General features: G+C 43.1%; 4 protein-coding genes across 5 annotated transcripts; all 4 read left to right on the top strand.

Moving 5' to 3' along the window:
• Positions 1–5,509: 5,509 nt before the first annotated feature.
• LOC306919696 (vomeronasal type-2 receptor 1-like) lies at positions 5,510–15,395 on the top strand (the record flags this gene model as incomplete). The annotated part of the gene is made up of 10 exons (XM_079496250.1): positions 5,510–5,701; positions 6,242–6,328; positions 7,528–7,797; positions 8,087–8,270; positions 9,023–9,138; positions 9,305–9,430; positions 10,889–11,096; positions 13,410–13,520; positions 14,485–14,781; positions 15,067–15,395. The coding sequence occupies 10 exons, from the start codon at positions 5,510–5,512 to the stop codon at positions 15,393–15,395; spliced, it is 1,920 nt and encodes a 639-aa protein (XP_079352376.1).
• Positions 15,396–39,368: 23,973 nt separating this feature from the next.
• Positions 39,369–60,739, top strand: LOC306920737 (uncharacterized protein). Its single transcript, XM_079497588.1, has 12 exons — positions 39,369–39,498; positions 40,609–41,264; positions 41,667–42,059; positions 46,014–46,878; positions 50,086–50,170; positions 51,998–52,350; positions 53,172–53,210; positions 54,527–54,770; positions 55,232–55,347; positions 55,521–55,592; positions 56,132–56,268; positions 57,177–60,739. The coding sequence occupies exons 2-12, from the start codon at positions 40,616–40,618 to the stop codon at positions 57,311–57,313; spliced, it is 3,090 nt and encodes a 1,029-aa protein (XP_079353714.1). The 5' UTR covers positions 39,369–39,498; positions 40,609–40,615; the 3' UTR covers positions 57,314–60,739.
• Positions 60,740–66,293: 5,554 nt separating this feature from the next.
• pisd (phosphatidylserine decarboxylase) lies at positions 66,294–101,244 on the top strand. Of its 2 annotated transcripts, XM_079496700.1 has the most exons (9): positions 66,294–66,396; positions 68,231–68,283; positions 74,409–74,587; positions 90,279–90,413; positions 91,719–91,820; positions 92,313–92,454; positions 93,739–93,882; positions 94,720–94,880; positions 100,122–101,244. In XM_079496700.1, exons 1-9 carry the CDS (start codon positions 66,368–66,370, stop codon positions 100,344–100,346), a joined length of 1,170 nt encoding a protein of 389 aa, XP_079352826.1. In that variant the 5' UTR covers positions 66,294–66,367; the 3' UTR covers positions 100,347–101,244. The 2 variants fall into 2 exon arrangements, with proteins under 2 accessions (XP_079352826.1, XP_079352827.1); XM_079496701.1 differs by lacking the exons at positions 66,294–66,396; positions 68,231–68,283; positions 74,409–74,587 and adding exons at positions 88,345–88,794; positions 89,356–89,479.
• A 6,874-nt stretch (positions 101,245–108,118) lies between these two features.
• Positions 108,119–109,775, top strand: rnf224 (ring finger protein 224; the record flags this gene model as incomplete). Its single annotated transcript, XM_079496249.1, has 2 exons — positions 108,119–108,352; positions 109,407–109,775. The coding sequence occupies 2 exons, from the start codon at positions 108,119–108,121 to the stop codon at positions 109,773–109,775; spliced, it is 603 nt and encodes a 200-aa protein (XP_079352375.1).
• Between the last annotated feature and the right edge of the window lie 6,095 nt (positions 109,776–115,870).

The following is a 115,870-nucleotide window of genomic DNA, read 5'->3' as shown; positions in this document are numbered from 1 at the left end:
CATTGTCACCCACTCTAACCAAGAAGCCATTTGCCTTGCTGAGATTACTATTAGAGCCAAAGAGAATGGATTCAGTTTTTCCCAGGTGTAAAGATAGTTTGTTATCAGCGAGCCAGGTGCAGATTCTACCGAGTTCAGAGCTGAGGGCCTTTTCAACCTGCAGTTTGTTCCTGTCCGAGACTAGCAGTGCCGAGTCGCATGCGAACAGGAACAAGTTGCAGTCACAAGCTGAAGTCATGTCGTTAACATATAACAGTAAAGGCCCTAGTATGCTCCCTTGTGGAACGCCACAGCTCACTGGGAGGGGGGGGGGACAGTGTTCCATTCACCTCCACCATCTGTTCTCTCCCCTCCAGGTAGGATTGCATCCAGCTCACTGATGTGCTATCGAAACCAATTGCCTTTAGCTTGTTAACCAGTATGGAGTCGTTCACGGTGTCAAAAGCCTTTTGGAGGTCCAGCATGACCATGCCGCAGTATTTGCCAGCATCCACCTCATGTTTGATGTGGTCGCTCAAATAGAGAAGGCATGTGTCAGTGGAGTGGGACGTTCTGAAGACAGATTGGAACTCGTACATTAATTTATTAGTGGCAAGATACTTTTCAACCTGTTCATAGACTATTTTTTCCATCACTTTCGAGATGCAAGGTTTGGAAGATTGGATTGTAAATAGGCAATTGTATTAGCCTGAACTAGTAGTTGTATAACCAATAAGACGCAACATCGACCTAAAGGGTGAGGTCGCGTGCACTTATCCGCCTGGGTGACGGCAGACTGCTGGATCATAGCTTAGTTTTCATATAGTTTCCATTTAGTTTTCGTCAGTGGAAAATGGTAGTCGACGAAAACAACACTGGTATGGCGCTCAGTCATCAGAAGCGAGCTTCACACTGCTCGACGTGCTGGGCTTTCGCCTCATTCATGCCTCACAGGGCTTGAGCCCTGGCTTTACTTTTACTATATATGATGATTTCGGGTGTGACAGTACAGTACAGTACAGTACAGTACAGTACAGTACAGTACAGTACAGTACAGTACAGTACAGTACAGTACAGTACAGTACAGTACAGTACAGTGACCCCCTGGGGACCCCCACACGGTAACTGTCATTTCTCAACCGTTTCGGCTGAAGGGCGGCTCGCCGGAACCGGGCCGGCCCCCTGGGCGCGTTCCTGTGGGTCTGGAAGTTCCGGGGACCCCCAGGGACCCCTCGGGGACCCCCATACGCTAACTCTGTCATTTCTCGACCGCTTCGGACGTGGGGTGGCTCGCCGGAACCGGGCCGGCACCCTGGGCTCGTTCCTGTGGGTCTGGGAAGTTCTGGGGAACCCCACACAGAGTTGCACCACTCACTTCACACGGGTGCGAATTTTGATGGTCTTATTGAGTCTATACTGTAATCTGCATGAGGCCTGCCTGAGGCTGAGGCGTCACATTCTCACCCAAAGGCATCACATTTTCCCCCTCAACTTGGTCGCCGCTTGGTCATGTCACCATGGAGTGAGAATGTGTTGGTGTGAAGACTACTCGACAAGAGGACTTAGCAGACAGTTTTGTGTGTGTCTGACATCAGGTCAGAGTATGTTTTTGTATCGTCTTGGTGTTATGTGTTATGTGTTCTTGATATGGGTGTTGAACAGACTGTGAAGACAAATATCCTTCGGGACAATAAAGATTATTATTATTAATGTGTAAAGAATAGATTATAGAATATATTACGGACAAGGACAATGGTGGGGCCAGTCCCCAGGGGGCTCTGACCTTGTGGTGGGGCCAGTCCCCAGGGGGCTCTGACCTTGTGGTGGGGCCAGTCCCCAGGGGGCTCTGACCTTGTGATGGGGCCAGTCCCCTGGGGGCTCTGACCTTGTGGTGGGGCCAGTCCCCAGGGGGCTCTGACCTTGTGGTGGGGCCAGTCCCCAGGGGGTTCTGACCTTGTGGTGGGGCCAGTCCCCAGGGGGCTCTGACCTTGTGGTGGGGCCAGTCCCCAGGGGGTTCTGACCTTGTAGTGGGGCCAGTCCCCAGGGGGCTCTGACCTTGTGGTGGGGCCAGTCCCCAGGGGGCTCTGACCTTGCGGTGGGGCCAGTCCCCAGGGGGCTCTGACCTTGTGGTGGGGCCAGTCCCCAGGGGGCTCTGACCTTGTGGTCCAGCACAATACTACCACCTAGGTGGGCTATATTGAGAATTCCAAGTCTTACTGTGGGCTTGCTGTGTGTTTGCATGTAGCAACAAACAGATCTTCTTAACATTGCACTGGTAAAAGACTCATTGGAAAACTAAACACTGGGCAAAGCATCAAACTAATATCAATATTAATTTGATTGTGTTTGTGCTGTTTTGTGCATTTTCTATTTTAATAGCTATGATTCTCTAAAACCCACAAATGCTGATCATGATCTATACAGTGGCTGAGCAGTTAAGCAGTTAAGTTAATAATGGTAAGTTATTGTCATTGACACATTACAATAGCAGGACACATGCAACATTATTTTGATATGGAAGGGAATTGCTAAGCCCTGCCCCTATATCCTTTCCTCTGCCCTATGGGTGTTAACGTATGGCATAAGTAGCATACGTTGGCACAGGGGTTGGCATAGCACTGTGTATAAAACTATGGGGAAAGGGGTTAGATGCCGGGGGAGGGCAGTGACTCATCATGAGGGCTTCACTACTCATGCACCTGGGGTGTCCACCATACCTGTACTTGACCTTGATGTTGTTCTCTAAATGCTCTCCTTATTTGTCTTCCTCAGACGCCTCTACTTGTGAGTTACAGGCAATGTTTAATCTCTCCAGAGTTAAGCAGGACGGGCACTTTGTTATCGGTGCCATGTATGATATCCATTCCTTCTCTGACCCCCCTGAGCTGACGTTCACCTCCAAGCTACAGACGCCCTCTTGCTATGGGTGAGTATCTCACAGCAAGCAAAGAAAAGGGAAGTTGTTCTCAGGGTTTTGATTCTTGCTGTGGTGGTTTTTTGCTCTCATATGTGTTTGATATTCATGCAGAAGGGAGTTCCAACCGCACCTTTAGCCTATGGCAGGCCAGTCTGGTGCATCTCAGAGGCAGGACAGGTTACAGGAGGAAAGGAAGGCACTGGAGCAACTCAGACAGTTTAAGCCCTTATTTTATTATCAGGGTGCATGTAAAAAAGCGACAACGTTTCGATGTTTCAGTTACATCTTCATCAGGTCATGACCTGCTCCATGTCCTGCTCCAGGTCATGATCCAGTGCCTCCTTCCCTCGTGTTTGATATTCATGTTTGGTCACAATTCAACAATTTATTTTATTTTATTTTATTTAACCTTTATAGCTATTGAAAAATAGCAGATCTACAAGCTCATACCGCGGCACCGAGTCTCTCTCTCTAGGTCGTCCTCAGACGAGCCCTCCATCGTTGTTTCCAGTCATCCCGGTTCTCCATACATCTGGCCAGTTCGTTGGTACTTTGCACTCCTGCATCGCTCTCGAGTACATCCACATATGTTAGCGGGGGACGTCCTCGTGATCGATGCCTGTGTGTTGGTTCCCAGAGCACCAGTTTGCTGGCTGGCAGTTCTTGATGCCTTTGGCAGTGTCCTGCTAGTCTCATTCTCCTGGCTGCTATTTTCTGGCTCACCCTTGGTGAGCCTTGGAGTGCCGCGCTACAAGCTTGTAGGTTTGCTATTTTTGAAAAATCGTGAAAATGTGGCACAAATCTTTGAATATATTCTTTCAGAGCGAACGTTTTTAACTCATATCTTTGCTTCTGGGGGGGTCCCTGGAACAACATATTTTCAGATGGGGGTCGGCAGCCAATTACATATAATCTTGGGGGTCCTTGACATGAAAATGTTTGAGAACCACTGACATAGAAGAAACATAGATTTTTTCAGAAAACTGTCAGGATTTAGAAGACCTTTGTAGAATCGTTCCCAGGTCAAAATGGTTTAACCAGTAAAGAAGAAAAAGTCTCTTTTTCAAGTGGGAACTATAGCTGGCCAAAAGGCAGAAATAAAATTACAATGCTACATCGTACAGTATACGATGGATGACAAATTACAGAACAGACAATAATACATCCATGATACACCTCAAAGTACCTATACCATTTAATACAGGCCTGGGCCGTGGCTCAGGCCTAGTCTAGTCTGGCAGTGTGCCGCAGGTTCGACTCCCGATCCCGACAGCCTTTACTGCATGTTATCCCCCCCATCTCTCTCCCCATTTCCTGTCAGCCTACTGTCTGTCCCTCTATACAATATATAAAATAAAGGCAAAAGCCACAGAAAAAAACATTAAAAGAAAAAAAAAAGATAGAAAAAAGAAATGTAATACAAAGATCTCCAAAGTGACAGGGCGCAAAGTTGTGCATAGAAGAAAATACACAATGTACAATATGTACAGAAATAATATGTATGTTAATAAGAATGTATGTTATCAGCATTAATCCTGGTGTCTCTGTTTGGGGTAAATGATCTGAAAGAATAAATAATAATAATAATATAATTAAAAGAAAAGCCGATCTACAAGCTCACAATGCCTGTTATTAGCTATTTTCACAATTAGGTGACGGAATGGCTTAAAGGGGGCTTAAACTGGAACTAGATTTATATGATTTATTCAAAACAATTAACAAATTGAGCCCTTGCTTGTTTTGATGGACTACATAAAATGCAATTCTAGTGCTGTCTACGTAACATTGATTGGTTGCTGTTATATACTTGTACAAAGATGAACATCCCCGGCTACAGTCAGGGGTCACCCAATATGTCTGTAGTACATGTAGTACAGTCTTTGCAAGACCAAGTCTTGCAAAGACTTGGTCTTGTCCGTGTGGCAAATGTTTGATTTTCCGCTTTACACACCATTATAATGATCATCAACATCCACTTCAATACTGAATGTCAAGTCTCCAAGGTTTTCTTGAATGAATGAATATGACAATTATTTACTATGACACATAATGGCACATTAGGAGTCCAACTAGTAGTAGTGGTTCTCAAATGTTGTCTTTGCAAAGACCCCCTTAACTATGAGTGTGTTCAAATGGAAGTTGAACCAAATGGACCCTCACATGTCCATTGGAATGCCATTGGATTTTGTCATATGAAAGCAGTGAATCATAGCTTCAAATTGACATATTGGTTGTTCAGTTTGACCCACCAGTTTTGGAGATATGGCTTATAGAGTAATGTCTTGCAGAGAAACAGTGAGTTGAGAAAACAGGCTTGAAAGGTTCACTTCTGTGGACTCTAACATTACACCTAGCTACATGTTGAAGCATTTATTTCATATTTACTTGTCGATTTCAGCTCTGACATTTATTTCAGACATGCTCTAGTAGGCTATGTGAAGAGTCTGCCTGTGCTATTAATTCATTTTGGAATAAAAAATAAATAAAAAATAAATAAGGGTTTTCTCCTCTGGTGAAAAGCTGGAGGTTGCGCGATGGCAGCCCCTCAGTCAAATCTGGTCATATATTATGTGTTATAGTTTCCACATGACAGGGTTCAGAAAGGCCCAGACCATGGCGTTTGCTGTGAACGAGATCAACAGAAACCCCAGCCTACTGCCCAACGTGACTCTGGGCTACAGCTACTATGATACCTGCTACTCGCTTGACATTGCATTCCGGGAAGCTTTGTCAATGATGAGTGGGCGAGAGCAGCAGTTTCAGCTGAAGGAGAGCTGCGCCGGGCCCCCACCCACGCTTGGAATTGTGGGTGCTGATTGCTCCACAAATACTGTTGCCATCTCTAATGTATTAGGTTTGTACATGGTACCCATGGTAAGTTTCCAGTCTTCATATACATTTCAGCCATTTGAAAATAGCAGATCAAGAACAAGCTCACAAATGCATCGCATCGCGACGCATTGTGAATGTGAGCTTCATGCCGAAAGATTTTTATACATTTGAAAACTTGAAATGGGACATTGTGCATAATGAGTACTTTCTACTTTTGGTGCTTTAAGTACATTTTGATACCAATAATACTATTGTACTTGTAAGTCAATTTTGAATTCCAGATTTTCCACCACTGGTTACAATGTGGTTATAATTCTGAATACACTGCAACGTGTGCGTGATGCATGTCTGTGTATAGGCAGGGGCCGGTCTATGAGGTGTGATTTTTTTTAGCAGGGCTGAGAAGAGCCTCCTGAGATCATCTGCTCACATGCTCTGCTTATACAGGTTGTCATAAAAGTTGTCATAAAAACATAGTATAAATTTACAGAACAGAATGTGTCTTTTTTCCAGGTGAGTTACTATGCCACGTGCTCCTGTCTGAGTGACCGGGACAAGTTCCCATCCGTCTTTAGAACGAGCCCGAGTGCTGCCTTCGAGGTGAAACTCCGCAGAGCACTAGACAAAACAATTGTGTTGGTATCGAGTAGCAGTGTTGATTTCGTCAACTAAAACTAAGACGAAAAATGTTTGTCGACTACCTTTTTTCACTGACGAAAACTAAATGGAAACTAAATTAAAACTAAGCTATGTCGACTAAATATATTGACAATTTTGTCGACAAATAAAAACAAGACTGACTCGCGCTGCTTGTAGATCGTCTATTTTCAGCAAGTGTAAAAACAGTCATTATGATGGCATCAAGGCCCACCAAAATACATTTTAGTCGACTAAATCAACTGTAGATTTAGTCGACTAAAATCTTATGATATTTAGTCGACTAAAACTAGACTAACACTAAAACATTCCAGGTGACTAAAATGTGACTGAAACTAAATGAAAACTATTGAAGAGACTATGACTAAAACTAAAATCTAAATTTGCTGCCAAAAACAACACTGTCGAGTAGTTCATGTTTCAGGCACTTGACAAAAAACGTCACTCTAGTGCAGTGGTTCTCAAAGTGGGGTCCTGGGAGGGGATTCTAATGGCCCCAGCAAAATGAGGAACAGGTCTAAAATAAAATAAAAAATCTGAACAAATCTCCTATTGGGTCCCCTAATGGGTCTGCTGCCATGGGTCCTTTCTTTAGATGAAAATGTTTGAGAACCACGGTTTTACTAACTGCGATTCATATTACATATACTATTTCTCATTTTGCTTTAGCTAGCTCTACAGCTAGCTAAAGCTCACAACCTGTCACATCCTTCGGTCAGTTCAAAGGAATGCTCATTTTTCATTTCACCGTGATTGCTCATGCTTCAATTGATTTATTTTACTGACTGGTTGTTCTGCATTTAAATTCCTTTGTAATTTATCCTGATTTATAATGTTGTGTTGTTTTTTACTGTATTTGTGTATTGTGACCTCGGCTACATTGAAAATGAGGGCTTGCCCTCAACTGTATTCTGAATATAAATAAAGGTGATGATGATGACATGTGCATGCAGATCTATGTTTGCTTTAATGCAATATTTAGACATATATCTTAAGTGGTTAATTCATGTATTTTTGTAAGTAACAAACTTTGGGTCCAAAGTCAGAAGATTTCAGAAAATTTGTCTTTAGGGTCTCGAGCTGAAAAAAACGCTTGGGAACCCCTGATCACTTTTATCCCTATTCATTCTTTATCCAATCAGATGCAAGCTTTTCTCCGGCTTATCAGGCACTTTGGATGGACCTGGGTAGGAGTGCTGTTTATCGACGACTACTATGGCAACGATGCGGCCCCAATCTTCCGGGATCTAGTGGCCCAGACTGGATCGGGTTGCATATCGTACTTTGAGGCCCTGCCCTGGGACAGCGACCCGGCTCAACTGAGGAGGATTGTGACCGTCATGAAGAGATCCACAGCTCGGGTGGTCATTGCACTAGTGTATGGCATCCATGTCGTTCATCTCATGGAGGAGGTTGGGGTTACAGTATGACACATGTGCATGTTGATTTATAGGGATTATACAGTATATTTATCTGAAATTGTTTGTAGTACCGTATAGTTATATACTGAAGTGAAGACACACGCACGTGTGTGTGTGTGTGTGTGTGTGTGTGTGTGTGTGTGTGTGTGTGTGTGTGTGTGCGTGTGTGTGTGTGTGTGTGTGTGTGTGTGTGTGTGTGTGTGTGTTTGTGTGTGTGCGCATCATAATGAATTATGATTATATATTTATTTTCCCTTTGTTCGACACAACTGACAAACAGGTGGTGAAGCAGAACGTGACAGGTCTGCAGTGGGTGTCCGGTGTGGGCTGGACAACAGACCCTAAACTCCAGACTCCCAAATACATGCCGTTCCTGGAGGGCACCATAGGTGTTGCCTTCCGTCGTGGAGACCTGCCCGGTCTGAAGGAGTTCATGTTGAACTTACATCCTGACAATGTCCCTGGTAAAGAAAATGCCATAGTAAGTATTTGGTTTTCATTTAGAATTTAATGTTGTTTATGTTTTTTTAACCATGCACTTGAAACATTATTTTCTTATTTCTCTCCATACACCCGGCCAGCTCGTTGGTGCTTTGCGCTCCTGCATCTTTCTTACAGAGTACATCCACATGTGTTAGTATGGGATGTCCTCGTGACCGGTGCCCATGTGTTGGCAGCTCCTGGTGTCTTTGGCAGTGTCCTGCAAGTCTCCTTCTCCTGGCTGCTATTTTGTCGCTCACCCTGAATATTCCAGCATACAGATTCTCATTGGTAACATGTGTACTCTTGCTGATGTTGAGCACTACACGTAACATTCTGGTGTAGCACCCGTCTAGAGCCTTCTGCAGAGTTGGCTTCAGGGTCCAGCATTCACTGCCATGAGAACAGATTCTACCATTGCGTAGAAGAAGCTGAGTTTGATTTGTCGGGGGAGGTTGTAGTTCCATACACTGGCCATGCCTGCAGGGACCTCCATGCAAGTGCCTTCCTCACTTTTAAATCTTGCTCTGTTGAGTTGACCCATGAGCCCAGGTACTTGAACCATGGCACCACCCTTTCCTCAGGGCTGTGTCCCTCAACCTGTGCCTCCTTGGTCCTCTTCCGTCCTGTCATCTCATTGATGACCTTCCATGCTTCTCCATACTGCCTCTCACTATGCGCAGCCTGGTCTCTCTGCACCCTCTCCACCAGTTCCTCCCCCTTGATCTTATCATAGGTACTGAAGAGAAGTTGTTTGGCTTTGCTCAGTATCCCACATCCCTCCACAGTAGGCTCACGTGCAAGGCCAAGCCGTGCTTCTTCCACCCCGCCCCGTGCCGCTACGACCTCCGGGTGTTTTGACTGTAGGGAGCTTCTGGTTTTGTCCAGCACGGGCACACAACATCCTTGTTGCCTCTTCGTTGGCGACAACTAATCGCCTGTATTCGCTGTTAGGCTCTGCTCCTTCGCCCAGCAGCTGAAAGCGGCTCATAACCTCCTCCGTATACCTGGTTTGCAGGCCAGGGTCGGTCGAGAGTGCCTTCCAGTCAAACCGGATCCTGGGGCTTGGCTTGGGGACCCTGAGGCTCAGTCGCACCCTCATGGAGACCACGCGGTGATCACAGCCCACAGAGCTGAACGTGCTGTATGGCTCAGCGTTCAGGATGGAGTTCCTCCACTTTCGCCTCACCAGTATGTTGTCCAACTGACGTCGCATTCCTCTGGCTCTGTCTTGGAAGGTCCACCGTTTGCCTGTTCTTTTCTGGAACATGGTGTTCGCTGGCATGAGCTGGTGTTCCATGAGAAAGGCAGTGAGGTATGCGCCATTGCGGTTGGTAGAGTCATGGTAAGGGAAGGGAGCGTCCTCTGGTTAAATCCTTGCGTTGAAGTCGCCCAGGATTGCCAGGAAGTTGTGCACTGGGACATCACGGACCGCTGTTGTGAGGTCCTCGACGTAGAACTTCTCCACCTCGTCAGATGGTGCCACATTGCTAGGTTTAAGGTCCTGTCGTCGAGGACCAGCACCACCATCCACTGCGATGTTCCTGTGGACTCCTGCCACTGGAAGTATAGGATTTGGGATGACTTTGTTCTCCATGGTTGGCTTTTAAGGACTGTGGGGCGCAACTCCTCGCAGTCCTGGTTTCAGTTCAGAGTGTCCTTCTCCTAGGTGGGTTGCCGACCATGGCTATGAGCCCCACCTGCCCATGTTATTTACCCATAGCTGGGACAGTGGTTGGCAAGGCGCCAGGGCGTGTCCACACACCGGTGGGCCTGCGCACCTCACCTCTGGGGCCCACTGCTGCTCCCCGATCCCCTACAGTTTGGTTTAGTGTCCGCAAGGACACGTATCCGTGTGTGGCCACAAGGAGGCACTGCAGGAGTCTCTACTCTTATTTTCTTTTTAGCGACTTCTCTGTTCTCTCTGCTTGGCTCAACCTATCTTTCTCATTGGCTGCTGTATTGACTACCTATCGTCCTGATTGGCTGCCTCGTCTCTAGGCAACCAGACACTTTTTGCCTCTAGCCGACTTCTCAGCCAATGGGATTGCAGCCAGCAACAACCCACTGACACTGTGTGTGTGGTGTGTGGTGTGTGTGTGTGTGTGTGTGTGTGTGTGTGTGTGTGTGTGTGTGTGTGTGTGTGTGTGTGTGTGTGTGTGTGTGTGTGTGTGTGTGTGTGTGTGTGTGTGTAGCTCGTAAAATAAGAATATATTTGTACGTCTCTAATTGTTATGATGAATTGAACATGGTGGGCCCTATTGTAAACACGTGTAATACTTTATGGTGTCGTCCACAGTTAACAGTTTTGTATTGAGTTGTGCTTGAAATGTACTGTAATTCTCCAATCTGTTCAATGATCAATACATTTCATCAATCAATAAATCAATCAATCAATCAATCAATCAATCAATCAATCAATCAATCATACAGTATTCTGGGGCTTTGGCTTTTGGCAAAAATAGCCGAGCTCGTAGATCTGTTATTTCCGGCAAAAGATATTTAGTTTTGCAGTTTTTAGCCTATATATAGCCCCTTGGGAATGTGATAAGTGGTTAAAAAAGGTATTATATTTATGTAAGTATTGTTCGTCTTTCTTCAGGTGAAGAATTATTGGGAGTACACATTTCAGTGTAAATTTGCGCCCGTTCCATCGGAGTGGGTGGACTCTGGTAGAAAGGTGTGTACCGGAAAGGAGGACCTGGGAATGTCGGGCTCTGCCCTTTTCGACGTGTCTGACCTCAGGAAGGAGTACAATGTGTACAAGGCTGTGTACGCTCTGGCCCACGGCCTCCACGACATGTTGCAGTGTGAGCCAGGACGAGGCCCTTTTAGTTGGAACAGCTGTGCCAATTTTCAGACGATACAGCCATGGCAGGTGTTTAATGTTAATTCAACATTTGTAGAAGAAATAAGAAAAATTACAACAACTTTTTTTTATGTCACAATCCCTTTAATGTTTCTATTGTTTAAAACTAATTTCTCTAGGTCATCCTCAAATTTTGAATACTAATAAATGTGTAAATATGGCATTGTTAAAAACAGTATACATTTTCTTATAGGCCTAGTGATGTATATTAATACTTAAAAGTAAATGTTAATGAGTGTTTGGAGCAGTACCACAGTTACACACAAGTTATTCACATTTTTCATGCTGAAAATCTATATTTATTTACCTTACATTTTTTTCTCATTACCCCTTTTTTGAGGAGCGCTAGCCCCCCTACATCCAGCTTTTGGTTACCGTCCACATACCTCGTCTTAAACAAACATTAAATTCCCATTGATTATGAATAGAGAATTTTACGTCATAGTGTCTGAGCAAATAGGCATAATGGGCTCCATCTTGTGCCACCCTTATCCCTTATCCCTAAACGTATTTGCCTTTTTTTTTTACTATTTTGAAAAACATTTTAAAATAGTTCAACTAGCCGATCTACATCGAGACGCTTGTAGATCAGCTATTTGAACTATTTTAAAAGGTTTTTTTAAATAGTAAAAAATGGCAAATTAGTGGCGCAAGATATAGGGCTCCATTTTCATCACCGCTAAACCCCTTATCCCTAAACTTCTTTGCCTTTTTTTACTATTTTGAAAAACATTTTTGAATAGTTCAACTAGCCAATCTACATTGACACGTTGTGAGCTTGTAGACTGGCCATTATAACTATTCAAAAAGGTTTTGCAAAATGGTAAAAAAAAAAGGCAAAGAAGTTTAGGGATAAGGGGTTTAGCAGGGTTTAACGGTGACGAAAATGGAGCCCCTAGTGTCTATTTTACGTCATGATGATGTACGATGATGTCCTCCTCAATTTAGTCGTTATTACCAATTATCTCCTCCCCACATAACATTTCTGTGTTGTCACTGCTTGCACTATATTGTGTATATTGTATTCAGTGAGTCTACTCTTGCTTATTACCATATAGCTCGCGCATTACCTGGAAAAGATCAACTTTACCACATCATTTGGTGATCAGGTATTATTTGTGAATGGTGATGTTTTACCAATGTATGATGTCATGAACTGGGTGTGGCTGCCCGATGGAAGCACACATGTTTTTGATGTAGGTGTGTACAAGCACACGGCCTCCGCAGGTGAAGAATTCATCCTTTATGAAGACAGAATCTTCTGGAACTTTGAAAACAATAAGGTTTCTATAAGCACTTCTAAAATAGCTAATATTGACTTTAGAGTTCAATTTAGACCGGAATGTATCATGACAGTGTTGATTTCGTCCACTAAAACTATGACGAAAAATGTTCGTCGACTACCTTTTTTTACTGACGAAAACTAAATGGAAACTAAATGAAAACTAAGCCATGACTAAAACTAAGACTAAATATACTGACAATTTCGTCAACAATAAAAACTAGACTTAATTGTTAGGAAGGGACTAGTGGACAAGAGATCCAGTATAAGTCATTTTACACTTGGTTGCATGCTGAAAATAGCAGATCTACAAGCTCACAACGTGTCGCAGCGCATATATAATATGCTATTTTCAGAACGTGTAAAATCAGCCATTACGCCAAAAAAAGATTTTAGTCGACTAAATCAACTGTAGATTTACATTTAGGGCTCCATTTTCGTCACCGCTAAACCCCTTGCTGTATTTTGCGTGTCTTAAGTACCAGGTCTTATTACTTAACTTAAGACCTGGAGGCGTGATCAATGCCATTTGGCTATTCTGAGTGGCCAAAGAGCATTGACCACGCCTCCAGGTCTTAAGTTAAGTAATAAGACCTGGTACTTAAGACACGCAAAATACAGCCCCTTATCCTTAAACTTCTTTTTTTTTTACTATTTTGAAAAACATTTTTGAATAGTTCAACTAGCCAATCTACATTGACACGCTGTGAGCTTGTAGACTGGCCATTTTAACTATTCAAAAATGTTTAGCAAAATAGTAAAAAAAGGCAAAGAAGTTTAGGGATAAGGGGTTTAGCGGTGACGAAAATGGAGCCCTTAGTCTCTAGACTAACACTAAAACATTCCAGGTGACTAAAACTAAATGAAGTTTTATTCCAAAGACTATGACTAAACTAAAATAGAGATTTGCTGCCAAAAACAACACTGTATCATGGGTAACTATATACTTTCCTTTGTAGCCTCCCCGGTCAGTGTGCAGTGAGAGCTGTTCCCCCGGAACCCGTAAGGCCACAAGGAAAGGTGAACCTGTCTGCTGCTTTGACTGCATTCCTTGCTCTGATGGAGAGATCAACAACGAGACTGGTAGGTTTACATTAGCCTATACGATTTAGACTCTCGTAGATGTATTCATCAATTCGGACATTTATAAATACTAATAATGTTAGGTTTACATTATGTAACAATTGTACACTAGTATAGGTTATCTTTAAAAGGATTTCACTTATACAACAATACAATGTTAACGTCTACTCAGGCTTTTGTTAGCACCCAAGACAGTTTCTATTCAGTATTTAGATGTTTGATATTCATTTTTTCAGACACGCCCCCTTTCCATTGTAACTTCATTAACTACCCATTGTAACTAACTACCCACTGTAACTTCAAACTCCAATTTAATAGATTCATTGAAAACACCCGTACTTAATTCCTGGTGATATTCAGCTCAGAGTTTCATCTTACACAAACATTAAATTCCCATTGATAGGAGAATTACGTCATATGTGGACAAGCAAATCGTCTATTTTTGTCCTACACAAAGATTAAATTCCCATTGACAATGAATGGATGATGTACGATGATAAGAGCACCCCTCACTAGTCACTTCACATAGGTGTGATTTTTAAATTACTTTTTTAAATTATTTTTTGAGGGGCGCTAGCCCCTCCTATATACAGGTTTAATGTTTGTCTTTAGTTCAATGTTTGTTTTAAAAACGCCATTGACAATGAAGGGAAAATGTATGTTAGATTGTCCCTAACACAAACATTAAATGCCATTAACAATAAAGAGAATTTAATGTTTGTGTTGGCACCGTTTGTTTTACATCATTACATCACCTAATCAACATGAGTTAGACTAGCGCCCCTCACTTCACACGGGGGTGATTTTTTAATACTTTTTGGAGAAAATACAATAAATAAAATACAGAGGGTTTGTATAGGAACCTATAAAGGGGGTGTGTCTGATAAAATAAAAATGTATATCAAATATCTAAATACTGAATCAAGCAGCTTAAGATGACGTTTACCTTGCCCTTTTCTGTTAGACGCTACGGAGTGCACCAGTTGTACAGTCGAATTCTGGTCCAATCCCCAGCGTGATCGCTGTGTCCCTAAACTCCTGGAATATCTCTCTTACCACGAGGCCCTGGGTATCGCCTTGACGACCATCTCATTGATTGGCACATTTATCTCTGCCATTGTCCTGGGAATCTTCATCTATCATCGGAGCACACCCATGGTCCGTGCCAACAACTCAGAACTCAGCTTCCTTCTCTTGTTGTCACTCAAACTATGTTTTTTGTGCTCCCTCCTGTTCATTGGCCGCCCAGTGCTCTGGACTTGTCAGCTGAGGCATGCAGTATTTGGGATCAGCTTCGTGCTGTCTGTCTCGTGCATCCTGGTAAAGACTATGGTGGTGCTGGCTGCGTTCAAGGCCTCCAAGCCTGGGGGTGGAGACATTATCAAGTGGTTTGGTGCCATGCAGCAGAGAGGAACAGTTCTCGGTCTTACTTTCATCCAGGCAATAATCTGCACAGTCTGGCTTGTGTCTGCCTCACCAACTCCTCATAAAAACACAGAATACCAAAGTGATAAGATAGTCTTTGAGTGTGCTGTGGGATCAATAGTTGGCTTTGGAGTGTTGTTAGGTTATATCGGCTTACTAGCACTCCTCAGCTTCCTCCTAGCATTCATGGCGAGGAATCTTCCAGGCAACTTCAATGAAGCCAAGTTAATCACTTTCAGCATGCTGATCTTCTGTGCCGTGTGGGTAGCCTTCATCCCAGCATATATCAGCTCTCCAGGAAAATATGCAGATGTAGTGGAGGTCTTTGCTATTTTAGCATCTAGTTTTGGTCTGTTGATGTCAATATTTGGTCCGAAGTGTTATACCATCCTTTTGAGACCTGAGAAAAACACTAAGAAGGCCCTCATGGGTCGAGACACCAAGACATAGCAGCAGTAAAGCAATATCAGTTCTATAAAAACGTTATATGATACGTAGCTTGCAGAGTTAGTTCAGTCAGATATATATATATACTCGAGCGGGATCATGCTATGCTCAAGGGACATACTGTAAATGTATTCGAGGGGTTAACTGCATTACTATGTGGGTGTATACAGTGTTTGCAAGACCCACATGTCATTCATGATGTGGCAGTCAGCTGACCAATTGGGCGGGGTATTTAAGCTCACCTAGACTGCATGCTTTCTTCCTGCCTTCCTTCTGCATATGGTTCCTGGTTGTTGTTATGCAGTCTGCTCCCACCACCACCCCAGCACCACCGGTGGGCTCTGTTATTTCAGTTCCCCATGTGGGGTTGTTATTGTATATCTACCTTAATGTTTAATGATGGTGTTTAATTGTGCTGAGCAGGGAGAAAAATGTATAGCAGAGCTGAACGTCAAGATAAAATATTATATGCACACTTATATTCTGATTCTATAATAAATATTGGTTAAATCTATTCGTGAGTTATCTGACTGAAACAAATTTAATAAACACAGAATAAGTCTTGCACCAGCATCAGTTCAATTGAAAGGAAAGTAGACTCTTCATTTCCATTGTAAAGCTATAGCGCCCTGTGTGCTTCAGGACCTACTTGAGGCATAGTCAAATTTAATTAAGAAACATCACACCTGTGTGAAGTGAGGGGCGCTCTTATCATCGTACATCATCATGCATCAACTCATACTGGCCAATCCAGGGCTGGACTGGGACAAAAATTCGGCCCGGGCATTTTCGCGTGAATTTGGCCCAGACCGGCCCACCACAACCAGCGCGCAGATAGGCAACATAATATTATGTGGCCCCCCCCCTGCACTGCACCGCCGGGGGGGGTCAGGGGGGGCGCTACCCCAGAATGGCAGCACGCCCGGACCTTTTCTGGTGGCCTGCCGCCTATTGGCCTGCCTGCCTGTCAAAAAAAAAAAAAAAAAAAAAAACATTTTTTTTTTTTTTTTTTTTTTATCATGGCGGCCCCCTACGGTCGCGGCCCACCGGGCAAATGCCCGGTATGCCCGGTGGCCAGTCCAGCCCTGGGCCAATCAGAATGCATGTTTCCACAAATTTACGTCATATTTGGCGGACATTTGACCTAATTTCTCCTTTCATTGTTGATGGCAAATATGAGACGTGTGTGGACAAGATGACATTTTCCCTTCATTGTCAATGGCATTTAATGTTTGTGTTGTGGACATTTTGTGGGAACAAAAGCTGTATATAGGAGGCCCCTCAAAGAAATCACACCCGTGTGAAGTGAGGGGCGCTCTTATCATTATACATCATCATACATCATCTCATGAACAACTGAATTTAGTGATTGGTTAGCCGATTTGCTCGTCTACATATGATGTAAATCTTCCCTTCATTGTCAATGGCATTTAATGTGTTGCCACAAATTTACGTCATATTTGAGAGACACCAAATGTCTCCTTTCATTGTCAATGGCAAATATGAGACGTGAGGGGACAAAAGCTGCGCCCCTCAAAAACATATAAAATGTCAAACCTGCATACATCCAGCTTGGCCTTCTTCTACACCAGTGGTACCCCCCAAAATAATCATATTTGAACTGGGGACCCCCTGAAATGTGAGGCACTGGATTTATAGTTTGACTCGGTTCCACAGATACATATTGTAAAATTAGCGTTGTGAGCTTGTAGATCGGTGATGGTGATCGGTTTGCCTCTTTCTTATATTATTTGACAATTGAAGTCAGAAATGACTTAATCTAGCAGCCACAGTGGGCGCCCCTCACTTCACACAAGTGTGATTTCTAGATTTCTAGATTTTCATCTGGACAATTCTATTTTACTAATTCTCACAAAGTTGCTGATGTCTTACTAAACACAGTCGATTTTCACCCGGACAATTCTATTTTAGTAATTATTTTCATAATGTTGCTGATGTCTGAGGTGGGTGGGTCTTTCAGTACCTTCATGATGCTCAGTGACATCATAATGTTGCTGATGTCTGAGGTGGGCGGGTCTTTTAAGTACCTTCATGATGCACAGTGACATAATGTTGCTGATGTCTGAGGTGGGTGGGTCTTTCAGTACCTTCATGATGCTCAGTGACATCATAATGTTGCTGATGTCTGAGGAGGAGTAGGACTAAGGGGGGGGGGGGGGGGGGGGGTACTAGCTGTGAGTGTGGCCAATGACCAAATGAATAGAAAAAAATCACACCCGTGTGAACTGAGTGGTGCAGTGACGTCACACACTAACCATAGCAACCATGTGCTCACCTGTGCGTGGGGCCACGTACAGGTACACGGGTACATACACGGGTACACGGGTACAGACAAAGCTGGTTGTTGGAGTGGTTTGCACCACTCAACACTCAAAAACACAAATAAAAAGTACGGCATGACGTCACAGGTTAAACTCTATTCCTTGAGCTTTTGGGCCTGTGGCTCCCCGGCTATAAGTCAGAGAGAATATTATCAACAATATAATGAGATAGGCCTACATCCAAATTGATACTATGGAGCAGTGGCTTTCAACCAGTGGTCCAGGGACCACCAGTGGTCCTTGAGGTTCCAGGTGGTCCCCAGTTAAATGATGGAGAGTTGATAACCAAATGGACCCTTGTAGATCTTTAACTCTTGAGAGTGTAAAGTAGAAGGAAACCTGCATTGTATATGCTCTCAAGAGTTAAATTAATGTTAAACATCTGCAAATTATTTAATTTACAAGCAGTCTAAACAAATGTAGAAGAATTGTCATTTTGACCAACGTTTGCCTGTTATCTCTCCTATCCGTAGCAAGGATAAATGTCATCAAATGGTGGTCCGTGGCTCAAATGGGTCTGAGAGGCTAAATGTCATCAAATGGTGGTCCGTGGTAGCCTGGATCCAGCCCAAAGATCCCGCCCACTCTCTGAGAAAGCTACAGTCTGATAATCAGGCTAGGTCCGTGGCTCAAATGGGTCTGAGAGGCTAAATGTCATCAAATGGTGGTCCGTGGCTCAAATGGGTCTGAGAGGCTAAATGTCATCAAATGGTGGTCCGTGGCTCAAATGCTGAATAAAAAATTTACCTTGATATGAAAAGGGTTGAAAACCACTGGCATAAATTAGAGACACTGCCAGATCATAGATCTTGCTTCACGATCATGTTTTGTCTCACAACTTGTGAATCAATAGCGCCCCCATCTGGCGGAGTCAGGTATATAGAGTTATCTTAAAACGTTGGACGGAAAACTGGACAGTCCAATTTTACCTTTTTCACCCCCAGTCCCAGACCGTACCAACTTATATAAAAACACGGGGGTGTTAATGATTGAAAACGAGGCTTAATAAATACAATAACGTACTACAGATGCAGTAAGCATCATTTAATCAGGTCGTATATAAAAAACAACATTTTGGTTGTGCAATCCAAGCTCATGTATCAGTAGGTCTACATACATGGCATAATTTCATATGGTCATAAGATTGAAACCCCCTGTTGATAACTTAAATAATCCATTCGACCCCCCCCCCCACACACACACACGGCTCCACCCACGCCATTGGCATTTATTTCCACGTTGTTCTGTTTTGTGCAATTCAACATTTTTATTGCAATAATGATATCCGTTATTATTCTGGAATATTAAATAAATTCCCATATTTTCCGAAATCAGTGGAGGAGTTCACCTCCAAGTCGGCATAATAAGGAAAGTCCCCAATTATATTAAGCATGCTGTAGCGTACATCAAACAGGTAAAAGCTGATATAGCACATGGTGTGTTCTGTACGTGTTATGTTATATACTAATTATATTTGTTTATTTAGCACTCGTTTTCATGAATGCATCACGTGTAGGCCTACACGCTGCTGCCCTGTTTGTTATGTTCCCTGTTCGGCCTCCTGCATTATGTGCTAATTAAAAGCAGGTGCATGATATGGTACACACATCAGGTGAAATAACGCTACCAATGTGTGTTTTTTTTAAATTGTCAAGCTCAAGTCACAGTCCAAAAACATATGCATATGGATTAAAGTTCTCATGCAGTCGCACGACTGATTTCAGTCATTTGGATTCCATAGATGGAAGCCGGGCGTGTCTTCTGTGAAAGCATGCTGTGCACCGAAAACAGCCGATCGACAAGCTCACGGTGAGCTTGTAGATTGGCTATTTTCGGCCATTAGTTATTTTAAGATGAAAGAGTATTTGATTTTGAAGTGATCATCAAACTAACAAGTTTAGAAGCATCTTCCAGAAACATGAATGGTCTCAGAAATGTCATGATTTCTTCAGCTTCGTCGGCCTAAAACATCATCATTACACTTCCAGTCTTGATTTTATTTTGCTTTATTCCATGCATATGTAATAACTTAAAGGACCACTTCCAGCATTTTTCAACCAATCTTCATATAATAGGTCCTCACTAATAATTATGATAAAATGGCACGATTTTTTCCTACTCAGTCTGTGTCTCATAGGAGGGCTGTGGGCAGTTCAGAAACCCGTCCACCATCGTTAGGCAGATTTGTTTTTTACAATAATGTTTAGATTTATATTATCGTGAGACGATGGCATCTGTTTTCGCATTGCAACTTTTCAGGACTTGAAAGCCTGCAGTTTCTATTAGCTTGGATTCCACATCGATGATGTCACTGGCGGACGGGTTTCTGAACTGCCCACAGCCCTCCTATGAGACACAGACTGAGTAGAAAAAAATGGTGCCATTTATTTTATCATGATTATTAGTGATGACCTATTATATGAAGATAGGTTGAAAAGTGCTGAAGTGGTCCTTTAAAAAAGGCAGATAATGTGGATTGTCAGGCTGTATCCCAAGTAAGTTTGTCTTGGACAGCCACGAATGAAATGTCATGAGTCTACTATTGTTGCCAACAATCACTTACTGTAGCAGTGATACAGTATGAGTTGATTCTATTATTATTTTTTATTATTAAATGCTTGACATGCTATTGCTGGTATCAAGTCGGGCTAAATGGGCTGATACCAGTTTAGAATAAGCTATTGGTGTTGATAATGATACTGCAGTCTGATAATCCAAGGACACATCATTTCTGTCTTCCCACTAAATTGAGCAAATTGTCTTGCTCAGTGTAGTGAGAGACACCAAACAGCTACAGTTCAACTCAAGAGAAACCCTGCCTGATATCATTGCCACAGCTCCCTCTAGTGAGCTGCGGGAAGAACGTTACCAGCATATAAATTAGAACCACAGCCACATACTTGCATGTGTTGTTTGATGGAAACAATGAAGTCTAAAATGTAATTTGAGTCCTATATCTGCCTTGTGCTTTTTAATTGTGTCAACGCTATAGAATAGATCAACTTAATATCAGTAGAGTATTTAATTCTACGCCAAGTGCCAACACAAAGCAATACATCTTTTATTAAGACATGCAGAAACCTTACGGGAAACATTTCATGTGCTGTTGATTTGCCCATGTTCCATCTTCCATTAGATTTGCACCGTGTTCTTGCCTGTGGGCATCTGAATGTTTTTTTTCTCCTACCCAGTTGTACTTAAATGGGATAGTTCAGATTTTTTTTAACTTAAGCTGTATGGAATACTTGACATTAATATAGTGGTTGCAACTGTAATAATTGATTGCCGGAGTCCTGTGATGGGAGTTCTGCTCTGGTTTTGGTCAATTTTAAGTAGTTCTGGTCATTTTGTGGGGGGCACTGGGGCCACGCAGTGAAAGTAAATTAATTCACAAAACTAACGTAATTTGTATTTCTAAAATATTAGCGCAACTTTCGTTCAACTTTGACCCCTCTATCACATGGAACTAATCTTTTGGGCGTAGTGATATGGACACAAAAAACATAGTTCCGTGTGATAGAGGTGTAAAAAATGAAGGAAAGTTGCACTAATATTTTAGAAATAGGTCAACAATACAAATTACTTTTGTGGATTAATTTACTTTTAATGCGTGGCCCCCTGTGCCCCCCACAAAATGACCGGAACTACTTAATATTGACCAAAACCAGAGCAGAACTCCCACCACGGGACTCGGGACAATCAATTATTACAGTTGCAACCACTACTGTATATTAATGGCAAGTATTTCATACAGCTTAAGTTAAAAAAACTATCCCTTTTAAAAGAAAACGTAATAAAATATTAATGATCAAAGGGGGGACCCTCCCAGAAGCAAAGATTTGAGTTAAAAACGTTCACTGTGAAAGTGTGAAATAATATAAATTCATAAGATTTGCACACATTTAAAAATATAATCGCAGAACTGCTGTATAAGCATGAGCTTGTAGATCTGCAATTTTTCAACAGCTAAAGTTTAAAATAATGGTTAAAGTGGCTAAAAGCTATATGGTGACACAGATGCGTCCTCATCAGGTCTAAATGGGTTAACCGTTAACAACCCCAAGAGTACACATTTACCCCCTCCAAAAAAATTCCCAAACGCCCATCCTATAGGATCCTTTTGATTTTCCTCTGTCGATCTGAATGAGGCATTGTATATGATGACTTTATCATTTGAAAGTTTCAGGAATGTCCTATAAAGACAGGCTCTTTTTTTCCCTTTCCCACAGAAGCGCTCGGCCACCGGTCAAAAAGCCCGTCTGCCAGAGCCTGAAGAGACATCGGACCAAGAGAGCGCATAGAGGTTTTAGAATGACAATACCTCAACATCCTCATCTTACATACTGTGTTCATTATTTAGAATGACAATACCTAAACATCCTCATCTTACATACTGTGTTCATTATTTAGAATGACAATACCTAAACATCCTCATCTTACATACTGTGTTCATTTTTCTTTTTTTTGGGAAACTGTTGGATCACTGTTGGGTGGGGTTTTGGGGTGGAGTAGGGGCTGCTTTGCTTTCACAAATCAGATTATGGGACAAAAGCGGTTCGTTGTCATGAGATTTTCTTTTGCTTTTACTCCATGCTTTTACTCCATCGACAGTGCCTCCAGGGGAAGGTATTCACCACCAGCCAGCCAGCCTGCCCTGTGTGCCTCCAGGACAAGGTGTTCAGCACCAGCCAGCCAGTCTGCCCTGAGTGCCTCCAGGGGAAGGTATTCACCACCAGCCAGCCAGCCTGCCCTGAGTGCCTCCAGGGGAAGGTATTCACCACCAGCCAGCCTGCCCTGTGTGCCGCGCACCGGTGGAAGGTGTGCTCGACGCCCTACTGCGGAACATGTTCCTGGGGCAGGTGCTTGATTCCATCTCAGGTCTGTACTGTTTTTTTACATATATTTATCTTTTTTTTAGCTTTGCTTTGCTTTCACACTGTTTCACAAATCAGATTATGGGACAAAAGCGGTTCGTTGTCATGAGATTTTCTTTTGCTTTTACTCCATGCGAAGATGCTGACCTGTCAGCACACCTTCCATCGACAGTGCCTCCAGGACAAGGTGTTCAGCTCCAGCCAGCCAGCCTGCCCTGTGTGCCTCCAGGACAAGGTGTTCAGCTCCAGCCAGCCAGCCTGCCCTGTGTGCCTCCAGGGCAAGGTGTTCAGCACCAGCCAGCCAGCCTGCCCTGTGTGCCTCCAGGGGAAGGTGTTCAGCACCAGCCAGCCAGTCAGCCCTGAGTGCCTCCAGGGGAAGGTATTCACCGCCAGCCTGCCCTGTGTGCCCCCAGGGGAAGGTGTTCAGCACCAGCCAGCCAGTCTGCCCTGAGTGCCTCCAGGGGAAGGTATTCACCACCAGCCAGCCAGCCTGCCCTGTGTGCATCCAGGGGAAGGTGTTCAGCACCAGCCAGCCAGTCTGCCCTGAGTGCCTCCAGGGGAAGGTATTCACCACCAGCCAGCCAGCCTGCCCTGTGTGCCTCCAGGGGAAGGTGTTCAGCACCAGCCAGCCAGTCTGCCCCGAGTGCCTCCAGGGGAAGGTATTCACCACCAGCCAGCCAGCCTGCCCTGTGTGCCTCCAGGGGAAGGTATTCACCACCAGCCAGCCAGCCTGCCCTGTGTGCCTCCAGGGGAAGGTATTCACCACCAGCCAGCCAGCCTGCCCTGTGTGCCTCCAGGGGAAGGTATTCACCACCAGCCAGCCAGCCTGCCCTGAGTGCCGCGCACCGGTGGAAGGTGTGCTCGACGCCCTACTGCGGAACATGTTCCTGTGGCAGGTGCTCGATTCCATCTCTAAAACATTTTGGGAGCCCCTCTTGATGCTTTTGCCTCAAGTGCCCCTTCCCCCCCAAAGAAAAATCATGTAAGGTGGCTGAATGATAAGCAGACGTTCTTTCTTCTGGTGGATTCCACAGAGCACCACAGGGAGACGTCTACAGTGGCCTGCCAAACGGAGGGACAGCGGCAGCCTGTAGTCAAGTTGCACCGTATAGGTGTAAGCACTGTATCCAGGGGAAGGTGTTCAGCACCAGCCAGCCAGTCTGCCCTGAGTGCCTCCAGGGGAAGGTATTCACCACCAGCCAGCCAGCCTGCCCTGTGTGCCTCCAGGGGAAGGTGTTCAGCACCAGCCAGCCAGTCTGCCCCGAGTGCCTCCAGGGGAAGGTATTCACCACCAGCCAGCCAGCCTGCCCTGTGTGCCTCCAGGGGAAGGTATTCACCACCAGCCAGCCAGCCTGCCCTGTGTGCCTCCAGGGGAAGGTATTCACCACCAGCCAGCCAGCCTGCCCTGTGTGCCTCCAGGGGAAGGTATTCACCACCAGCCAGCCAGCCTGCCCTGAGTGCCGCGCACCGGTGGAAGGTGTGCTCGACGCCCTACTGCGGAACATGTTCCTGTGGCAGGTGCTCGATTCCATCTCTAAAACATTTTGGGAGCCCCTCTTGATGCTTTTGCCTCAAGTGCCCCTTCCCCCCCAAAGAAAAATCATGTAAGGTGGCTGAATGATAAGCAGACGTTCTTTCTTCTGGTGGATTCCACAGAGCACCACAGGGAGACGTCTACAGTGGCCTGCCAAACGGAGGGACAGCGGCAGCCTGTAGTCAAGTTGCACCGTATAGGTGTAAGCACTGTATCCAGGGGAAGGTGTTCAGCACCAGCCAGCCAGTCTGCCCTGAGTGCCTCCAGGGGAAGGTATTCACCACCAGCCAGCCAGCCTGCCCTGTGTGCCTCCAGGGGAAGGTGTTCAGCACCAGCCAGCCAGTCTGCCCCGAGTGCCTCCAGGGGAAGGTATTCACCACCAGCCAGCCAGCCTGCCCTGTGTGCCTCCAGGGGAAGGTATTCACCACCAGCCAGCCAGCCTGCCCTGTGTGCCTCCAGGGGAAGGTATTCACCACCAGCCAGCCAGCCTGCCCTGTGTGCCTCCAGGGGAAGGTATTCACCACCAGCCAGCCAGCCTGCCCTGAGTGCCGCGCACCGGTGGAAGGTGTGCTCGACGCCCTACTGCGGAACATGTTCCTGTGGCAGGTGCTCGATTCCATCTCTAAAACATTTTGGGAGCCCCTCTTGATGCTTTTGCCTCAAGTGCCCCTTCCCCCCCAAAGAAAAATCATGTAAGGTGGCTGAATGATAAGCAGACGTTCTTTCTTCTGGTGGATTCCACAGAGCACCACAGGGAGACGTCTACAGTGGCCTGCCAAACGGAGGGACAGCGGCAGCCTGTAGTCAAGTTGCACCGTATAGGTGTAAGCACTGTTTTATTTACTGCTGGTGTAAACCTGTAGTGAAGTTGTACAGGGTAGCAATAGTGTTTTATTTAAATACAATAATGCTTTCCCCAGAATACGCTCACCCCGGGTCAAATGGCACATGCACTGTGATCTCAAAGTGTACACAAATAGTAAAGGTGCAGTAGTTACACATACAAAATCATGGCATGTGTTTTCATGTTATACAATAGGCATGTCACTCAGCATCTATCTATGGATATATATATGCAAACGGGAGTCCCATCATCCTCAGACTTAGGGTAATACAGTACCCCACATATACAGGAGTGAGTTCAAAGAACTAGGCTGTCCCAGAGAGGGATCTGTAAGCAACAAGGAATCCAGAAGGTTTGTATATTAAAGGTTCATTTATATAGAAAAGATGCACACACACACACCAAACTACAATTAGTAAAGAAAAAATGAAAAATAACAAAAACAAGGAAGGGGATATGCTGATAACCAAACACACTACAACCACCTTTAAGAGGGGTGCTAAGAGTCCAGGCACTGAGGACAGGAATTGAGGCAAAAGGAACACCATTTTGATGTTGACCGTTTAAGAAGGTCAGATAATGAACCAGGGCATAGTCCCATCCTGGCATTGAGCTAAACAAACACATTGAACATAAGGTAATGGACCAGGGCACATTCACATCCTGGTATTTAAAGGTAATACAAATTATTAATTCAAAAATGAAATATAATTAAAAAATAATGCACAAGGGAGATTTCAGATGAAAATTTAGAACAGTACCACTCTTTGCGAGGAATAACACATCATGGTGATGTTGAAAAATGTTTTTGGTATAACCCGTCCAAGCCCAAATCTAAGCAGGCCACATCTAAGAAAATTAAAGACTCATATTGAGCAAGAGCACAATTAAATAGGCCCCTTCCCGGGGGGTGCGTAAAGCCCCAACTTAGCTCCAGTGGAACTAACCGTCCAACGGAAAACACCAATACCACTTGGGTTTTTTTCTCCGTCTCTCAGAGCGCTTTGGCGCGTGCGTGCGTGCGTGCGTGCGTGTGCGTGCGTGTGTGCGTGCGCGCGTGACAAGTGTCAGAATTTAGAGCTATGACTGCTCCGGGGTAAAAGCTATTTTTCAGTCTGTTTGTTCTTGCATTTATGACCTTTTATAGCGCCTCCCTGAGGGCAGACGTTCCAACACGTGCACACGTGTTGGAACGCATCCGGCTGGGTGACAGCAGACTGATGGGCTGGCGCTTTGGCACGGGGGGTCAGATATGGAATGAATTCTGTACTGGCCATACATTTGTATTTGATATGGACATCACAATGCACAAGTATGCACAAGTATGCACAAGTATGCAAGTACAATTCGTAGATGCATTGCTTACAGTAAGTTAGCACAAGTGCAAAATGGAGCATGTCTTGAGTGTACAGGGTTTGATGAGGGCCCAGGTCGAGCCGGGCCTTAAGTTTCTGGCCTGTTGAGAACTCTAGTTTTCGCCGGCTGCCGGGCGTGGCTGCACTAATCATTTTAAAGGGCGGCCCTGCCTAGAGTTTGATTGGACAGTTTCAGTCACAAGGGAGACATCAAAAAGGAAGGACGGCTGGGGGGGATCAACATATGGAATGTCAGAACAGTTCAGCTCCATATATGGAGATGGAGGCGTAATGTCATAAGGCGTGACCATATATGGAGGCGTGCTGTCACGAGGTGTGACCATATATGGAGGTGTGGCGTGACACACGGAAATGCAGGTTTTCATAGTAAATGCGACCTACTGTCGCAATAATATACTGCCACTATACACTATATAATATACAGCCGATTTCGCCGATTCAATACAGAGATACAGGTCGAATGGGGTGCTCAGTTTGGGGCTCTCTCCACTGAAAATGGGTTACGAAATTGTGGGATAATATTATATATATATATATATATATATATATATATATATAGCGCGTTACTTACTTGGAGTCACTGAGGTTGAAGTCATACACAAGGCAGGTAGGTAGAAAGAGACGCCTGAAAGAGTAAATATAAACATTAGGATACAAACATAAGCTGCATAGGAGGAACAACACAATGAAATCAAGTTCAACTGTCCGCCAAAATACCTTTTGTTCGATTAAATCAACTGTACATTTAGTCGACTAAAACTAGACTAACACTAAAACATTCCAGGTGACTAAAATGTTTCAATAGACTATGACTAAAATAGAAATTTGCTGCCAAAAACAACACTGCCACACAGACAACACCATGTAGAGAAGAGACCCACCATGAAGTTCGTTAGCCTTTCCTTCGGGAACTGCCCATAGATCCGAAGTCCCGTTAGTCCGAACATGCATTAAGGTTGGCGAACATGCACTGCTCCCGTGCTTCACGGCACCTTTCCTTCTCCAAGGCCATGAACTCGGCCACCGTCAAATCAGGAAAATCTTTGTTCATCTTGCATAGGAAGGCACACTGTGTTGTGGCGGATAATAATTTCCATTAAATGACTCAACCGGCAGGCTAAACATGGGAGCTAAAAACTAACTGTAATGACGCGCGATAAAACAATGATAAAATGATTCATATCCAAACGAGCTCATAAGTTTAAAATGTTTATATAGTTCAGTGCACCAAATATTACAATACAATAAATAAATATATATACATGCAATAAATATGTGCAAAGAATCTAATAAATAACAATCAAACAGTGAGCAAACAAAACGTGAATGAATCAAACTATCAAATAAAGTGCATGTGCGGTCAACAAAATGTATCCTCCCAGCTCACCCTGCCTCTAAGTTCAAACAGCCTTAGAGTGAGCTGTTACAGAGCTGTTACAACTACCGGTGGCCACCCACAGAGACGCTCCCACCAATAATGGAGCGTCAATGCGGTGCCCACACCCATCACCAACCAAGTGAAAATTACTATAACTAAGCACTCTTTGGCTCCTACACTCTGGATTCCGTTTATTATGTTCATGCCTGATGGATAATATTAAGACATTGGTTCTTTGTGAATGGAGTTTTCATGTGCCCTGTGTCCTGCATAGGCCTACTGTATTTTTCATGTCACGATGTCCCACTGATTTTCATATCACTTCTCCCCCACTCGTTAGATAGCTCTTTGTCTTTATGTTTTAGCCTCGAGTGGCGCCCCATTATCTTCTATATCTGGGAATGACATGTTTGTGGAGTCAGGCCCCGTTAATCTTTGCATTTCTCATAATAACGGCTGTGGACTACAATTTACTTTTAGGACTACAATGCCCATGTTTCCTGGATTACAGGAAATGACAGCTTTTCTGAAATTGCCACGTCTCAGTCGCGACATACCAAAGCCTACACGGGTTGTGCAGTCGACGCGTTGTGATTGGCCAGTCGTTGTGATTAACAACATATTGTTAGTATAATATATATATACAATATATATATCTATATATTATAGGGGCATTAAAATAAGAAAAAACAGAAACCTAACCTCAAGAAAACTATACCTAACCCTAACCTTAACCTCAGTAAACTTAACTTGCCCAAGGGCGTGGTTATAAACACAACCCGTGTAGGAATTAGTATATACAGTAGCCTCTCAGTCTCACCATTAGTAAACCTCCCATCCTACAGATGTCACCATTATTCACTTTTGTTAACCTCCAACACCAAAAATAGAATACTTCCTGGTGTCAAAAGGTTGTTTTGATTAATGTACTGTATAATGATTCCACTGATGTTGTGTCAGTGGGAGACTTTTTCGATGCTGTATTTGGATGTACATTCTACTCCCCAGAAAATATAATCATTTGAAAATCATTTGAAAACTTGTGTCGCTGGTGTGGACTCCTTTCATTGCGTCGTGTCAAAGTTTCTTCTTGGTTTTTCCAGCCGTAAGGTGACTGTATAATTTAGAGAGAAAAGAGGGAAAACGTATGACAACAAACATTGAAACGGTTGCACAGAAAAAAACTCTCATGAAGGCAAAAACGTCACATTTTAGTCACCTGGAATCTTTTAGTGTTTAGTCTAGTTTTAGTCGACTAAATATCATAAGATTTTAGTCGACTAAATCTACAGTTGATTTAGTCGACTAAAATGTATTTCGGACGTTGATGCCGTCGTAATGATTGTTTTTACACTTGCTGAAAATAGCCCATCTACAAGCTCACAATGTTGTGAGCTTGTAGATCGGCTATTTTCAGCATGCAAAAGGACTATAAAATGACTTAACGTTTTAGTCTAGTTTTTATTTGTTGACGAAATTGTCAGTATATTTAGTCTTAGTTTTAGTCATCATAGCTTAGTTTTCATTTAGTTTCCATTTAGTTTTCGTCAGTGGAAAAAGGTAGTCGACGAACATTTTTCGTCTTAGTTTTAATCGACGAAATCAACACTGCACACTTGCACAGGTACGTGTGCAGCTTTGAAACATAAGCTTCAAACCTCACTTCACAAAACAAATTAGTTATAGGGTTATCCTAAAACTCCATCCCAGGCCAGAACACATCTTCTCCCTGCTCATTTTGAATGGCTCAGGCTAGAGGAAATAGCTTCATTTAGACCTGAGGATGATTCTACAAATGTCTACTAAATCCTGACAGTTTTCTGAAAAACCTCATGTTTCTACGTATATCAGTGGTTCTCAAACTATTTCATGTCAAGGAGCCCCAAAAATATATGTAATTGGCTGCCGACCCCCATCTAAAAATATGCTGTTCCAGAGACCCCCCCCCCCCCCCCCAGAAGCAAAGATATATATATATTCAAAGATTTGCACCACAGTTTCACGATTTTTAAAAAATAGCAGAACTGCAAGCTCATAGCGCGGCACTCGGTGCTGCACTATATATGAGCTTGTAGATCTGCTATTTTTCAATAGCTAAAGTAGAACATAATGTTTAAAACACTAAAAGGGGTTCCCGCCCAACTGTGTATGGTCCACAGGATACAAAACAAGGACACCCCGAAATACCTTCGTGACTACTTTTCTAAGGTTAGCAACGTTTATAATAATTTCACAAGACGTAGTACCACAGACCTTGTACCTATACATTTTAGTAGCGCTGTGGGGAAAAACTCCTTTTTATACTCTGCAGCTGTAAGGTGGAATGAGTTGCCCAAAAAGATTAAAACTACCAGCGCCGCTATCACATTTAAGTCCTCCCTGAAGTTATGGCTGAATAGCAGTTGGACATAACTTAGAACATCATATCTTCTGCTTTAGATGCCCCAACCTTTTATTTATTTATTTTTAATTGTAAATGTTTTTTCTTTTTTCTTTACTAGTCTAAACTATAGTACAATTAATGAATGTATATCCTTTACCTATTGCATATCCTGTATTTGTTATGTCTCTTGTGCGTGCGTGCGTGCGCGCGCACGCACACACACACACACAAAACACAAAGGCTAAAAAAGGGGAAAATAATAATTATTTAATTGAACTAACTAATTCCCAAAACACTCACATAGACAGGCTCAGACACGCTCATTTATTGTTTTTTATTTTTAACGGACTGCAATGGAAATAAGCCGTTGGCTTTCTTGCATTATCCCTTTGATGGTGGTGTATATGTATGTGTATTCTCTGTACATGTAACATTGTCAATAAACATATCAATCAATCAATCAACTGACCGAAAGATGGCAGGGAGCTCATTTTTAAAGAGTTTTGGAGTTCATTCCACAAAGTTGGGCCAGACAGAGAAAGCTGTCTTGTCCAACTCTGTCTGAGCCTGAGGAACCTTGAGCCTTAAGAAATCACTAGAGCGGGTCTGATAGGTGCAGTTGTGACATGGAACAAATATAGTCAGGGAGCATCCCAGGCTTCCCAGCAATGGCTTTATATAAAAATAGGTGCCATGTGCTTATCTCGCCTCTCAGTCAGAGAGGATAATAAAAGTGCACAATGGTGGGTACCATAATTACCAGTAGTCCACCGCAAGGCAGAGTGGTAGACAGTGTCTAGCCGCTTTAAAAGTGAAGGAGCAGCAGACCTATAAACAATGTCCCCGTAGTCCAGGACCGAGAGGAAAGTGGTCTGGTCTCAATAATAGCTTTTTTACTGGAATTTGGAAAACAGAATTTATTGCTATACAGAAAACCTAGTTTTTTGTCTTAGTTTGGAGACAAGATCAACAATATGAAATTTAAAAAAGTTTATCGTCAAGCCAGATGCCAGATTTAAAACGAGTCTTAGCTCAACCAGGGCATCCTGGAGAGTATTAAAAGCAAGCTGCAGGTTCTCAACGGCAACCTCAACAGAATCGGCAACTGCCAACACAATATAAAACTGTGTCGTCCGTGTAAAGATGGGATTGACAATCCTTGGAAACAATATATAAAAAGTACAGGACCTAAAAACCGATCCCTGCGGGACCCCTGAAAAAACAGGAAAAGACAGGAAAGCAGATTGAGAATTACCAGCCTTTACAGACTGGTATCTATCAAATAAGTAGTTATGAAACCAATCTAGAGTAACGTTATTAAAGCCAATATCATGCAATTTTTGCAGAAGTAGTAGCACATGATTGACTGTGTCAAAGGCTTTAGAAAGGTCCACAAACAGGGACATTATGACTTGTGTGGAACTGTTGTGGGGATGCTTGTAGTTGTGTTGTCAGACTCGACGGCCATCACAGGGCTGGACATGGTCACCTCCATGATAATCACCACCCCGATGATGACCAGGAACAAGCCGATAACCACCGCAGCAAGCTTTCTGTGGTAACTGATGCGGTCCACGATCGACGGTCTCCGCCTCTTCACCGATGCTCGGCTCTGAAATGAAACGAAATGTTCCCTTTTCAACAACACCAAGTATATGCAAGTTTCCTGAAACATCCTACTATAGACATGCCCAAAAGTGTGTGTGTGTGTGTGTGTGTGTGTGTGTGTGTGTGTGTGTGTGTGTGTGTGTGTGTGTGTGTCCACGTCCACGTGGGAGAGTGGAGACCCGGGTTCGAATCCTGGGGGCTTTACAACATGTGTGTGCATGTGTCTGTAGTTCAGGGACGTGCACACATAGACATCAAAGGGGGCCTCAGCCCCTGCCCTTTTACCCGTCTGTAAAAACAACGGCCCTCTCCAGACCACGAATGCAACATTTACTGTGGTGAAAGAAATGCAAATGCCACTCCTCTCCTTTCCATGCCATGCTGGAAGGCAGCATTCAGGATAATTGCTTTTTTCAGAAGTCTCCTGAGTTTGAACACAGCATTTTGCGTTGAACACATTTGTTTAGAAATCCATGTCGTACACCGCATCTCCACTAGCTAAAGAGTGCTGGGCTGTGCCCCGAAAATAGCTGATCTACAAGCTCTCAACGCGTTGCAGCGTGACGTGAGCTTGAAGATCTGCTATTTTTGTCCAAAAGTGCCCTCCGGAGTTCAGCCCCTGCCTCTAACACTCTCTGCACGTCCCTGCTGTGGTTTCAAACTTGATGGGCATCACAGAGGATCCGAGTGGGAAGTCGGGTCACCTGATGTGACATCATCAATATAACTATACACTCTGGCGCCTGCTGGCCTACTGGTCCAGGCACATATAGGCTCTTGCCTGACAGCGTGTCGTGTGTTCGAATCCCGTTCATGACGACCTTTGCTGCGTGTCTCCCTTTCTCTCTCTCCCTCTTTCATGTCAGTCTTCACTGTAACTATCAATAAAGGCACAAAAGCCAAAAACAAATCTTTAAAAAATATATATAACTACACTCCATACTTTCAGCATGCCTGATGGAAATCCATATAGCCTACAGGCATAAGAGGGGTGTAGCGCACCAATGTATTGCATATATTTCCCAACATGCATCATTCCAGACTTGCAATGTTCGAGAGTAAACTGGTGCTGGTGGTGGTACAAACAATGACTTAATTTCCCATAGAGTCCACATTATAGGGACCCTGCTCTGACCCCTTTCAGAACCACTAATCTAGACCAGTGGTTCCCAAAGTGGGGTCCAGGGACCCCCAGAGGTACCTGAGGGAGTTCCATGGGGTCCCCAGCTAAATGATAGTTTGTAACCAAATGGACCCGTATGGGTCTGTAACTCAGAGAGTGTACAAATGGAACCAAATTATTTGGTTCCATTTGTACACTCTCAGAGTTAAATTAACATTGATTTTCCAATATATATTGGGGGTCCCAGAGATAGAAATGCCATTAAATGGGGGTCTGTAGATTAATATGCATGTCAAACTGGGGGCCCTTGAAATTAAAATGGTTGAGAGTCACTGCTAGTGCCGTAAAAATCTTCTCCTATGGGGGTCCCTGGCATATATTTTCTAGTGGGGGTCCACGGGCTAATGAGTGTAAATTTGGGGGTCCTTGACATGAAAAAATTTGGGAACCACTGGTCTAGACCAGGGGTTCTCAACCTTTTTGGCCGGGGACCCCCGGAAATGCTTTGGCAATGTCTCAGGACCCCCGCGTAGCGCGCCACCGAGTGGCGCGCTACGAGCTTGTAGGTCTGCTATTTTTGAAAAATCGTGAAAATAAAATTTAAAAAAAAAACTTTTTTTTGAAAATAATTTGGGGACCCCCCAAAATAATTTGGCGACCCCTCGAGGGGTCGCGACCCACGGGTTGAGAACCCCTGGTCTAGACCATATAACTTAACTCACCGTATGTTTTGGTCGCTCCGTCTTCTTGTCTATCTTTGAGACATTATCTGAACGCTCCCCTGTCTTGTTCTCCGGTTTGTCCTTCATCAGGCTCTCCTCCTGCTCAGGCTCTCCTTCTGCCTGCTCCTGCACTGTGCTTAGACCAGCTTTACGGTCAGCCTGGACAAGAGGAGTGACATAACTGTTAACCCATTCTGGGCGGGAACCCCTTTTGGTGTTTTAAGCATTATTTGGGGTCCTTGACATGAAATATTGAGCACCACTGATACAGAAACATAGGTATTTCAGAAAACTGTCAAGACATTTTTTAAATTTCAACATCAGAGAGAGAGAGAGAGAGATAGAGAGAGAGTTCTCGGATGTTCTCGGATGTCGGCTAAATCACAGGTGATAACCTGTGATTCAGCCGATTCAGCCTTTGGCTCAACGCCGGCAAGACCAAGGAGATGGTTGTGGATTATCGCAGGAGCAAGAGGGTCACTCTGGTCTCTAGTATCATTCGATGGGGAGACGGTGGAGATCGTGGGCAGCTGGGAGTGCACCTGAACAAACGACTGGACTGATGTCCTCTACACCAGTGGTTCCCAAACTTTTTCATGTCAAGGACCCCCTAATTGACACTAATGAGCCTGCGGAAACCCCATTTGAAAATATATGCCAGGGACCCCCATAAGAGAAGATTTTTACGGCTCTAGCAGTGATTTTCAACTCGTTTCATTTCAAGGACCCCCAGTTTGACATGCATTAGGCTACGGACCCCCATTTAATGGCATTTCTATCTCTGGGACCCCAATTTATATGTAAAATCAATGTTAATTTAACTCTGAGAGTGTTGCAGACACTGAATGGAAGGGTCCATTTGGTTCCAAAATATAATTTAGCTGGGACCCCACTTTGAGAACCACTGCAGCACACAATTAAGGGCCGAGTAGAGTGTTCTTTCTGAGGAGGCTGAGGTCCTTTGGTGTGTGTAACGTGGTGCTGCAGATGTTCTATCAGTTTGTGATGGCTAGCTCTCTCTCCTTTGCAATTGCATGCTGGGAGGGTTACATTAATGCCTGGGGACACCTGAGGGAAGCTGATGGGCGGAGGAGGTGATGAAGGTGCATATAGCAAAGAAGCCGGATGCTATTAGACAACAACTCTCTAATCACCTTCACTTGGAGACTGTGAGAGGTTTAGAAGCAGGAGTAGGCCGGCCTAATGATATTGTAGATTAATCTTTCCCGTAGGCCTAGGGACGACCAATGGTATTTTGTGCCGCTTGCTCGCTAGCTATGAAGATGTATGACGAGTCGCACCATGGTTGCTCTCAGCTCACAGCAACATTTCTCAGAATTTAGTGTTTTAATTACAGCAAGTACAGCATCTTGCAATGGGCCTGGTCCACAAGATTCGATACACCACCAAGATACCCATGTACCTGTCTAAATACTTCCTTAATGTCTGAAGTCCACACCCACAACACCAGAGGGAGTTCAACAAACCATGTGCAACCCAGATTCGGCACAAACAAGGGACTAAATTAATTTCACTCCTATGCCACAAAAATGTGGAACGCCCTACCAACTGTCATTAAGACATGTGAATCCCGTGACTCCTTCAAAACCGCTCTCAAAGGGCACCTACGGACGGCTGCAATTCAAAACTGGCCCCCGTAAAATCTGAATCCCCCACCCACCCCTTTATGTTTTTTCCCCCCTTTTACCTCCTGATTCCCTGTTTTTGGCTGAAATGTAAATTTGTATGTCTCTAATTGTTATGATGAATTGAAAACGGTGGACCCTCTTGTAAACAAGTGTAATGCTTTATGGTGTCCACTCACAGTTAACCGTTTTTGTATTGAGTTGTGCTTGAAATGTACTGTAATTCTGCAAACTGTTAATAAATACTTCAATCAATCAAAAAGAAACAAGCAGTTCAGTATGGTATGGTGGTACGGGCACACATCATTATTAGACATGTTTACATGTGCACTCCTTTGTTTTTTCCTTTGTCTTGCACTATATGCTATAGCAATGCTGAGAGGGTGTATAGTGTTTGTATGTTGATCATTATCATATATTTTTTTGTCAACTTACTGGTGTCTTTCCACCATGCTGTATCTACACTAGCCCGGCCCTGTAACCTGTATTTGTAACTAGTGCTTTGGTGACTTACGATCTTATCTTATAGTCTTATCTTACTAATACTGTTGTATTTCTACTGTTATTACCACTTCAACTTACAATAAGAGCTTTACACTGCTTTCATGCCTGTCAATTAAGAACTAATTTAAAAATGCTACTATTGGTTTAAAAGCTTTGAATACATTTCAGATCTTCTGCTACATTATGAACCATTCATACTTTTCAGGTCATCTGGGACAGTTTTGCTTTTTGAACCCAGAGTCAGAACTAAATGTTATGTATGTACCGTATATCTGGAACAAAAACTGCATGTCTGCTACAATTAACTCTCATTTTGCCGTTGCCTTTTGTTGAGATTTTTGATTAATGTCTTGTGCTGCACACAGTGCACACTGCACAGTATATTTATTTTGGCTTTTTGAGCTTGTATCCAAATGTTATTGTACAATGTGTTTCTTTTGTACTTTGCCTTAATGCTCTTAATGTTTTGTGTCTCGAAATGTGCTATAATTGCCTTGCTTTACCTTAACACCGCTACACTACTGTACCATGCCATCTAAAAACAATATAGTGGTTCATACATTTATACAATAACTATCTAAGATGGAACACATATCTCTTTAACATGTCCAATAATAAAAGTCCGGACTCACCATGTTTAATAGACGGCTTCTTCAAGTTCAGGTTAAAGTCCGAGAGAGAGAGAGAGAGAGAGAGAGAGAAAGAAAAGACTGTTTTGGCAACATGAGAGGCTTATTCCTACAGACAGTGGTGGTGGTGGACAAAGTACACAACCACCTTACTTGAGTCAAAGTAGTAAAGTGTTCAAATTCAAAAGTAGGCTACATTTTTCACCCTCTATAACCAACTGCCACATGAATTGCTTTACACAAAAGAAATGGCTGTAAAAACTTCGGCAATAGAATTGACAAAAAGGACAGCCATTCATTGTCATCATTTTCAAAAAAAATCAGCATAACACAACACAACATAGCACGCACACACACACACACACACACACGCGCGCGCGCACACACAACACACGCACACAGAGACACTGTGTAGGAGGCTAGACAGTGGAACTGCTGTAGATGCAGATTCCTGATCAACCACACTATCTCAGTTACACTGTCCCATCATTTAACACTGATAAGTTAACTATAAAATACTGTATTCATTTCCAACCAAAAGCCTTCATACATATGGGAGGTCGGGTTTCGATCCCCGGCCATACCAAAGACTGCATGTAAAAATGGGACACAATGCCTCCCTCCCTGCTTGGCACTCAGCAGCAATGGGTTGGATTGAGGGGTCAGTCCCTGCTTGGCACTCAGCATCAATGGGTTGGATTTGGGGGTCAAATCAACTAATCAAATGATTCCCGAGTGCGGCACGGCTGTGGTTCACCGCTCCAAGAGATGGGTCAAATGCGGAGAACAAATTTCACTGCGGTAACGAGTGTGACAAATCGTACGACTTTGATTTTGACAATCAAAATCAGTTGAAAATATTTAATTTCGATCTGGTGTCATAAATTAAACTTAGTGTTGATATTGCACACTGATCCTATCAAGAAAATGGAACTTCATGTGAAAAAGGTTGCTGACGTGCTGTAGGCGAATACCAGACGAGTCGCCCCGGGGGTACAGCCGGCGGAACTGCGCGGCCTGCAGGTATTCCTAAAGTAACCTAAGTAAATTATGCTTAAACGGTTAAACCTAACCTTATTCCTAACCTTAACCTCAGTAAAACTATGCCTAACCCTAAACTTATGTCTAACTTTATTCTCAGTAAAACAACATAAAGAATACAAGAACCGCGGCACCGAGCGGTCGGCATGAGGTCAGCGGAAAAATAGAGGGGCGAGATGGTTTAGGGGCGAGTCGGGCGACGGTACCTGATACCCTGTAGGCTGCCTGGCTACTCTGTCCATCTCAAGACCTTGAGACCTTGAGAGTTGAGACAGATTGATTGATTGATTGATTGAAATATTTATTAACAGTTTGCATAATTACAGTACATTTCAAGCACAAACTCAATACAAAGACTGTTAACTGCAACTACAAGAGGGCCCACCTTGTTCAATTCATCAAAACATTTAGAGACATACAAATAGACACTTCTATATAGTCAAAGAACAGAACAGGAATTCATCATAAGGGAGGTAAAAAGGGAAAAGAAACTTACATTGAGGGGAAAAAGGGGTGGGGGGGGGATTCAGATTTTACGGAGGCCAGTTTTGAATTGCAGCCGTCCGTAGGTGCCCTTTGAGAGCGGTTTTGAAGGAATCAAGGGATTCGCATGTCTTAATGACTGTTGGTAGGGCGTTCCACATTTTGGTGGCATAGGAGCGAAAATAATTTAGTCCCTTGTTTGTGCCGAATCTGGGTTGCACATGGTTTGTTATCAGCGAGCCAGGTGCAGATTCTACCGAGTTCAGAGCTAAGCGCATTTTCAACCTGCAGTTTGTTCCTAGCAGTGCTGAGTCATCTGCGAACAGGAACAAGTTGCACTCACAAGCTGATGTCATGTCGTTTATTAGGAACAGTAAAGGCCCTAGTATCCATCCTTGTGGAACGCCACAGCTCACTGGGAGGCGGGGGACGCAGTGTTCCGTTCACCTCCAATAACAATTAACAACATATAACAACCTTTCATAGAAATTGAGTCAAAATTAGCCTAAAATAGGCAAGTAAGAAGTAAAACATTACGGGAAAAAATAGTAAAACAAGACTTCTGAATCCTCAGCATGTTTTATGTAGCGAGCAGGGGTGCCCAAGAGGTAGTTGACAAAGGCTGTGCAGGTAGACCACATGACATGCCCCTAAAAATATATAATAAAAAAAACTAAAAACTATTTTTGGCATCTGCCACTTGAATTAATGTGACTTTATTGACATAAAAAGGGCCTGTCAGCTCAAACCCACAATGAAATGCTTTTTAAAATGTTATTTCTTTACTATTTTCACAATGTCAGTAGCATTACAAAGTTATAAAAAACCCTACTAATTCCATTTCCACCCTCGATTTCCCATTCCATGTGCATTTGTCTTATATGCCCTCCTCAGGTACATTTTAAATTTATTTTCAGCAATGGGAATATTGTATTGGGATATATATATATATTTATACCCCCCCCCCCCCCCCCCCCCAGTCAAAAAAGTGTTATTATTATTATTATTATTATTATTATTGTTATTATTATTATTATTATACGAGTAGTAGTAGTAGTAATTAGTAGCAGTAGTAATAGTATAGTAGTATAGTAGTAGTGTTTGTAAACGGGCTTATAATAATATCCTATGATAACGTCAAAGAACAGAATTACTGGTAACTTAGCAACAGGCCGCCGTAAAACCTTAATACTGCTGAAAAGTGTCGTGGTAAACATTATTTTCGGCATGGGTCCGAAACCGGAAGCAATCCAAAGTAAAGTTATTTCACAATAACATGTTTGTTTTGATAGTATGTGTAAGGAGAAAATAATAATAATCATAAACTAAAAATATAATTTCGTTTTTTTTGCTGTTGTTGTTTTGTGTTTTTTATTTCGTGGAATTACCCTTTTCAATGGAATAGTTCCTTTTCAATTTGACATTTTTCGTGCACAAATCAAGAGAATAAAACGACACAAGCTCTTCATGAGAAATGAATGAGTTTTATTTTGAAAACAAGCACAGGACGCTCTGAGGAGAACAAGCAGAAGAATGGTGAAGATGTCCCAGAAAATGACGCTTCTTTGATTTATTATCGGAGCTATCATCATCATCTCACAGTCACCGCCATAACGGAGGTGTGTATTGTTTCATCGCCACTGTTCGTTGCTCCTTTTAATTCGTGTGTTAGTGTGTGTGTGTGTGCGCGCCGGGCGAGTGAGTGTTTGTGTGTGTGTGCCAGTGTGCGTGCGTTCGTGTGCAGATTTACTGACTGCTACTAGCGTTTGCTAAAGGCAAACGTTGTGCTTGAAGCCTTGAAATGTACTGTAATTCTGCAAACTGTTAATAAATACTTCAATCAATAAATACTTCAATCAATCAATCAACCAAGCAATCCTATGTATATATGTCCACTATCACACTCCACTAGTACTTGTATTTAAAGACCCGAGGTGTTTGTCTGACTCTGATCCAGGATCAGCCTGGCGTACAAATTGCTTTTTGTGGTGGTACAATGTGCTTTGTTAAAGCATAGAATATCGTGATAACAACAACATGATGGGATTGGGACGGAAAGCTTTGTCTCATGTTAGTGTGCTCCTGCTGCTAACAACAACAAGCTGTACAGTACAGTACAGTACAGTACAGTACAGTACAGTACAGTACAGTACAGTACAGTACAGTACAGTACAGTACACAGTATGGATGAGCTCCCAGTGGCCACTGGTACATTCTATAGTGGTGAGCTGAGCTCCCGTGCAGTGGACACTGGGCTGGCAGTCTTGTTTTTGGCTGCAAATTTTAGTTTCAGTCATAGTCTCTTAGTTTTCATTTAGTTTTAGTCACCTGGAATAGTCTAGTTTTAGTCGACTAAATATCATAAGATTTTTAGTCGACCTACAGTTGATTTAGTCGAACAAAATGCGTTTGGCGGGCCTTGATGATTTTTTACTTGCTGAAAATAGCCGATCAACGTGTCGCTTGTAGATCTGCTATTTTCAGCATGCAACCAAGTGTAAAATGACTTATACTGGATCTCTTGTCCACTAGTCCCTTCCTAACATTTTAGTCTAGTTTTTATTTGTTGACAAAATCATCAGTATATTTAGTCTTAGTTTTAGTCATGATGGCTTAGTTTTCATTTAGTTTTCGTCAGAAAAAAAAATCGTCTTGGTTTTAGTCGAGGAAAACAACACTTCTCATTCCGTTTTTTCCCCCCCTCCTCCAATCTGTCTGTCCTCCTCCAGTATCTCCATGCTGTCTCCATCATCAACAGAGTCCGGAGGAGTCCCAAAGGGACTGGACCCCCTGCCTCACCCCGCCGCACCTCCCCCACAGATGCACCGAGTGCCACCACCACCACCCACTGTCGTCCGGAGCGACCCTACCTCGCAGGTGCCTTGCGGGACGACACTGCTTTGTCTCCGCAAAGAGTTCCAGGTTCAAGGCTCGGATCGGCCAAATCTAGTCGAGACCCCGAGACGCCCGGCCGCATCGCAGCCCGCTGCTTGGTCCAGTGAGAAGCCCAAGGTCAAGGACTTCCCACAGTCCAACTCTCGCTATCATCCTTGCACGTCGGAGGCGGTTCCCAGCGCTTCCCACCGGAAACAGTCGGGGACGTCTTCCCTTGACGCTTATGCTCAGACCAAACGTCGGGAAGTGTTCCATAATTTGCCATCGCCCCCCCACGTTCACCATCACCACCTCCTCCTCGCTCCCCACAAAACGCCCACCCAGCGACAAGAACACGGTCGGCTCGGAAGCACTCCGTTGATCCAAAACACCAATTCGTTTTCGGTCCCGGCGGAGGGCAGGTTGCCGCTTGCTGGTCAGAGTGGCCAAGTGCCAAGACAGTCACCCGGTCATTCAGCCAACCAGAAGATGCCAATGTTGGACAGTCAAGGTAAGTGACAGTTCCATACTTGGGGGCAACTTAGCCAAATTATCAAAGGTTTATTGGCTACACGTATATGCCATTATGTAAATAGATTAGAATAGATTCACACAAACGTATTTTAAGTTCTATTATAATCATGGGGTTAGATTTACAAATATGTATTTTCGATTTAAAAGCATGTAGGCTACGTATGATTTATGAAAAATATATTAGATTTACGAACATGTAGATTTAGATTCATTCATATTTGGTTTACAATACACACGTGTACTGTACATTCGATTTACATTTAGTAATAGATTCACGTGCAAAATCAGCCAAATGGCTGTTTAAAGTGTTGGTTATTTAGCTAACGGTACTCTCTCTTTTCCTACCCTTTCCTCCTCCTCTCGTCCCATGTCCTTCCAGGGAAATTAACCGAAGCTCCTCCGTGGAATTTCACCTCCTCCTCCTTCTCTCCTCCTTTAACCACCTCATCCCCTCCTTTCCCCTCACCCTCTGCACCTCCTGTCCAGCCTCCTCCTCTGTTGTCCCCCTTCCGTCCTACTTCGCCTCCCTCCTCCCCCTCCCTCCATCAGTTCCTCGCAGCGCAACAGGCCGAGTTCAAGCAGTTCCTGGCGGACGCGCTCGCTCCGCTGTCCCATCGTCTGGAGGCGCTGGACCGCCGCGTGGAGCGCTTGTGCGAACAGGGCGTGGCCCAGGGCAAAGACCTGGCCCAGCTGTCCGACCATGTGGAGCGTCTGTGCAGCAGCACCCGAGTGAAAACCAAGCGCACGCGTTCCCCTCCTGGACCGGGGAGAGGTGAGCCCATTTAAAAAGACCCGACCGCAGGGTGCTGTACCGCTAATTCCCAAAGTTATCCAATGGAGCTTTCTTTCATAAATGGTATTATTATTATTAATTATGCAACTTATTACGTTTACATTCTTCTCTCTCTCACACACAAACACATACACACACGTGTCACAAACACACGTCACGTCACGTGAGAGAGCGATACATTATTTAATAAGGACAAATGCAAGCTGTGTGGCACCAAGTTGCCCTAGGCCAGTGGTTCCCAAACGTTTTCATGTCAAGGACCCCCAAAATGATACTAATTAGCCTGCGGACCCCCCATTTGAAAATATATGCCAAGGACCCCCATAAGAGAAGGTTTTTACGGCTCTAGCAGTGATTTTCAACCATTTTCATTTCAAGGGCCCCCGGGTTGACCTGAATTAGGCTACGGCGTTAGGCTATGGCATTTCTATTTTCTATCTCTGGGACCCCATATTGTAAAATCAATGTTAATTTAACTCTGAGAGTGTTCACTCTCTTGAGTTACAGACCCATAAGGGTCCATTTGGTTCCTAACTATCATTTAGCTGGGGACCCCCTGGAACTCCCTCAAGGACCCCTGGGGGTCCCCAGACGACCCCACTTTGGGAACCACTACCCTAGGCTATTACTACTACTGCAAGTAATAGCAGAGTTGCTGCCTGTGACAGCTGTATACTGTATACCGTAAAAAAAAAAAAAAAAACTTGAAACACCAGATTCTCCACACAGAGCAGTCGTTCGTTAGAGCTCAACACTGCCGGTAGCAGCTCTTCGATCAAGCTTCAGTCTGTTGTCATCATCAGTTAGATGAAGGATCCTGACAGCTTTGTGACGCCTTGATCACAGTGCTACAGCACCACAAACAGGCAGTTGAACAGAAACGGCTAATGTTATTCCAAACTTCTTTTGATATGACGTGATTTTCTTTACTTCTATTTATTTTACTTATTCATTTCTTTTGCATGTATAGTTGAGTGCATGTCTAGTTGTTTTCTGCAAACTTTCCCGTATGTCTATGCATGCATTTATGTTTACGATTCTTGTATGCATGCCTACTTGCATGTATTTTAAAGGGTAAGACCTAAGAACTAGTCCATTCCATGAGTTATTTTGCTCCGTTGTGTTGTGTTTATTAAACCAACGCAACAAAAGCTGATTCTGACAGTTTATGACATCAGGAAAACTCATGCGGTTTTATTTTCGTCTTTTAAGACGGCGTCCCCAACTCTCGCGGGAACATCTTGCGAGGTTTCGAACAAGTCAAACAAGTCTCCACGCTGTTTGAGATGCACCAGTCCCACACACAGACACTTCTTCTAAAGTGTCTCCCTCAAACACGTCCACTGTGTATGTTTTTAGTGACAAGCGGACGACAATCAAATCCATTTGTTTACATCCCTGTTGTTGCTCAACAGCATTCCAATAATACGCTTCAGGAGTGGGTATACAGTTTTGGTCCAATCAGATTGTTTTTTACTCAACGCGAACAGCAGTGATTCGGTTGGCGTAGGCATACCTACCGGATCTTCTTTCTACACAAATTTGTCAAAAATTTACTTTTTTATTAAAAATAAAGCCGCATGAGTTTTCCTGATGTCATAAACTGTCAGAATCAGCTTTTGTTGCGTTGGTTTATGTGCTAAAAGAGTGACTTTGAGAGCTGTTTCCTGTTACAATGGAAGTCAATGAGCGACTTTTTGTATTTCTTAAATTGCTAATAAACAGCACAATGGAGCGAAATAACTCATGGAATGGACTAGTTTGCCCATAATAAGGTAAGAAAACAACCCAAATCTCTCAAAGTGGTCTTACCCTTTAATGAATTGTTTTGGCAGTTTAGTGTTTCGGTCTTGTTATGTTTTTATTGTAGTTTAGGAGGTTGATGTCTGCTATTTGACTTGTACTAAACGTACCTGTCTCAGTGGGTGGGATGACGTCTCAGTTTGTTTTTGGTTCAGCTGTGATTTAACAATGATGCACACTTATCTTGAATGAATGAATGAATGAATGGTTTATTTCGATCTATTCATTTAAAAAAGGAATAGGCAGAAGCTTAAAGCTTATGTATGCCTATCCTCCTTACATACGAACGTAGTTCAGAAACAATAGCAGAACGTAGAACATGTACTGGGTCTACAAAACAATCAACATTTGGACAAAACATAAAAAACAAAGAATAACAACCACAAGAAAAAAGAACAAACAAAACAACAAAACAAACAGACTTATTTTCTTTCTATTCTTATTTTCTTTTTTCTCTCCTCCCATATTATTCTTTATATTGTTTTGTTAGTCTACAACGTGGTTGTCTGTTAATTGTCTGTCCTTTTTATATGTATTAAAAGAAACAGAAAAGCCTGCCAGCCATAACACAGCCAACCACCTACAATACTCTTGTAGGAACTGAACTTATTGATGTTTGAGCGCCTACTTGAGTTGCAATGGGCAGTTGTTCTGTTTGGGATGCACACGCAGATCCGACACACATCATGCACATCAGAACAACAGGATTTAGATGGAAAATCAGCCAAGTTTCACTTTAAATTATTTGTGGTTTGGTCTTTGGGAGGAGTTAAAAATCTAGGACAGTTCTAGGGCTGTAAGTGTCTTGCTCGGACAGGGACACTTGGACACAGCCGGTTTGGGACACGAACCAGGGACATTCTGGTTCCCAGCCGGTTTGGGACACGAACCAGTTCCCGGTCTTCACCCTCGCTGTAGGTGTTTGAGATGAGAGATTTTTTTTTTATGGATGCACGATTAATCGGTAGCATAATCGGAATTGGCCATATCGGCCATAAAAATGCCATATCGGAATGATCTAAAAATAAAACGGATTATTTCATCGGTTTTCACCAGCAAGAAAAAAAAAATCTACATTTAATTTGTGTACTGATCTCATTCAGTTGTGAAAACTGAACACTTTATAGTATATATGCCATTTATTGATTGATTGAATACATTATTAACAGGCTTTGGGCCAAGCCCCTATAGGTCATAGGCTTGTTTCCATTGTGGTCCTCTGTATAATATCGGAATCGGTCAGAATCGGTATCGGCAGATATGACCCTGCAAATAATCGGAGATCATAATCGTGCACCCCTATTTATTTATTTATCTTCCCGAACTCATTCTCAATGCCTCTTTTCTCGTCTCTTTTCCTCTCCTTAACTGCGGTTGAAAATTAGTAGTAACCTATTAATTAAAATGGTAACAACACACATGCACCATTGATACTCTGCCAGGGCTATTGTTCTGCATGCTCCTGTTGGGATTCACTTTCAAACCAGTGAGCATGGATGTGATTTGATGGACAATACGAATGGATGATTTCATCTGGGTTTTCAAGTAGACCACATTAGACACAACATCCATTCAGAAAGTAGACCATATATACATTAGACACAAAGAAAGTAGACCATATAAACATTATACGCAACATCCATTCAGAAAGTAGACCATATAAACATTAGACGCAACATCCATTCAGAAAGTAGACCATACTGTGGAAATGGAAAGGAGTGGCATTTGCATTTCTTTCACCATAGTAAATGCTGCATTCATGGTCTGGAAAGGGCAGTTGTGTTTTACAGACGGGTAAAAGGGCAGGCCGGGCTCAGGCCCCCTTTGAGGTCTATGTGTGCACGTGCCTGGTCTGGACAACAGAAGCTCCGATCATGAGTAAGCGATGCAGCAGAAGTGAAGCCTCCCCACTTCCGTTTTGTCGTTACAGTCGCGCAGATTTACCCTAATATAAGTCGAAACCATCTAAGCATAATTATACAGTAGCTTGCTGCTTAGCAGAAACGCATTTTTTTTTTTGCGTGAATGTGATACATACATTCAGACAGTAAACTATATACATTAGACAGCATCTGTTCAGATTCAGAACTGCTATATTCCTAATTGTTTTTTGTTTTTTTTGGTGAACAGGCCACCAGGACGATTTGGCTGTGACTCCAAGCTCCACCCCCTCCTCACACAGTGACCTCGCTCCTTCTGCCACCGCCGACAAGCTACGCCCGTTTCCTCACCTGGCGGCCCCGCGTACTCCCTCCCGTGGCACGGCAGAGGGCAAAGGTCGCTTGGGGGCGGCGTCGTACACCCCCGAGCGGAAGGGGCGGGGCTTCTCCCCGGTGACGGACAGCGACGAGGACGATGGACGCATGGGGGACGCCCTGGCCTCACTGGTCCGATCTGTGCTGAGCGACACGGAGTCCTCCTGCGGCTCCTCTGCCTCCTCTGGCGTCGAGGAGCCGAGAGTGGTGACTCCTCCTCCTCCCGTCTCCTGTGCTTTGCCCCTCGCTCCCTCGCTCACTCAAACCCAGGCGGGAGGAGGTAGTGGGCAACGGGACGACGTACCGCCATCCAGTGAACCACAAGACGGCGTCTCGAGAAGGGAAATAATAAGCAGAGGGAGTGGAGGAGGAGGAGAGTGTCCGATCGGGGGAGAAGGGCAGAGGTTTGTGCGATGTATGGGGGTGTCGCTCCCGAGGGGAGGCGGAGGAGACGAGGGCCGGGCCCCCTCCTCCGCTACACAACGTCTGACCCTACGCAACCTCCAAGGGGAGGAACCAACGCGTCCGGAATGCGGCAGCCAATCGTCTTCGGGCAGGGCTCTAAGTGTTTTCGGCCAATCGGAAGGCTCCAAGCTGATGGTCGGTGAGAAGAACGGTTCCTCCAAGAACCTCCTGGTGACGGTGGGGTTGGATTACCCAGAAGGCCACGCTGCACTGCTGCTGCAGTTGGCGAAGACTGCTAGTCGGGTGGTGGGATGCAAGAGCCCGACGCACAGCAGGTACAGCAAAACAAACAAAGCTTAACCCATTTAGGCCTGACAAAATGTCTTCTAAATCCTGACAGTTTTCTGAAATACCTGTTTCTATATCGGTGGTGCTCTGCTCAATATTTCATGTCAAGGACCCCAAAGATTATATGTAATTGGCCACCGACCCCCCCCCCCCATCTGAAAATATGTTATTCCAAGAACCCCTCAGAAGCAAAGATTTGAGTTAAAAACGTTCGCTCTGAAAGAATATATATTCAAAGATTTGCACCACATTTTCACGACTTTTCAAAAATAGCAGATCTACAAGCTCGTAGCACGGCACTTGGCACTTTAGCTATTTTCCAATAGCTAAAGTGTAACATAATGCTTAAAACACCAAAAGGGGTTCCCGTCCTGAATAGAGAGACTAGTACCAAGTCATAGACATAGAAAGGTACAGTAGATGGCTCTTGAGGCTCTGGGGCGAATGCTCTCAAGCGCAGGGCAAGCTTCCGTGTTGGTGCCAAGGAACGTAATTAACCCATTTTAGGCCTGACGTTGAAATTTAAAAAATGTCTTTTGACAGTTTTCTGAAAAAGCTGTTTCTATGTCAGTCGTTGATTTAAAAAAAATAGCAGACCTACAAGCTCGTAGCGCGCCACTCGGTGGCGCGCTATGAGCTTGTAGATCTGCTATTTTTCAATAGCTAAAGCACAACATAATGCTAACACCAAAATGGGTTAAAGGAAGGAACGTGAATCACGTGACTGGATGCCACTGACACTCATGACCATATAACTCTATGGGCGCACTTCCTTCACTCATGACCATATAACTCTATGGGCGCACTTCCTTCACTCATGACCATATAACTCTATGGGCGCACTTCCTTCACTCATGACCATATAACTCTATGGGCTCACTTCCTTCACTCATGACCATATAACTATGGGTGCACCTCCTTCACTCATGACCATATAACTCTATGGGCGCACTTCCTTCACTCATGACCATATAACTCTATGGGCGCACTTCCTTCACTCATGACTCATGACCATATAACTCTATGGGCGCACTTCCTTCACTCATGAGTCATGACCATATAACTCTATGGGCGCACTTCCTTCACTCATGAGTCATGACCATATAACTCTATGGGCGCACTTCCTTCACTCATGACCATATAACTATGGGTGCACCTCCTTCACTCATGACCATATAACTCTATGGGCGCACTTCCTTCACTCATGACCATATAACTCTATGGGCGCACTTCCTTCACTCATGAGTCATGACCATATAACTCTATGGGCTCACTTCCTTCACTCATGAGTCATGACCATATAACTCTATGGGCGCACTTCCTTCACTCATGAGTCATGACCATATAACTCTATGGGCTCACTTCCTTCACTCATGAGTCATGACCATATAACTCTATGGGCGCACTTCCTTCACTCATGAGTCATGACCATATAACTCTATGGGCGCACTTCCTTCACTCATGACCATATAACTCTATGGGCGCACTTCCTTCACTCATGACCATATAACTCTATGGGCGCACTTCCTTCACTCATGACCATATAACTCTATGGGCGCACTTCCTTCACTCATGACCATATAACTCTATGGGAGCACTTCCTTCACTCATGACCATATAACTCTATGGGCGCACTTCCTTCACTCATGACCATATAACTCTATGGGCGCACTTCCTTCACTCATGACCATATAACTCTATGGGCGCACTTCCTTCACTCATGACCATATAACGCTATGGGCGCACTTCCTTCACTCATGACCATATAACGCTATGGGCGCACTTCCTTCACTCATGACCATATAACGCTATGGGCGCACTTCCTTCACTCATGACCATATAACTCTATGGGCGCACTTCCTTCACTCATGACCATATAACTATGGGTGCACCTCCTTCACTCATGACCATATAACTCTATGGGAGCACTTCCTTCACTCATGACCATATAACTCTATGGGCGCACTTCCTTCACTCATGACCATATAACTCTATGGGCGCACTTCCTTCACTCATGACCATATAACTCTATGGGCGCACTTCCTTCACTCATGACCATATAACTCTATGGGCGCACTTCCTTCACTCATGACCATATAACTCTATGGGCGCACTTCCTTCACTCATGACCATATAACTCTATGGGCGCACTTCCTTCCGCCCTCAGTTCCATACGGGTCGTTCCAATCAATTGCAGCGGCGAATGAGTCGCCTGCCTTTCTATAGACTAAATGATCAGATCTCTGCCTACTGATTGCAGCAGTAACAAAGCTACCTGTGAAGGCCTAGTCATTGCTTTACCCTGTTTTAGACCATTATCACTGAATTTAAGAAATGTAAGAGAACCTGAATGTAAGAAAACAAAGCAAAGAATCTACTTCCTTCGCCGTCTAAAATCCTTCGGTGCTAGTAGACGGATTCTTCTTTTGTTCAAAGATTGTTGGACAACCACTTCAGAAACGTTATACATCCACGTATACAGCATCCTAAGGTTAGCAAGGAATATCACCTATAATACTAAGCATGTGTTGTATCGAGAATATAGGTTGCTACCTTCAGGAAGGAGATATGGTGTACCAGCATACAATAAGGTCAGACTAAAGAGGTCCCTTGTCCACCAGTCGACTTTGTGGCTTAATCAGGAGTTGTAGTAGCCATGGGTAATCTAGGCGGTGGACATTGCTCTCGTCTTCATGTCTTTATGTATGTAAATTGTCTTGTTCTTTGTGTTATGTCAAATGTGTGTATATGTGTTCTGCATACTTGGCTGCTGGGTCGCAAGACAAATTTCAGTGTGAACTGACAATAAAGTACAATGTCATATTTAGATGTCGCTGACCAGACGTATCAGTCAGTCAGCATTAAGGGCTTTGCAAATGTGAAGCGAGGAATGCAGGCGTTGTTGCCTGGATCAACACATGTCTCCTCCAGGTCTGTTGAAGAGGGGCACAACTACGCAAGTGTAAAAAAAAAAGATAAACAGAATCCAGGTCTGGTGAGTTGCGGGCGTGTGCACGTAACGAGCACGCGCGCAACAAATTCACGAGGCCGCGCTCACGTAAATACGCTTGCGTTGTCGCACCGCGACTTCTCCAAGCAAAAACACAGGTCTCATTGAAAATGAACTGTAGGCACGTTTTATCGCTCCCCATTTGCAAGGCCCTTTACTCTTCTTGTTTCCTCTCTCTTTTCAGGGCTCCCTCTGATAGTCTCGTCGACCCTCTGCCCTACAGGAAGAGTCCGTTAAAAGGGACTTGTCTGGGATTCAGCAGCCTCAAGGTCAGAGTTTGAAAACGGCTTTTCTTTTCAATTTCTTTGTTTTACACTACTCACTACTACTTCACGGTTTTGTTACTGTGAACTGCTCAGTACAACCGCAGTCTTCTACTGTTTTGTTACTGTGAGCTGCTCAGTACAACCGCAGTCTTCTACTGTTCTGTTACTGGGGGCTGCTCAGTACAACCGCAGTCTTCTACTGTTCTGTTACTGGGGGCTGCTCAGTACAACAGCAGTCTTTTACTGTTCTGTTACTGGGGGCTGCTCAGTACAACCGCAGTCTTCTACTGTTCTGTTACTGTGAGCTGCTCAGTACAACCGCAGTCTTCTACTGTTCTGTTACTGGGGGCTGCTCAGTACAACCGCAGTCTTCTACTGTTCTGTTACTGGGGGCTGCTCAGTACAACCGCAGTCTTCTACTGTTCTGTTACTGGGGGCTGCTCAGTACAACCGCAGTCTTCTACTGTTCTGTTACTGGGGGCTGCACAGCAGAGCCCTGCATCGGGAGTGGGATCTCCGCGTGACCCAACGCAAATATTACGGGCGGTATTTAAATGCCTGTGGTCGGGAACAGGTGGTCAAGATAAAACCAGCAGGCCTCGCTAAATCTCACATCCTCCCACATCCTCCCGCAATTAACCAGATGCAGAGCTTATATACACTTTAGCAAGATATCAATGAGGAGAACTAATTTCCCCTACTGTGCTGGACATTGCACGTGGAGTTAGTCTCTCTCGTTCTCACACTGCACCCTGTGCGCAGCTCGTCGCGGTATAATATGTATCATATATTAGCCTGGGTTCCAGCCTGATTTGCTGCGTTCTGCGGATCTGAAAAGGTCACTGCACTACTCAGTCTGGACAGAGGCTGCTCGACTCGCATTTCATAACGTCAACTGTTGCGTAGCCACGTTGTTGCTGATACGTCATCAGCCAGTGCCACTCTGTCCATGCTTCTAACCGTTGAAAAAAATAGAGCCGTTCAAGACTTGAGAGTAAAAAACGATCAGTAGTACAAAAAAACTGACTGCTATGTGGGGTGAGTGAATGATAAGGGGACGTTGCAGGACAACAACAGTAGCTGTGTCGGGTGAGTTTAGTGAATGATAAGGGGACGTTGCAGGACAACAGCAGTAGCTGTGTGGGGTGAGTTTAGTGAATGATAAGGGGACGTTGCAGGACAACAGCAGTAGCTGTGTGGGGTGAGTTTAGTGAATGATAAGGGGACGTTGCAGGACAACAGCAGTAGCTGTGTGGGGTGAGTTTGGTGAATGATAAGGGGACGTTGCAGGACAACAGCAGTAGCTGTGTGGGGTGAGGATTTAGTTTACACAATGAAATAAAATGGCGATTATTCAGTGTGGGGCAGACGGCCTGTCACAGCCAGATTTGGGAGAGCAGCAGCTTTGTTGTTGTCAGGAAAGCGGTAAAATTAGACTTTCGTGGTTGTTTTCGTCTCAGATTTAGTCCGACTGAGCGACACAGTATAACTCTGTGGGGACACAAAAGCTACACAAAAGTGGGACCCGGAAATATCTCTGTAGGGGACGCTCACGTCCTGGCTAAAATACTGAATAGTTATAGTCACCAATGTACACAGTTTTTAAATGTACAAATATTTATAAAAAAAAACACAATTTTTTTACATGATGGGTAGTTAAACAACTAGTCAACTAGTAAAAATGACTAGAAGTAAATGCCCTAGTTGCAGCCCTCTAGTGCACAGGTTCAGAGGAAAAGTTATGGAACAGCTCTTTTAGTACCTCTAGTGGGAGTTTCCCAGCACAACCACATTGGGTGTTATAATGTTGGTTCCTCTCTCTCGTTATAGTCTCTTGGCAACATGGACCAGCTGGCGCCCTCCATCCACCAATTCCACACCTCCAGAACTGTCAACAGCCAATGGGAATTGTCTGACCTGTTGAGCGGCAGTTGGAAAGCCTCCTTCTCGCCGGGGCGTCGAGGAGGGGCTTCCATCAAGTTGCGGTCCCTGAAGGCCATGCCGGCGCTCTCTTCCAAGTCCAGGGCGTCCCGCCTCTGGCTCCACCCCATGCTCTTGCGGCTCTCTTTCGCCGCCGTGGAGACGCTGAGGTGTCGCATCGTGGTGGGGTGTGCGTCGTGGCCGAAGCCCCTCCGCCCTCTCAAAGATTACACGGCTCCACCTGGATTGGACAACGACCACAGGTGTGTGCATTATGTGTATCATTACTAGTGCCTACTACTGCGTTGTCCTACTGACCCCTAGAGATTTTGGGTTTGAACTTGAACCCATTTTTGTCTCCACCAGGCCGAAGGCATGGGAGAGAGTATGTTTTGCACTCCGTCCGTCCGTGTGTGTGTGTGTGTGTGTGTGTGTGTGTGTGTGTGTGTGTGTGTGTGTGTGCGTGTGCGTGTGCGTGTGCGTGTGTGCGCGCGTGCGTGCGTGCGCCCGTCCGTCCGTCCGTCCGTCCGTCCGTCCGTCCGTTACCAGCTAATCTCCGGCACCGTTGGCCCGATCCATGCCAAACTTTGCACACACACTCCCTGGATGCCAACGACAAACCTCTGCCCCAAATATTCCTCAACGGCCTGTTATAGCGCCACCATGAGGCCGATTTAGGCAAAACACATTTCTGTAGATTACTCGTACACATTTTATCATACATCACACAATTCGGTATACACTATCTCCATAGTCATGTGATCAACACGGATCTGCACCATTTCCCATCTTCCATCCTGATTGGCTAAGATTGGCTTCCAAAGCTCACATGATTGGTCCGTTTCGAACAAAATGCCACAAATCACAAACGCAGTGTGCAATTTCCGTGAAATTACTTCCCCCCCCCCCCTCCCCACATTTTAAAATGGCAGATTTACAAGCTCGTAGCGCGGCACTTGGTGCCGTGCTATGAGCTTGTAGATCTGCTATTTTTCAACAGCTAAAGTATAACATAATGCTTAAAACACACATGGTAATAATAAAAATAATCATGATAATACTGTTGGTTTGTATTCTTTTCTAGATACAACCGGCCAATTGGACAAGAGCCCTCGACAACCAGGTGAGCTTAGTTTGGTCTTCAAATGAATTTAGATTATGAAGTTTATATAGATTAACACAAAGTAAGCAAATAACGGCAGGACCTCGTTTTTCTCTCCACGACCTGCCTGTGCCAAGATGAAGGACCTCGTCTTTCTTTAATTTCATTTAATCCAGCAATAAAAAATATATATTTAATTATTATCTTGCCATCTACTGTTTACCTTTTAGCATTGCTCCGGGTAGTATAGCCCTCCTCCTCTGAGCTTTGAGAAGGAAAGGAAATGGTCACGTGACTGGGCACTTTCATGGGAGCCAAAACTCACACCGGAAGTTCAATGAATACATGGCAGTGAATGGAGCCGGCTGGACCAGCTCATAACAAACACTATTTATGAACAATTGAGACCTTTGTCATATAATTGGTTCAGGAATATAAAAGAAGACATATCACAGGTTGTTTTCTAATCACTTGCTTTTCGATGTGCACAGAGTGCACAGTACATCATTTTATTTGAGGATCTAAACAGCAGCAGGTATCATTTCTGGCTCGGAGGTATCGCAAGATTTGACTGACAGACAGGAAACGGTGGGAAGTCTCATGATACTTGGTACGTTCAGAAAGGTGATTTGTGCTCTTTAGATACCATACCTCTATAAAATTACACAGTGTACACATCGAATGGTAACACAGCAGACAATGTGTTACATGTCTTCTGTTATTTTCCAGAAGCGATTACTTTATAAAAGGTCTCAGTCATTCATAAATAGTGTTCGTTATGAGCTGGTCCAGCCGGCTCCATTCACTGCCATGTATTCATTGAACTTCCGCTGTGAGTTTTGGCTCCCATGAAAGTGTCCATGAAAGTGTCATGGCGCAGCCCAGTCACATGACCATTTCCTTTCCTTCTCAAACATAGAGTAATAAAAGGATAAAGACAGAACCGGAGTGCTAGCCCCAAATTTGAGGTCCGGGGCTGACGCACATGATGTCATGAACGTCCGTCCACCTCCATGAAAGTGCTGCAGTTCCACATTTCACCAGTAGGTAGTGGCAGCTTCAACGTTGGATAGCCTTACTGGGGGGCTTGTTCTCAAAGCTTCCTTGGTTGCCCAGGATCTCTTCTTCTACTGTGGTATTTCGCGCTTGTGACTGGCACTGGGGCCTCACGATCCCGCCTAGTTAGTGTAACCGGGGGTAATGTGTTAATAGTGTTTATAGGAATATTTCAGATCTATAGGTCCTACAAGAATTAGACTGCCTGCCCTCCAGTGTCACTACTAGCCAGGAGGATATGAAAAAAAAACAACAACCACTCTTCTTCCTGTGTCTCTCAGCTCTGCTGCTCAGTCCCTGACGTCCCGGCGACGACACAGAACCCGTAGTGTGACTCATGAGCGGGCCATGAATCGCAGCAGTCCGGCGGGGAGCGGCAGCATGTCTCCGTCCCATTACAGCACCAAGGCCCTGGTCCAGCTGGAGAGGCTGGAGACGCGGCCCGTTTTTGCGCTGGCTAACACCAAGTACCCTGGACTCCATGGGCGTGGCAGCGCCAGCATGCGCGGCGGCTCTGGAAGAGAGGTACGTGTACCGTACCGTCAGTGGTGGGGGGAAAAGTACTCTCGTTTCTTACTTAACCCATTCTGAACAGGAACCCCTTTTGGTGTTTTAAGCATTGTGTTATACTTTAGCTATTGAAAAGTAGCAGATCTACAAGCTCATAGCGCGGCACTCGCAAGCTTGTAGATCTGCTATTTTTTTTAAATCGTGAAAACGTGGCGCAAATCTTTGAATATATATTCTTTCACAGTGTATATTTTTAACTTGAATATTAGCTTCTAGGGGGTTCCCTGAAACAACATATTTTCAGATGGGGGTCCGCGGCCAAATTCAGATAATTCTGGGGGTCCTTGACATGAAAAAGGTTGAGCACCACTGATATAGAAACATAGGCTTTTCAGAAAACTGTCATGATTTAGAAGACATTAGTAGAATCGACCTCGGGTCTAAATGCTATCTCTCTCTCTCTCTCTCTCTCTCAGCACAAGCAGCCTGGTTTGATTGACAGCTCTAAGTGCGTATCACAGATCAGGATAAGGAAGGAGGTTCCGAAACCTGACAACAACTTGACACCCATGGGCCTTCCCAAACCCAAAAGGTTTGACACAATACACAATTTGATTTTCTTTATTGTGTTTTTAATATACTTTAGACAATGGTAGAATAATAATAAATATTATTAGACAATAGAATATAAAGCTGGAGACAACAGTAGAATATAATATACATTGGCCACAACTGCATAATATTCATTTGTTTTTCTTTCTCCAGATTGAAGAAAAAAGTATTCAGTCTGGAAGAGATTTACACCAACAAGAACTACAAATCCCCAGCGTCCAACAGGTCAGCAAAAAACTACAATGACCAAACTTGGGATGTCATCAAAGTAATCGTCATTCCACAATGCTGTTTTAGTGTAGGTTTGTTAAGAGTAGACTGACGTGCGATTCATGAAAGTCTATGTAGAGGTATGAATCAGATGATGAATTCCACCTGTTTGTAAATCAAATTAGCAGTGGGGAAAGCAACCAACTGGAGAAAGAAAATGCTCCGTAGCCCAATACTTCCAACGGTTTCCTTCGGTCAAAAAGAACAGATCTGCAAGCTCGCAACGCTTCACATCGCAACACTTTGACGGCTTGTAGATCTGGTTTATTTGGCAAGTGAGTTTTGAGGTTTGGCAGTGGCACTATAGGAATTGATTTTGCATGACGAATGGCATTGTAATAACAGCCAACCATGTGTTGTGCCATGTATGAGTGACATATGATGTATCAGACTATGCTCGAAACTGTCACGTATATGCGCTTTAGTATCAAAACTGAGCAATACAGTATGCACACTTTGTGAATGAGGCCCATTGTCTGTCTCCTTTTGCTCAGGAGTCTGGAGACCATCTTTGAGGAGCCAAGAGAGAGAAACGGTTCTTTAATCTGCATCGGGCATCAGAAGAGGAAGCGTGTTCTAGATTTCCCGGACTTCACTCTGCCCAGGAAGAGGAAAGCCCGCGCCACCCAAGGCATGCTGGTTATTTGTTGTTCAGCAGTTACTGTGTCACTAGCCTCGGAGACCGAGGCTCCATCACTAGCCTCGGAGACGGAGGCAGCGAGGCTAGTGACAAAGAAAAGAAAACGCATGCCTATGCCATAGAACAGTGGTTCCCAAACCTTTTCATGTCAAGGACCCCCAAATTGACACTTATTAACCCGCGGACCCCCATTTGAAAAGATCTGGCAGGGACCCCCCATAAGAGAAGGCTTTTACGGCTCTAGCAGTGATTCTCAACCAGCTAAATTTCAAAGACCCCCAGTTTGACATGCAGTAGGCTACGGACCCCCATTTAATGACATTTCTGTCTCTGGGACAATTTATTTTGTAAAATCAATGTTAACAACAAAGAATGTTATCAATGATATCAACTCTTAACGGTTCCATTTGCTTCCATTTGTACACTCTCAGAGTTACATACATAAGGGTCTATTTGGTTCCTAATAATCATTTAGCTGGGGACCCCCTGCAACTCTCTCAAGGACCCCTAGGGGTCCCCGGACCCCACTTTGGGAACCACTGCCATAGAAAGTATCTTTCAGGCTACTAAGTCACTGACAATGAATGATTTTTGAGTGGTGTAAACCACTCCTACAACTGGCTTTTTTGTGCAGAAAAAATGAGCATGGTTGCTATGTTCACCCTGTAATGACGTCATGAAATCACACCCGGGTGAACAGGGTGAACATAGCAACCATGCTCATTTTTTCTGCACAAACAAAGCCAGGTAATGAAATCACACCCGGGTGTGATTTCATTACGTCAGACATGATTTCATTACGTCAGACAGACCTTACACCACTCAGTTCACACGGGTGTGATTTTTTTATATATATATATATATATAAAAAAAAAATTACGTGACTTTTCTCTCTCCAGGTATCACTCGAGTGTTGGGCCCTCGGAACCGAGGGGCCCGCAGGTGCCGAGGTGATGAGGTGGACCTCGACGTGATGCTGATCGAACGACTCAGCGAACTGGAAGATTTCCTCCATACGCAGGGCCTGGAGGTCTAACCGGTGGACCAGGGGGACCACTGGACCAGGGCCTGGAGGTTTGACTGGTGCACCAGGGGGACCACTGGACCAGGGGGACCACTGGACCAGGGGGACCACTGGGCCAGGGCCTGGAGGTCTGCCTGGTGGACCAGGGGGACCACTGGACCGGCGAAAGTGAAACTAGATCCCAGTCCAGCGGAAGTTGTTGCCCACATACCACCAAATGATGATGATGATGATGATGATGATAGTTTCTTGGAAATGACTTGAGGGGCTTTTATCTTTAAGGGGGCTCGAACCGGAAACCCTGTCCGCGATCATTCTTATTGAGCTGTGTCCCCTCTTTCTTTTTTTGCACAAGACAGGACCAGAGCCTATAGTAACATTATACAATCAACCACTTAGTAAGGAGCACAAGGACCAGATCCTATTAGTGGAAATGCAATATTCACGTTTTTAGATGGTTAGATTCCTTGAAAGTATGGAAGGAGAAATGGACAGAACCAGAATAGAAATGAGCGATAATAAGAAAGTAGGAGATCTCCCCACTGTTCCCCCCCAAACACTAACTCCTCCTACTGGTTGCCTGTTCAGCACAAGGTTAATGAAATAAGGTTAGGAAGCGAAGACCGTACGGTGAACTCCATGTTGCTCCCTGGAAGGAAAGAAACATGCGCAATTGAGACCAAGGAAGCTGAACACGGGAAGTGTTGGCTGCATATAGCCCATTGCGCATGTTTCTTTCCTTCCAGGGAGCAACATGGAGTCCACTGTACGGTCTTCGCTTCCTGTCCTCTTTTAATAGTCCTTGGTTCAGCACAGGAAGGGTGACCTCTAACCTGTGATTGATAGCCAGGACCTCAGAGTGAAACAACCTACATATTATACAGTATTTCACTGCTGCTACACTCCGTTAACTAACTGTGATGATAGTACCCTGTGTCCCAATTCCATACTATATACAGTCCTAATACAATGCAGTATATATAATTGACCTATAGCTAAGCCCCTCCCCAAACTGCTATGGTCCAATCACAGCTAAGCATAACATGGGTTAGTTAGACAAACCTCTCCACCAATAGTTTTCCTATATGAAAAAAAAAGAAATGCCACGCACATATTTTTCCAGTGCATATGGCAGGCCTTGTTGACGGATTTGGAAGAGATTTTGAAGGTCTGTTTCCAAAGATGAACCAGTATTTAATGTGTAATATCCATGATATTTACATTGGAATGAATGAGCCCGGCTGGAAAGTGGGAGTGTCTAAGGGGGAGAGGGTGGGGCTTAGCTAAAGGTGAATTTACTGTATACTAATCCTAGAATTCTATTTTGGACAGGTAGTATGAAATGGGTAAATTCAGCTGCTGACAGATACGCATTATGGAGTTTTCATTATCTGGACTTATTAGCCAATGCCAACGTGGAATTTTAAACGTTTCCTTTGCGTACTCAAGCTTAGTATAAAGTATGGTGTCGGGACACAGGTATTGTCCACCTAGCTGGTTAGTCCTAGCCTCAAGTAGCGAGACTTGTATCACTGCGTGGATGTTACTAGTCTCGTTCCTCTCAGTGTTTCGAGGTTTTTCCTGCGATGTCCCGCCCCATATTTGAATACTGGGCCCTGGTTGGTTATAGCCTGGTTCCAGACGAATCTGGTTGGCCGTCCGTGAAGTCCTCCCACAATTGAAAGGGGCCAGACTTAATCTGCCTGGGGCAATGTGCATTGCAAAGGCACATGAACACTGGCTAGGTGAGGCTAGGTTAGTCCTACATTCAGCCTCTGTGCTGAAATGTAGCCCAGCTGGCTAGCTAACGCCTACAATAAAGATAGCAAGGATGGACCAGCTGACATTGCAAACAATCTAGGCAATCTACATGACAAATCCTCTATCTTTAGTCTAAGCTAATGCCAAATTCACTTGATTGGTCCTCTGCCATTTTGCCTTTTTTTTGTTCTGATTGAGAAGGCCGCGTAAACAAGCTCGCCCATTGATGGCTGTGACGTCGGACCCGACTCTGAGCCACAGAGAACTTTTTCAGGGCAGGACAACTGTGATTTGACGCGCACCTTTACAAGGAATGCTCGGGATTGGGACCAGAATCCGTCAGTATGTGAAACTTTGGTAGATCCTCGGGTTGCAACTCTACCTGGCCAAGACAGAAGTCAAATAGTCTTTTTAGTACCCAATGCTTCTGCGCTCCGTGATGGAGAAACTCGCCTCTCACCATTTTTAGCACAAACGGAAGTGAATTCTGAAAAGTACTGAAAAGTATTTTGCCTATACTGCCGGCAATGGCACACTTGCATTACACATTATCGACAGAAGCATCAGCTATTTGGACTAGTGATTTGGCCAGATAGCGACGCAGCCCAAGGTTGCTTGGTCTGAGGAAGACCAACAATCAGATGTAAATAAATGTGTGGATGCTTTCTCTTCTCACTGAGAACCAAATAACTGTTTGTGTGTGTGTGTGTGTGTGTGTGTGTGTGTGTGTGTGTGTGTGTGTGTGTGTGTGTGTGTGTGTGTGTGTGTGTGTGTGTGTGTGTGTGTGTGTGTGTGTGTGTGTGTGTGTGTGTGTGTGTGTGTGTGTGTGTGTGTGTGTGTGTGTGTGTGTGTGTGTGTGTGTGTGTGTGTGTGTGTGTGTGTGTGTGTGTGTGTGTGTGTGTGTGTGTGTGTGTGTTGCCACCCACCCTCCTTTGGACCTAATTAAAGATAGTATACTCTCCCAAACTAGACGCACCAAGTGTAGCTTTTCTTCACGTGACTCACAACAAAGAGCCTCTTATCCTACAAGGACCCCTCGTAGGCCCTACTGCCGGTTTCCTATCCTATACTCTTGTAGAACAGTGGTTCCCAAACTTCATGTCAAGGACCCCCAAATTGACACTCATTATAGCCCACGGACCCCTATTAGAAAATATATGCCAGGGACCCTCATAAGAGAAGGTTTTTACAGCTCTAGCAGTGATTCTCAACCTGTTTAATTTCAAGGACCCACCCAGGTTGACATGCATTAGTCTACTGACCCCCATTTAATGGCATTTCTATCTCTGGGACCCCCAATTTATATTGTAAGAATCAATGTTAATTTAACTCTGAGTGTACAAATGGAACCAAATGAACCCGTTGGGGTCCATTTGTACACTCTCAGAGTTACAGACCCATAAGTGAAAGATATTCTGACGGGTAAAGTGAGGCTGGCTATCATGTATATACACTCCTACCTGTCAAAGCATGCGATGGCCACAGACCAGGCAGTTCAAGAGTCAGCAATTTATTCAGTCTTCAGATGTAATGGTTTTAAGGCATGACAATGATGAAATGGTGGATGATGATTTTAATGATGCCGGAGGCTGGTGGGTGTAGTACTGCTGGGGGGGCCCAGGTATGGGTCACTGGATGAGGCGCTGGGGCCCATGGCTGCAGCTGAGGAGGGGCTTGGGCCATGGCTGCAGCTGAGGAGGGGCTTGGGCCATGAATGAAGCTGAGGAGGGTCTGGGGCCCCAAGACTGCTGCTGGGGCGGTGGGGAGGGGGGGGGGGGGGTCTGGAGCCCATGGCTGCTGCTGCGCTGATGGCGCCAGCTGGGGAGGGGGGTCTGTGGTCTGGTGGTGAGGTGTTCTGTGCTCGAAGGACCTGGTGCCGTGAATGATGGATGATGTGCATGAAGGCTCTCTAGCACAGGAGCTGAGCTGCCATTTCGGATAGTTTTTTTTCCCGATGGCTTCCTCTTGTTGCTCAAGCTTTTGCTGTAGATTCTTGGATCATGGACTCCTTCTGGGCACTTTGGTCTTGAGAGGCTTGGAGGAGGCTGCTCTGCCTAGCCAAGACCTTGGTGAGTCTCTCCACATGGTCTAGCGTACACCAAATCCTCCTGCAACACCTCAAGCTCTATCCTCTCTGCAGCGTCATGCAGAGAGCAAAGTGTACTTTGGCGCACTTTGAGCTCCTCCCTTTCTGAGCAGGCAGCATTGAACTTAAGCTGTGATTTCGCTGATGTCTCCCAGCAGAGGAGCAAGGTTCTGGTCCTTATGGCTCAGCTCGCTACGGAGGTCTCTTAGTTTGGTTGATCAGATCCAACGCAACATCTTTGTCTTGGATCAATTGTCTGCTGTAATCTGTTTTATATTTCCTTTGGTAGCTGCCAGATTTAGCTCTGTAGTTGTTGGGATGGAGGTCTGCTGTTGAATTTGTGTTGTTAGATCAGATACTTGTTTGCTTAGCTGCTTGTTCTGCCTCCATAGTCTCAATAAGTTCTTGCCAGCCCATAGAGCCCCATTGTGAACCCGGCCATGTTGAGTACACCAACGTTTTACAGGGACCCATACTCCACTTTTCTAACAAAACATTGGTGTACTCAACATATTCTGGCTAGTGGACTATTAGGTTGCTGGTATTCTCCCTTTCAGCCTGTAAGGAATTTATCAGCTCTGTAATACGTGCCTGCTGGTGAGCAGCAAGCTCCTGCTGTCTGTTTTCTAGCTGCTGTCTGGCCTCGTCGGCCTCAAACTTTGCCTCGCCCTGCAGCTGGTCGAAAGAGTCTTGCAGGGTTCTATGTTCCTCCAGAAGTTGCTCCCACTCCAACTGGACTGTGTCAAGTTGGAGCTTTGTGCTGATCAGACTGTTAGAGAGCTGGGACACCTCCATTTCTTTTTTCTTTTTATTTTATTTTTTCTCAGATTTTTATCCCATGATTTTGCAACCCATTTTTTTCACCCAGTGTCAATTATCTAATGTAATCCTGGGTGCTACACTTCCTCTGCCAACCTGAGGGGGCAGCGGACTGACCTTATGCTTCCTTCTGTGCATGAGGAGTCCAAGCTGCTTCTTTTCACCTGACGGGGGGCGTTAACCCCAGCCGGACATAGTACGTGGAAGGAACACGTTATTCCGACCAGTTCCTTTCCCCTCCATCAGGTAGTTTAGAGACCAGGATTACTGCATGTTTTTTGTGAGGGTACCTACCCTAGGGGACACAGGGAGAACATGCAAACTCCACACAGAAAGGCCCTTTTGCCAACCCCACCTCGGGTATAGGCACTGATGTCGCGGAGGAGGGGACACGCCCACAGCGCACCCTCCCTTCATTCTCTCCAAGCGGGAGATGTGACCGTCACCGAACTTGATGATCATGCGGCTGTGGTGGATGAACTTCTCCTTCTGTCTCAAGGCCTCCTCCAGCTGAGCCACCTTCTGCAGCAGCACGGTCTTCTCCTCGCCACGTTGCCTCCATAGTTGAACGGCTTCCATGAACTTTGCCTTGTACGCCATTTCAGGGTGGTCTAGATTAGATGCACCCATTGTGCTTCTAGGCCCTCTTGGTGCCACATCTGTTGTTGTCCACACTGCATAGATATATAGAGATATATAGAGATAGAGATAGATATAGATATATAGACATAGAGATATTTAGATTATAGATAGATACTTTTATAAAAAGTACTGTAGTATACAGAAGAAACAAGGCAGAAGGAAAAGCAAGGTGCATCAAGAAATGTAATGGCTGGCTGACAAACGAGGGCCTGGTCAAGTTGTTCTTTCAGCTTTTTCACCTCAGCCTGCAACTGCCTCACATTTCCCTGTGTGTCATTGATCATGGCCTTATTCTTGATTCAGCTTTGCTCTCTGGGCAAACTGCAGATGGTGTTTCTCCGAAACACTTTGAGCCAGGATGTACGTTGGCTATGATATACGTCTTTGCCTTGCCTCCAAGAGAGTCCCTTAGTAAGAAGGTGAGTTTGTAATCCCTGTAGCAGATATGTCTGTTATTCCCGTTGGAAACGTCAACCAGTGCCATGATCACCTGACCGAGGCTCATAAGGGAGCGATTGATGCTGCCTGCCTCCTTCAGTCTTGAACCGTCACTGTGTGTGTGTGTGTGTGTGTGTGTGTGTGTCTCTCTGCCTCTCCGACCCTGCCAGATCCACCAAGTTCAGCTGAGATGTTCGAATGTTCACCACCTCATGTATGGACTCCTTGGACTCCACTGTCATGGTGAACACAGCGTGGGATCTTGAAGACTCTCGGTTCATGGATGTTTGAGGCCACCCTTCGCTTACGCCAGCCCATTGACAGTGCCTGATAAGCTTCCACAGCTGATGTGACAAACCTTTCAACAGCACCGTCAACAAATGCACCCTTCTTGATGGCCTCCCTAAGGAAAAACATGGCTGAGGCGCTGTCCAGGAGATCATAGATCTGCTCATTGTATATCTCAATGAATGAGACATTTGAGAGCCGGGATTTAAACCGTCGACCCAGGGATCATTGGACGACCTGCTCTACCTCCTGAGCCACAGCCGCCCTTAAGTGCAGGTGGATGTTGTTGGGTGAGGTAACCGTGAGACACAGACTCTGAACTGCATCTGTGGTCATGGGTCAGGGTTGTTGGCAACCAGCGATGAATCGGCAGATGCTTAAATTCCAATTTGCGTTCTAGTTCTACCTCAGACAGGGCATAATCTGAACAGACAAACAATGCACAAACTAATTTAGGCATAAACAAGTCAAAGTAAAGCCTAAATACAAGGACATTCTAACTATAAACTTACTTATAATGCATCCCCCCAGCACCTCTCCAGTGAGACAACGGGCAAATGTTTGTGTTTTAATGTTTTCTACAATAAGGGTCCATTTTGTTTCAAACTATCATTTAGCTGTGGACCCCCTGGAACTCCCTTTTCCCCGGACCCCACTTTGGGAACCACTGTTGTAGAGGAATATATATTTTTTGTTTTGATTTGTGAGCAAAATGTGACAAATGTAAACTTTATCATAATTATATGCAATTTTGATTTAGTTTTGTTTTAGTTTGGTGAGACATATTATACATGTTTTTTGCAGGTTTTAGAATGGAACTTAGATCTGTTTTTTAAATACGTTACCTCACATTGACTCGTTTGTGTCACATGATGTCATGTTTGTGAATTCTAGTCATTTGAACTGTAATATTTATATTTTTGGATGAATAAAAATGTGTTGAAACTAAGTCAACTGAATGCGTGGTTCTGTCTGATCTAGAACAGTGGTTCCCAAACTTTTTCATGTCGAGGACCCCCAAATTGACACTCATTATAGCCTGCGGACCCCCATTTGAAAATGTATGCCAGGGACCCCCATAAGAGAAGATTTATACGGCTGTAGCAGTGATTCTCAACCAGTTTATTTGGCTGCAAAAGCCTTGAAACTACATATGAAAGCAATGTCGCTGCTAATGTTCCTGAGATTCCTCGTTGACGTAAGCTCAGCTGGCGGTGACTCGACTCGTACTAACCACGACACATTAAATATCAATTTTAAAAAAAAAGCGTAATTAACATGTCAGTTTATGTTGTGCGACGGGCAGCTGCAGCCACCCTGCCTACCCGGAAATGTAGTCTCTGGGTAGTCTCGCTCGTTTCTAGCGCTTATTGTGTTACTCTTTGGGTATATTTGTACATTTCCACCTTCAGTCGATGCTTCATATACATATGAGTGAAAAGGCCGGGATGATCGGTTTATTTTTCTCAAACAGTTCTTATGTGAAGATGGGGGATTTCAATGCAAATAAAAAGTACACAAACCTGTAGTCTGGCACCCTCTACTGACAGTGACGTCAGGACTTCGGTGCTCTATTCCTGAAAAGTATATCATGGAAATATAAATAATGGAAGCCATCATTGTCATGATAATAAAAATCACACCTGTATGAAGTGAGCGGCGCTAATATATTAAATTAATAAATTGTTAATGGTGTTTTTAATTAAAAACAAACATTAAACCTGCATATAGGAGGGGCTAGCGCCCCTCAAAAATCTAAATATTGTTCAAAAAAATCACACCCGTGTGAACTGAGTGGTGTAAGGTCTTATATAGACTGATCAGCTGTGGTCTGATGTAATGTCTGACGTAATGAAATCACACCCGTGTGAACTGGGTGACCATAGCAACCATGCTCATTTTTTGGTATGAACAGACAGACAGACACGTAAACTAACAAAGCCAGTTGTAGGAGTGGTTTACACCACTCAAAAATCTGCCTATGATGATGTCACTGGTGTACGGTTTTCAGAACTGCCCACAGCCCTCTTATGAGACACAGACTGAGTAGGAAAAAAATGGTGGTATTTTATCATGAACATTATATAGGACCAATTATATGAAGATATGTTGAAAAGTGGTGAAGTGGTCCTTTAACTCCATTTTCCCAATAGACACGTCATACAGATAACATTGAATGTTTTCATCTATGACCAAGTTGATCCTAAAAAATTACATCACCTTTGAGGGCATCGGCATCACACACACACACACACACACACACACCCTGTATTGTTCAATTAAATTATAATAACAATAATTAATGTATCATTTATATAAATGGTACAATTTTGAGGTGTATTCTTTTTACTTTAGCCTACTTCTAGTCCACTACATTCCGGAGGCAAATATTGTACTTTTACTACACTACATTTATTAGAAACCTTTAGTTACTGGATTATTATTACAAAACAATTTAGTTTAGTTCAGCCCTATACATTTGTGCCAAAATAGCAGATCTACAAGCTCACAATGCTTTGTGATGTGATGCATTGTGAGCTTGTAGATCTGCTATTTTCAAAATATTTTTTTATACATTTCATAACTTGAAATGAGACATTCTGCACAATGAATACCTCCTAATTGTGGTAGGGTCCTTGAGGGAATTCCAGGGGGTCCCCAGCTAAATGATAGTTATAGGAACCAAATGGACCATTATGGGTCTGTATAACTTTGTGGTTACATTTGTACACTCTCAGAGTTAAATTAACTTTGATTTTTCAATATAACTTGAAATGAAATGAAATGAAATTACTTCACTGCTAGAGCCGTAAAACTCTTCTCTTATGGGGGTCCCTGGCATATCTTTTCAAATGGGGGGTCTGGGGGTCCTTGACGTGAAAAAGTTTGGGACTTTTTCCACCACTGTACTCAACCATGACGACAACGCAACGACAACGAGCGCTCCTTTTTCGTCACGTCTCGCTGCGGCTGATTGGCTGCGTCCCACGTGCGTGTCGTCGCATCCCCGGAAGTACACATTGGCTTCAAAGATGGCGGCGTCCTTCGGGAAGGTGTGGAGGTACGTAGGCGCTGTTTTGCGTTCATTTTAATCATTATTTGTGACATTTACGAATCACAATTCACTCGACTCGAAAAGACGGCCACTTTGGGAGCCGATATATGTAAATTTGGTTCATTTTGAAAGTTCTCGAGGACGTCTGGGGTCGCAGTAGACAGGCAGAGAAGACAGAATTGCATCATTGATTTGCCACCATGGACCTGTCAATGTGAATGCAGTGACTCTCTAGCCCTGAAATATGATTCATAATCAGTACGACTAGCGTCGTGTGAACCATGACTAGTGATTCTCATGCGTTTTACTTTTCATGCCTGTGCCACGGACCACCAAATAATGTGTATAATTTGGCCGAGGACCACCTTTTTTGAAAATATTTTGTGCCAGAAACTTAAAGACCCCAATAAGAGGGAGAGAAAAATCAGACCGGTCTGAACTGAGTGGTACTGTACTGTACTGTACTGTACTGTACTGTACTGTACTGTACTGTACTGTACTGTACTGTACTGTACTGTACTGTACTGTACTGCCTTCAGTGCCTTGTGAACTTGTAGACCGGCTATCTTCAAATAATAACACCCCCCCCCCCCCCCACACACACACACACACGCTGTCATTTACACATAGGCTATCTGTCATAAGTCTAGCCCTGGTCCATAGCGTTAGAGAAGTCCTTAACGCGATGGACCACAGTGGACCGTACCACTAGGGCTGTCACGATTCGCCTAATCCACAATTCAATTCAACTTTCGAAGGTCACGTTAAGGTCACGATTCGATACGATTTTCGATACGATTCAATGGATATTTTTAAAAACCTCCTATTTTCAGCACAAAGCGCTGTATGATCATTAATTTAGGCTAACGTTTTGATTTGTAAAGAAAACCACTTGTTTCTCTGCAATAAGTCACTTTTATTTGACTAATAACAAATGAGAATGAGAATAGCATCAACAATATAAACCTTGGGTTTTATGTCCTCACATCATTTTGAGATGTTTCTTTAAGATGATGAGATAGATGACATTATTGTTAAGCTCTACTCTAAGTAACTAAATAAAATAAAAAGTAAATAATAGGGCTGGGACTCATTTAAAAAATCTAATTAGAGGCCTTATAATGAATTAATCTCAATTAATCACATTTTTAACGGTGAGAAACATTTTTTTCAAAGGTATGCCAGTGTATCAATGAATAGTGACTAAAAAAGATTAAGCAATAAACCATTGTTTTTGAGGGGCGGCTGGGCGCTAGCCACTAGCTTTTGTTTTTGCCTCTAGTTGTTTTTGAGGGGCGCTAGCTGGTAACTCATATACTAGCCATGGTTCACATGGCTTGTTCACAGTCATGTTTCAGGGCCCGAGTCGGGACTCGGGACTAACATTAGCCCCACTAAAGGAGCTCACTCCGGCACTCTAATGTAGCAGCTTCAGGGAGAGGTACCATGGGCTGGACTAGCGTCAGCCTCCAAGCTGACACAGCTTTGTGCTGCGAACCTCGTCGCGATGCGATACATGTCGAAGCAGCCATAGCGTGGAGGCCAGCGCCAGTCCAGACTCCAGGCAGACCCTGAGAGACCCTGATAGACCCTGAGAGACCCTGATAGACCCTGATAGACACAATTGTAAAGATACATTGTAAAACTGGTAGAAATAAACAAGTACTAGAGGTCCTCGTAGGTAGATAAAAACCAGCAGTACTAGAGGTCCTCGTAGGATAGAAAACCTAAAGTACTAGAATTCTATAGTAGAAAACCAGCAGTGCTAGACTAGTATTGTTTTGGTAGAAATCTGCTAATCTGAAGATAAATGTTCTATTTGTCCCATCTGTCCATACAGCTCTCAGACAACGTTACGGTTGCTACGGGGACCGCTGCGTCACTTCTCTGCTGGTGAGTCATTTATTTTAACCCACTGGTTTTCAACCCTTTTCATGTCAAGGCCCATTATTTATTCAGCATTTGAGCCATGCACGGACCATCATTTGATGACATTTAGCCTCTCAGACCCTAAACTAAAGAATATTTTGTTATCGTTGGATCGATTGATTGATTACTTTATTGAAAATACATTCAAAAGGATAGAGTGACAAGAAAGCCGTTGTGGTCCTCTTGGGGACACAAATAAAATACCTTTGTATTTTGCCCTGCCCCCCTTCCTTTTGGGAAAAGTGGGCAGGAGACAAGAAAATCATGAAACAAAAACACAAACAATTTTTTTCTCATTTTGTTATTTATCTATTCTACACTAAAAGGTCAGTATACATGGATTTAAAAATGGGGACATGTTTAATATCAGCCAACCATCTTTTTAATGTGAATTTAAAGTTTTCAAAGGGAAGCCATTCTACTGAACTGCTGCCGAGTATAGGAATTATGTTTTTTCCCATATTGCTGTGAAAATGTCAGGGTTTAAAATCAGTAGGGCTCCCTCTGGTGTAGTGCCTGTAAGTATCACTAACCTTTGAAAAATAGTCACAGAAATATTTGGGTGCTACATTATTTCTAATCCTGTGAACTAGACACATTTTAAACTGGGATACTCTCTCCTCCACTTTAAGCCACCCCAGACTGGTGAAGTGGACAGGGAGAAGATGAGTTCTAGGATGCAACTTAAGGATCATTCTAACCGATTTATTTTGGGAGGTCTGAAGTTTCATAGAAATAGAAATGCCTGTATACCAAGATGTACAGGCATAGTCAAAGTGACTCTGTACAAGAGAGGATAAGTTTCTGTCCACAATTCCATGCTGTATTGATGTTGGTACCATTAGGAGAGATAACAGGCACACCATCAAAATAACAATTATTTTTAGGGATGCACGATTAATCGGTAGCATAATCGGAATCGGCCAAATCGGCCATAAAAATACCATATCGGAATGGTCTCAAAATAATACAGATTATTTAATTTTCAACAGCAAAAAATAAATACAATTTAAAATAAATCTACATTTATTTATCTACATCTCATTCAGTAGTCATTCAGTTGTGAAAACAGACACTTGGAAAAGTATTGAGACCAAGGAAGCTGAACGCGAAAGTGTTGCATAGTGCATATAGCCCATTGCGCATGTTTCTTTCCTTCCAGGGAGCAACATGGAGTCCACCGTACAGTCTTCGCTTCCTGTCCTCTTTTAATAGTCCTTAGCCAAATTCCAACACCCAAAATCTCGGCCACTCGCCCACTCACATTCGATCACTCCAGCATGGCGGTGTTATGGTGAAATTAGTGACCTGCCAAAATATGTGACCATCTTGTGGTCTCTTACTTGGAGGTCTTTAAATACGTGGCCTAAATACCGCAAGGTAGAACTCTGCTAATAAACAAACCGCTTGAAACCGGCAATGATTTGCATTCGGACACTGACGTTGTGATGTCAACATGATTGTCACATATTTCAGCAGGTCACCAATTTCACCGTAACACCACCAGGCTGGGGTGACCGAGTGTGAGTGAGCGAGTGGCCGATATTTTGGGAATCGGAATTCAGCTTTTGGGTCCCTCATCGTTCTGAAAGGGGGCGGTAGTGCGACGCTCTATAAGGCAACCCCCATTTTTCAAGAGAAGGAAAAAGAACATTGAATGTCAAATAGTCTAGTCCCCGATTATAATATGACCCTGTTTTTTTGAAAAATTCAAAAAAAAGCAGGACAATAGGGTATATATAGCAATTAGCAACATATTTTTGTAATTTTTCAGAAAACTTTCAGGATTTAGAAGGTGTTTTTAGAAATGGCCTCAGTGGTCTAAATAAAATGTGATGGAATAATAAAAATAAAATCATTTTCCATATTCACATTTTAATAAATATGGTACAATAGTTTATAGCTAGATCAAGTTTGATGTACGCTCAGTCAAGTTGAGTTTGGATTCTAATCTCATGAGCTACTATTTCCATCACATTGGCACAGGGTCCAAAATCATTTGCCTATCATGGATTATAACTTGTGTGTTAAAGGCTTAATACTTTAATACTAACATGTTTCTCATTCCGAATAGCATGCATTATTATTATTATTATTATTATTATTATTATTATTATTATTATTATTATTATTATTATTATTATTATTATTATTATTATTATTATTATTATTATTATTATAGTATTTCATAAAGTCTCAATGGAGCTGATTTCAACATTTTACGAACTAGAAACCAGTAGTTTCTAGGTTTTGCCTGTAGGGGGCAGTGTTGTCATGACTAATCTCTGTTTTATGCTATTGCAGTGGTTTTCTAGCCTGGCTAATAAGCCAGACTAATATCACACAACACTGTCGCAGGCAATTTGTTTTTGCCAACGGCTGATTCGGTCTGGCTTATTAGCCAGGCTAGTGGTTTTCAACCCTTTTCATATCAAGGTCCATTTTTTATTCAGCATTGACATTTAGCCTCTCACACCCAAAACTAAAGATTATGTACCCAATTCCATGCTGTATTAATGCTCTTAACATTGGAGAGATAACAGGTAAACATTGATCAAAATAACAATTCTTCTACATTCTTGAATTGTGTAGACTTAAATTAACTTACGTAATGCAGATGTTTAACAATAATTTAACTTGAGGGTGTACAATGAAACCAAATGCACCCATACGGGTCCATTTGGTTTCCTTTTACACTCTCAAGAGGTAAAGATCTATAAGGGTCCATTTGGTTACCAACTCTTCATCATTTAGCTGGGGACCACCTGGAACCCCCTCAAGGACCACGGGTGGTCCCCGGACCACTGGTTGAGAACCACTGCGCTATTGAGTTACTATTGCCATCATACATTTATAAATATTCAGGTCCTCTACATTTAGGTAAAAAAAAAAAAAACGTATTAATAATATATGGAATATACATGATATGTGTAATTAATTCATTGTTTTATATTTGATTCAAAACATTAAATACTTAAAACATTACATAAACCATTTGAAATAATGGTGTAACGGAAACGTCTTCATTTATTTTAGGCCACTATGGGCCATTGTGTGAAGATAATGAATCAAATCGTTTCCTTTAAGCCTTTCTTATGAAACGTGCTAAACTTGCTAAATGATGGTTTCATTTTCCTGACTATTCTTTATATATTTGATGTATTACCACCATGTTTCTTTGTTCTTGCTTACAGTAAATTGCTCTGGATTACTACATTGTAAATTGTATCTATCTTTTAGAGCAGGGGAGCCCAAAAGGTAGATCACGATCTACCAGTAGATCACAAAGGTTGTGGAGGTAGATCACATGACATGCTTCTAAAGAATATTTAATTTAAATATTTTAAAATAAATCAGCCAGTCACAAACGTCTGTAGCATTTAAAAGAAAAAGAAAACTACCTATTCCATTTCTCCCCCTCTATTCCCCATTACAATGCATTTGTCTTATTATGTGACGCCAGCGCCGCTATTCCAAAGCCCCCTCAGGTAGCATTAAAACTATTTTCAGCAATGGTATAACAATGTTTTCGGTGGGTAGATCTTGTTGAGCTGGTCATTTTGAAAGTAGCTCTGATTGATTAATTGAAATATTTATTAACAGTTTGCAGAATTACAGTACATTTAAGCACAAACTCAATACAAAGACTGTTAACTGTTAGTGGACGACCCAATTAAGCATTACACTTGTTTACAAGAGGGTCCACCTTGTTCAATTCATCAAAACATTTAGAGACGTACAAATAGACACTTCTATATAGCCAAAGAACAGAACAGGTATATAGAATCATAATAGTCAAAAAAGTGTGGGTACCCCTGTTTTAGAGCCACTGTGGCTGTACCTTTTAGTTTCTCTGTTTTAGAGCCACTGCGGCTGTACCTTTTAGTTTCTCTGTTTTAGAGCCACTGCGGCTGTACCTTTTAGTTTCTCTGTTTTAGAGCCACTGCGGCTGTACCTTTTAGTTTCTCTGTTTTAGAGCCACTGCGGCTGTACCTTTTAGTTTCTCTGTTTTAGAGCCACTGTGGCTGTACCTTTTAGTTTCTCTGTTTTAGAGCCACTGCGGCTGTACCTTTTAGTTTCTCTGTTTTAGAGCCACTGCGGCTGTACCTTTTAGTTTCTCTGTTTTAGAGCCACTGTGGCTGTACCTTTTAGTTTCTCTGTTTTAGAGCCACTGTGGCTGTACCTTTTAGTTTCTCTGTTTTAGAGCCACTGTGGCTGTACCTTTTAGTTTCTCTGTTTTAGAGCCACTGCGGCTGTACCTTTAGGGCCTTGCAACACGGCGGCTCAGGGCTGTTAGCCGCACAAGTTTGTGAACGATATAAAACTTTCCTTCGTCCACATTGCGGTTATGTTAATTATTATGCTGTATAGGATTCAAGGGAAAGCTGTAGTACACATGGCCGGCCTGTAGATGGCCACCAAAAAAAGAGTAGGCTATATGAAAGCCTTTTATAAATTATACTATTGGTATTTCACACAGGTGTTGCCAAATAACTAATTATCTTGCCAGTCAGATGCTCATATGACATATCTAGGTCATATCAATTTAATCAGCAGAGGCTGCAGAGCAGTGCTGCTTCTCACTCTGCACACTGACTGACCAGCTAAAGTTTATGCCTACTTTAAACCATAATATGACAAACCTTGGATTAATTCTTCTGAAAACGAGCAGCAAGCACAAAGTAAGTGATTCACACATTAAGGCGGGCATTATTGGAAATGGATGCACCGAGTAGCTGTGTAGCTGCTGCGCAGCTGACCACTGCGATAAGCAGGCATGTGGCGAGAGAGAGAGAATTGATATATAAATATAATGCACTCGTCTCTCTCTCTCTCTCTCTCTCTCTCTCTCTCTCTCTCCCCCCCCCTCTCTGACTCCCACCCCCCCTCTCTCTCCCACCCTTCTCTATCTATTCTACACTACACCATTTAATAGTAACAATAATGTAGAAGATCATCCGTTTTTTTCTTGTCTTTCCAGATTGGTAATCACCATAATTTATATCTGTTCTCCAAAAATAGCTCATCTACAAGCTCATGCGTGCGGGCTGCAAATCGTCTATTTTTGGAGAAGAGATTTATAGACCTTATGTGCAAATATAAAATAGGGATGGGTCCGATTAATCGATTATCGTTAATAGGACCCAAAATCGATTATGAAAATTAATAATCGATATTTTTTTGTTGTTGATGAAAATCTGTTGGAAAGGCAATATTGTCATCCAAACAGGACAGGGCTATAGGCCTACCAAAGTGTGCCTGGGATGTGTCTGTGTAGCTGCATGAGGAGTGTGAGTCATTGAGTGTGAGTGGAGATTGATTCCAATCAAGATACATGTTTGGAGGATTTAACAGGTGTTGGGAATTTACCTAATCAGGCCTAGGCTGGGGTTGCTATGGTGATCAATTGGCTCAACACTGGTCCAGGGACCACCAGTGGTCCTCATTTAAAAGATGGGAGTTAGTAACCAAATGGACCCTTATTAACTCTCAAGAGTTAAAATTATTGTTAAGCATCTACATCATGTGTTCCCAAACAGGGTACCCCTTGGGGGAAGATTTCTTTATTTGTAAAATATTGAATTATACAAATCGATTTTCATTTTGGACACATTTACACATCCCTAATATAAAATAGCTGTGATACTTATATGTAAGTGGTTATGGTGAAATAAACCATTAACACTGGTTAGTTTGGAGGGGGCGAGGGGACTATGACATCACCGTTTCAGCAAATTAGGCAGCATTTGCTATACACACGGAGACGAGAAAGTCGCGTCTCCAAACTTTCCCACTCTGGAAGGTGGTTTCAAAATTAGCCGTTTAAGTCCCCCAAAACGCCGTCTCCGTGTGGCAAAAAGGGCAGATCGGCTAATTACTTGCCCAGGTAACTCAAAATACGTCCTCATGTGTACACCACCTTAGTTTCTCTGTTTTAGAGCCACTGCGGCTGTACCTTTAGTTTCTCTAGTCTAGAGGAATCATGGAGAGCTGCTGTTTGAACAAGGGGGGGGGGGGGGGGGGGGCTTCTCTGACTTCCATTGCCCAAGTATCAACCTATGATCCCTCTCCCCTTTTTATTTTTCCAGGGCGTGGGCGGTTTGGCTCGGCCCCGCCGGGCCTCCAGGCCCGCATGAGGCCCCTGCCCCTCCTGCTGGTCACGGGCGGAGGTAGTTACCTGGGTTACGACCAGTACGGGCGCTACCGGGACCGCCGGCTGGAAGAGCTGGGCATCGAAGTGCCGCCGCAGCTGGCCAGCAACTCACAGGTAGGTACTAGTAGGGGGGAGGCTGTCCTGTCATCGTGTCTACCGACCAGTGCCGACCGCAAACGCTTCCCTCAATGCCTCTGGATGCTGTGTGTGTGGGGGTGTGTGTGTGTTGTTGGTCATACATGCCAGTGTGTTTCTCAAACCTTTTCAAGTCAAGGACCCCCAAATTGATCATGTATTTGACCCCCATATGGAAAGTCAATGCATACATTCAGGACAATACATACAGGACAATAAATAATTATACAAAATACAAATACAATAAAACACCCAGCAAAGTACTAGTAAAATAATTTAAAGCTATTTAAAATAAAGCAGTCTCTCTCCACACCATTAATCACTGTGTGTGTGTGTGTGTGTGTGTGTGTGTGTGTGTGTGTGTGTGTGTGTGTGTGTGTGTGTGTGTGTGTGTGTGTGTGTGTGTGTGTGTGTGTGTGTGTGTGTGTGTGTGTGTGTGTGTGTGTGTGTCCATTATCAGCGCTCAGTCCAGTTCATCTGCTTTTGTGTGTGTGTGCGCGCAAGCAGGTCCAGTTGAGGTGAATCAGGTATTGGGGGTTTGTGTTTGTTAAGGAGCCTAATGGCAGAGGGGATGAAACTGGCACTGCCCTTTGCCTTCTTGAATCTCGATGCAGTGTATCTCCTACCCGAGGGCAGGACCTTGAAGCAGGTGCTGAGGTTATGAGTTGGGTCTCTCGCGATCTTTCCTGTCCTCTGGTCGTAGAGATGCTGAAGGGCAGAGCTCTGCATCCCACAGAGTTTAGACCCCACGTGGGTTACCCTCCGCAGCTTAGCCTTGTTGGACTCTGAGAGCCCTCCATACCAAGCCAGGAAAGAAAAGGTAAGGAGGCTCTCTATATGGCAGATGTAAAGGAGGGGAAACTAGTGGCGGCGCACGCAGTTGCAGCGGCTCAGTGCACTCCCCAGCACATCGAAATTACGTCGTACTTGTCTTGTACCTGTTACAATGACAATAACGATCTATCTATCTAGTGCTCAGAAACAGAAACTACAAGCAGACATACAGGTAGTGAACTAAATTAACTTGGACAAAGACAACTTCGCCCAAGCACAATGTTGATGTGAAAATATACAGTATGTTATCAAGTTCAATGTAACTTGACAAGTGGCACTGGGTATTTGAGTATGGAGGCTTCTGTCTTGTGAAGGAGGGACAGGAGCATTGTATTTTGACTATACGCCAGGGTGCCTGTTTAGGAATGGGCAGGTTGTGGAGAACCGTTTGTTTAGTGTTAGTCTAGTTTTAGTCGACTAAATATACAGTTGATTTAGTCGACTAAAATGTATTTTGGCAGGCCTTGATGCCGTCGTAATGACTATCTGCTATTTTCAGCAAGCAACCAAGTGTAAAATGACTAGTGGATCTCTTGTCCACTAGTCCCTTCCTAACATTTTAGTCTACTTTTTATTTGTTGACGAAATGGTCAGTATATTTAGTCTCAGTTTTAGTCATCATAGCTTAGTTTTCATTTAGTTTCCATTTATTTTTCGTCAGTGGCAAAAAGGTAGTCGACGAAGATTTTTTTGTCTTAGTTTTAGTCGACAAAATCAACACTGTACAGCAGCACTCCCTTTGGCCCTTGGCAATGTGCCTGTTCAGAGCGGGCCGCTTCTAGAGAATGGCTCCAGAGATGCAAAGGACACAGACAGACATTCTAGAGAATGGCTCCAGAGATGCAAAGGACACAGACAGACATTCTAGAGAATGGCTCCAGAGATACAAAGGACACAGACAGACATTCTAGAGAATGGCTCCAGAGATGCAAAGGACACAGACAGACATTCTAGAGAATGGCTCCAGAGATACAAAGGACACAGACAGACATTCTAGAGAATGGCTCCAGAGATGCAAAGGACACAGACAGACATTCTAGAGAATGGCTCCAGAGATGCAAAGGACACAGACAGACATTCTAGAGAATGGCTCCAGAGATGCAAAGGACACAGACAGACATTCTAGAGAATGGCTCCAGAGATGCAAAGGACACAGACAGACATTCTAGAGAATGGCTCCAGAGATGCAAAGGACACAGACAGACATTCTAGAGAATGGCTCCAGAGATACAAAGGACACAGACAGACATTCTAGAGAATGGCTCCAGAGATGCAAAGGACACAGACAGACATTCTAGAGAATGGCTCCAGAGATGCAAAGGACACAGACAGACATTCTAGAGAATGGCTCCAGAGATGCAAAGGACACAGACAGACATTCTAGAGAATGGCTCCAGAGATGCAAAGGACACAGACAGACATTCTAGAGAATGGCTCCAGAGATGCAAAGGACACAGACAGACATTCGCATTAGAGATGCTCCGGTGATCGGCCAGCAATCGGCCATATCGGCCGATATTCACTCTGATCGGTAATCAGCATTTACCCTATCTGGAGAAACTGATCTTTTACACCATTTAAGAGTATAACATAATTTATCATCTTTGTGACAGACCTAAACATTCTCCGCTTCCTCCCCACACACAGGAACAGTTTTGACGTTGGTTTTGACATATAATCATTTTTGGAAATATCGGTATATCGGCTGATCATGAGAAAAACAATCGGGGTTCGGTATCTGTCCCAAAAAAACCTGATCGGAGCATCTCTTCACATAGCAATACAGACGGATATATCCAGAGTACAGAGATTCTTTGATTGACATATTTATTTACTGACAAAATGCATAACATTATTTGTACTGTATCTGTCAAAACACAAGAACTATCGAGAGCTTATTTCCTTTGTGGCCCATATATATATATATATATATATATATATATATATATATATTATATAATATATGAGGACACACACACACACACACACACACACACACACACACACACACACACACACACACGTACGTTACATTACAAGAGTCCAACCTAGTAATACGATGTCTACAATGTTGGACTCTTGTAATGTAATGTGTGTAGAGAGAGACAGAGAGAGAGAGAGAGAGAGGTTCAAAGTGTTTCATGACATGATGTGACAAAGTGAACACCGACCTTCACCAGGTGAATGTAAACGTGTCCCTGGTTGGACAGCTGTGTGCACAACTTTCTTCTGACACCAGGCAGCGACCGTCAGATGTGCACAAACCAGCTATTTGAACATCATGGTGTGACACAGTGTCCTCGACACTCGCTCGCTGTGATTGGCCGGTGGGGGACGATGAGAGGGTCGCCACTCGCCACAATATTCCTCCTGCATGTCGGTTAACCCATTTAGTACTGAGGCCGATTCTCTTCTAAATCCTAACAGGTTTCTGAAATACCTCTGTTTCTATGTCAGTGTTTCTATGTCAGTGGTTCTCTGTTTCTATGTCAGTGGTTCTATGTTTCTATGTCAGTGGTTCTATGTCAGTGGTTCTATGTTTCTATGTCAGTGGTTCTCTGTTTCTATGTCAGTGGTTCTATGTTTCTATGTCAGTGGTTCTGTTTCTATGTCAGTGGTTCTATGTTTCTATGTCAGTGGTTCTCTGTTTCTATGTCAGTGGTTCTATGTTTCTATGTCAGTGGTTCTATGTTTCTATGTCAGTGGTTCTATGTTTCTATGTCAGTGGTTCTCTGTTTCTATGTCAGTGGTTCTCTGTTTCTATGTCAGTGGTTCTCTGTTTCTATGTCAGTGGTTCTATGTTTCTATGTCAGTGGTTCTCTGTTTCTATGTCAGTGGTTCTATGTTTCTATGTCAGTGGTTCTATGTTTCTATGTCAGTGGTTCTATGTTTCTATGTCAGTGGTTCTATGTTTCTATGTCAGTGGTTCTCTGTTTCTATGTCAGTGGTTCTGTTTCTATGTCAGTGGTTCTGTTTCTATGTCAGTGGTTCTCTGTTTCTATGTCAGTGGTTCTATGTTTCTATGTCAGTGGTTCTATGTTTCTATGTCAGTGGTTCTCTGTTTCTATGTCAGTGGTTCTCTGTTTCTATGTCAGTGGTTCTGTTTCTATGTCAGTGGTTCTGTTTCTATGTCAGTGGTTCTATGTTTCTATGTCAGTGGTTCTCTGTTTCTATGTCAGTGGTTCTCTGTTTCTATGTCAGTGGTTCTATGTTTCTATGTCAGTGGTTCTATGTTTCTATGTCAGTGGTTCTGTTTCTATGTCAGTGGTTCTGTTTCTATGTCAGTGGTTCTGTTTCTATGTCAGTGGTTCTGTTTCTATGTCAGTGGTTCTGTTTCTATGTCAGTGGTTCTGTTTCTATGTCAGTGGTTCTCAACCTTTTTCATGTCAAGGACCCCCAGAATTATCGGTATTTGGCCGCGGACCCCCATTTGAAAATATGTTTTTCCAGGGACCCTCCCCAGAAGCAAAGATTTGAGTTGAAACCGTTCCTTCTGAAATAATATATATTCAAAGATTTGCGCCACATTTTCAAGATTTTTCAAAGAGTGCCGCGCCATGAGCTTGTAGATCTTCTATTTTTCAATAGCTTAAGTATATCATAATGCTTAAAACGGGGTTCCCGTCCTTAATGGTTTAAGACGACTACGAGGGCATTGTTCTATGTCAGTGGTTCTGTTTCTATGTCAGTGGTTCTATGTTTCTATGTCAGTGGTTCTATGTTTCTATGTCAGTGGTTCTATGTTTCTATGTCAGTGGTTCTCTGTTTCTATGTCAGTGGTTCTATGTTTCTATGTCAGTGGTTCTATGTTTCTATGTCAGTGGTTCTATGTTTCTATGTCAGTGGTTCTCTGTTTCTATGTCAGTGGTTCTCTGTTTCTATGTCAGTGGTTCTGTTTCTATGTCAGTGGTTCTATGTTTCTATGTCAGTGGTTCTCTGTTTCTATGTCAGTGGTTCTCTGTTTCTATGTCAGTGGTTCTATGTTTCTATGTCAGTGGTTCTATGTTTCTATGTCAGTGGTTCTGTTTCTATGTCAGTGGTTCTGTTTCTATGTCAGTGGTTCTGTTTCTATGTCAGTGGTTCTCAACCTTTTTCATGTCAAGGACCCCCAGAATTATCGGTATTTGGCCGCGGACCCCCATTTGAAAATATGTTTTTCCAGGGACCCTCCCCAGAAGCAAAGATTTGAGTTGAAACCGTTCCTTCTGAAATAATATATATTCAAAGATTTGCGCCACATTTTCAAGATTTTTCAAAGAGTGCCGCGCCATGAGCTTGTAGATCTTCTATTTTTCAATAGCTTAAGTATATCATAATGCTTAAAACGGTGTTCCCGTCCTTAATGGTTTAAGACGACTACGAGGGCATTGTTGTTGTGGTTACCGTGGTTGCAAAGGGGCCAGAGTGGCCTTGAATCAAAGACGAACTGTGTGAATTTAATCTCATTAACCCGTTTAGCCCTGAGACCTGATTAAATGTCTTCTAAATCATGACAAATCATGACAGAATGATGTATTTGGCCCAGGCCGCCGACCTGCATCTCAACATATTTGTTTCCAGGGACCACCCAGAAGCAAATTATTTGAGTTAAAAACGTTTGCTGTGAAAGAATATATATTGAAAGATTTGCACACGTTTTCACGCTTAAAAAAATAAAAATAAAATAGCAGATCTACAAGCTCGTAGCGTGGCGCTCGCTGCTGCGCTATGAGCTTGTAGATCTGCTATTTTTCAACAGCTAAAGTTTCAAATAACGGTTAAAAAGTGGTTAAAAGCTATGAGGCGACACAGATGTGTCCTCACTAATTAGGTTAACCCTGGGCAGGCTCCCTATTTTGGGCATGTCATTAGTTTGTAAACAAAAGGCTCATGGTCATTCGTACAGGTCATCTAGTGGACAGCATGTGTTTTTCTGGGGAAAATCACTTCATTGTTGAGTTGTGGACAGAAATGGAGCAACAGTAGTGTGTTGCGATTGTAGCTGCCGTTGTTGTGACTTTGGCGTTCCAACCAAATCCCATGGGCCGGTGGTAACTCGGGGGTAGAGTGGCCGGATGGGAACCGCAAGGTTCCCCAGAGTTAAGGTCCCCACACACCGAGCGAGTTTTTCGGATTTCTAGCGGCGTTTCTCCATCGGTTTTCCGAAAAACGCGTGTGCAGTGTGCAACCACCCAAGTGTCCTTGAGCGAGACTCTGAACCCCTAATTGCTCCCGATGTGCAGGTTGGTGCCTTGCATGGTTTCCTCCGGCATCAGTGTGTGAATGTGTGTGTGAATGGGTGAATGTAATGCACAATCTATGTAAAGGTGTGTATGTGTGTGTGAATGGGTGAATGTAATGCACAATCTGTGTAAAGGTGTATGAATGTGTGGGTGAATGTAATGCACAATCTGTGTAAAGGTGTATGAATGTGTGTGTGAATGGGTGAATGTAATGCACAATCTGTGTAAAGGTGTATGAATGTGTGTGTGAATGGGTGAATGTAATGCACAATCTGTGTAAAGGTGTGTGAATGGGTGAATGTAATGCACAATATATGTAAAGGTGTGTGAATGTGTGTGTGAATGGGTATATGTAATGCACAATATATGTAAAGGTGTGTGAATGTGTGTGTGAATGGGTATATGTAATGCACAATATATGTAAAGGTGTGTGAATGTGTGTGTGAATGGGTGAATGTAATGCACAATCTGTGTAAAGTGCCTTGGATCTAGGCGCTGTATTAATGCACCATTTACCATTTAAATAAGAACAGTGGAAACGGTATGAGCACATCTCATCTCAAGCAGGGTTATTTTATTATATATATATATATATATTTTTTTTTACATGGGTTTGGTCGCTTAATGTATTGTATTGATTGGTTGTTTGATCTATTCTGCACTACAGTTTGATTGCATGTTCTCAGTTCTTCTCACCTCCAAATGAACCAGACCTAACAGATAAAACAGACCGAAAAAAGATATTGGCGTGAATGCACCCAAGATAATAGTACAGACTTTTAACCCAATTACTAATAGTGTGTGTGTGTGTGTGTGTGTGTGTGTGTGTGTGTGTGTGTGTGTGTGTGTGTGTGTGTGTGTGTGACTGTGTGACTGTGTGACTGTGTGACTAGGTGCTGTGTCGTCTGTGAATGTGGGACGAATGGGTTCAGAATGGCAATGAGGGCACACTGTCACACACACACTAGGAAAGCCCCTGCATGTGTACACAAAAAGCTGTGATCCTTGTACCCCTTACTGTAGGTTGTATGCTGTTATATACAGTATGTTGATAAGAAGTTGCATCATTGTCTGAACCCGGCGAACTGGAGACAGCTGCGGTCACCATAATGCCTACGGGCATTAGGTTAGAGCAACTATAGTTTAGACTTTAGAGCACAGTTTGCCGCCATAAACGTCAGTAAGTAAGTAGCCTTGCCGAGCCATGAGGCCCATAGGGCAGGAGCCTGTTTCTGTAGCGTGAGGCAGCTTGATGTACAAGTACACCCTCTGGACATGACGCTAGTATGTCGCAGGGACCCCCAATCCAACCCTTGATGCTGAGAGTCTTTGGTATGACCCGGCCAGGGATTGAACCCCGACCTCCCAGTCTCAAGGCGGACACTCTAACCACAAGGCCACTGAGCTGGTAAAAACGTCAGTGAAAAAAGTTTAACCTTCAAATGTTTTGCATGGCTTTTCGCTGTGGCTCCATCTCTTGCCACAGTGAGGTAGCACCTCACTTTGAGGTTGCACAGATAGATAGACATTGCATGATGGAACCACGGTGCCTTTCTCAGAATGCAAAATGTCGCTGTTGGTCTTTGTAATGTATTTATGTATATATATAGATGTCTTCTAGCATCATGGAGGATCTGTTGGCGTTGAGTGTTCCACTTCCTGTGCTGTAGTTGCAGGTTGAATAGATGTATCATGGATGTCATATGGAGTTATGTACAGTATGGCTATTATAGATGCATTGATCGACAAGGAGAAATAATAGCAAGAACAATAACCCATTTCAACCTGAGGACGATTCTACAAATATCTTCTAAATCCTACCAGTTTTATGAAAAATCTATGTTTCCGTGTCAGTGGTTCTCAAACCTATTCATGTCAAGTAGAGTTCTCATCGGGCCTGAAAATTAAGGCCCGGCCCTACCCTACCCTAACTGGGTCGGCCCGAGGCCCGGCCCGACCCTAACAATTACCATAATGTCAGGCCCGAAAACCCGAAAAAGCCCGAGTGAAAAAAAAGAGAAAAAAAGGAAAAAGAAAAATGCCACTATATGGCCGCGGCGCCGTGGATTATTGAGACGACCGTGTCAGAGAACGCACTTATAGTCTAGTCGCCGAAATAAAGGATTTATGTAACTCACGTCAATTGGCTGATAATGTTCCATTTTCAACATTCTAATGGTTTCCAGCAATTTCCAGGGGTGAGTAAACATCTTCTGAATCAAAGTAGCAGCGATCCTCTGAAGTGACGCAGTTAATTATGTCCAATAGGCTACTGGCAATATTATGACAATTGTCAATTTGGCTATAATCTACTAGGTTACTGTATAGTTTACATTAATCATTGCCTCTCAAACCCACATACCACGCGTAATGTGCGTTGCCTAACCAAAAGAACAGACATACAAACCATCAACATGCCGCTCGATGGCGTGTCGAGTCTGTCGACAGCTTGCAGATCTTTTATTTTGGGCAGTGGGCACACAACGAGGCGCGCTGCGCTACGATGGGGAAATTAAATAGCTGTAGGCTACAGCGCGCTGCGATACGATTTGTAAACCAAATAGCTGTAGCCTATACAGTGTGACTGTAACATTGCTTGGTCATCATGTAACTATATTACGTGCAGGCGCTTTCATAGTTATATGGAGCATTTACCGTTGATTAGGTAGCCTAATTTAGCTTATTCACCCAGCTGGGTTCAACGAGACAGCAGTGTCTCGTTAAGCCCCGACGTTTCCAAAACGAGCTATTGCGGATAAATCGATGGTCTTATGAAATATTTAAGCATATGGCAAGTTGACTTAAGTTATATAGTTGATGCTGAGCAGTAAGCAGCTCATTTGGTTGGCAAACCAGAGGCCAGCCAGCGGTAGCAAGTTCAACAACCACCGTTCTATTCTGTCACTTTGGTGCGCTGCTGCCTGCTGCTGATCATCGCCGCCTCCTCCTTCAGTCACATATAGTATAATAGCCTAAACTGTAAAAGTTAATCGCCAACATTCACCAGCTCAGCCCTCTTCATATTAAATAAATACATTACACAAACAACAGAATTGTTATTTTTGTTATAATAAAATTATAAAAAAATCACGGAAAATCACAGAGCCCGAGGCTCGGCCCGGCCCGACTAATTATCGTGCATTTTGGGCCCGGCCCCACCCGAAAATGTCGGGCCGGGTCGGGCCGGGCCGGGTTCGGGCAGAGATTGAGAACTCTAATGTCAAGGACCCCCAAAAATATAGGTAATTGGCCGCCGACCGCCATCTGAAAATATGTTGTTCCAGTGACCCTCCCAGAAGCAAAGATTTGAATTAAAAACGTTCGCTCTGAAAGAATATATTCAAAGATTTGTGCCACATTTTCACGATTTTTCAAAAATATTTTTAAATAGCTTATCTCTAACATAATTCTTACAACACCAAAAAGGGTTCCCGGATAAGCAAGAGAAAATTGACAGCGAGTCATTGTTGAGAAATAAACCCTGACAGTCGAAGCCGAGGGCTTTAATTATCATCCTGAAGTGGATATACTGTATGTCAACTATGTAAGCCATATAAGCCCATTATTTCATCATAGCATAGGACGAAGAGAGAAAATATGTATTTCTTCTAGTTTGGGCTATAATGACATTCCCAGAATAGGGATGCCAGGCCCAGGGTGGTTAATGCTTCTGATGAAAGTGAAAGTATCGAGTGGCAGATCGTCGTAATGGCCGATGACTACAAATGCTGGAATTGTTCCCAGGCTATAACTACCGATAACTAGGGGGGGAGGGGGTGGGGGTCAAAACAAAACTAGCTGCTGAAAACCTCGGCAGGGAAGACCATTTGAAAGGGCGCAACAACCGCGGCAGGCAATGAATAAGCTGTTGGCATCAATAGGGTCAGGGTGTATGTGTGGGGGCTGTGAGCCCTGTGTGTGTGGCTGTACCACTACCCGTGTTCGTCGACTAAAACTAAACAAAAACATTTCGTCGACCTTTTTTCACTGACAAAAACTAAATAGAAACTAAATGAAAACTAAGCTATGATGAATAAAACTAAGAATACTAAATATATCGACAATTTCGTCAATAAATAAAAACTAAACTAAAATGTTAGGAAGGGACTAGTGGACAAGAGATCCAGTATACCGGTAAGTCATTTTACACTTGGTTACTTGCTGAAAATAGCCGAACTACACGCTCACAACGCGTCGTGCTAGAATACATTTTAGTCGACTAAATCAACCGTAGATTTAGTCGACTAAAATCTCATGACATTAAAGTCGACTATAAAACTAGACTAACACTAAAACATTCCAGGGGACTAAAATGTGACTAAAACTGAATGATCAAAAGACTATGACTAAAACCACCAGGTGGCGCACTGCCTTCGGTGCCTTGTTGTCCAGTGGGCACTGCCTTCGGTGCCTTGTTGTCCAGTGGGCACTGCCTTCGGTGCCTTGTTGTCCAGTGGGCACTGCCTTCGGTGCCTTGTTGTCCAGTGGGCACTGCCTTCGGTGCCTTGTTGTCCAGTGGAAAAACGTAATGCATTTGTTCAAAAACCTTGAAAATACACAGGAGGAGTGTGCACATACACACGTGAATACCGTGCGAACTGCGAAGCCACAATGTGTCCCTTCGCACCGCATTGCGAGCTTGCAGATCTGCTACTTTTAACTACTAAATGTTTTATTTTTATTTAATTTTATGGAAATTATTTGATTTGTTTATGCACTTTTGGAAAATGTTGGATTGTGTTTTAATTGAAAAGTTGTGATTATTTTGTCCAAACTTTATATATATATATATACTGTATATATTTTTTTCTGTAGGAAACGGAAAAAAGGAGCTAAAAACTGGTGGGTTCGGGGACTTCTCCCAGCTGTCATTTACAGCAGTCGACTCCCTCTTATCTTTGATTATTTGCCCTCCCAATGACTGGAAGCCTCTTTTAAAGGGGAGGCTCTCTGTGTGACAGGCTTCATTGTGTGAGCAACTTAAAGGGGAGGCGATTGGGTCTGGCAGACTTCATTGTGCGAGCAGCTCAGCCAGGGGAAACATCTCTGCTAGGTTCTATTGGAGTTCTATTCCAAGCAGCTCAGCCAGGGGAAACGTCGCTTTGCCTTTAAGGCTTTGCTCTGTTTGTGTGTGCTTTTAAAAGGATTATTGAAAGGAAAGGTAAAGTTGTGTTTTTACTTTCATTATTAGTTAGTGTTATTACTTATTATACTAGTATTGCATTAGTCAGTAGTAGTGTACTGTTACTTAGTATGTATGTACTAGTGTAATGGTATTGTAGTATAGGCAGTAATAGTATCATTTTGTGGTGCTTGTCATTGTAATAATACAGGCAGTTCGAGTATTGCTTGTTTGTACGTAACGTGTTTATGACCTTCGGGGTGAAATTACCATTTTTTGAGTTAGAAATAGAGGAAGAGAGTCAAGTCAAGTCATGCACAGGAAGAAAGCCAGTGATGTCAGAATAACTGTGAGTGAGTGTCTTACCGGCAGCCTTCCTTCCTTAAGGACAGCTCTAGCGCAGTGCTTAATGTCAACTTAAGGTCCCTCACAGTAATATGTATTTGGCAGGTACCCATCTGAAAAGATTTCATCTGGGACCATCTTATTAAGATGTTTCAAAACACTTTACAATTTAAAAATTTCAAGAGGTTTTTTTCTTTGTATTTTTAGACTGAACTTGTAGAACGTCTATTTTCAAATATCCAATAGGGTTAGTGGTATTTTGATTCATTTTGCTGGGGACCCCCTCAGGGACCCCCTGGGGCGTCTCCAGACCCGACATTGAAAACCACTGCTCTAGTGGGTCTGTCTGCTCTGTATATCTGTCTTGCCTTTTCACTAACCACCAGTCTAAAGGATGGTTGCACACTGGGCGCGTTTTTCAGAAAACCGACGGAAAAACGCTGCTAGAATTCCGAAAAACAGCAGCAGTGTGCAGGGACCTTAAGCCTGTGTTATTGAGTGATAGGGCAGTCCTTTAGAAGCAGTACCGCATTGATGTTGCTTCACTTACAGACAGTACTGCAGTAATATCTGTTCTGTACTTTATATCCATTATTTTTCCAGAACCTTTACATTAAAGCAGTGGTTTTCAACCCTTTTCATATCAAGGCCCATCATACAGGTCCATCTCAATGAATTAGAATATTGTGTAAAAGTTCATTTTCTTCCGTAATATAATTCAAAAAGTGAAAGTTTCATATATTCTCAATATGGCATGGAGGTGATCAGCCTGTGGCACATTTGTATTGTTGAGTCTCATGTCTCACACCTGGTCAGTTAAGCACAGTAATACCATGGTCAGTACACCAGTTACTAATTGTTTTGGCACTGTGGGCAGGTGCCAAATCGAGCTGGAAAGGAAAATTAGCATCTCCATGAAGCTTTCAACCTACTGAAGCACAATGTACTCTAAAAAGATGGCTGTGTTGAAACCATTGTTAAGTTTTCACTCTGTCTGTGGATCAACACCAGATAGCATGGCCAAAATCATCACTGTGTTAAGTTTTGTCAAGTCCAGAGTCTCAACACAACCATCTATTATGATATTTTACAGCACTGTGTGCCTCCGTACATTGACAAGCTTTATGTTGATGCTGATCTTCCTTTTCAGGCAGCACGTGGCACCTGCCCACAGAGCCAAAACTACTAGTAACTGGTGTACTGACCATGGTATTACTGTGCTTAACTGACCAACCAACTGGCCTGAACAGAGGCTCACAGAGAATCTAGGTTGTATTGTCAAGAGGAAGGTGTGAGACATGAGACTGAACATACAAATTAATTCACGGCTGTTATCAAAGCAAACCTGGGCTTCCATAACACCTCAACAGTGCCACAGGCTGATCACCTTCATGCCACGCCCCATTGATGAAATAATTTGTTCAAAAGTAGGCCAGACCAAGTACTGACTGCATACATTAATATACCTTTCAGATTGTCGACATTTCTCGTTTAAAAAAACATTTTTTTAGTGGTCTTGTAAAATATTCTAATTTGTTGAGATAGGATTTTTTTTTTCATGAGCTGTACGCCATAATCATCAAGATTAAAACAAAAAAGGGTTTTAAAAACTTTAAATTGAGAATTTATGAAAGTTTCACTTTTCAAATTATATTACGGAAGAAAATTTACTTTTTCACAATATTCTAATTCATTCAATATTCGGCATCTTCTGAGCCACGGACCACCATTTGTCGACTCGTCGGATAACATTTTGTCCAGAATTCCATGTTGTATTGATGTGGTACCATATTTAGGAGCGATAACAGGCAAACGTTGATCAAAATAACAATTCCTCTACATTCTCAATTTGTGTAGATTTCTTGTAAATTCAGTATATGCAGATGTTTAACAATAATTTAACTCAAGAGTTAAAGTATCTACATAAGGGTCCATTTGGTTACCAACTCTCCATCATTTAGCTGGGGGACCACCTGAAACCCCTACAAGGACCATTGAAAACCACTGCATTCTAGGATAACGTGGCTACAGTGTTGGCTAAACCAGGCTTTCTCTCTCCCCTCCATCCCTCCATCTGGAAGAAGAGAAGAGAGAAGACTAAACCAGGCTTTCTCTCTCCCCTCCATCCCTCCATCTGGAAGAAGAGAAGAGAGAAGACTAAACCAGGCTTTCTCTCTCCCCTCCATCTGGAAGAAGAGAAGAGAAGAGACTAAACCAGGCTTTCTCTCTCCCCTCCATCCCTCCATCTGGAAGAAGAGAAGAGACTAAACCAGGCTTTGTCTCTCCCCTCCATCCCTCCATCTGGAAGAAGAGAAGAGACTAAACCAGGCTTTCTCTCTCCCCTCCATCCCTCCATCTGGAAGAAGAGAAGAGAGAAGACAGGACAAAGCAGGCGAAACTAACTAAGTGGGCGTGGTTTCAGTAGAGAGGGGGTGGGCCATCTCCTCTTCTCTCCATCACTCTGTGAAGACAGAGAGGAGAAGACAGACAGAGAGGAGAAGACAGACAGAGAGGAGAAGACAGACAGAGAGGAGAAGACAGACAGAGAGGAGAAGACAGACAGAGAGGAGAAGACAAGAAGGATAGCAGTGGATAAACGAGAACAGAAGATTGGCGGCCATGTGCAAGAGACCAAGAAGTGAAGTGCGGAGAGCAGGAAGATGGTGAGATATGCCACCGCCTGGGCGGCTTTGCTTCCTCTAGTGTGTTGGAGGTGGAGGCCAGTTTGCTGGCTTTGGGTGCCATGCTCTCAGTATAGCACGTCCGTATATTGTGAGAGTGTTTTTGGCAGGCGTAAAAGTCAAAATGTGTCGTAACACCTAGAACGCCCGGGGGTATTTGTAACCATTAAATCAGGACGCCCAGCGTTTCTTCAGGGCCCATTTCAAGGTACACAAGGCGCCATCTTGGATGTAGCTGAAGTAGCTAGATGTAGCCAAAACACCCCCGAGGCTAATCGACAACAACAGGAAGTATGATTACTTCTAACGCGACAAGCGACGATACCGTGATGGGCCGTCAAAAACATAATGATGTTAACCACTTTCTCTAGCAAGATCTACGATTTGATCCTTGTACTACTTACTGTTGCTTGGCTGTCATGTCGCTCATCTAGGATCGTTTCTACCCTTTTAGAGAGTGGTCAAATCAAATACAACATATAGTAGTAGCATGTGTGTGTGTGTGTGCGTGCATGCGTGTAATATTGGTCCATCCCATTTCAGGCTCCAGTTACCTCAGTTATCTCTGCGGAGGCGACTGGGTGAGATCAGTTGTGTCTCGCGGCCATCCGGCCGCCTTTCCTTCCTCTATTACTTCCTGTCAGCTGTGGCGCTCCGTCCCTCTAGGGTACGTAGTACGTACTTCTATAGCAGAATACAGGGTGTGTGTATACCTGCCGTAGATTTACAGTGCATCGGAGTAAGCACTCCATAGCAGAATATAAAGTGTGTGTGTGTGTGTGTGTGTGTGTGTGTGTGTGTGTGTGTGTGTGTGTGTGTGTGTGTGTGTGTGTGTGTGTGTGTGTGTGTGTGTGTGTGTGTGTGTGTGTGTGTGTGTGTGTGTGTGTGTGTGTGTGTGTGTGTGTGTGCGCATCCAGAGGTACTTTGGTATAAACTAATTAATCATTTAAAAGAAAATGTCCACTAATATCTTATACTGTATAAATACTTTTTCTTGAATTCAGCGTGGGGCTGACAGTGAGCGAAGTGACCATTTAAGGACTTTTGAGACCTTTTTAATACCTCAAAAATAGAAAGAAAGAAAACACACAAACCATTACTGCATCAACATCAACAAACTATACTGTAAAAACTAGCGAAACGTTTGGTCAAATTGTCAACTAATATAAGAAGGGGGGGGGGGGGTAGTGAAAATAGCCGATCTACAAGGTCACAACGCCTCGCAGATCTGCTGTTTTCACAATATTTACAAAGAAATATAAAAATAAATGTAATAATACCTCAACTGAAGCCCTACAAGGGGGGGCGTCCCAGTTCAAATGTGATTATTTTGGGGGTCCCAGGCAGCCTGAGAAAAGGTTGAGAACCTCTGTCATATAGAGGACTGACGTCACCGGTCAGCCACACAAAGTCCCCGGTGATCCTCATCAGAGGATCGTTCTCTCTGTCCTCCTCCCCTCCACCAGGTGGCGCTGTACAAGTCCATTCCTACCAGGTTGTTGTCGAGGACGTGGGGCCGTCTGAACGCCGTGGAGCTGCCCACCTGGTTGAGGAAACCCATTTACCAGCTCTACATCTGGACCTTCGGTGTCAACATGCAGGTAGAGCAGCATGCCCTGTTTGATTAGGAGTAGGGGTGTAACGATATAGTAACTGTATCGAAATATCCATTTTAATTTTCGGGCGTTACTAATAGAAAGGACAAAGAACTTCGTCCTGGGCGATGGGAGTGTTAATAGGGAAACAGCAACGTATCGGCCTATGCCTTCATCAGGCTATCTTTATAAGTTGGTTCACTGCATTTGAAGACAGTGTGCGGGTGTTTGTTCCTTTATCCTATCGTTTTGAAATGGAGATAATCGGTATCGAATCGTTTTGCAATAAAAATAATCGATTTGATCAATGCAAAGTTTGTGCATTGTATTTAGCAATTTTAAGAAGAAAAAAAATAAAAAGATGGGTTTAATTACCTTTCCATTCCATATAGCTACAATTGGTCTATCGATAAATAAATAAATTATCTGTGTTCATGTCAAGGCGTGGGTTTGTCCATAATGTGTTCAAATACAATGTCCATCTTTTTGCCAGAGAATCACTGTGTTTACTCATTTATATCCATAATAATAAATATTTCCCTTAAAAAAACAAGTTTCACACATATTTAATGTATTTGCTAAATAGTTACTGTATCAATTTAAAATCATTGAATCGTATCGTATCCCCCAGAGTTAGTGTCGAAGTGTCCTTGAGCAAGACTCTGAACCCCTAATTGCTGTGTGTGCAAATGTGTATATGTATGAATGGGTGAATGTAATGCACAATCTCTATGTATAGCGCCTTGGATAAAGGCGCTATATAAATGCACCATTTACAATCACCATACTAGCTAGATTCACAAATCACGATACGATTTTTTTTTTAAACAAAATTATTTTCCAGACAAATTACTGATAAACCTTGATTATTTCTCTTACAAAAATCATTTTTCGATCAAAATTATTTCACTGTATTTACTCTTATCCTCTTTTCAATACTATATATATGAAATTAAATTATGCCTATTTATTCGTGAGGTACATACATTTACTGTAAAGTACACATTAAGGCATATACTTTTTTTCTTTGTAAAATTATAACTTTAAATCTATTTTATCAGAGATGAAATAAATACTTCAAATAACCAAACTAAGGCTTAGCTGTTGTTCTGAAATCGGAAATCGGCCCGGAAACTGCTTGCTTCATTCAATGCATGAGGACTGAGGAGTAAGCAGGCCATGTTAATCGTCTCACGATACCTCGTTACATGCCTAATTGATTGATTGATTGTTGGATGGATGGGTAGTCAGATATAGGTAGATGATATAGATGGACAAGTAACATACTGAAAACTCCTCCTCCTTCCACAGGAGGCAGAAGTAGAGGACCTGCATCACTACAGGAACCTGGGAGAATTCTTCAGACGGAGATTGAAACCTCAAGTCAGACCAGTGTGTGATTCCAGCTGCGTGGTACGCACGGACAGACAGACAGACAGACAGACAGACAGACAGACAGACGCACAGACAGACGCACAGACAGACGCACAGACACTTAATCCATTATTCTCTTCTATATTCTGTTCTATTTTGCCCTACTATGGGACATTACACTATTTTCTCTTCTATCCTTCTGCATTATGTTATAAATATGCACATTCTGCTATATTCTCTTATATACTACTCTCTTTATACTACTCTATTCTATTTTCATCCTATTTCGCTTGTCTATTCTACTGTATTCTGTGGTTTCTTATTGCATTCTCTACCTGCTGTTTTACGCTAAAGATCTTCCACTCTGTGTACGGTATGTTATCTCAATGTTCTACTCCCATGTACTGTATACTCTTTAGGTTTACTGTAAGTCCACCTGGATAAAGAGCGTCTTCCTAAAGGCCTGAAATTGTAAAGTGAAGTCTTCACTGTCTACTCTGTTGTCCTCCTTATGTGTGCCATGTTGTCCAGATCAGCCCAGCGGACGGTAAAATCCTTCATTTCGGGCGAGTTCGTAACTGTGAGGTGGAACAAGTCAAAGGTGTCACCTACAGTCTGGAGTCCTTCCTTGGACCTCTGACGTGGGCCGACGACGGGCTGGACATGAACAAGAGTGAGGACCTGAAACTCCCTCTGTGTGAAAGTCTTACATTTAAACCCATTTAGACCTGAGACCAGATTCTACAAAATGCCTTCTAAATCTGAAATCTCATGTTTCTATGTCAGTCGTCACTCAAACATTTTCATGTCAAGGACCCCCAAAAATATATGTAATTGGCCACCGACCCCCCCATCTGAAAATATGTAGTTCCAGGAACCCCCCTACCAGAAGCAAAGATTTTAATTAAAAATGTTCGCTCTGAAAGAATATTCAAAGATATCCACCACATTTTCTCGATTTTTCAAAAATAGCAGTGCTACGAGCTCGTATGTGCCGCGCTATGAGCTTGTAGATCTGCTATTTTTTTAACAGGGCAATATCACTTCAGAGTGTACATTTCAGGAGAAAAAGAAGAAAGAGTGGGCAGAAAAAGCAAAATACACACACAATAATAATACCGTAAATTGGTCAAAAAACATTGTAAACCTGAGTTCCAGCAGTGGAACCCTTCCAGATCTGCTATTTTTCAATAGCTAAAGTATAACATGATGCTTAAAACACCAAAAGGGGTTCCCGTCCAAACCCCAAGACCGCAAAACCTGATGTTTAATTTCTCTAATTCTCATAGAGTAAAGTTCTCGTTTGCAAAGACATGATTTCAGTCATTAATTTCGCTTCCATAGAAGCCAGCGTGTCTTCTATATGGAAGCATGCCACACAGCGAAAATAGCCTGATTCTGATTCTAATGACTATAAATGTATTACTAAAACATCCCATTTAGACCTAGTGTAAACTATACGTTGTTTAACTTAAATGCCAGCTCTGTGTCACATACACCTCTGTGTCTCATATAGCAACATCATTTATTTTTTTAATAAGAATTTGAAGGTTTTCAGAAAACCTTAGCTTGGGTTTTAGGAGGTGATTTTTTTTAAAATCGGCCTCAGGTCTAAATGGGTTATTGCGTTAGTGTGGAGGGCTCCTTTCACAATGTTTCACAAATCGCACTTTAGGACCTGGTCTTAAGCCCTATCCACACCAAAGGGTCACCATGCAACTCCTTGGGTCCAAACGGTTGCAAGGAGTTAAAGTTAAAACCGGTGTGGTTTGGGCCATTGGATTCCACGCGTTAAATCACTAGGGTCAACGTGGGTCAATGTGCAACAAGACATATCACAGCGCAGGGACAACACTAAAACCGTCTTGACCCTTTGGTGTGATTAGGGCTTTAGAAGCATTTTCAGTTGTTTTCAGATTTCATTTAGCTTTAATCCGTGAATTGTTTCTCCGCTCAGACGAGACGGGTTCATTCCAGGAGCTGCTGGTGACCCAGCCAGGCAACGAGCTGTACCACTGCGTGGTGTACCTGGCCCCTGGAGACTACCACTGCTTCCATTCGCCTACCGACTGGACCGTGTCACACAGGAGACACTTCCCGGGTTAGTAGTGTACCCCATTCTAATTTACCCATTCAGGACGGGAACCCCTTTTGGTGTTTTAATCCATTTAGACCTGAGGACGATTCTACGATTGCCTTCTAAATCCTTAGTTTTCTGAAAAACCCATGTTTCTATGTCAGTGGTTCTCAAACTATTTCATGTCAAGGACCCCAAACATTATATGTAATTGGCCGCCGACCCCCATCTGAAAAGATGTTGTTACAGGCACCCCCCCAAAAGCAAAGATTTGAGTTACAAACGGTCGCTCTGAAAGAATATATATGTAAAGACTTGCACCACATTTTCAAGAGTTTTCAAAAAATAGCAGGGTGTGTGGGTGGGTGGGTGGGTGGGTGGGCGGGCGGGCGCGTGCTATTATTGATGCTTGTGTTATACTTTTATTCCGTTAAAAATGGTATCTTTGAAAACACTGTCAGACACTTGCCAAAATGTTGCTCTTTATTAGGTCGACGTATCGGTCGATTAGACCTTCATCAGGACAGATGAAACGTCGACCTAATAAAGAGCAACATTTTGGCAAGTGTCTGACAGTGTGCGGGACCTTTTCTTTGTACCCTTTTTAATGTATGCTCTATTTCCGTAGAATATTCAACTGTTTGTTTACTGCAATCAAGCAGAGGAGAATAATTAAAAATTGCCAATCAGTAATGGAAATGTGACGAATTGAGAGTCTCAAGGCTCAAAACTGAATCATGAGGTTACAGGCGATTAGTAGTAATCTTTTTTTGATCCCTGCCATCTCTCTCTCTCTCTCTCTCTCTCTCTCTCTCTCTCTCTCTCTCTCTTTATTTTCTAATCTCTCTCTCTCTCCTCTAGGTTCTCTAATGTCGGTCAACCCAGGAATTGCTCGGTGGATCAAGGCGTTATTCTGTCACAACGAGCGGGTGGTGCTGAGCGGCGCCTGGCGTCACGGATTCTTCTCGCTCACCGCCGTCGGAGCGACCAACGTGGGGTCCATACGGGTTTACTGTGATGAGGTAACACCATACATACGGGTTTACTTTGATGAGGTAACACCATAAATACAGGGTTTACTTTGATGAGGTAACACCATAAATACAGGGTTTACTTTGATGAGGTAACACCATAAATACAGGGTTTACTGTGATGAGGTAACACCATACATACAGGGTTTACTTTGATGAGGTAACACCATAAATACAGGGTTTACTGTGATGAGGTAACACCATACATACAGGGTTTACTTTGATGAGGTAACACCATAAATACAGGGTTTACTTTGATGAGGTAACACCATACATACAGGGTTTACTGTGATGATGTAACACCATACATACAGGGTTTACTTTGATGAGGTAACACCATACATACAGGTTTACTTTGATGAGGTAACACCATACATACAGGTTTACTTTGATGAGGTAACACCATACATACAGGGTTTACTTTGATGAGGTAACACCATACATACAGGTTGACTTTGATGAGGTAACACCATACATACAGGTTTACTTTGATGAGGTAACACCATAAATACAGGGTTTACTTTGATGAGGTAACACCATACATACAGGTTTACTTTGATGAGGTAACACCATACATACAGGTTTACTTTGATGAGGTAACACCATACATACAGGTTTACTTTGATGAGGTAACACCATACATACAGGTTTACTGTGATGAGGTAACACCATACATACAGGGTTTACTTTGATGAGGTAACACCATACTGACCGAACATGTTCGGTTCTTCATCAACAAGGCGATGTGGACGGCAAGCGACGGGAGCTCGTCATCGGGAGTCTCCTGCCGACAAGCTCGCGACACTTTCAAACTGGCTTACAGCCGACGGTCTGTGCTACTGAATACCAATGTTATGCTGGTGACCTACCAAAGTCCCACTTCATCAGCAGTATTAAATCAGCTGCATGAACACACAGTAACCTTTGGGGTCACATATTTCAATAGGTTAAGTCAAGCTCTTCTACTGACTGTCTCCCTCTAAGATTTCCTACTTGATCTTCTTGACCTAGTTCCATTTATCTGAAATCCATTTTAGTTTCTGAGCCAGGGTTCCACTTATTGTATGTAGCACGCACACACACACACACACACACACACACACACACACACACACACACACACACACACACACACACACACACACACACTATCAAACTGTTGTTTTGTAGTTACGTCAGTTTTCTGCTGAATATTTGAAATGGTGAAATCATGTTGTCCTTAATCTTTCTTCCGCACGGCCACAGACAATACGCAAGTCTGTATTGTCAAATTACAGCATGGCTTTGAAAGTATACAATTATAATCCTTAGACTTAGAGAATAAGTATCTTCCAAGTAAAGATTAACATTTAAAATGAAGATTCTTTTCAAGTCATTAGATGGCGGCAGAACATAATGAAAGCTAATTTAACTAAGAAATAGATTGATAAAACAGTTGCTTGTGTGATTAGTTTGGACATTAGGATTTGTAATGGCTCAGGAGGCAGAGCGGTGGCTTGGTAACCGGAAGGTTCCTGGTTAAATCCCTGGCTCCTCCTGGCTTGTCCTTGAGGCGAACCCACTTTCATCCCGAAAGAAAGAAAGAAAAGTCCAGTGTGTCGAGTGTCTGTTTGTATGCACCAAGTGCTCTTGGTGGGGAGAAAAATGTGTGGCAACGGTCATTTTTACTGGTGGTCATAATGACATGGTCTTTGTATACAAACTGTGGCAACGGTCACTTTTACTGGTGGTCATAATGACATGGTCTTTGTATACAAACTGTGGCAACGGTCACTTTGACACTTCCTGCTTACTGGTGGTCATAGTGACATGGTCTTTGTACACAAACAAACAAGGAAGTGCTCAAGCTACAAACCTATAGTCGCAACCTTCGTTCTAGAAACACTAACTGCCACTGCCGCCTCCTCCTCCCCACCAAACTCAAACTCAAACTACAAACTCACAAACACACAGACACAACAAGAACATAATAACGGACAAGAAAAGAAAAGAAACAGCCCAGGCACAACACTATTGTAAATAAATAAAAATGAAGTATCCAAAGACATGGCAAGAACAATGAGCAATAATGACAACAAATGACTATCGATTAAGGAAGGAATAGAGTACATACATTTTTTTAATCACACCCGTGTGAAGTGAGTGGTGCAACTCAGTGTGGGGTTGTGGGGTGGGCAGAAGTTCCAGACCCACAGGAACGCACCCAGGGTGCCGGCCCGATTCCGGCGAGCCACCCCGCGTCCGAAGCGCTTGTGGGGGTCCCTCTACTGTACTGTACTGTCACACCTGAAATCATCATATACCGGTATACAGTTAATATGTGCGTGGGTGTTTGTGTGTGTGTGTGTGTGTGTGTGTGTGTGTTAGGTTGCGCACAGGTGGTGAAAAACAGCCATGCTGTTTCCGTGCTCATACCCACCCAGCCAGCTACCCAGCCAGCTACCCAGCCACCCACACACATAGCTCCGTAAGGGAGTCAAAAAGACAACACAGTTATCATAGGCACCAAAACATTACAGTGACGAGTAGACCTATGCATACTCTACCCAAAAGCAGAGCACCCATTAGGAAAGAATGCTGGCATATAAGAATCCAATGTTTGGCATGGAAAACCTCCAAGCACCGTGGCAGACCAATATGATCTAAATAAGGATCCCAGATTTTGTAGAAAGTGTCCGATTTTGAATGCAACATACATGTAATGTATGACTTTCCTTTTTAATAAACTATTCGGTTAGCTATTGTGCTTTTATCCCCCATGTTTTTATTAGGTTTTAGACCCAATTTTTTAGCCTATAGATGTATGGAATGCATGAAATGTATGGAATGCATGAAAACTCATGCAAAGGCTTTTTTGTGTACTGTTGCACATAAAGATTTTTTTTCAAATGTAAAGTACAATATAATTAAAAGATTATTATTATTATTATGCAGGGCAGTCTTGGTCCTGAGATTGCCCTGGCGAAGGCCACTTTCTTCATTATTTGACACGCCTGTGTGCCTTGGACCCACCGAACACATGTTTTGTAGACAATGTAATGATTCAAACGTCTTAAAGATTAGTGTTGTCATTGAAAAAAGGGCATTCAAAGAGGACCGCAAAGAGAACAATGTGTTCATCCCACCAGGTTTCATCAATGCACTCTTGTGTCTTATCTATCCTCACCTTGCCTATCGATTCCACTATGACTGGTTTTCAGCCCTTTTCATGTCAAGGTCCGTTATTTATTCGGCATTTGAGCCACGGACCACCATTTGGCTTAGAATATTTTGTTGTTGTTGGAAAAGATTTTGTCCACAATTCCATGCTGAATTGATGTTGGTACCATAGGAGAGAGAACAGGCAAATATTGATAATAAAAAAAACAATTCTACATTCTCTAATTGTGTAGACTTCTTAAGTAATGCAGATAATGTAACAATAATTTAACTCTTGAGAGCATAAATGTACGGGTTTGGTTTCATTTTACACTCAAGAGTTAAAGATCTGGACCACCTGGAAACCCCTCAACGACCACTGGTGGTCCCCGGACCACTGGTTGAAAACCACTGGTCTACATTATCTAAGTAATGCAGATGTTAGACAATAATTATAAAAATAGTTAAATAACTCGAAATGAGTGTGCGAAATGAAACCAAATTGGTTTCATTTTACACTCAAGAGTTAAAGATCTAGATTTAGTTAAAGTTAAAGGTCCATTTGGTTACCAACTTTCCATCATTTAGCTGCTGGTACCACCTGGAACCCTCTCAAGGATCACTGGTTGAAAACCAAATTGCACTATTGAGGGCATTCAGCAGCACCACAGTGCCCCCTGCTGCCTCTTTTGTGAAGTGCGTCTCATTTAGTCTGACTACCGGACAACATATGTGACCCACCGTGAATGGGAGACAGTCATTGGAGAATCGTTTGTTCATGCCATATGAAAGCTGGGAATCATAGCTTCAAATTTACATTGTTTGTTCAGTTTGACCCACCAGTTTTGTAGTTATGGCTTATAGAGTAATAATAATAATAATAAACTTTATTTATATAGCACCTTTTTGAACAGTGTTCCAAAGTGCTTAGCAACATAATTAAAACCAATAAAAATCAAGTAATCACAAACATCACAACAATTACAACCAAAAATATAACAACATTGTCGGGGGAATAAAAGGTGTCAAGTTCTGGGGGTTAAAAAGGCCTCTGTAGAAATGTGTCTTGCAGAAAACAGCGAGTTGAGAAAACACACTTCTGTGGTCTCTAACATTACACCTAGCTACATGTTTAAGCATTGATTTCACATTTACATGTCGATTTCAGCTCTGACATTTAAAAAAACAGTTTTTCTCCTCGTGAAAAGCTGGAGCTTGAACGATGACAGGCTCTTAGTCAAATCTGGTCTTTGCCTCTCCCAAGTACCACCATAATATCTATGACTGATGTTCAGATACAGTAGTGTAGACCCACCTAACCCTGTCAGATTCAGCTATGCACAGTTCACACAGGAGGCATGTACATGATTGCATTCCTCATAATAAGACTAATAATAAGACAATTTATTGTTGTTCATAGTACGGCACTCAGTGCCGCGCCATGAACTTGTAGGTCTGCTATTTTTGAAAAATCGTGAAAATGGGCCTCAAATCTTTGAATATATATTATTACAGAGTGAACATTTTAACTCAAATCTTTGCTTTGGGGAGGTCCCTGGAACAACATATTTTCAGATGTGGGGCGGAGGCATATTGCATATCATTTTTGGGGTCCTTGACATGAGATATTGTAGCCTGGCTAATAAGCCAGACTAATATCACACAACACTGTCGCGGTATATTAGTCTGGGCTGGCTCCACTTGGATTTCATTTCCCGGGGGGCGGGTTCAAACATTTTCTCTTTGACGCAATTGGTCAGAGCTACTGTCAGTCAAAAGTCTCAAGCATTGAACGTCACTGTACCAAAGCCCGCCCATATTGCATACCGTGTCCCGATTGGTCCGACCTGTTCTCGGTTGTAGGAAAGAGGCGTGCTACTGAGCCTCGCCAGACCGTAATCCGCTGGTAGGCAATTTATTTTTGCCAACGGCTGATTCGGTCTGGTTTATTAAGCAGGCTAGAGATATTGAGCACCACTGATACAGAAACATAAGGTTTTTCAGAATTTTGAAGACATTTTTTTAATTTCGACATCAGGTCTAAATGGATTAATTGATCATTTCCGTAAACCTTTCTCTCCTCCTTCCCGCCAGGAGCTGAAGACCAACGTGGCGGCGCGCTACCTCAAGGGCTCATACAACGACCTCCGCTATGTCGCCGGCGGCAAAGAGGGCGTGGCCATGTGCAAGGGGGAGGAGCTGGGCGAGTTCAACCTGGGCTCCACCATTGTGCTGCTGTTCGAGGCTCCGCAGGGATTCGCCTTCAACCTGGAGGCGGGCCAACGGATCCGCTTCGGGGAGCCAATGGGAACGCTGTGACAAAACGGATGGGTGGAGAGAGACTCACAAAGGAGAGAGAAACAGCTTTTCCAGACCTGAGCCGACAGCCGCGGCCGTTTTCTCTGTCGGCCAGCGTCTTTTCCGGGTTTTTAGACAGCTGGTGGATGGGAAAGAAGCTCCACCCCCACGGCTGAATGCCGCGACGGCCAGATTCTCGGAAACGCAAGCTTAATTTCCATCCACCAGCTGTCTAAAAACCTGGAAAAGACGCTGGCCAACAGAGAAAACGGCCGTGCCTGTCTGGTAGGTCTGGCTACGGCTAGAGAGAGAGAGCGAGAGTGCGGATGCAAACTCGCGCTCAAACGGACACTTTTTTACCTCGATGTGTTTGGTGTTGTTGGGCTGACGTTCCGTTTGAATCCACAAAACCGGAATGCCGCCCGAGGTTTGTGGGAAAAAAAACGTTTTGCCACTATAGGCGGGTTAACGTTTGCGAATGTGAAAACCACAACCCTTCCACTTTTCCACCACCTTGAAGTCACAATCATTGTTGTTCGCCCCACGTTCACGACAAAATATCTTCCTTTGATTTAGGAAAACGTGAATCCAGTCGATAGTGTAATGGTCGGTGATAGACGGTACGGGCTGCTGCGCTTGACTGCCAGTTGCATCATGGGACTCTTCATGGCCCGAAAGGGAGAGAAAGAGGAGCTGTAGCCGTGTCTCTATAGAATAATGATAACCATGTGGCCTGATGCCTTTACTTCTGATGATGGAGAGGTGGGTGTGGCTTGATAACGGAAAGGTCGTCGTTTCAAGCCCCGCTGTACTCCACGTGTCCCGTCCATGTGCCCTTGAGCAAGACGTTGAGGCTGCTAATTGTCTCCGGATGTTCATCGTAAAGCTAGCCGTCCCTTGCAACTAGCCTTGTTGCTTTTTTTTTAAATAAATGAACACACACACACACACACACACACAGTATACACATGTACTTGAGTCCACACTGTAACAAACTGTTAAAATATTTTTAAACTAGCAATCCGTTGTTTTGTAATTTGAGCTGTTGCAAGATGTATGTTTGACATCAAATCTACATGTCAAAGTTTGGAAATCAATGAATGGGTCGCAATTAATTATTAATAAAGTTTTGTCCTTTTTTTCATTTTTGAACCAGTCTGTTTGCTTGTAACCTCCACCGTAGTAACCAGTCTGTTTGAACCAGTCTGTTTGCTTGTAACCTCCACCGTAGTGTGAAGTTTGTTATAAATGCTGTTATTAGTGCAGTGGTTCTCAAACCTTTTCAAGTCAAGGACCCCCAAACATTATATGCATTTGGCTGCGGACCCCCCATCTGAAAAAGGTATTTTTTCCCAGGGACCCCCAGAATAGATTTATGTCAAAAGAAACATTTGATATTAAAAAAATAAAACTAGCAGATGTAGCCTACAAGCATTTACAAATGGATAAAGTGGTTAAAATGATTGTCATGTTATATTAACTACTTTTGCTGGGGACCCCCTGGACCCACCCTCCAAGTACCCTTGGGTACCCTTGAGTCTCTTGAATAGTCACCTGGAATGTTTAGTGTTAGTCTAGTTTTAGTCGACTAAATAACATAAGATTTTAGTCGACTAAATCTACAGTTGATTTAGTCGAACAAAATGTATTTTGGGCCTTGATGCCGTCGTAATGGCTGATTTTACACTTGCTGAAAATAGCTGATCTACAAGCTCAACGCGTCGCAGCGCGATGCGTTGTGAGCTTGTAGATCTGCTATTTTCAGCATGCAACAAAGTGTAAAATGACTTGTACTGGATCTCTTAATGAAATGAAATGATTACTATATTTACCCAGGGTATCTGGGCTAAGCTCAAGAACTTGTTTCCAGCCAGGCCCTGCTCATAGAACGCATTTCATCGTAGTGGTTCAATGCCTTGTTCAAGGGCACTTCAGCGGTGGTAATTTTAACGTGTCGGACCGCTGATTCGAACTGGCGACCTTCCGGTATCAAGACCGATCCGCTATCCGTTCGGCCACCGCTTGTCCACTAGTCCCTCCCTGACTTTTTAGTCTAGTTTTTATTTGTTCGACGAAAATGTCAATATATTTAGTCTTAGTTTTAGTCATCATAGCTTAGTTTTCATTTTGTTTCCATTTAGTTTTCCTCAGTGAAAAATGGTAGTCGACGAACATTTTTCGTCTTAGTTTTAGTCGACAAAATCAACACCGCTGGGGACCCCCCCACACCCCCTGGCCCCACCCTCCCAGGACCCCTGAGAGCAGACTTGTAGAACCAAAGGCATATAAGGACTGTCCTCTGTAAGCCGATACGTCGGTCTTGCAGCTAACGGGGAACGTGAGACCAACAGGTGTCCACTTTCAGACGTGCAGCAACAGGGCTTGGAGAGGAACAGAATCTTAACGGGGGTTACAACAACTCCCAACATTGAACAGAATACAGACTCAACACAGACCTCCATCCAGCTCAAACTCAACACAGACCTCCATCCAGCTCATCCAGCTTCAGTTGTATCGGTCGGCACAATAACAAAAGAAGTATAGTCTGGATACCACTTGTGACGTCCATGAATGCTTCCAGTTCCAACCCCTACGTTGTGACCCAATGACCTCGGCCAGGAGCACTCCCATCCCAGCAGCTCAATCACACTAGGATGTAAGTTAAACCTTTTGACCGTTTTGAACACCTATATTGATTGATTCAATGCTTTTAACAGTTTGCAAAAGTTACACAGTTATTCAATAATGCAAAAAAAAAGATAACACAAAAAGCCCCGATGGCTTGTTTCCATGGTGGTCCTGTGTATTCAATTCATCAAGACGTACTGTATAAATATATTCAATACTATAAAAGTGTACTATATAGTGTACTTTGTCGTACAATGAAGTAAGTGTCCTTCTCTCGTGGTGATTGTGGTTTATTGTAGCTATGATTATAATGGAGCCCCTTTCATGATGACGAGCGGCCCGGAAGAACATTTCCCATTCATTTTTCCCATAGACGTTTCAGAAAGTATTAATGTAAAGACCTGTCAGCCTCGGACAAAGCCAACTCGGATGGTGACATCATGACAATATTAACACAATTCTTTGGGCCGAACAAATAATTAGAAGAAAAACAACAACAAAAGGTGTTGTACCCTGCCCTTTTTTTCTTCTTTGTAATTTATTTGTTCTGCAAATAATTTGCAAATAGCCTACTTGTGTGCAAGCAGAGCGCACAAGTACTGCCGACCACTTACGGTCAGCCCCTCTATAAAATATACAGTATATGCCTACCTTGAAGCGTACCTTAGTTACGTCACTGTCAACAGCCAATAAGGGACCACCATTCTTACCGATATACATACATACATACATACTAATAATACATGTATTCATACTGTACATACGTTACCCACCCAACATTGAAACATATCTTAATTACGTCACCAACAGCCAATTATAACCACGCATAGTCGCATACCATACATACCACTTTTGATCCAGCCGACCACAGTACATGCACGCTCTGCTTGCGCAAGTAATGAATAGGTAGTTCTCTTCCGGGCCGCTCGTTAGGGGCAGGACTGCTATTGTCAGGCAGAGGCGGACAGCATATAACACATTTCCACTGACTAGAGTCTAGTCAGTGGAAATGTCTTCATTGTCTAGTCACTAGACAATGAAGACTTTCAACTTGAGCCTGACTTCCATCAGCACTTTTAACAGTCCAAATCCAGGATCGTTGTGAAAATGTAAAGTCTCCACTCCACTGCTATTTCTTTATTCTTGCTGGTTGAGGCTTTGTTTAGCTTGGACCACTGATTGGGTCTTTAAAACAATTAACCGTCTATGTGAAAGTGAATGCTTATTTGATTTTGCCTCTGCATTCTTGTTCATTTGAAAGGTTGTTTTTGACGAAGGAAAGCTTGTCACTTGGCAAAGAATTAAAAAAACGTACTAAGCACATGACCCTATAGTGTCCCTAGTGTAAAAGGTGAACATTATGCCAAAAAATACTAGCTGCTTCACCAGCTCACAATGTATTGCTTTGTATCGGGTTGTGTAGATCGGCTATTTTCTGCGAAGAGAAAATGGAGGGGGAAAAGGAGCGGGCCTATTCTAAAGCCCTGGGGGAACGCGGTTAACGAAGTATAGGCCTAGAGGGTTGTAACGGGTTAAGTCACAGGTTCACAATAGAACTGGATCTCTGACTGAGTCTCTTTGGTGGCATGCATTTTTAAAGAGAGGCGAGGAGAAAGTTATTCCAAAGTGTTTGATTTTCATCTGGTTAACCTCTCTACGTGTGTGTGTGTGTGTGTGTGTGTGTGTGTGTGTGTGTGTGTGTGTGTGCCCCCCCCTCAACAAGGACGGCTGTGGTCCATTGAAGAGTGTGGTTCAGGAAACGGCCTTGGCTCTCTCGTCACAGTGACTTCAGAAACCATGGCAACGACGACGACATTCCACTGGAGTTATGAAAAAAAATAACTGGTGGGCATTTTTATTTTATTTCTTTTGCATTTTAATTAGCTGGATATAGCATTATTACATCAACCAATACTAATTCCTTCTAGGATCAGATCCGTGGTATTGTATTCAAGCAGCAGTAGGAGTATCAGTAATAATGATATAATTAGTATAATACATTCATATAATACATTGTTGCTATATTGTGACCAGTGTTGGGCAGTAACTAGTTACTAGTAATATATTACAGTAATATTATTACTATTTACTTTATTAAATTATCACATATTACATATTACTTTTTGTTTTGTTGGCTGTTGGCTTGAAAATATTGAATTTAAAAGGTTGAGAGAGATTGCTGCTTTATTTTATAGCATTTTAAGGTGATTTGTGACTTCTTATTATTCAAAACAATTGGATTCAGTTCTAAAATAAGCTGACTAAACAGATTGTATTGTACATCCCTTTTTTGCGGGTGTGGGGGGCGCACAAGTAATATGTAATATTATATAATATGTAATATATTAGTTTTGATTCCAAGTAATAGTAATGTAATATTATTACTTTTCCTAAGGAGTAATAAGTAACATATTACTCTCCTAAGTAATATTGCCAAACACTGATTGTGACGTGTAAACCTCTTATACTTACAATTGTAGCCTATACTTATACAGCATCACAACGCGGTTTGAGCTTGTAGATCTGCTAGGTTTGAGCTTGTAGATCTGCTAGGTTTGAGCTTGTAGATCTGCTAGGTTTGAGCTTGTAGATCTGCTAGGTTTGACGCGTTTGTAACAGTTTTGGACATGTGAGGTTTCTATATATGTATCTTCATAATATAATATGACACGGTATGTATCTATATCTACCTTGACATGTATGACAGTATTTCGCATTTGACGGATCAGTTCATATATTCTGCATGATGGTTTTGGGCCACTCTATTGTTATGCAACAGTCACCATAGGTTGCCCGTGGTTACATTTACACACATACGTTATCAAATATTCATGCAGGGAAAGTAGAGTATAGGTTTACACAGCATGCAGCGCTCTGCCCAGTAGGCCTATACAACCAGTCTAAACTGGTCCATGCCCACTCTGCCCAGTATACAACCAGTCTAAACTGGTCCATGCCCACTCTGCCCAGTATACAACCAGTCTAAACTGGTCCATACCCACTCTGCCCAGTATACAACCAGTCTAAACTGGTCCATGCCCACTCTGCCCAGTATACAACCAGTCTAAACTGGTCCATGCCCACTCTGCCCAGTATACAACCAGTCTAAACTGGTCCATGCCCACTCTGCCCAGTATACAACCAGTCTAAACTGGTCCATGCCCACTCTGCCCAGTATACAACCAGTCTAAACTGGTCCATGCCCACTCTGCCCCAGAGAGTGTTAGAGGGGCAGGGGCTGAAATTCCATAAGAGGGCATGCACTTTTAGACAAAAATAGCAGATCTACAAGCTCACAACGCCCGAGGAAGGTGCTAGACTAGAGGAAAGGTCATGATGAGGTCATCATTATCAGTAGGTTTCACTTGAAGGGGCTCAGTAAATTCCACGACAAGCTAGCGACTATTTAATAACATTAAAATAATGATTGTGTCGTGTAAGGTAGGATTTAGAAGCTACAATCCTATTACAGTGCTAATACATGAATCAGGGGCTCCAAATATGTTTCAGCTAAAAGATAAATGTGGCGTCTCCTCTGTACCCAAACTCACAAACCTTAGGAATGAGGTTGTGTACGTTGTACGTCTCTCCAGCGCTTTAGTAAGCAGAAGATTGAAACACTCAGTCCAAAACAGTGTTGATTTCGACAGCAAATTTAGATTTTAGTTTTAGTCATAGTCTCTTGAATACTATTAGTCACATTTTAGTCACCCGGAATGTTTTAGTGTTAGTCTAGTTTTAGTTGGATCTCTTTTCCATTAGTCCCTTCCTAACATTTAGCTTAGTTTTAGTTGGATCTCTTTTCCATTAGTCCCTTCCTAACATTTAGCTCTAGTTTTAGTTGGATCTCTTTTCCATTAGTCCCTTCCTAACATTTAGCTCTAGTTTTAGTTGGATCTCTTTTCCATTAGTCCCTTCCTAACATTTAGCTCTAGTTTTAGTTGGATCTCTTTTCCATTAGTCCCTTCCTAACATTTAGCTCTAGTTTTAGTTGGATCTCTTTTCCATTAGTCCCTTCCTAACATTTAGCTCTAGTTTTAGTTGGATCTCTTTTCCATTAGTCCCTTCCTAACATTTAGCTCTAGTTTTAGTTGGATCTCTTTTCCATTAGTCCCTGCCTAACATTTAGCTTAGTTTTAGTTGGATCTCTTTTCCATTAGTCCCTTCCCAACATTTAGCTCTAGTTTTAGTTGGATCTCTTTTCCATTAGTCCCTGCCTAACATTTAGCTCTAGTTTTAGTTGGATCTCTTTTCCATTAGTCCCTTCCTAACATTTAGCTTAGTTTTAGTTGGATCTCTTTTCCATTAGTCCCTTCCTAACATTTAGCTCTAGTTTTAGTTGGATCTCTTTTCCATTAGTCCCTGCCTAACATTTAGCTCTAGTTTTAGTTGGATCTCTTTTCCATTAGTCCCTTCCTAACATTTAGCTTAGTTTTAGTTGGATCTCTTTTCCATTAGTCCCTTCCTAACATTTAGCTTAGTTTTAGTTGGATCTCTTTTCCATTAGTCCCTTTCTAACATTTAGCTCTAGTTTTAGTTGGATCTCTTTTCCATTAGTCCCTTCCTAACATTTAGCTCTAGTTTTAGTTGGATCTCTTTTCCATTAGTCCCTACCTAACATTTAGCTTAAGTTTTATTTGGATCTCTTTTCCATTAGTTCCCTCCTAACATTTAGCTCTAGTTTTAGTTGGATCTCTTTTCCATTAGTCCCTTCCTAACATTTAGCTCTAGTTTTAGTTGGATCTCTTTTCCATTAGTCCCTTCCTAACATTTAGCTCTAGTTTTAGTTGGATCTCTTTTCCATTAGTCCCTACCTAACATTTAGCTTAAGTTTTATTTGGATCTCTTTTCCATTAGTTCCCTCCTAACATTTAGCTCTAGTTTTATTTGGATCTCTTTTCCATTAGTCCCTTCCTAACATTTAGCTCTAGTTTTAGTTGGATCTCTTTTCCATTAGCCCCTTCCTAACATTTAGCTCTAGTTTTAGTTGGATCTCTTTTCCATTAGTCCCTTCCTAACATTTAGCTTAGTTTTCATTTAGTTTCCATTTAGTTTTCGTCAGTGAAAAAAAGGTAGTTGAGGAACATTCTTTTGTCATAGTATTAGTCGACAAAATCAACACTGGTCCAAAGCTACTTTTCCGTTGATGTTCTCCCGTCAGAAAGATGGCGGAAGAGGATGAGCCCAACCCGTTCAGCGGCCCGGCAGCCCAGCCCGGGAGCTTGGTGACGCTGGAGGCGCCCCTGGTGAGGCTGCCCGGAGACGGTCCTCCCAAGCTGGACTGCATCGTGTGTTTCGCTGGTTTCAACCTGAGTGACCGCCTGCCCCTGCGCCTGTACTGCGGCCATACCTTCTGCCAGGCATGTCTGAAACGACTGGATACGGTCATCAACGATCAGGTTGGTGGAGGAGGAGGAGGAGGAGGAGGAGGAGGGCACGTTTGAATTTGGGGGGCGGCAGAATCCATGCATCTGCTTTTGATATTCCCCTCTATATATAGATCAATCTTGGATGGCACTTACACCCGCCTTCTAATGAGAGCGCAAAATCTGTCTTGGAAAAGCCACCCATCGACTAATCTAATATACGGCAACCTTCCCCGTGTTTCTTCACTAGTTCTTCACTAGTTTGTCCACAGTTTGCCGGCCACTGCTACAGAGCTGACAATGAGGTTATATCTTCCCTTCTTCTCTGGAGTCCTGTCTAAAAGCAGACCAGAGGTAGAAAACTGTCGTTCCCTGATGTCATCGCTAGGGACACATGCATCAGTAAGCAGGAACTGGGGGTGGCAATGAGGGACCGGAAAGTCTGGCGTGATATTGTGAAATCCATGATCTCGACCGCGGTCGAAAAATGATGATGATATACAGTAGATCAATCTGCAGACGTCTACATTAGTCTATTAGATGTCTTTAGCGGTGGTTCTGAAAATATTTGAAAGAATGTGAGTGAAACAGTTTAACAAATCTTGTATGGGGGTCTTTGGCACAATTGCAACATATTTTCAGATGGGTGAAATACATTGACCAAAAAACTTCACTTAATGCGGCCCACAGGTTCATAGGCCTATAACTGAATTCTGATATATTATTGATTTCAGCTAATTACTATTTGCATTTGAAATTAAATAAAAAATTTTACTTTTCAGGATTCCAAATCAAAAATAGCAAAATATAGCAAAAACAGCTGATCTATAAGCTCAAAACGCGACATTTAGTGGCCCTCTCCATCGTTAAAGTTGCCCACCCCTGCATGGTGTAGATATGCGGTATAATAGACATGTCTTCAGAGGTCTGTCGTCGAATAGACGTCTACACCTCATACTGTATGTCCCAAACTTGTACCTTTCGGGATTCAAATCTGAAAATAGCAAAAGTGGTACAAATAGAAAACGTGCCGCTTGTAGATGATCTGCTACTGTTCACACCGTTGTGTCTGTGTCATTTCTCCTAGATGTGGATCCCCTGTCCTCAGTGCCGTCAGAACACGCCTCTGCCCAGAGTGGGAACCAGCGGCCTGGACCTGGACTTGGCTTACTTCCTGGCCGTCAAGGCGGAGCTGGATCCCTGTCCCTCCCAGGCGTCCCCCGGGAGGTCCAGACGAGCGGGACAGGGCGGGGGGACGCTGTCCGCCGGACTTCCTGCCTGCTGGGATGATGAGAAGCTGTGGTCGGGGAAGTCCGGCGTGGTGGACATTCCACCGTCCGAATCGGCCGCCTGGCCACGCGTGGGATTGGCCGAACCGAGGTTCCATCGCTATAGCAACTGTTGCCCTGCGTCCCTGTGGTTCTGTTGCATGTTCTGCTGCCCGGGCCGATGCTAGGTGCTTTTGAGGGGTGCTGCTAGCCCCTCCTATATTCAGCTATTAGCGTAGATCTTCGTCGTACACAAACATTAAATTCCCATTGACAATGAATGGAGAATTGACGTCATATGTGGAGGAGCAAAACGGCTACTTTTGTCCTACACAAAGATTAAATTGCCATTGACAATGAATGGACCATTTTACGTATAGTTTCTGAGCAAATAGGCATAGTGTATATTATACGTCATGATGATGTACGATGTTAAGAGCGCCCCTCACTCAGATTGTTTTTCTCCAAAGACCTATTATACTGTATGACATCATCACCATGATGTCCCGCCCTTATGGCGCTTGCAATAGTAAACCACAATGCTGCAAATCTACCTAGAATAATACATTGGCTTAAATGGATATTTCACTATAGTCAGGCTTATGTGAACGCCCCAGACAGTTTTTAAGTTGCTCGATTCAATATTTAGATATTTGATATTCTTTTCAGCTGCCCTGCCCCCTTCATATATAAACCCATTGAAACTTCAAACTCCATTTCAACCATGATAGATTCATCGAAAACACCCAACCTTTTCTTTTCCTGGTGACTGATATTGTCCTTCTTTTGTCTCCTCCGTCCTCCTGCTGTAGGCGCTTATTTTCCAAAACAATTATAAAAAATACATCGAAAAAGTAATTAAAACAACACGGCCCCTAAAGGACAATATCAGTCACCAGAAAAAAGGACGGGTGTTTTCGATGAATCTATCATGGTTAAAATGGAGTTTGAAGTTACAATGGGTTTGTATATGAAGGGCCGCCGCCCCCAGCTACAATGAATATCAGATAACTAAATACTGAATCAAGCAACTTAAAAACTGTCTGGGGTGTTCACATAAGACAATAAAATGACCAAAAGTTTTTTTTTTAAAGTGAAATATCCCTTTAAGGGAGGACGGGCGGGCGGACGGACCACATCGTCACCGACGTCACACTCTTTTCACCATGACTCAGCCATAACCATATAAGGACTTCTCATAGCAGCTACATCCAAATATGGAGTGTGTTGTCTATAACCTCAGTGTGTCATCGCAGTGTCAGGAGTAAACAAATCAGTCAGCTCCATAAATGGGCACAAAAAGGGGCATGCCCTGGGCATATACTGATGATGGCATGAAGGACTCCCAGATACAGAGATCTATCTCCATATATGGGCATATCAGTCGGAACGACCTAGGTGTTAGGGCCACGTAGCGGCCCAAACCTCTATACAAAATGATACGTTGTATTAAGTATTTGAATGACAATAGCTATACCTTTGTTTACATAATTCATGATCAGTTCTAACTTCCAACACCATTGCTTTCCCCCTGAAAATGTTAATTGGTTTGCTTTTCATGGAGGGGAATCTAAAAAGAAGACAAATGTTGTTTGCCACTGTACGTGATTTGTTACTTTTCAACAAAGAAAGACATTGCAAGATGGAGGCATTTTCTTCCAAACGTTAGACTGTCAATATTGGTATAGTGGTATACTATACATGAGCTATAATCCTCTACCAGTCTACGGTGTCATTCCAATGAATAATCTATCACGCATCCTCTTGCACTCCCTTATTTCCTTGTGTCAGACTGTCAGTATTGTCATGTCACCCATTCAAATGGACTCATTCATATCCAGATGTACAGTATGTTGGTTACTTGTTATGCTATTTCGATAAACGCATCGCTGTCAGCAGTGTCAGGTGGAATCTTTGTACGTCCAAAACTGTTGAATGGTGCATTTATATAGCGCCTTCACATCCAAGGCGCTTTACAGATATTGTGCATTACATTCACCCATTCACACACATTCATTATTTCATTCATACACCGATGGTGGAGGAAACCATGCAAGGCACCAACCCGAATGCCACAGACGAATAACAGTCTAAGTCCACACTATTGATCCATAATGTATAAATGATAGATAAGGGTTCAGGACAACGAGGCCTTTTCGTGGAGGGGTCAGAATGAAATTTGGACTTAGACTGTTTTTCGTCTGTGGTACTGGGAGCTCTGGGGGAGCCTGGGTTTGAACTGCTAACCTTGCGGTTCCCATCCGGTCACTCTACCCCTGAGCCACTGCCGCCCCCGTACGCTGTTATACTTTTCAAGCTGTATCATTTTAGTTGTTAATTGGTATATATCGTTGTCGAGAAGAAACCTCTTATCTCTAAATTCTAATTCTTCTTTTTTCATAAAAAAATACTTCGTCACACGAAAGTATCAAAAGTAGCAGATGTACAAGCTGGAAGCGCTGGGCCAAGCAACACGTATTTTAGCTTTTGAATTTGAATCCTGAAAAGCAACAGTTGTTTGGGACATATGAGGTTTCCACCTGACAGAGATGATGAATCGCAACATAATTATTATTTTTTTCCCTGAAAACTTGGGTAGGATTTAGAAGGTGTTTTTAGAATCAGCCTCAGGTATAAATGGGTTGTCACAATACTATACCAGCCTTGCCCATGGTGTCTAAGGTTGTGAGTTAAAGCACTGGGTGGTGCAGAATAAACATGTAATAAGTCCTACTCATGCACTGTGCTGTGTGGTTTAGAGATGCATGGTTTTCAAGGACTGACTGACTGACTGACGAGACAACAGTAAAAAAAAGTATTTACTGTAGAGTACATTATGTACTCTAACAGTAATTCTGGGCCACCTCTTAAACAGTATCTGTACTCAAGGATATTAAAATGTCTGACAAAATTTTATATATATTTTTTTAAATCTCTGGGACTTTATGCTTTTGCTTTTATTTTAATATTTAATGATTTTGCTTTTCTCGTTGTTATGTTATAGCTGTGTGTTGCAGATGTAGAGATTTTGTAGAGATCAGCCAAAGTGAAACTGCTTTGCAAGTGTAGGGATACAATCATCTGAAGTGATCATCCAATGACAGAACAGAGAGTTTGTGTTCCATCACGTGTCTTTAGTAAATGGTAAATGGTAAATGGTGCATTTATATAGCGCCTTTATCCAAGGCGCTTTACATAGATTGTGCATTACATTCACCCATTCACACACACATTCATACACCGATGGCGGCGGAAGCCATGCAAGGTAACAACCAGCACATCGGGAGCAATTTGGGGTTCAGTGTCTTGCCCAAGGACACTTCGACATGTAGACAGGAGGAGCCGGGATTCGAACCGCCGACCCATGGATCATTGGACGACCTGCTCTACCTCCTGAGCCACATCCGCCTTTTAGTGCTTTGTTATCATGGAGAAACCATGATAGAACACAGAGGGTGTGATAACTTAGTGTTAAGCGTCTGTCCACGTGATCCAGACATTGTGGGTTCAAATCCCACTATGCTTTGTACTCTGAAACTTTACTTTGAAGATAAAAGCGCACAGAAATCTAACCCAGTCTGCAAAGGTAGTGATGATCAGTGATATATGTTTGCACTGCAGCACTCGCAGGTTCAAACCTCAAGATTGGAGTTTCTAGGTGAAAGTGCTTTTTTTTTACGTGCCAAAATCTGCCATTGACCCCCATTATACATTTCTCAAATGTAAAAGCACTATATTTCTAAAACTGTGAAACATTTCAAAGATTCATTTTCAGGCAAACATGTCCACCGTAAGATGAACCTAAATAGGTTTGAATGGAGTTTCTTGTGCTATTGCCATTGAGAATGCATTGGGCGTTTAAGTTAAATAACTCAGAGACTACAAAACATTTCAAAGTAAAAGGTTCCAGCATGTGTCTCCACAGTAAGCTGAATTATAAAAAGTGTGAATGGAGTTTCTAGGTGAAAGTGATTTTTTGACGTGCCTAAAGCTGCCATTGAGCCCCATTATACATTTCTCAAATTTGAAAGCACTATATTTCTCAAACTATGAAACATTTCAAGGATTCCTTTTCAGGCAAACATGTCCACCGTAAGATGAACCTAAATAGGTTGGAATGGGGTTTCTAGGTGTAAGTATGTAGGACTAGTAGCATGCCAAAGTTGTGCTATTGCCATTGAGAATGCATTGGGCGTTTAAATTACCTAACTCAGAAACCACAAAACATTTCAAAGTAAAAAGTTCCAGCATGTGTCTCCACAGTAAGCTGAATTATAAAAAGTGTGAATGGAGTTTGTAGGTGAAAGTGATTTTTTTGACATGCCTAAAGCTTCCATTGAGCCCCATTATAAATTTCTCAAATTTGAAAGCACTATATTTCTAAAACTATGAAACATTTCAAAGATTCCTTTTCAGGCAAACATGTCCACCGTAAGATGAACCTTACGAGGGAGGGAGAGTGAGCTAATTTTACTTTGAGTCCAAGGGAGGGTGATCCAATTTTGATAATACAATAGGCCGTGTTTTTATAGGCCTATATATATTTTTAAGTAAGTAAATAAGTAAATGTTACCCCTCTGTTGCTTTCACTTGGTACTTACCGTACTTCACATTCCCAACATCCTCGCCGTTGGGCAGTTTCACTGTGCGTAAACAGCTGCCATGACTTTCTATCGTCACATCTAATTAAATCTAACCAGGTGAGGAGTGTGTGAACAATATTTTGATCATCTCAATTTACTTCCTCCTATAGCTTTACATTAATTTATTAAGTGTTAATAGAAGGCAGAGGTAAAATGATTAACGAACCACCATCCACCATGTCTTCCTCTTCTCATAGCATAAATACAAATTAAGGAGGCCATTATGTTTTAGCAACATTTGTCTGCTTGTCTGTGTTATTAGCAGGATATATGGAGCAATTATGAACAGCTTTGCACAAAACCTGGTTGAAAGGTTTGTGCTGAAGGTCCTGAAAAAAGAAAGAAAGAAAGGTTGGTCCTGAACCAGGGAAGAACTGATTTACTAACACCACAATACTCACCCAGGAAGAACTGACTGCATGGTCACTAACACCACAATACTCACCCAGGAAGAACTGACTGTATGGTCACTAACACCACAATACTCACCCAGGAAGAACTGACTGCATGGTCACTAACACCACAATACTCACCCAGGAAGAACTGACTGTATGGTCACTAACACCACAATACTCACCCAGGAAGAACTGACTGCATGGTCACTAACACCACAATACTCACCCAGGAAGAACTGACTGTATGGTCACTAACACTACAATACTCACCCAGGAAGAACTGACTGCATGGTCACTAACACTACAATACTCACCCAGGAAGAACTGACTGCATGGTCACTAACACTACAATACTCACCCAGGAAGAACTGACTGCATGGTCACTAACACCACAATACTCACCCAGGAAGAACTGACTGTATGGTCACTAACACTACAATACTCACCCAGGAAGAACTGACTGCATGGTCACTAACACTACAATACTCACCCAGGAAGAACTGACTGCATGGTCACTAACACTACAATACTCACCCAGGAAGAACTGACTGCATGGTCACTAACACCACAATACTCACCCAGGAAGAACTGACTGCATTGGTCACTAACACTACAATACTCACCCAGGAAGAACTGACTGCATGGTCACTAACACTACAATACTCACCCAGGAAGAACTGACTGCATGGTCACAAGAAGTTATTGGGGGACATGGCCACCAGACGCACCGCAGAGACTAGAGTCAAACTGCCATCTTGGCAGAAAGAGTTCTGTGAGTGTGATCTACTGCAGTGCTTCTCAAACTTGATATTTGACTTCTAGATCTGCTATTTTTGAAATAGCCAATGTATGAAATGTGGTTAAAATGCTTGTGAAGCTGTGTTAACAAATGTAGCTTGGGACCCCACCCATGTACATACTGTACGTACGGCAAAACTGTCTGATGTTAAAAAAGAGGATTTATTTCCCTCTCTTGTTTGTTCGTGTTAGCCGGTAAGCAGTTGGCAAAACCTGGCATGGATACTGTAGAAAAATGACACATGTACATCGTATTAACTTTATTACTGCCGCTAGGTGGCAGCATAAGCACACGTACTGTATGTCATGCATCCGCTATCACTCTACGCTCCTTGTTTAATTTCCGGGTTATTCAGAGAGGTGGGGGCTGTTGTTGTGAGCAGAGTCATCGTTAGTCGTCATACCCCTTAGCTATCATTACAAACAGTTACATGTGCTCAACGATAT

The sequence above is a fragment of the Electrona antarctica genome (genome assembly GCF_951216825.1).
Source record: "Electrona antarctica genome assembly, chromosome: 3".
Lineage (NCBI taxonomy): Eukaryota > Metazoa > Chordata > Actinopteri > Myctophiformes > Myctophidae > Electrona > Electrona antarctica.
This window is presented reverse-complemented; position numbering and strand designations above follow the sequence as displayed.

Coding starts and splice junctions, on each gene's coding strand:
- pisd (XM_079496700.1), top strand. CDS start 66,368: ATGGCGGCGTCCTTCGGGAAGGTGTGGAG. Junction 66,397..68,230: donor TCCTTCGGGAAGGTGTGGAG/GTACGTAGGCGC, acceptor CTGTCCATACAG/CTCTCAGACAACGTTACGGT. Junction 90,414..91,718: donor CCTTCGGTGTCAACATGCAG/GTAGAGCAGCAT, acceptor CTCCTTCCACAG/GAGGCAGAAGTAGAGGACCT.
- LOC306920737 (XM_079497588.1), top strand. CDS start 40,616: ATGCTGTCTCCATCATCAACAGAGTCCGGAGGAGTCCCAAAGGGACTG. Junction 42,060..46,013: donor CCCTCCTGGACCGGGGAGAG/GTGAGCCCATTT, acceptor TTTGGTGAACAG/GCCACCAGGACGATTTGGCT. Junction 55,593..56,131: donor AAATCCCCAGCGTCCAACAG/GTCAGCAAAAAA, acceptor CCTTTTGCTCAG/GAGTCTGGAGACCATCTTTG.